The 142066-nt window shown below is 40.3% G+C and overlaps 1 protein-coding gene and 3 non-coding genes across 4 annotated transcripts; all 4 read left to right on the top strand.

Moving 5' to 3' along the window:
- The first annotated feature begins 19762 nt into the window (after window positions 1–19762).
- Window positions 19763–121650, top strand: LOC124716866 (peroxidase-like). The gene is made up of 12 exons (XM_047243419.1): window positions 19763–19824; window positions 42061–42266; window positions 56598–56774; window positions 68998–69188; window positions 69261–69456; window positions 76805–77002; window positions 98682–98829; window positions 101743–101899; window positions 104772–104942; window positions 107840–108029; window positions 116519–116624; window positions 121534–121650. The coding sequence occupies exons 1-12, from the start codon at window positions 19763–19765 to the stop codon at window positions 121598–121600; spliced, it is 1869 nt and encodes a 622-aa protein (XP_047099375.1). The 3' UTR covers window positions 121601–121650.
- Window positions 106301–106375, top strand: Trnas-cga. The gene has a single exon. It is a non-coding gene; the product is annotated as a tRNA-Ser (tRNA).
- On the top strand, window positions 106602–106676 carry Trnas-cga. The gene has a single exon. It is a non-coding gene; the product is annotated as a tRNA-Ser (tRNA).
- Window positions 107204–107278, top strand: Trnas-cga. The gene has a single exon. It is a non-coding gene; the product is annotated as a tRNA-Ser (tRNA).
- Window positions 121651–142066: the final 20416 nt, after the last annotated feature.

The following is a 142066-nucleotide window of genomic DNA, read 5'->3' on the forward strand; positions in this document are numbered from 1 at the left end:
CCTTTTTTCTGTGATTTTACTGAAATTTTTCTTCAAAAGAAGTGGAATGAAATGGGAAGTGCAACGAAATTTTTAGTTCAATAAAAATTAAATTTTTGAAAAAATGCTTTTGAAATAAAAATTATTATTGGGGCACTTGTTGGAGAATAATTACAATAAATAAATTTTTACATTATCTAATGATTATATTAATTAACAGTATACCTCATTCAGCATCTTGACCAGTGTTGCCGACCGCCTACATCACACAACCGCACTGGGCTGCTACTACTGACCGACCGCTCTGCATGACGACTATTAGCGTACTGCTCGCAACTAAACCGAGCTACAGACTGCCACGACTACAGACAGAGTACTGCTCTGCATAGCGACAACTAGCGAAAAGCTCGCAACACTCGCGCGGTCAAGCGCATACTCTCTGGTCAGAGACGCTGCAATGTCTCGCCATCGCTGCTGCGTTACATACGTGTTTCATAACCCTCCACTGGGGGGGCAAAAATTTGGCAGCGATGGTGAGTCATTTGGACTTGCCAATCGCGGCAAAATTTTTCATTAATTAATAAACTTCTACAATTTACAGAATATTTAGATGTAGTACATGAATTAGATGTTGTGCACACGCACTAAGTACAAAATATATAAGACAAAGACAAAATGTGAGTACAAAACATAGTAACAAATCAGAAAAAAGTATATACAAATTATTTGACAGATAACAAAGTGCACAGGCACTGAAAATTCTTTAGCATATTCAGAACAAATAAACAGACTGGCAAAAAATATTATGTTGACAAGTGACATGAGTGCACATGCACTGCAGTTGAGAACATATCAGTAAATGATGAAATGTATATACAATTAGTAACAAATGACATAAGTGCATACGCAATTAAGTATTGAATATACAGAATAGTACAAATCATATTGAAAAATGAGAAAAGTGCACAGGCACTGAAGTTCAGTAGGAAACATATTAACACCTAACATAAGTGCACATGCACTGTAGTTCAGAACATATCATTACAATAAAAATGTATATACAATATAAAAGACAAGAGTGTACATATACTGTACTTCAGAACAAATCGAAAAATGTCTTTAGCATTTTCGCAATAAATAAACATAATGGCAAAAAAATCATGTCCAAAGTGCACATGCACTGAAAAATGTCTTTAGCATTTTCACAACAAATAAACATAATGGCAAACATCATGTCGACCAGTGACATAAGTGTACTCGCACTGGAGTTCAGCGAATCGAAAAAAAATGTATAGCCATGAACATAAATAATGTTAGCAAAAAATGATTTTCACTATGTGACAAGAATTAGGATAGGAAAGGGAAGGATTGCATCATGGTTGTAGCACTTAAGATTGCACACAGCTGCTCTGAAAGTCCATATCTTTCCACAGAAGTACAACACCAAGTGACACAATTTGAAGCTCTTTTCCCATCAGAATTTATCAGTGTAGCCAAGACACTGAACTGTCGTAGTAATGTTCCATGTTTTCATTTTGGCAGTACATTAGGTACACCAAACAGTGGGACCATAATAATGTCTTCATCGCTCACGGTAGTGGACAGCATGTCGTGTCAACACCACGCTCTTACAAGGCACACCAACGTAGAATTAGTGCAAAATCAAAGATAGTGCTCCATGATCACTAGGATAAACAGGACAAATGGACATTGCAGTAATTCAGGGTAGTCAGCTTATGAGGTGAAGGACATCAAGTCACATAATATTGACAATTACAGACTTAATTAGCAGTTTGTGGCATTCATAGCCCAGTTATTGAACATTTCTGTACCAAGTATGTAGTATTACAGAAAAATGTTCATTAATTGTTTTACATAGAATCAGTAGTCTTCTTTTCCTAGTTACAAAGTATAGCATGGTTAATTAATCATTTGTCATTCCAATAGTATTAATCATTAGCCTTTTCCTAATTATAAAGCATTATTAAACAGTCACATTCCTTTCCAGTTGCAAAGTATAATTAAGAATCATTAACCTTCTCCTAATTACAGTTAATTAATCATTTGTCGTTAATTAATCATTTGTCATTCCAATAGTAAGAATCATTAGTCTTCTCCTAATTACAAAGCATTATTAAACAGTAATTAAGATTCATTAGCCTTCTAATTACAAAGCATAGCATCATTTGTCATTTCAATATAGTAAGAATCATATTCTTTTCCGGTTACAAAGTATAGCATAGTTAATTAATTATGTGTCAGTTAATTAATCATTTGTCATTTCAATGTAGTAAGAATCATTAGCCTTTTCCTAATTACAAAGCATTATGAAAGTCACATTCATTTCCAATAACAAAGTATGAACATTGAAAACAAGAGCTACTTAATGGCATAATTAATAACAATACGTGGAGTGACATTAATTATTGGCACTCAGTGGCCAGCAAGTATTGAATAGAACCAAACATAGTTCATCATTCAGTATTATTCAGATCATTACGAAGTCATTATTAAAAATCAGCTAATTACAGTCATAGTATTAATAATCATGGGCATTATAAGTAGTCTCATTACAATAAACAGTGTTCCTCATTCAGTAGTATTCAGATCATTACAAAGTCATTATTAAAAATCAGTTAATTACAGTCATAGTATTAATAATCATGGGCATTATAAGTAGTCTCATTACAATAAACAGTGGCAGTTATTAGCTAGTGACAAAGCATTATCTTAAATATATACTTTTTTTTTGTTAGCAATGCATTGCGTTGGGATCGATAATTAATTGCTGAGGCATAACACTATTTGCTTTTGACCTATTGCTGCAAATGAGGATAGGTAACGTCATTCGTCATGAGTCAACTGTAGCAAGATTATGGAACAAGGCATTATATGTGATCACATTTATAAATGATAAACACAAATGGGTAAAAAAATAAAAATGCAAGTACTAGAACAGGTATAATAACTAACAGGTTTAGTAAGTATCATGAAAAACTTCTCCTGGAAAAAAAAATACAAAATGGATTATTGACCTGAAAGAAGAAACGCACACTATGCTGAAAAGTAGTGAACTTCGAATTAACAGGTAGTGAAATGTGTATAAAAATGTGTTCCATAGCTGTCCTTTCCAAAACTTTCCGTCATCCTACTATGCAATATAACACCTGCTGTCAAAACAAACTGCAACAAATACTTAAATAACTACGTAGCATAAATACATAACTTCAACATTATCCTCATCTGTAAAGAAAACTTCATTATCCATATCATCATAACTTCACTATTATCATCACCTGTAAAGAAAAACTTCATTATTCATAATACCATTTCCTTCATCATTATTCATCAGTATTCATTATCATCTCCAAAAAATCATTTCATTACTCATTATACAACTATTCCTTATCTCTAGCATATTTCATCACTAAAACTAAGATGTGTAGTTCTCTCTGACAGCCTGCATCAATCACCTTGTATTCTGAAAGAAAAAATTAGTTAAGACTGCTATTCTATGATGAGTATTGTATATTCTTGTTAATGCCTGCCAATCCTGATCCATTTACTCTTCCTCATAAAGTTATTGCACCTTCTTTCGTTTATTCCGTAGGTGAAATTCCCATTTCTGTTGAATTTATCTCTTACACGCATCATTTCTTTCTGAAATTCATGAACAAAGATTAATGTCTTGCATTTAAATCCTATACCCACTAAATAATGACTGGTTTATGGTGACATAATTAACCATACAGCATAACATGACAGAAAACGTAATATGTCAAAGACATTGACAGTGTTCAGATGCAAAAATGTACACAGAATAATACAATGCAGCAGCAAAAAAAATGTAAAACAGTCACGATGTTGAGATGTCATAAGGCAAAAATGTCAAAGTCAACTGGTGTGTGTTATATCTTAACTATTTCACAGTGCATACTAACAAAACTGGAATACAATCGTACATAAAAAAGACAAAATGTGACGTTCGTTGTGTTCAGCTTGTATATAGTGTAATTAATCGAGGCGAGAATTAAAGACTTTAATAAAAAAATGTAATGAAATTAACATGTCATTAGCTGACATTGCATAATTAGTCATAAAATACGTAAGTTCGTCTGGAAAAGTATGCACGGTCTGATGTGTAACGACAAGAAAAGCGACCTGCTAACCTTACCTTGTCGGGCACTTGCCAAGAAAAAATACGATAATCATCAGTAATTAGTCAGGTGAAATAATTGCATTAGTAAATGGCATCATAGTATGTTGAATCATACAGTGGTTTCACTCAATAAACGGTTTAATGTTTGAGATATGGTGATTGCCTTTCGATTTTCTGGTTCTCAAAGTTTCGACGTGTACAACATTGGGGTGAGGGATGCTGCGAATCCGATATGGACCTGCGTATAGAAGTTCAAATTTACTGCACTTACCTTTTAATTTACTGGATAAATAGTGTGTACGTATTAATATCTTCTGTCCAACGTGAAAGTTGCGGCGTGTACAAACCTGTTTTTGCTGTCTTCTCCGGCGCTCTGCGGCACGTTTGATGTTGTTCAGCGCAATGTTAATTATTTCGTGGTGTCGTAGGCGACGACTTTTGGGAAATTTTACTAATTCTTTAATTTTGTTTGGTGGTTCAACGTTTTTCAGTATAACAGACGGAGATAGCATAGTGGATTCATTTGGAATGGAATTAATTACATCTTGGAATGAGAGTATGTGTGTATCCCAATCAATATGTCTTTTGTGGCAGTACATTCGGCACAGCTTACCAATTTCTTTCATTAATCTTTCACAGGGGTTCGAAGAAGCGTGGTACTTGGATATATAAATCGGAGAAATGTTTCTAGCTCGTAACATGCGTGTCCATACGGTACTACGAAATTGAGATCCATTGTCAGAAATTACTCTCATCACATGCCCTACATGAGATAGAAAATGTTTTACAAATGCTTTCGAAACAGTTTTAGCAGTAGCTTTGCGTAACGGAGTGAAAGTAACAAATTTTGAAGTGAGTTCAACAGCGACAAAGATGTAGCAAAAACCTCTGTTGGTTCTGGGAATCGGACCAAAAATATCTACAGCGGCCATGTGTCTTAATTTAACAGGTATAATGGGATATAAAGGAGGAATATGTGAAGTGGTGTCTGATTTAGCTTTCTGGCAAATTTTACAAGACGCTAAAACTCGTCATATACGTTTCTCCATGTTGGTAAAATAACAGTTCTGTCTCAGTATAAGAAAACATTTTCGTGCTCCGTAATGTGCGTAGCTTAAATGAGTGTACCAGATTAATTTGTTGACCAGTTCGTCAGGAATGCATAATAACCAATTGTTGCTGTCAGGATGAGACCGGCGAAACAGAATGTCATTGCGTACAGTGTAATGGTTTCTAATCGTAACATTATTCTTATCTTGCCAAAGGTGTTTAATTTCTTTCAACACATTGTCTTTATTTTGTTCTTGTGCTATGTCCTGTAATGACGATGAAATAAAGTTTTCAAATGCAACTTGCTGAATGTACATGACACTGAAATTTGTTTTGCAGAAGTTGGTTGCTACGTCTTGCTGATTGTTGCCGAGAGAACGCGATAGTGCGTCTGCTATAACATTTTGTGTACCGGGAATGTGAACTATTGTAAAATTAAATTCTTGTAAATATAGTTTCCATCTACTTAATCTATCGTGCGTGAATTTGGCCGAAAGTAAAAATTGTATCGCTCTGTGATCTGTGTAAACTGTGGTATGTCTGCCGTAAAGAAAATGCCTAAATCTCGTAAAAGCCCATACAACACATAATGTTTCCAGTTCTGTAACGGAGTAATTTCGTTCAGCGGGTGACAAAATGCGACTTGCAAATGCAATGTTTTTAATTACTGTAGAACCATCTTTTTCAATTTCCTGGAAAATATGTACGCCTAAAGCGGTGTTGGAACTGTCGGTAGCAATGGAAAAATTTCTGGTAAGATCTGGGTGCGATAAAAGTGGAGCATTCAACAGAGCATTTTTCAGGTTCATGAATTCAGAATGTGCTTGCTTATCCCAAGACCAAATAGTGTTTTTACCTGTTAATTGGCATAATCTGGGTGTATCTAAAGCAGAGTGATGAATAAATTTGCGAAAAAAGTTAATTAAGCCTAAAAAACTGCGTAATTGCTTCTTCGTCGTAGGAACGGTAATGTCACGTAGAGCTTGAAGTTTTTCCGGATCAGGTGCAATGCCTTCTGCTGAAATTACGTGTCCAAGAAATTTTATAGAAGTTTTGCCAAAGTGCGATTTACTGAGATTAACTGTAAGTCCTTGTGCATGAAAAGTTTGTAACAGTTGTTCAAGAATCATATTGTGTTCGGACCAGTTAGCTTCTGCGATAAGAATGTCGTCTACATACGTCGTAATTCTGTCTTTAAGTTCTGTCGGAAGTATAGTGTTCAAACCGCGAATAAAAGCTGCAGAAGAAATAGTTAAGCCGAACGGTAGTTTGCAAAATTGATAACAGTCGCCGAAACAGAGAAAAGCAGTATATTTTCTGCAATTTGGATGAAGTTGAATTTGCCAAAATCCCGATTTCAAATCTAGTGTAGAATAAATAGCTGTACCGTGAAATTTCTGTAGAAGTTCCTCTAATGTCTGTGGTCGATCTGTTTCATTAATAATAATGTCATTAATGTGACGTGAATCAAGTACAAGGCGAAGTGAGCCATCTTTTTTCTTAACAATATGTAACGGGTTTATGTATGGACTAACTGCCGGTTCTATAATTCCTTGGTCAAGCATATCCTGCAATTCCTTTTTAACCTGTTCTCTGTGAATATATGGGATGGGATAATGCTTTGCTTTAAATGTGTCGTGCGGTTTGACTTGAAATTCATACATAAATCCGGACATAGTACCAGGAATGTTGTCGAAAACTGGAGCATGCTGTAAAAGATTTTTGTGTAACTGCGTTCGTTCGTCGTCTGTAATTGCACTGCTCTCTTTAACTTTATCGGAGATCATTTGTATTACGTCGTAGTCAGCTTCGTCTGGAGTATTATAGTTGTGTACGTACGTATCCGTGAACAATGTGCGATTAAAGTCTATGTTACGTGTTGCGGAAATGACCTCTGTGCGGTTAATTGTTTGCTCTTCCGCAGATAATGAGTGCTGAAATTCTAAAGCAAGTTGTACATTTTCATCCTTTAACATTAAACAAGAATTCTGAAAATCAATAACTGCGTCGTGTTGTACCAGAAAATTCGTACCTAAAATTACGTCTGTTGTCAATAAAGGAACAATCCAAAAATTTGAGTGGAAAGTATGACCTCCAATACAAAATGATAAATGCGTCTGTAATTTAACGTCTACACCTTTACTCGATACTGCTCCTTTCACTTTTGTTTTGCCTAAAGGTAATGTCGGATAGGTATTCTCTTTGTTGCACTCATTAAAAGTCTCCTCATTTATTACTGATATTGGTGATCCGGAATCAATTACTGCTGAGAATTTCGATGAACCAATTTTAATTTCGATGACAGGATGTGAAATAGTTTTCTGAACAAATGGTCTTTCCTGCAAGAGAGTGTCTCTGATATCGTCAAAAGTAATTACATTTTCACGAATAACATTTTGTGTGTCAAAGGTAGTGCTTGTATTATTGGAAGATGCGTCCTGTGCAGTATCTAGTCAGATTCTATCTGACGTGTTATTATTATTGGGACGATTCTGTGGCATTTCTACTATTTGAACTGTCCTATTACTTCTTCCAGACGTGTTACGCTCTGGATGGTACCTACTGTCGGGTTCATTCATGAGAATATGTTCTTGCGTATGATTTTGCTGTTGGTGAGACCGACTGTTATTATATGTACGCTGGTAATTGTGCTCATCGTTTTTACGTCTATCGTAATAGTCATTCCTATACGGTGTATTGCGATAGGAATTGAAATACTGCCTTCTTTGTACGTAGTTGTTTCCTTGCTGCCGTGCGTTACTATTTGTTGCACCAGGGACTATACGTGCACGCGGCGAAACATTAAAGCCTGGTTGACCTTGTGTATTCCATTGTTGGTTAGGTATGCTAACCGGCTGGTTTTGATGTTGTTGTTGTGAAACACCTCTATTGTTACTAAAGTGTTGTTCCTGTTGCTGAAAATTTTGACGGTATTGATAATTAGAATTTTGCCTGTTATTAAAGTTTTGGTAGTTGTCGTTCCTAAAGCGTCTGTTATCTTTCCGATTGAAATTACGTCCCTGATCATAATTGCAGTACTGTTGTTGACCTTGGTTGTTACTCGAAAAGTTTTTGTTTACAAAAGAATAATCGGATTGCTGTACTTCCAAGAGCTGTAAAAGATCTCTGAATGCTGAAATGTTTTCTTTTTGCTGACCTGTTAGAAGTGACACTCGTAATGACCGTGGTAATTTGGAAATGCATAATTGTATCAGTGCGGATTCACTGTACGGTTCACTCAGGTATTGGTTTTGTTGTACCATGTGCTCAAAAAATTGCGTCACACTGGGAAAATTTGAGTTCTCGTAATTCGGCAAACTAATTAACTGATCTTTAATTCCGCGCTGTGTCGTCTTCGACCAGTACGCTGACAGAAAAGCATTCTGAAATTCCTCTACCGAGTAACATTGCCTCGCGATCGGTCTCATACGAGTTGCCGGTTCGCCTTCCAAAAAGCTGCAAATAAATTCAAGTTTATGCGTTACAGGCCAAGTCGGTGGAAGAGCAAAGCTAAATTGTTGAATCCAATCCAGTGGGTGAATCTGCGTTCTATCGTTTTTAAAAACTTTAAACTTTCTCACTGACAGAAAATGTTTGTAATCGAAATTATCATCTCTGTGTGATGGAACAGGTTCAGGATCGTAAGAGAATCTATTGAACTGTGGTTGATCAGAATCTAAGTCCCATACTCTCTGCAGATTACCCAAATTATACGCGCTGCGTGAGTCTGACACATGTTCATAAAGTGGCGTCTGTTGCGGTATGTTATTAACTGAAATGTTTTTCATCTCTGTTACTTCTTGTTGTAAATTTGACAACTTCCTACGTAACGTATTGTTAGATGAATCGATCTCATTAATTGTCTGCTGTAAATTTTGAAATTCAGGTGTTTGGTTAAATGAAACCGGTGCAGTATCGTCTGATTTATTGTCATTAGTATTTTCGATAACATCAATACGACTGGCCAATTCATCACATTTTTCAGTCAGTATTTTAACCTGATCATCGGTTTTAGAATCAGACGCATTAATCTGTTTTTGCAACTTACGCGTAGTTTCGCTCAGTTTTTTAACATCAGCTTTGATGACATCGCAATCCTGTGTTAGATCTAATTGTTCGAATCTGTCTGTCACTGTTTGAATATTTACTGTGTATCTGTTTTTAATTTAAGATCAGAAATTTCATCCCGTAATTCCGCGTTCAACTGTTCTATGGTATTAATTTTGTCGGACACTGTAGTAATATTATTGTCTACATACGTCTTCGCTTTCGCGAACATTTTACGTTTGTCCTCTTGTCTTTGTGCAGTGATAGTTTCCATAACCTGACGTTTGACTTTATTTTGATCCTGAATAAATTTGCGGAAACGCGTATCACTGTTCTGTATGTGCTGATTAAAGCGCTCGTTGATCTGAATATTCTGCTGTTCGAATTTCGCGTCTATCTTTGTGTCCATTGTGCGCGAAAGTTCTGCTGTCATTGCTTTAAACTCGTCCCGTAGTTGTGTAGCTTTTTCAGAGCACTGTTTAGCGACTCCGCTAATTTCGTCTCTGAGTGTTTCCGTTGCGGCTGTTTGCATTTCCCTTAATTCTTGCGCAACAGACTTAATTTCTTCGCTATTTTTTCGTGAACAAGCCTCAATTTCCACGCGCAACTGTTCCTTAGTGTCATGGCACTGCGCGGCAACGGCTCTAATTTGTTCACCAAGCTGTCTGGAATTGTCGTCTAATTTTTCATTTAAGTATTGTTTGAGTTTTTCGTTATTATTGTCAAGTTTTTCATTTAAGTGTTTGTTATCTTCCCTAAGTTGTCTAAAATCTTCACTTTGTTGTTTGACCTGGTCATTAAGTTGTCTAAAATTTTCGTTCTGTTTACTAAATTGTTGTTTGAGATTTTCGTTATCTTGTTTGTTATCTTCCCTCTGTTGTCTGACCTGTTCGCTAAGTTGTTTGAAATTTTCGTCATTTTTATTAAATTTTTCATTAAACTGTTTGAAATTTTGCTGCAAAAATGCCATAATTGGATCCGATTCAAAATTAGCACTTCTATTCTCTGTGCTGTTCAATAGTGGATCTGGAACTTTCTCGCTTACTGTAACCATTTGGTTATTCTGAGATTTAGAAAAAAGTTTGTCAGTCGGATGTACACTGTCAGACATTATTTCGGAATTAAATAAATCCGTCCTACTTTCAGTACACTGTTCATTTTCACTAGACAAATTTGTCTGTACGTTACTTGAATTTTCCAAATCGGGTGTGTTAAGCTCGGCAGCGCTCATTACAATAGAGCGTTCTGCGTCATCAATTGTCGTCCAATTAACAGACGAGACAATTGAGTTCGTTTGTTCATTATCAGGGTAAAAGTCATCACTAGTGGTTGGAATGCACTGATTGTTAGTGAACGCAGGATTGTCATCATTACACTGCGTGTCACATGTCCTATCGGTAAAGTCGTTTGAGCCGGTAATTTCGTTCGTAATACCTCGCGATACACTATTCACAGTCTTTCGCGGCATTTTCACAATAGTCACAAATATTCACAAAACAATAAGCACAAATGCAAAAACAACACACAAATACAACAGAGCAACGAATTGCCGTTGACCTGTAGAAAGAAAGTCACAAAATTAGTAAAAGCGTTGCGCCAAATCCTAATTATATCTAAGCAAACGAGAGCAGATATCTGACTGTTGTTCAAAAGACTCTCAACGAAATTCGATCCTGGACTGGGTGTCGCCAAGTGTAACCTCCCCACAAAAATTTAGAAAGAAAAAGACAATACTTAATAGAAATGGGAGCCGAGTGTAACCTCCCCACAAAAATTTGAAAGAAAGAAATATGACAATATTTAATTATGAATGCTAATGGACATTGCTCTAAGCGTAACCTGCTCACAATGAAATGTACTGACAATGACAACAAAAATGTGAAATTCGCAATCTGACTCAAATATAAATTCCTCAAAAAAAATTAAAGTCCATTCAGTGATAAGGAAATTCAATTAAACCGAAACATCGGTCTTTGGCCCTGTGTAAAACAATCAGAATTAAAGACTTACCTCAGAATAACTGGATGTCAAATTTCTGCTCTTTTTTGTGCGCACGGCTTGGAGGAACTGCATTGCAAATAATAATATTCCTTTTTTCTGTGATTTTACTGAAATTTTTCTTCAAAAGAAGTGGAATGAAATGGGAAGTGCAACGAAATTTTTAGTTCAATAAAAATTAAATTTTTGAAAAAATGCTTTTGAAATAAAAATTATTATTGGGGCACTTGTTGGAGAATAATTACAATAAATAAATTTTTACATTATCTAATGATTATATTAATTAACAGTATACCTCATTCAGCATCTTGACCAGTGTTGCCGACCGCCTACATCACACAACCGCACTGGGCTGCTACTACTGACCGACCGCTCTGCATGACGACTATTAGCGTACTGCTCGCAACTAAACCGAGCTACAGACTGCCACGACTACAGACAGAGTACTGCTCTGCATAGCGACAACTAGCGAAAAGCTCGCAACACTCGCGCGGTCAAGCGCATACTCTCTGGTCAGAGACGCTGCAATGTCTCGCCATCGCTGCTGCGTTACATACGTGTTTCAACGTGGGTACATTTGAAAATGTCTTTCAAAATTTCACTTTAAATAGTGTTGAGTACTTAGAGAATTTTACATTTACATTGATTTCTCTATACACTTTATGCCACCTTTTGATTGCTAGCTCTCTTGAAAATTCGTCTACTTTGATTTCTGAACAATATCTTTTGTATCCGTTCAGTTTATTTATTATTATTATTTGGCAGAAACGGCCCAAGTGTGCTACCTTTTACAAAAAATGGTTGAAATGGCTCTGAGCACTATGCGACTTAACTTCTGAGGTCATCATGCGCCTGGAACTTAGAACTAATTAAACCTAACTAACCTAAGGACATCACACACATCCATGCCTGAGGCAGGATTCGAACCTGCGACCGTAGCAGTCGCTCGGCTCCAGACTGTAGCGCCTAGAACCGCACGGCCACTGCGGCCGGCCTACCTTTTACATCTACATCACTGTTTTCCGAGTCATGTCTGTGGCCACATGGTAGATTAGCAGTGCAAGTCATTTTAGTTACCCACGTTGTACTACTGGCGAACAGGAAGACGCCAAAACTGAAATGTGTAATTCTGATGTGTAATATGCATGGTGACAATTATTGAACTATATGAAATAAAATCGTCGTAACTTCTTTACGTTAGGACGTTCAAAATGCACAGCTGGCCATGGGGCATGATGGGAATTAGTATGCGCATGCGCACTCAGTGTTATCGGCCATTTCCATTTGAAAATGTCACGGTACTGCGTGCCTCAGCGTATAGAGCTTGTGAAGACCTATTGTGCGAGCAAAAACAACCCAACTACGGCTCAAAGGAAGTTTGCGACCGAGTTCAAGCTGAAGACAACCGGTCCAAGTGAGCTAAAAATCAAGGATTTGATTCGCAAGTTTGAGAGAATGCATAGTGTTCCTGCTGACAGTGTTGGCAACGTCATTCGTCCAAAAAGGGTGACAACGCCTGAAAACATCGAGAAGACACGCGCTGCGTTTCAAACCAGCAACAGGAAATCGATCAGACGAGCTGTACAACAGGTAGCAATCAACCGGGACACACTGTGACAAATTGTTGTTGAACACCTGCATCTCTTCCCGTACAAAAATCAAATGCATCAGCCATTAAGCTCCAGGGCCATGGAACAGCGGTAATGTTTCGTCACCACTATTGTTCACAGAATTGGCGAACACGACATTGATGTGAATGTGGTTTGTTTTAGCGACGAAGCCCACTTTCTTTAGATGGGTTGGTCAATAAGCAAAATTGGCGCATTTTAGGGAATGAGAGCCGCATTTCACGATCGAGAAGTCTCACCGTCAACGAGTGACTGTGTGGTGTGCAATGTCCAGTCACGGAATGATAGGTACAATATACCTTGATGGCACGGTGACAACCGAATGGTACGCGAAGGATTTGGAAGGTGATTTCGTCCCCATTATCCAAAATGACGGTGACTTCGACAATATTTGCTTCAGACAAGACGGAGCTCGACGCCATCAAAGCAGGAGTGTGTTTGATGTCACGGAGGAACACTTTGGGGGCCGCGTTCTGGCTCTGGGGTACCCAGAGGCCACTGGCATAGACCCGCATTGGCCGCCATTTTCTCCGGATCTGAACGCATGCTACTCTTCTTTTTAGAGCTATATTATAAACAAAGTGCACAGCAGTAACCCCAAAAACCATTGCTGAGCTGAAAACAGCCAGTCAGGAGGTCATCGACATCATCGATGTTCCGACACTTCATCGGGTCATGCAGAATTTCGCTATTCGTATGCGCCACATCATCGCCAATGATGACAGGCATATAGAGCGTGTCATAACTTAAATCTGAATATCTGTAGTGACGTTTACATCTTGAATAAAGTGTGAGCACGCCGTAGTTTGTAACTAATTTACCTTTTTTTTCACATAGTTCACTAATTGTCGCCCTGTGTGTGTCTGCACACAGAATTATGTTAACTGTGATTGTCGAGACGTTATCTAGTTCTATTAAATAATTGATAAAAGTGTCTACATTACAACTGGGCGATCAGTTCTCACACACATACTTAATTTCTTGTTTCTGTTAATTCAACAGCTAATATTTAAAAGTGTTTCTCTTCACCTCCTATTCTTAAGTCATGTCTTGATTTAAACCGCATGCCTTTTCTGATGTAAATGCATTATCGTCCACTCTGAAGAAATCCTCCAGTAAGAGCTGAGACGTTTCTTTAAGTTTTAAAACTGTGCGTGTTAAATTTCAGATGCTCCTGTGTAATGATCAGAAATTACGAACTTGCTTCTCTTTATTTCCCTCTCGATATCTTATTTCTTCTACATCTACCCCTGCACGTACATCTACAACTGTAGTCTGCGAACCTCTGTCAAGTGTATGGTGGAGGGTATCTGCTGCTGTACCTGTTGTTAGGGCTTTCTTCCCGTTCCACTAGTGTATGGAACGCGGGAAAGATGATTGTTTAAATTCCTCTGTGCGTGCTGTAATTAATCTAACCCTATCCTCAGGATCCCTATATTAGCTACATACAGGGGTTTGTAGCAAATTCCTAGAGTCATAATTTAAAGACAGTTCTTGAAATTTTGTTAGCAGATTTTTTCGGGGTGTTTTCCTTCTATCTTTTCTTCTGTTCGTAGACCTCGTCTCCTAAACTTCCCATACAGAAACTGTCTGCAACAAAAAATCGTCTGCAACCAACGGTGTAGGTCCAGCGTGTCTAGCATGCAGATACACTGCTGGCCATTAAAATTGCAACACCACGAAGTTGACGTGCTACAGACGCGAAATTTAACCGTCAGGAAGAAGACGCCATGATATGCAAATGATTAGCTTTTCAGAGCATTCGCACAAGGTTGGCGCCGGTGGCGACACCTACAACGTGCAGATATGAGGAAAGTTTCCAACCGATTTCTCACACACAAACAGCAGTTGACCGGCGTTGCCTGGTGAAACGTTGTTGTGATGACTAGTGCAAGTCGGAGAAATGCGTACCATCATGTTTCCGACTTTGATAAAGGTCGGATTGTAGGCTATCGCGATTGCGTTTTATCGTATCGCGACATTGCTGCTCGCGTTGGTTGAGATCCAATGACTGTTGGCGGAATATGGAGTCGGTGGGTTCAGGAGGGTAGTACGGAACGCCGTGCTGGATCCCAACGGCCTCGTATCACTAGCAGTCGGGATGACGGGCATCTTATCCGCACGGCTGTAACGGATCGTGCAGCCACGTCTCGATCACTGAGTCAACAGATGGGGACGTTTGCAAGACAACAACCATCTGCACGAACAGTTCGACGACGTTTGCAGCAGCATGGACTATCAGCTCGGAGACCATGGCTGCGGTTATCCTTGACGCTGCATCACAGACAAGAACGCCTGCGATGGTGCACTCAACGACGAACCTAAGTGCATGGATGGCAAAACGTCATTTTTTCGGAGGAATCCAGGTTCTGTTTACAGCATCATGATGGTCGCATCCGTGTTTGGCGACATCGCGGTGAACACACATTGGAAACATTTATTCGTCATCGCCAAACTGGCGTATCATCCGGCGTGATTATATGGGGTGCCATTGGTTACACGTCTCGATCACCTCTTGTTCGCATTGACGGCACTTTGAACAGTGGACGTTGCATTTCAGATGTGTTACGACCCGTTGCTCTACCTCTCATTCGATCCCTGCGAAACCCTACATTTCAGCAGGATAATGCACGACCGCGTGTTGCAGGTCCTGTACGGTCCTTTCTGGGTACAGAAAATGTTCGACTGCTGCCCTGGCCAGCACATTCTCCAGATCTCTCGTCAACTGAAAACGTCTGGTCAATGGTGGCCGAGCAAGTGGCTCGTCACAATACGCTAGTCACTACTCTTGATGAACTGTGGTATCCTGTTGAAACTGCATAGGCCACTGTACCTGTACACGCCATCCAGGCTCTGTTTGACTCAATGCCCAGGCGTATCAAGGCCGTTATTACGGCCAGAGGTGGTTGTTCTGGGTACTGATTTTTCAGGATCTATGCACCCAAATTGTGTGAAAATGTAATCACATGTCAGTTCTAGTATAATATATTTGTCCAAAGAATACCTGTTTATCATCTGCATTTCTTCTTGGTGTAGCAATTTTAATGGCCAGTAGTGTAGGTTGGCTGCAGGCCCTCTGCTGGACTTCCAAACAACATACAGCCATCACTGGCACCAGCGTTCATCAGAAAACGAACTTATTCGCACCTTGCCCTCCAGTGAGCTCTCGCTCGACACCACTGAAGCCGAAAATGGCGGTGGTTTGGGGTCAGACGAATTTAGACTACAGGGATCTTGGTCGGATCTGTACTTGAAGTAACAGATTTTTAAATGTTCATTGTGTCATTGTGGTATTAACGGCAGCTCAAATTGCTGGTGTAGATGCAGTATGAAGCGGCAGAGCCATACGTCAAACACGACAGTCCTCCCACACAATACGACTGTACAGAACCTGGTCTTCTTGCGACCTTACACTCTCGTGAACATTGCTGCTAGCAATCGTGTACAGTGACTACATTGCTGCCAGCTCTTTCTGCAATACTGGAGAAGCAAGATCCAGTTTCTCACAGCCCTATTACACGACTTTGTGAAAATAATGGTGTCTTTCTGCCTCAGAGGCATTCTTGAGTAGTATCAGCTCACGATGCCCAATCTCAAAGATAACTAACGCCCACGACCATACAGTGCCTGTCTAAAGGAAAGCTGATTTGCATAACACTGGTTCCCGTCAGATCACTAAAGTTAAGTTTTGTCAGACTTGACTGGGTCACCGTAGGGGGTTGCCGAGTGCTGTTGACAAGCGGGGTGCACTCAGCCCTTGAGAGGCCGATGGAGGAGCTACTTGATTAAGAATAGCGACACTGGTCACGGAAACTGACAATGGCCAGGAGATCGGTGTGCTGACACGTTCTTCCGTATCCGCCTTAGGGCTGAGGATGATACGGCGGCCGGTCGATACCGTCGGGCGTTCAGTTCGAGCGGTGTTTGTTTGTTTGTTTAGTGGCGCTATTAGTGCCTCTTTTGAGACTGGTGTAAAATTGGAGTAGTCATCATCTTTCCGATGCAGAAATACGCCTAGCAACTTTCGTTTATGTCGCACAACTCCTTCCTGGTGTTGTGATTTTTTCCGCCAGTTTATATACCGAAAGGTTAGCTCTCACAGTTTAGGTTGGCAACAATGAAACAAGAAATAGGAAGTTGCTGCTGTTCATCTCTCAAGCTAGTATTCAAAATGGTGGCATCCACGACAGAAAAAGAGTGAGCAGAAACATCAGAAATAATAATTGTTGAGAAACTTTTCAGACCAAATTTGCTAAAGCGGCGCCACTACGATACAACGTTCCTAGAGGGGCAAAGCATTTCGAGGAGACAGGATGCATATGCAAGAATAAAACAACAGGAGGCCATCCATTGAGAATGAAGTGGTGGAAAACATTCGTATGATCTACGAAAGAAGTTGCAGAAAATCCACGAACCATGCCAGCAGAGAAGCTCTAAATACAGAAAAATGTAAGTTAATGCAGATCAGTAGGGGGAAAAACCTGTAAGGTTCTAACACAGCATTTGCAGCCTGTTGCTTGACACAGTTGCTTCATTTAAATGTCTGGGCGTAACGTTGCAAAGCGATATTAAATTGAACGAGAATGTAAGGGTTGTAGTGGGGAAGGCGAACAGTCCACTTTGTTTTACTGAGAGAAATTAAGGAAAGTGTGGTTCGTCTGTAAGAGAGACAGCATGTAGGACACTAGTGCGACCTATTCTTGAGTACTGTTAGAGTGTTTGGGATCCGTACTAGGTCTGTTTAAAGGAAACATCAACAGAGCCGGGCTCCTAGATTTGTTACCAGTAGGTTCGAATAAAGTCCAAGTATTATGGAAATACATCGGGAGCTCAAATGCGAGTTCCTGGAGGGAAGACGACGTACTTTACCAGGAACATTACTGAAAAAGTTTAGAGAACCTGCATTTGAAGCTAACTGCAGAAACACTCTACTGCCGCCAACCACTGTACGGTGGATTGCAGAGAATATATGTACATGCAGAAGTTAATCTGTCGCAGTTAACAGTGTAGCATCTGTTCTGCAAGTGTCTTCAGTTCAAGAGTTACAAAATTCAAATGTTGCAGTTGGCAACACCTCACAGTAAATCGACAATGGGGACAATTTTCCTTGATTTTCAAGCTCAAATTGAAGTGGAAGGTTTAGCAGGAAGACTTGTGTTCTCTGAGCAAGTCACATTTCATTAAAGTTGTGCAAGTGAGAACGTATAATTTGAAAACCCGGGGTACACAAAACCCACGTGCCTCCCTGGAACATGAACGCGATTCTCCAAAACTTGATGTTTTCTGTGCCATAACCAACCACAGGATCTTTGGTCCTTTCTCCTCCTTCAGAAGCTATTGTTACAAGAATAACCTACCTTGCATGCTTTCTCTCTGGTTGTTGCCTCAAATGACAGAAGAGGTAGCCAACATCATTTTGCAGCAGAACAGACGCCTGCCACAACGGCATAACTTCATGCACTGTCTCCTCAACGAACTATGTTCCACGGTGCTGGATTGGTCGTGCTGAGTCAAATGGTGTGCCCTTCACGTCGTGCCCCCACCCCTGTTCCCAGGTGTGTATTGCTGTCACATGGCTTTTGCCACCTCAGTGGCGCCACTAAATCCCAAATTTCGAGATCCCGCACTGCCGCACCTGGGCTTTTGCCAGAGAGCCTGCACACAGAGGCAACAGCCGACAGGAGTGTCTTTTCCCCCACCACCACTTTCAAAAACAGGCGCTTCCGCCAGACTTTCCCTATCTGTAGACGACTCCATTCTCGAGTGTGTGCGATAACTGAGGGGTGGTAACAGTGCCTAAGTCAGTGTCTCATTTGCTGCTTCAGTCTACGTACAATGTTTTCTAATGAGGATGCAAGAACTGTTCGAAGACTCGTAATATTTCCGCATCTCTTCGGTCTCCCGACGATAGTGCGTGAACACATTTTGGTGAGTTGGCATCGCATCGCTTTTTGCAGATAACTTGCAGGCACCTCATTCACCAAAAAGGGCTGGTGGTGTACCTACCAGCATGGCTCGAATGTACAGCTGCCTATTTTAACTAGTGCAACTTGTCGTAGCAGGCGCCTCCCTCCGATACTGGCGACAGTAAATTATGCGTGAGACTACAAAATTTTGTTATGCAAGTTATTAACTGTTTCTCGCCCACGTCTGGGAACCACGTGGTTCCCGATTCCTCACTTTCCTGATGCACAAGGTTTTCATTTCGCCCTCCACACGTGTCAGTGCCCGGTCGTAGTACTCACGTACATCCAACTGTGTTTCTCCTGTTCTATGAAGGTCTGAAGTTAAAGTGTGTATCAATGGTTTGACTTCTTGTCTGGAACTTAATTTTGTACCTCGATTGGAGGAACTAAGAATTGGATCTCAACTGCAATGAACAGACTGCTAAACAATATTGTAAGTAGTTTTTAGTAATGTGTAATTTATGGATAAATAAATAAACGTGTGCCTCAAATTCTAAACTTGTGCACATTTCTAAAACATGCATACATTTCCACTGCACTCCTGCCTACTTTCCCTTTTAAATTTAGTTGTAATGTGCACTTTGTGGTGGGAGTGGAGAGCACAGCACGTGTACCCACATTCTGTTTCCCGGTATACCACATTACAGCTGGCACCTAATCGCATTTGACTTTAGAGTATCTTGCGAGACTGTGCAATAGGTGGTTACCAGAGATACTGGAGAGTAGTTTTGTGAATAACTTGTGCAGATGACGTGGCCGCGAGTGACTCTGAGCTGGCAGAGGCGGTGCGTCAGGGCCTGGAGAGGGGCGGCCAGCTGGCGGCGAGGCTGAGGGAGCGGGAGGCGGCGGCGGCGCGGAGGCAGCGAGTGGCGCGGGGCTCCCCCGAGTACCACCACTACCTCACCAATGTCGCCAGCGACGTGCAGAGAGCGCGCATGGCCGACACCCTGCAGGACCTGGCCAATGCCAGCACGCTCTCCAGACAGCTCTCCCGCCAGTGAGTACCGCGCGGGTCGAGCCCCTGACGAGTTCACCTCAAATACTCTTATCGGCCAGAACATTATGACCGACTACCTAACAGCCGGTTCATCCACCTTTGGCACGGATAACGGCAACGACGCGTTGTGGCACAGGAGCGACGAGGCCTCGGTAGGTCGCCAGAGGCAGTTGGCACCACATCTGCACACACTTGTCACCCGATTCCCCTATTCCGGGGAGTGCGGCAAAGAGCTCTGACGCCACTTCCAATCACCTCCCAGATGCATTTGACCAGGTACATATCTGACAAATTGGGAGGCCACTTTGTTCCTCAAACTACTCCGTCACACTCCCGGCATTGAGACATGGTGCATTATCTTGTTGAAAAATGCAACTGCCATCTGGAAACGTTATCCCCACGAAAGGAAGTATGCGGTCTGCAAACAGTGTACGGTACTCCTCAGCCGTCACGATGCCTCACACTGGCTCCACTAGACCCGTGGATGCCCACGTGAATCTTCCCCGGGGCATAATGGAACTGTCACCAGCTAATCTCTGTTCCCACAGTACGGGTATCTAGGAGCTGTTTACCTGGAAGACGACGGATTCGCGCTCTCTCATAGGCACGATGAAGAAGGTATCGAGATTCGTCAGAATGTACTGCTCTGCCACTGCGCCAGCATCCAGTGACTATGGACAAATGCGCATTTCAGTCCTAACTGCCAATGTCACGTGGTTAACATTCGCACACGCACGGGTTGTTGGCTGCAGAGGCCCACAGTTAGGAGTGTTTGGTGCACCGTATGTCAAAACACCCTGTACTCTGTCCAGTACTAAAGTCCGATATTAATTCCACCACAGTTCGCTGTCTGTCCAGTATATGAGGTCCGACTTCTGTAATGGGGGGTGGCTGCCCTACCCCACGACGTCTGGATGTCGTTTCACCTTAGTTTCGCTATATGTTGAGGAAACTCACCACACCACACCTCGAATACCTGACAAGTCGTGCAGTTTCTGAGCCTCTGGGCCATCACAGTCTGCACTCGGTCAAACTTATATAGATGAGCGCCTTCCCCATTCTACACACAGACTGCAGACTCACTAGTACTACATGCAGCATGCGTGTCTGACTGGTTGTCATTCCCCGACAGGTGACGCTGCTGTCGCCTGGATGGGTTTATATCGATAGTAGGTCAGTGGCCATAATGTACTGGTATGCAGATACTACAAAAAAAACTGTCAAAAAGAGACCAGAAGAGCACAAGGCCAGTTGCAGAGGAGGGGAGATTGACAGATCTGCTGTTGCAGAACATGCTTTGCAGCCAGGAGACCCCCACATTCGTTTTGGTAGGACTCAGGTACTGGAAGCCACAAGCGGATGACATGAAAGGCTGTACAGAAAGGCCACAGACATTGTAAACCAACCAGGGAATTTCGGTAGGAAGGGGGGAGAGCGTGAAACTGAATAACATCTGGATCTCGGTTCTGGAGAGGACATGTACAAGTCTTCCATTGTGGGCTGAAAGCAACAGCAGATGATGGCAGTCAACAAGGGCCAACTGTACTCGCATATTCAAAACATGTGACGTCATGCCACTGCGCAGAAGCAAGCATAAATGAATTTTTGGTGGAGTCAGTAGCCAGCCAGGGTGTCAATTGGAAACTCAAAGTAGTTAAGATCGCCCTTGCAAACGTCTTCTGCAGATGTGAATGAAACGGGTTTAAATGTGATTTATTTATGTATTTTTTTATTTATTTTTCCATATAGATCTCTTTTTCAGTACATATATTGTACACAGGATATTGGACAGAAAACCTTTTTACCTGTTGGTTTTTCAAACATCAAACATACATTATGTAAATTTTTATGATAAATTGGATCTATACAGTTAATAATTACAAATTTCTGAAATACTGTATATTTATAACTTATTTCTACAATTAAAGATACAAATTACATTTTTTGATATCAATATAATGGAAGGAAACATTCCACGTGGGAAAAATTATATATAAATACAAAGATGAGGTGACTTACCGAACAAAAACGCTGGCAGGTCGATAGACACACAAACAAACACAAACATACACACAAAATTCAAGCTTTCGCAACAAATTGTTGCCTCATCAGGAAAGAGGGAAGGAGAGGGGAAGACGAAAGGAAGTGGGTTTTAAAGGAGAGGGTAAGGAGTCATTCCAATCCCGGGAGCGGAAAGACTTACCTTAGGGGGAAAAAAGGACAGGTATACACTCGCACACACGCACATATCCATCCACACATACAGACACAAGCAGACATATTTAAAGACAAAGAGTTTGGGCAGAGATGTCAGTCGAGGCAGAAGTGTAGAGGCAAAGAAGTTGTTGAAAGACAGGTGAGGTATGAGTGGCGGCAACTTGAAATTAGCGGAGATTGAGGCCTGGCGGATGACGAGAAGAGAGGATATGCTGAAGGGCAAGTTCCCATCTCCGGAGTTCGGATAGGTTGGTGTTGGTGGGAAGTATCCAGATAACCCGGACGGTGTAACACTGTGCCAAGATGTGCTGGCCGTGCACCAAGGCATGTTTAGCCACAGGGTGATCCTCATTACCAACAAACACTGTCTGCCTGTGTCCATTCATGCGAATGGACAGTTTGTTGCTGGTCATTCCCACATAGAATGCGTCACAGTGTAGACAGGTCAGTTGGTAAATCACGTGGGTGCTTTCACACGTGGCTCTGCCTTTGATCGTGTACACCTTCCGGGTTACAGGACTGGAGTAGGTAGTGGTGGGAGGGTGCATGGGACAGGTTTTGCATCGGGGGCGGTTACAAGGATAGGAGCCAGAGGGTAGGGAAGGTGGTTTGGGGATTTCATAGGGATGAACTAACAGGTTACGAAGGTTAGGTGGACGGCGGAAAGACACTCTTGGCGGAGTGGGGAGGATTTCATGAAGGATGGATCTCATTTCAGGGCAGGATTTGAGGAAGTCGTATCCCTGCTGGAGAGCCACATTCAGAGTCTGGTCCAGTCCCGGAAAGTATCCTGTCACAAGTGGGGCACTTTTGTGGTTCTTCTGTGGGGGATTCTGGGTTTGAGGGGACGAGGAAGTGGCTCTGGTTATTTGCTTCTGTACCAGGTCGGGAGGGTAGTTGCGGGATGCGAAGGCTGTTTTCAGGTTGTTGGTGTAATGATTCAGGGATTCCGGACTGGAGCAGATTCGTTTGCCACGAAGACCTAGGCTGTAGGGAAGGGACCGTTTGATGTGGAATGGGTGGCAGCTGTCATAATGGAGGTACTGTTGCTTGTTGGTGGGTTTGATGTGGACAGACGTGTGAAGTTGGCCATTGGACAGGTGGAGGTCAACGTCAAGGAAAGTGGCATGGGATTTGGAGTAGGACCAGGTGAAACTGATGGAACCAAAGGAGTTGAGGTTGGAGAGGAAATTCTGGAGTTCTTCTTCACTGTGAGTCCAGATCATGAAGATGTCATCAATAAATCTGTACCAAACTTTGGGTTGGCAGACTTGGGTAACCAAGAAGGCTTCCTCTAAGCGACCCATGAATAGGTTGGCGTACGAGGGGGCCATCCTGGTACCCATGGCTGTTCCCTTTAATTGTTGGTATGTCTGGCCTTCAAAAGTGAAGAAGTTGTGGGTCAGGATGAAGCTGGCTAAGGTGATGAGGAAAGAGGTTTTAGGTAGGGTGGCAGGTGATCGGCGTGAAAGGAAATGCTCCATCGCAGCGAGGCCCTGGACGTGCGGAATATTTGTGTATAAGGACGTGGCATCAATGGTTACAAGGATGGTTTCCGGGGGTAACAGATTGGGATGTATGTGGTGTTGTCTGAAAGCTGACGCAGTCCCTCAGCCACATACTCCCGACGATCAAGTACCACGGTCGTGGAACCCTTGTCTGCCGGAAGAATGATGATGGATCGGTCAGCCTTCAGATCACGGATAGCCTGGGCTTCAGCAGTGGTGATGTTGGGTGTAGGATTAAGGTTTTTTAAGAAGGATTGAGATGCAAGGCTGGAAGTCAGATATTCCTGGAAGGTTTGGAGAGGGTGATTTTGAGGAAGAGGAGGTGGGTCCCGCTGTGACGGAGGACGGAACTGTTCCAGGCAGGGTTCAATTTGGATGGTGTCTTGAGGAGTCGGATCATTAGGAGTAGGATTAGGATCATTTTTCTTCGTGGCAAAGTGATACTTCCAGCAGAGAGTACGAGTGTAGGACAGTAAATCTTTGACGAGGGCTGTTTGGTTGAATCTGGGAGTGGGGCTGAAGGTGAGGCCTTTGGATAGGACAGAGGTTTCGGATTGGGAGAGAGGTTTGGAGGAAAGGTTAACTACTGAATTAGGGTGTTGTGGTTCCAGATTGTGTTGATCGGAATTTTGAGGTTTTGGAGGGAGTGGAGCTGGAAGTGGGAGATTGAGTAGATGGGAGAGACTGGGTTTGTGTGCAATGAGAGGAGGTTGAGGTTTGCTGGAAAGGTTGTGAAGGGTGAGTGAGTTGCCTTTCCGGAGGTGGGAAACCAGGAGATTGGATAGTTTTTTGAGGTGGAGGGTGGCATGCTGTTCTAATTTACGGTTGGCCTGTAGGAGGATGCTCTGGACAGCTGGTGTGGATGTGGGAGAGGAAAGATTAAGGACTTTTATTAAGGATAGGAGTTGACGGGTGTGTTCATTGGCTGAGTTGATGTGTAGGTGAAGGATTAGGTGGGTGAGGGCAATGGATTGTTCAGTTTGGAACTGGTATAGGGACTGATGGAAGGAAGGGTTGCAGCCAGAGATGGGAACTTTAAGTGTAAGGCCTTTGGGGGTGATGCCAAATGTCAGACAAGCCTGAGAAAATAGAATATGGGAGTGTAATCTGGCTATGTATGTGGTGTTGTCTGAAAGCTGACGCAGTCCCTCAGCCACATACTCCCGACGATCAAGTACCACGGTCGTGGAACCCTTGTCTGCCGGAAGAATGATGATGGATCGGTCAGCCTTCAGATCACGGATAGCCTGGGCTTCAGCAGTGGTGATGTTGGGTGTAGGATTAAGGTTTTTTAAGAAGGATTGAGATGCAAGGCTGGAAGTCAGATATTCCTGGAAGGTTTGGAGAGGGTGATTTTGAGGAAGAGGAGGTGGGTCCCGCTGTGACGGAGGACGGAACTGTTCCAGGCAGGGTTCAATTTGGATGGTGTCTTGAGGAGTCGGATCATTAGGAGTAGGATTAGGATCATTTTTCTTCGTGGCAAAGTGATACTTCCAGCAGAGAGTACGAGTGTAGGACAGTAAATCTTTGACGAGGGCTGTTTGGTTGAATCTGGGAGTGGGGCTGAAGGTGAGGCCTTTGGATAGGACAGAGGTTTCGGATTGGGAGAGAGGTTTGGAGGAAAGGTTAACTACTGAATTAGGGTGTTGTGGTTCATGTATGTGGTGTTGTCTGAAAGCTGACGCAGTCCCTCAGCCACATACTCCCGACGATCAAGTACCACGGTCGTGGAACCCTTGTCTGCCGGCTCAGGCTTGTCTGACATTTGGCATCACCCCCAAAGGCCTTACACTTAAAGTTCCCATCTCTGGCTGCAACCCTTCCTTCCATCAGTCCCTATACCAGTTCCAAACTGAACAATCCATTGCCCTCACCCACCTAATCCTTCACCTACACATCAACTCAGCCAATGAACACACCCGTCAACTCCTATCCTTAATAAAAGTCCTTAATCTTTCCTCTCCCACATCCACACCGGCTGTCCAGAGCATCCTCCTACAGGCCAACCGTAAATTAGAACAGCATGCCACCCTCCACCTCAAAAAACTATCCAATCTCCTGGTTTCCCACCTCCGGAAAGGCAACTCACTCACCCTTCACAACCTTTCCAGCAAACCTCAACCTCCTCTCATTGCACACAAACCCAGTCTCTCCCATCTACTCAATCTCCCACTTCCAGCTCCACTCCCTCCAAAACCTCAAAATTCCGATCAACACAATCTGGAACCACAACACCCTAATTCAGTAGTTAACCTTTCCTCCAAACCTCTCTCCCAATCCGAAACCTCTGTCCTATCCAAAGGCCTCACCTTCAGCCCCACTCCCAGATTCAACCAAACAGCCCTCGTCAAAGATTTACTGTCCTACACTCGTACTCTCTGCTGGAAGTATCACTTTGCCACGAAGAAAAATGATCCTAATCCTACTCCTAATGATCCGACTCCTCAAGACACCATCCAAATTGAACCCTGCCTGGAACAGTTCCGTCCTCCGTCACAGCGGGACCCACCTCCTCTTCCTCAAAATCACCCTCTCCAAACCTTCCAGGAATATCTGACTTCCAGCCTTGCATCTCAATCCTTCTTAAAAAACCTTAATCCTACACCCAACATCACCACTGCTGAAGCCCAGGCTATCCGTGATCTGAAGGCTGACTGATCCATCATCATTCTTCCGGCAGACAAGGGTTCCACGACCGTGGTACTTGATCGTCGGGAGTATGTGGCTGAGGGACTGCGTCAGCTTTCAGACAACACCACATACAAAGTTGCCAAGGTAACCCCATTCCCGATGTCCAGGCGGAGCTTCAAGGAATCCTCAGAACCTTAGGCCCCCTGCAAAACCTTTCACCTGACTCCATCAACCTCCTGACCCCACCGACACCCCGCACCCCTACCTTCTACCTTCTTCCTAAAATCCACAAACCCAATCATCCCGGCCGCCCCATTGTAGCTGGTTACCAAGCCCCCACAGAACGTATCTCTGCCTACGTAGATCAACACCTTCAACCCATTACATGCAGTCTCCCATCCTTCATCAAGGACACCAACCACTTCCTTGAACGCCTGGAATCCTTACCCAATCTGTTACCCCCCGGAAACCATCCTTGTAACCATTGATGCCACGTCCTTATACACAAATATTCCGCACGTCCAGGGCCTCGCTGCGATGGAGCATTTCCTTTCACGCCGATCACCTGCCACCCTACCTAAAACCTCTTTCCTCATCACCTTAGCCAGCTTCATCCTGACCCACAACTTCTTCACTTTTGAAGGCCAGACATACCAACAATTAAAGGGAACAGCCATGGGTACCAGGATGGCCCCCTCGTACGCCAACCTATTCATGGGTCGCTTAGAGGAAGCCTTCTTGGTTACCCAAGTCTGCCAACCCAAAGTTTGGTACAGATTTATTGATGACATCTTCATGATCTGGACTCACAGTGAAGAAGAACTCCAGAATTTCCTCTCCAACCTCAACTCCTTTGGTTCCATCAGTTTCACCTGGTCCTACTCCAAATCCCATGCCACTTTCCTTGACGTTGACCTCCACCTGTCCAATGGCCAACTTCACACGTCTGTCCACATCAAACCCACCAACAAGCAACAGTACCTCCATTATGACAGCTGCCACCCATTCCACATCAAACGGTCCCTTCCCTACAGCCTAGGTCTTCGTGGCAAACGAATCTGCTCCAGTCCGGAATCCCTGAATCATTACACCAACAACCTGAAAACAGCCTTCGCATCCCGCAACTACCCTCCCGACCTGGTACAGAAGCAAATAACCAGAGCCACTTCCTCGTCCCCTCAAACCCAGAATCCCCCACAGAAGAACCACAAAAGTGCCCCACTTGTGACAGGATACTTTCCGGGACTGGACCAGACTCTGAATGTGGCTCTCCAGCAGGGATACGACTTCCTCAAATCCTGCCCTGAAATGAGATCCATCCTTCATGAAATCCTCCCCACTCCGCCAAGAGTGTCTTTCCGCCGTCCACCTAACCTTCGTAACCTGTTAGTTCATCCCTATGAAATCCCCAAACCACCTTCCCTACCCTCTGGCTCCTATCCTTGTAACCGCCCCCGATGCAAAACCTGTCCCATGCACCCTCCCACCACTACCTACTCCAGTCCTGTAACCCGGAAGGTGTACACGATCAAAGGCAGAGCCACGTGTGAAAGCACCCACGTGATTTACCAACTGACCTGTCTACACTGTGACGCATTCTATGTGGGAATGACCAGCAACAAACTGTCCATTCGCATGAATGCACACAGGCAGACAGTGTTTGTTGGTAATGAGGATCACCCTGTGGCTAAACATGCCTTGGTGCACGGCCAGCACATCTTGGCACAGTGTTACACCGTCCGGGTTATCTGGATACTTCCCACCAACACCAACCTATCCGAACTCCGGAGATGGGAACTTGCCCTTCAGCATATCCTCTCTTCTCGTCATCCGCCAGGCCTCAATCTCCGCTAATTTCAAGTTGCCGCCACTCATACCTCACCTGTCTTTCAACAACTTCTTTGCCTCTACACTTCTGCCTCGACTGACATCTCTGCCCAAACTCTTTGTCTTTAAATATGTCTGCTTGTGTCTGTATGTGTGGATGGATATGTGCGTGTGTGCGAGTGTATACCTGTCCTTTTTTCCCCCTAAGGTAAGTCTTTCCGCTCCCGGGATTGGAATGACTCCTTACCCTCTCCTTTAAAACCCACTTCCTTTCGTCTTCCCCTCTCCTTCCCTCTTTCCTGATGAGGCAACAATTTGTTGCGAAAGCTTGAATTTTGTGTGTATGTTTGTGTTTGTTTGTGTGTCTATCGACCTGCCAGCGTTTTTGTTCGGTAAGTCACCTCATCTTTGTATTTATATAAAATTACATTTTTTCTTGCATAAGATAGTGTGAGATTGAATAGTAGCAGTTTTTCAGAAGGTAGGCTGTCACAGACTTTTTAAAGCTTTGTAGTTCAGGAAGAGATTTTACGTGTCTTGGTAATCTGTTGTAAAGTTTTGTTCCTGCTTGATATACACCTTTTTGGCATAATGTGGTGTTACAATGATTAACATGTATGTCACTGTCTGACCTAATCATGTACATTTTTGTTTTGAGGAAAAAGGTTTTCTTTTCTCAGTATGCTTTTTTGGAGATGCAAGACTACTTCCAGTATATAAATGCAAGGAAGGTGTAGGATCTTTAGATCTTTAAAGAAAGGTTTGCATGGTTTTCTGCTGCTCACTCATTTCATTATTCTTATAATAGCCTTTTGTTTCCTGAAAACTGTTATGGCCTGGTGTACATTACCCCAGAAAATGATACCGTATTTCAGTATTGAATGTACACGAGTAAAGTGTACAGCCCTAACTGTTTCTACACTAGTATTTTTGCAGAGAATTCTTACTACATAGCTCATTTTTGCTAGTTTTGAATTTAGGGGTTTGATATGAGAGCTCCATTTAAGATTCTCCTGGATATGAATCCCAAGAAAATTTTTATTTTGATCAGTGTGGAAATTCATGAGTACCGTTTTTTTGGGATTAACTATTAGCCTGTTTCTGGTAAACCATTCAGACACTCTTTTTGTAATATCTTTTGCAGATGCAGTAAGATTTTCTTCTTTATTCCCTTCAATCAATAGACTGGTGTCATCTGCAAACAGTACTGGTTCAGAATCCCTAACGTGTGATGGTAAATCATTAATGTAGACCAAAAAAGAAAGGGACCTAAAATGGAGCCCTGTGGAACACCATGACTTAGTCCACATGGTTCTGAAAGGTGTACCTGGAATTCATTTCCTTCCATGTACTTAATTTCGGTTACCTGAGAGCAATATTCCAAATATGATTCAAATTTCGGTTACCTGAGAGCGATATTCCAAATATGATTCAATCTACTGATTTGGCACACCTCTTACACCATACCATTCAAGCTTCCTCAGGAGTATAGAATGATCAATCACATCAAAAGCTTTTATTAGTTCCCAGAATAAATCTGAGATATTTCTGTGGTTGTCCACTGCATTTAAGTCATGGTTTATCAGATTGAAAGTGGCTATTTCAATTGATTGCCGTGGTCTGAAGCTATGTTGACATCCAGAAATAATATTATTCTTGTCGAAGAATGTAATTAGTTTTGAAAGGAACACTTTTTCAATAATTTTCGAAAATTCTGACAATAGAGACACAGGCCTGTAGTTACCCATACATTGATGATCACCTTTTTTATATAGGGGTATTACTTTTGCCATTTTCAGTTGCTGAGGGAGGACACCACATGACAATGATGAATTCCGTATGTCTAATAAAGGCGAAAGTATTTGTCTTGCTGTTATTTTTATAATATAATCTGGAATATCATCAATATCACTTGAATACTTACTCTTCAGTGAAATCCATTCGACCACGACATAATAGCCCAGAACATTTTGTTAATTGCGAAAATGTCACTCGCCACCTTGCCACCTTAAAAGAGGACACTGGTATAGGTGGTGTACACCTGGTAGCAGGTGATTATGTGATGCTCCAACCTTAACGTAAGTCACCACAGTGATGCGGTACACATCTACCAGGTAGTAGTATATAATTGGCACAGTAAAACATAATATGTGTTGACACAGAGATGTAACAAAATGACAGAAAGAAGCTTTCGTGTTTTTATGTGACCACGATCGCACCATGGATGGAGCTGCTTTGATTTGGTAGCGAATCAATGCAGACAGTCTGATGTGTCCACACAAAGAATGGCGTACCACTTGCAGGAATGTAACATTCTGTTAGTGTGATGTGTAGCCCTGAGGGTATCTAGCCAACAAATTATGTTTGCGAACTTTAAGCCATATAAAAGTTTACTGGTTACCAATACGAAGGCTTTTGTTATTTGTTTTGCATGTGACGAGTGTCTTCAAAAAGAAAGTAAGGAAGCTTTGAGTTTAAAGTCACATGGACATCGAGGTCAATAGGGGTGGAGCATCAGCTCGGATCGTTTCAAGGACAGGGAAGGAAATCGGCTGTGTCCTTTCAAAGCAACCATCCCACCATTTGCCTGGGACAATTTAGGAAAATTGCGGGAAGCAAAAAATGGATGGCCAGACACAGATTTGAACTGTCGTGTTCCTGAATGGAAGTCCAGTGTGGTGACCACTCCAGCACTTCGCTTGGTGGGTGTCTTTGGAGGGGAGGGGGGTGGGATGGGAGGGGGGAGGGTGCTATGTCCACAGTGTTACCATGGACTGCTGTACCTGTGTGGGCTTTGTGTATTCTCCTTGTTGTGAAATGCCCAAAGCATTTCACCATTCACCGTGAAAACTATTATGTCCTTCCCCCAGCCCAACCCCACCAGCCCAAATCCTGCTGGACTCGCATTCGGGAGGACGACGGTTCAATCCCGCGTCCGGCCATCCTGATTTAGGTATTCCGTGATTTCCCTAAATCGCTCCAGGCAAATGCCGGGATGGTTCCTTTCAAAGGGCACGGCCGACTCCCTTCCCCGCCCTTCCCTAATCCGATGAGACCGATGACCTCACTGTCTGGTCTCCTTCCCCCAAAAACCAATACCACCACCAAATCCTGGCTACACTGTTCCATGTCACCCAGTTGCAAATAGACTCAGACATTTTCTTAGGCATTAATTTTGGGCAACTAAGTAGGCCAGTTAAGATGTGATAGGGTGCCCGACTGTTCGTCAAACCAGGTACGTACGTGTGTAGCCCTGTGAACGTGGCTGTTGTCATCTTGGAAGATAGTAGGCTCTACCACATGAAGATGTAAAAGAGAGGCCAACAACTGATGACCGACAGTGTTAAGATAAACACCCCAATTCACGTTCATGGTAACCCGAATGAGTGGGTGTCATTATAGCGTGGAAGACACACTGAGAATATCACGATGCCATCTTTGGCCTAAACTACAGACTACACACACCTTAGGTTAATCGTCTTATTAGGCCGTTGTTGTAGTCAGCATCTTATATCATTCGAATGAATGCAGAATTGCCACTTGTCGGACCACACTGTACTCCTCCAGTTAGGTATAGCACAGCCATCGTTCCAAGTTGGAGCAGCACAGTGTGACACCAAGTAAGAACATACACCGTGACAAAATGGCATGACATCAGTGCAAGACAGACAGAAGAAATTGATTTAAAGATTATTTAATGTCATTCTTATGCACGAAATCGCTGTTCCCTATGTTGTAATCACTGAAGTGCAAGAAGTTGTTTTAGACTGAAAGATAATGTGTTTGTTACGGAATAAATACCTTCTATTTTTATTGAAGCATTTCGAGATCAGCGTACATGGAGGTGACAAAAGTCTTGGGATAGCGATATGCGTGTATTCAGATGGCGGGAATGTCGTATACACGAGGTGTGAAAGGGCAGTGCATTGGCAGGGCTGTCATTTCTACTCAGGTGATTCATGTGAAAAGGTTTCCGATGTGATTATGGCTGCATGATGGGAATTAACAGACCTTCAACGTGGAACGGTAGTTGCAGCTAGATGTATAGGACATTTCATTTCAGAAATAGTTCAGGAAGTCAATATTCTGAGATCTACAAGGTGCCGAGAATACCAAATTTCAGGCATTACGCCTGACCATGGACAAAGCAGTCGCCGACAGTCTCCACTTAAAATGACAAAAAGTTTATGTAGAGTTGTTAGTGCTAATAGACAAGCAACGCTGTTTGAACTAACCGCAAAAATCAATGTGGAATGTACGATGAATGTACTCGTCAGGACAGCGAGGCGAAATTTGGCGTCGATGGGCTACGGCAGCCGACAACCGGCGTGAGTGCCTCTGTGTTGTGTACATAGTTCTGCGTAGTCAGCGCGTAAACAGCTTTGCCAATAGAGCGTGCCCCGCTAAGCACGACAGCGCAGGTACAGCGCTCGTCCGTCTCCACACTACGAGATGGCGCTGTCTTAGAGACGGACCAAATTCTGCTTCTGCCGATCTGTGTATTAATATGTCACGTAACCAATGAGATTGCTGCTAACATAGAACCTTTTCTCCTCGCAGATCACACTCGCGTGGTGATACCTGAATGCACGAGGTATTATAACGAGTGTACAGACCTCCGATTAGTCAGTCTGCATTAGTCTGCATTAGTCTGTACCTATCTGTACCAGTCTGCATTAGTCTGTACCAGTCTATAGTCAAGTTTCAGTCTGCACCTAGTAAGATTATCATATTCCTGTACATAGCCATGAAGAGAAATGTATAGACACTTTGTCAAGTATCAGAGATATGTGAGAATAAGATTAAAGTACCAAGACCAAAGGAACTTCAGATTGTCAATTGTAAATAGCATCCAGTATCAAGTTAAGTAAGGTTTACGATTGTTATTATTTTAATAAATGTGTGTGAAAATTAATCAAGTTCTGTTTAAAGTTGGTCACCGTCAATCTGCTACTCTAAGCGTGCAAGTGGCATTTCTATTGTCTGACCTAACAGTGGAAGATAAACACGCCACAATAAGACCATGAGACATATTGCTGACACTCGCCTACTTCGTTAGAGCGACAAGTCAAATAATCTGATGGTGTGTGTACCGAAGGTCTTACAGTACGCACACCACATACTGCTAACAGTACGACATCACCCGCAGCACCTCTCCTGGGCCTGTGGCATTTTCTATTGGACCTGGTCAGATGAATCCCTATTTCAGTTGGTAAGAGCCGATTGTAGGGTTAGAGTGTGGTGCAGAACTCGCCAAGACGTGGACCAAAATTGCCAGGGAGGCACGGTACAATCTGCTGGTGGCTCCATAATCGTGTTGTTTGTGTGTACGTGGAATGGACTTGGTTCTACTGAACCGATCATTGACTGAAAAATACTGTGTTTGTCTACTTGGAGACCGTTTGCAGCCATTCATGGACTTGACGTTTCCAAATAAAGATGGAATTTTAATGGCTGAAGACATGCCACGTTACAGGCTACAATTGTCTGTGATTCTTTGAAGAATATTCTGGACTATTTCACCAAATACTTTGGGAACCCAGATTGTCCAACACGAATCACAGTCATGTTGGCAAAACCAAGCAGACTGTTACCCCACACCATACAAAGAAAGAGACAGCATGCTGTAAATCCATTCCCTTAAACTTCAGTCACACATTCTAACAGCTGATGAAATTGCAAATCAAATGACTACAATTGTGAGTTGATTACAAACACAATAAAGAAATATATAAAATTAAAGACTTGAAATAAAAAAGCTCTAAGTGCCAAATAAGTAATCTTGAGGTTTTATGTGAAATGGGATCTACATTCCAAGCCCAATAATGTATAACAGGCTCAAACTGCCATGAATGACCATGTAGAAGCAAATGCAATCAACAGATGGTATATAGTTTAATAGCCACTGCAGTTAATCTATGAAAAAGCTGTGGTTTAATAGCCAATGCAGTTACTCTATGAAACAGCTATGTTCCATGTGCTTACTCGTTACTGTTAGATGAAATGGTGCAGGCAGCAGTTGTCTGTAACATTTTGAGTGGAAACAAATGACAAATTAAAGGAAAAAGTACTGTGGCAGCAATAAGGAAAAAGCAGAAAAATTAATAAATAAGTTAAAGTTATAACTATCTTTTTGACCCACCAGGATAGCCAAGAGCACTAATGAACTGGTTCCTGGACTCGGGTAGGCATGCCGGCACCAGATTGAATCCGCCCAGCATATTAATGACGAGGGCTGGTATGCAGGCCAGCATGGATGTGGTTTTTAGGCAGTTTTCCACATCCCAATAGGTGAATACTGGGTGGTCCCCACATTCCACCTTAGTTACATGACTTGCAGACATTTGAAAATGTTCGCACTATTTCATTGCTTACACTAGATGCAGACAGCTGCAGATGTACACTAATTCCATCCCGGGGGGTTTGGGGTGGTGACAGGAAGGGCATCCAGCCAACTTCTGCCACTAACATCGCCAAATCCATAGTAACAAGACTGAGCCCGCATTGCAGCAGGACAAAGACCCAAAGAAAATGATGAAAGTTGTAACTATATTCTTGCATAAGTTCTACAACACAGGATGTTGTTGTTGTGGTCTTCAGTCCTGAGACTGGTTTGATGCAGCTCTCACAACACAGGATGTAAGTCTCATTATTGGTCGCTAAGCTACAACATAAGTGGGCAGACTGTTTATTCTTGAGTTACCAGATATATTGTTCTAGAAGATATAAAGGACATGAACAGCAATCAAGACACATAAAGTCATTTGTCGTCAGTAAAATGAATGCATCTGACTCCTTAGATTTCAAGAAAGCTGCAGATTGTAATATAAGCACAGCAAATAAAAATGTATCCAAAGTACAGTAGCTATGGTGGGACAAACATAAGCCTCATGTGGTTAAGACCAGGGGAAGCTTAAATGAAATTAAGGCCTGGGAAGGTATGCCTATTTTGAGAAAAGGTATAAATGACATCAAGAAAATGCAAATATTTGCCCTGGATGTTAAAAGCTGCATCATGATCATACATAATTTTACAAAAGCAAAATTGACTTTTGCAATCTTTTTGTTGACTATTATAATATGGCATTTAGAGTTTTTCATTGCATTTCCACTTTCAGTAAATTTTCCATACTATTACAATACAATGTTTGTAACTTCCTTTGTAAGCTAAATCAGTACTATGCTTAGCATTCATATAAAACACATTAATAGTGCAATTATGACCATTATGCCTAGTATACTTAAAGCACATTTTCTTCAAGTTTATGATTTCAGCACTTAGAGCATTTTTTATTTTAGATCTTCAATTAATTTGCAAATTCCTCCCAGTAAATTATTTATGCACAAAATTTTGAAACTAACAGTGTCTTGTGGAAGGATTTAATGAACAGTCAGTGATGTCAGAATAAATATGTATTGTATTGTATTGTTTTGTGTATTTATTGGTCCTGTGAATCATACACTGTACAGGGGTACATAATGATATAGGACAAGTCAAATGATTAACATAAATTACTGTCCGCCCCTTTAGAAGAGTGGTCAGAGCATATGACTGCCATGCATTGGGCCCAGGTATGATTCCCAGCTGGAGTGGAGATTTTCTCTGCTCATGGTCTGGATGTTGTGTTGTCCTCATTATTGTTTCATCATCACTGACACACAAGTCGCCCACTGTGCCATCAACTGAAAATATTTGCAACTAGGCAGCTGAACTTCTCCAAATGGGGACTATCAGCCTTCAATGCCATAAGATCATTTCATTTCTCACCATCAATTCTTTTTATTAATAATTCCATTATTGTTTTGGGTGTTCTGTTCAAATTTTGTACATAGCTCATGCGGTCACGGAAGGAGGCATTTGCCAATGTGTCTTCACATTAGTGCCATGTAGAGAGAGACAACCCTAAAGCTCAAAAGTCCTCACACCCACAGTAAAGATGTAACATGGGGAAAGTCAGTGCAGCTTCCCTGCAGTGTTGGCAATGTGGGCTATGTTTTAAGCCATGGAGTCCCACTGTCAGGTTATAAAATGGCCAGAGACACAACACTCTTCCACAGTCATTGCTCAGTCATGTCTCATTTGTTTCTCACTCAATTTCAGTTTCTCGTGCATTCTTCATTAAGATGAGCATTGGCACAGCAGTCTGTCACCATGTTACATAACAGTGTGCCCTGTTCTCCATTGCTCTGAGTCAGACTTGCATAGTCCAACCTGGCTATTAACTGCTCCATTTTGAGAGAATGTGGGATCCATGGAAACCAGCAGAGACAAGGTCATGCCTGAGGTTGACACTATGAGCTGCTGGACAACCACATGCTGTCTTGCAAAGCTCTGTGCAGTTTTTCCCCAAGTACATTTTGGAAATCAGCAGCATTTTATTTGTTCCCTACACAAGTGTGTTAATTAGTTTGAATAATGCAGTCTTGTCATTCTGTTTTAACATGCCACTGGCTGGAGTAAGCGAACTTCTTCATTTCTGTAATTTTTTTTAGTTTAATTATATTCTCATGTGTGACAGTACTATTTCCACTTACTTTTTTTTGAAGAGATACCTGAATAACATTAAAATCTACTGCAACTGTTTCTTGTTTCTACCTGTCCCATTAAATTCATACACCAACTTTTGGCAGAAATGCCTGCAGTATGATGAGAAGCACTTCATGATCATGATGGTAGGAAAATTTCTCTTGTGGTAAGGGAGAAATTTTCCTACCACCATGATCATGAAGTGCTAGGCTCATCTGAGATCTGCCAATCAAGTTTCAGTTAGGGAATCAGGTAAAGTTAGATGGTTAATATGCCACCAGTAGGAATTCACCAATTCTTTCAAACTGTCCCCAACTGTTACAAGTCCTCACTGCCTTGCATTCAATAATTCTGAGTTGATTTAAGATTTCTGTAACACAGCTACTTCGTCATCTGATTGATTGGCCTTGATACCCAGATAATACCTCATTCTCCCAAGGTCCTCAGCATTAAATGTGAAAGACAGCTCATCATTGTTTTGATTTGCCCTGTCAGGGTCCAATGAAGCAATTATGATGTTGTCCACCTAAATATGTGAAGTACTAGATTTTTGTTGTTGACTGTCCACATAAATATACATAGCAGCATTTTTTGATTGCAATCATTGATTTTAGAGTTGCATTCAACTTGTATTGGCATGCTGCATGGATCCTGATGCCAAATCCTTAAATTATTTTCTCAATTTATGCATTTAATTACCAGATTTTTTACAGAGGGAGTGTAGCCTTCTTGTTGATGTAATCATATTTCTCAATCTGTGTCATACATTGTAAGGCTTCAACCAGTAATTCCAGCTGTTCCGCAAATACTTCTGTGTCAGTGTCACAATTAAGTACAGCAGCAGGTGTCTCCAGTTGTGAGATAACCATGTTTGACTGGCAGAACCATGAGTAGCCCAAATGACTCAGTCATTGCAACTGGGACAAATATGTCGATGAAATTATTTCCCAATGATGGTTGAAGCCTACTGTTCTTGCTTTCCTCCAAAATAAGGAATCATCATTAAAGTACTTATTTCACACATTGGTTCCACAGGCAATTACTTCATTACTTGCTGACCTTCCAACAATGTCCCAAGTATTTTTGTGACTACTGATCTGACCTTGTTGTATATGAGTTTGGACCACTCACAGTGATCTGGTCCATTTAGTGTATTGTTGATGTTAGTCTCAGCTATACCTGCAGTGAAGATGACACCATTAATTTAAACTTCTTCTCCATTATTCAGCGGTCTAACACTCAGAAAGTTATCACTGCTATTTAAATAATGATGCTGACAGATAGGAATGAGCAACAAACACACAATATAAGAAATGGTACAGCACTGGTGATACAATAATGCGCCTTTCACTGTTTGGCATGTTATACATGTGTGTGCAGTTTGCAAGACCTGCCCCCACCTGGTCTACATGGCAATTTCTCACTGATGTCTTCAGGTATCTATTGTTTTCCATTAGAACTATTGACCTGCACTGAATTGTTGTCAGAAATATTAGATATTTTAATGTCTTTCAAAAAAGCCACAAAGGAGGTTTCTGGAAACAAGTACATTACAGAAAATCTTATTGTTCACTTAGTGACTGTTCACAAAAATGCATTAAGGAATCTCAAACCTAAACATAGTTCAGCCGAAGTCCAGCCTCAAAAGCTCCTAAGCAGCCTTAAAGACAGACGTGCAAAAGTATTACAAAACTCTCTGCAGTGCAATTCTACACTGTGAGATGCACACACACACACACACACACACACACACACACACACACACACACAAACCTCCTCACTGCCCTGAAAACCTTTACAAATTTGACCCCGGGTGTAAATAACTTTGGACAAGATTGGTAACTTTCATCTTTACTACAAAGGCAGGAGTTCAGAACAACTGTAAATCCTCTTTGGTCATCACATGAGCCATAAGCAGTAAAGTGTTGTCTAGTGGAGCCTAAAAGTTTGTTTCTGAGTGAAATACAGCTTTATTTTCAGCATCCTTCATTGTCCAAGGGCAGTGATGCTTTTGTTTTTTGGCAGGAGAGTAAAAGATCTATGCCACACACTTGTCATTTTTAGCTAGAAATATATTTATCTTTGATGAGAAGTTCTTTGGGTTCTGTGAGATTGCCATCATCTTTAAATGATATGGTTTCTGGTGCAAGCAGTTGGTTTAAAGATCAACACATTATAGAAAGAATATTTGTGAACAGTTTGAACAATAATACTGGACAATGGATTAAATTCATTATAGAAATTTTAACTATTGTCATGATAGAAGTCCTGCTAAATGTTATGTTTTGCCTGCTGTCTTAATTGTTCATTTGAATATTTTTAAAGCACATTTTTATTTTTGTCAGCAAAGAATCAAATGTAACTTATTTAAATTCCTGTTAAAAAGTAGGTAAATATAACTGACTGCAAAGCAAATTCTTCACTCAAAATAATTAAAGAAAAAATGCTACAAATTTGACACAAATGCTTATTGTTCATGTGCCATTTGTATGAAACAATAAAACAGCAAGGCAATCATGGTAACAGAATAATTTAAAAGATTAAAAATTTATTCATAGCTTATTATAAAAATAGGAAGTAGCTGGTCTGCTGCCTGTGTCTACATGTCTGTAGCCCTTGTAAAGAGACATGAAGAGAAGAGAGAAAAGCAGTGAATGGTGGACAGACTTAAGTTTTTTTATTTATCAATTTTATTTGATATTTTGATTGTAAATGTCTTGAAATGTATGATGCAGAAGTCTGAGGAGGTCTTAGAATTTTTCAGTGTTTGTTCAGTGTCTATGTTTATTACTACAAATAACATCAATAAAAAAACTGATTCATTCAATAACTAGTTATTTTTAGCGGTTGTAACATTCAGGTTAACCCAGAGATGAAAAAGACCATTCTAACTGAAAACCAGTTGTTTCAGTGATAACCACGTTCCCTATGTAGAATTGTACTCCACCAGCTGGTAGCTCCAATTTTTGATGCTTGGAAGGTCCCTGAATTTTCCTCCCAAGTTTGATGCCTCCTACTTGGTGTTGACCTGTGTTTCCTTTATGGAAAGCCACAAAAATCTGCCTCGGTTCATGGCTGCACTTGGATTCTGTTGAAATGGGGTTTCTGTGATCCTTTTATACTCACACTCAATAGACTTTAGTGTGGTCAGAATAGCCTACAAAAATTCGATGTTTAACATTAGGTCTGAATTTTTCTTTCTTTGTGAATTTGTCCTGTATGACAACAACCAAATTTGCAAAGATGAGATGTGTTATGATACTCTTCCTCTACTTCTCATATGGCATTATCTACAAGCACTTTTCACATGGCACTCCATTAGCTAAGCCTTTATGTTAAGCAATGAGTTTGGATGTTGTGTGCATTGTTGATGGTCTCAGTCCAAAATGCTGATGGTAGTCCTGATTCAATTGAAATGCAGGGAATTGTTTTGACCAAGGCCTAAGGTATGCTTATTCTGTTCTGCAATATTATTTTGCCATGTTGTTGTGTGCCTACCACTCTGAGGATTGAAACCATTGTCTCATTGGGCTACTCCTTATCATATCTGACTTACTGGACTTAATCTTAAGACCAGTCATATTTTCTGCCATCATCCTGAATTTGATTAACTTGTTAGAAACCTCTTCCTTGTAATGAAGGAAGAACACATGATTACATCTTCTCTGATCATCTATGGAAGCCACAAAGTCTTGCACCAGCTTGAAGTGTTTTTATCACTGGTTGACAGACATAATAATGGATTAATTACAGGTGTTTATTTGACTTTTCATGTCATCTTGTGAAAGGAATGAACATGATTATGCCTTCAAACCAAGTGGATTTTGAGAAATCAACTTGCTATTGAATTTCCTACCTGTTACATGCTCATTTTTGAGCACAAAGATCATGTGTCTTGCATTATTGTGGTCCAATCAGGAATACCATATTACCTTATCACTTTCTAGGATGTTTTGATTGGCAATGCTACAATTACTTTGTAAATGAAAGGAGCTGTTGTCAAGCCTGGCAGACTTTGCTTTGCTTTCACAATTCTTGTTCAATTATGTGATATAAACACAATAATGGTATGGAAGCAATAGGGTCAATAATGGGGGGGGGGGGGGGGGGGGGGGGGGGGGGGAGGACGGGGAGGCGAGGTGGCACCACATCTGCACACACAAGTCACCTAATTTCCATTTCCATAAATTCCAGGAAAGGGAGACATGTGCTCTGACACCGCATGCAATCACATCCCAAATGTGTTCAGTAGGGTTCAGATCTGGCTAACTGGGGGGCCAGCTTATCAAGTGGAACTTGCCACAGTGTTCATTATTGAACCACTCCATCACACTCCTGGCCTTGGAACATGGCACATTATCTTGTTGAAAAATGCCACTGCTGTTGGAAAACATGATCATCAGCCACGGTCTGCCGTGTACGATACTCCTTGGCCATCATAGCACCTTGCATGAGCTCCACTAGACCCATGGATGCCCCGTGAATGTTCGCCAGAGCATAAAGGAGTTGCCACCAGCTCACCTCCATCCCGCAGTATAGGTGTCAAGGAGCAGTTCCCCTGGGAGACGACGGATTTGTGCCCTCCCGTTGGCATGATGAAGATGGTATCAGGATTGATCAGACCATGCAAAGCTCTGCTATTGTGCCAACATCCAGTGCTGAAAGTCAGTTGCCCATTCTGATAGTCACGTGCCCATTGCACTTATAGTTGGCGACATTGTGAAGTTGACATTAGGTTGCGCTAACACTGGGTCATCGGCTGCGGAGGCCCATCATTAGGAGTGTTTGGTGCACTCTGTGTTTAGACCCACTTGTACTCCGCCCATCGTTAAAGTCTGATATTAGTTCTGCCACAGTTCACTGCCTGTCCTGAGTGCAAGTCTGCCCTACCTATGACATCCGACATCTGTAATAAGAAGTGGCTGCCCAATCTCATGACATCTGGACATGGTTTCACCTTGGTATTGCCATGTGTTGAAGACACCTAACCACAGCTCTTCCCAAACACCCAAAAAGTTGTGCAGTTCCCAAAATGTTCATGCCAAGCCTCTGGGCCATCACAATCTGCCCTCTGTTAAACTCAGATACACCATGCACCTTCCCCATTCTACATATGGACAGCACACTCACTGATATTGCATGCACCATGTGTTTGTCTGACTGGCAGTCATTCCTCACCAGGTGACACTGCCATCACCTGGATGGGTTTATATTGATAGTAGATCAGTGGTCATAATGGTGTGACTGATTAGCCTATACAGATCACATTTACAAATATTTTGGTAGATATGTAAGTAAAAATTTCTGTTTGAGTCTGAGAATATTTCAAGTAGAAGAAGTTAAAACAGAACACATGCCGAAGGGGTGTGAAACAAAACTGACAATGACTTTTACAGCATCTGAATCACTCACTGCATCTAAAGGTAAAATGAAACAATTAGTATATCATAATAAGTTAGTTGAATCTGTCGTAAATTTTGAAGATGCTACAGGGTTTAACTCACTTGGACTACAATTTTTTCACAGATTTGACATACATCCAGATGCTATGGGAGACTTGCTGACTTCTATAAAAGTTCCTGCAGACCCAACTCATGTTATACAAACACCAAGGTGCAATGCTTCCAGTATCTACAGAACACATAATGGATCATGTAACAATCTGGAACATCCAATGTGGGGAATGCTGGACACTGCATACTCACGTCTCATGCAACCAGTGTTCCATGATGGTAAGAAATTTAATGCACAAATAGATAGCACTGTTTTTTTGCTGATATCCTGAACTGAAGCTTTAAGCGCTGCATACCCATGCAGTTGAATAATAATTGGCTCATGGCTCATGAAACATTTACCACGAATATGCGATAACAAATGAAAATTTCTGCCATACTGGGATTTATTCATTATCATGAGCAGTCAGCTTAACCAACAGGTTTTCTGGGTATACCTACATGTGTGACTTGTGCTTTCAATTGTCACTGATCATTCCTGTTTTGTTTTCTGTACACTGCAATTAGAGATTCTATCATAGGATATGTGGGGATACCACCACTGGAAGGAATGGATTTTGTGATGCACCATGATATACTCTACTACAGTTATCTTCAACAAATTAACTCATGTACTGAATTGTAGTACAGTAATAGCTTGCATTTGTTATGACATGTTCACTAAATTGTAGGTTTAACATTTCTGAATGGTTTGCAGTGATCCCAGCTCATTTAATTACTTCTTCACTGCGTTCTTTGCCACTGGCTCTATTTATTTCATTTAAATTCATTTAATTTGATACTAGCCAAAAACCAAAGCCATCAAATATGGAGTGCCACTTTTCATCCTAATTTTTGACACAAGCAATTCTTATGACACAATCATAACAAGTTTTGGTCATCAGTGACCATCTTCAGTGCTGTGGCCATCCTGTCCTGCAGTAAACAAACCTGAAGAGCATTTTAATCTGTTTGTAAACGTTATAGGTGGTGGTGAGAAATAGATGACAATATTCTATGCAGGTGACATCAAAATACTGAGCAGTGACCAAAATGTGGAACAGTTTGAAAGATGAGGATATACACTCCTGGAAATGGAAAAAAGATCACATTGACACCGGTGTGTCAGACCCACCATACATGCTCCGGACACTGCGAGAGGGCTGTACAAGCAATGATCACACGCACGACACAGCGGACACACCAGGAACCGCGGTGTTGGCCGTCGAACGGCACTAGCTGCGCAGCATTTGTGCACCGCCGCCGTCAGTGTCAGCCAGTTTGCTGTGGCATACGGAGCTCCATCGCAGTCTTTAACACTGGTAGCATGCCGCGACAGCGTGGACGTGAACCGTATGTGCAGTTGACGGACTTTGAGCGAGGGCGTATAGTGGGCATGCGGGAGGCCGGGTGGACGTACCGCCGAATTGCTCAACAAGTGGGGCGTGAGGTCTCCACAGTACATCGATGTTGTCGCCAGTGGTTGGTGGAAGGTGCACGTGCCCGTCGACCTGGGACCGGACCGCAGCGACGCACGGATGCACGCCAAGACCGTAGGATCCTACGCAGTGCCGTAGGGGACCGCACCGCCACTTCCCAGCAAATTAGGGACACTGTTGCTCCTGGGGTATTGGCGAGGACCATTCGCAACCATCTCCATGAAGCTGGGCTACGGTCCTGCACACCGTTAGGCCGTCTTCCGCTCACGCCCCAACATCGTGCAGCCCGCCTCCAGTGGTGTCGCGACAGGCGTGAATGGAGGGACGAATGGAGACGTGTCGTCTTCAGTGATGAGAGTCGCTTCTGCCTTGGTGCCAATGATGGTCGTATGCGTGTTTGGCGCCGTGCAGGTGAGCGCCACAATCAGGACTGCATACGACCGAGGCACACAGGGCCAACACCTGGCATCATGGTGTGGGGAGCAATCTCCTACACTGGCCGTACACCACTGGTGATCGTCGAGGGGACACTGAATAGTGCACGGTACATCCAAACCATCATCGAACCCATCGTTCTACCATTCCTAGACCGGCAAGGGAACTTGCTGTTCCAACAGGACAATGCACGTCCGCATGTATCCCGTGCCACCCAACGTGCTCTAGAAGGTGTAAGTCAACTACCCTGGCCAGCAAGATCTCCGGATCTGTCCCCCATTGAGCATGTTTGGGACTGGATGAAGCATCGTCTCACGCGGCCTGCACGTCCAGCACGAACGCTGGTCCAACTGAGGCGCCAGGTGGAAATGGCATGGCAAGCCATTCCACAGGACTACATCCAGCATCTCTACGATCGTCTCCATGGGAGAATAGCAGCCTGCATTGCTGCGAAAGGTGGATATACACTGCACTAGTGCCGACATTGTGCATGCTCTGTTGCCTGTGTCTATGTGCCTGTGGTTCTGTCAGTGTGATCATGTGATGTATCTGACCCCAGGAATGTGTCGATAAAGTTTCCCCTTCCTGGGACAATGAATTCACGGTGTTCTTATTTCAATTTCCAGGAGTGTATTTCTGTAAAGGTTGCTAATGAAAAATGAACAAAACATTTAGAATCATTTTGAGGAGGAAAATTTCTGAAAGATACTGAAACCGGTTTGAAAATCTAGGTATCCCAGCATTTACATCTTTGTGAATAGTTATAAAACAATAACAAATTTCAGAAAAGATAATTCAGATTGTTAATTACAAATAAAATAGCCTCTGGCTGTCAGAAGGCTTTATAACTGTAAAACCATCCCACAGCAAGAGGCTACTTTACTCATGACTGTATATGACTGTGTCAAGATATGCCAATAGCTGTGCTGCAGTGGTAACACCGGTTCCCATCAGATCACCGAAGTTAAGCCCTGTCAGGCTCGGCTAGCATTCGGATGGGCCACCGTCTGGCTCTGTCGAGTGTTGTCGGCAAGTGGGGTGCACTGAGCCCTCCTGTGGCCAATCAACGAGCTAGTTGATTGAGGAGTATCAACACCGGTCACAAAAACTGACAACAGCTGGGGTAGTGGCGTGCTGATCACATGCCCCTCATTATCTGCATCTTGTGACACCTAAGAGCTGAGAATGACATGATGTCCTTCAAGGCCTGTTTGGATGATGTTTGTTTGTTGTTTTGTGTGAAGATATAGTTCAGAGTGGTAGCTAGTGAACACTCCCAAAACACACGGAGGAAGAAGGAGATACGAGGCACAGTCCACTGACTGTCAGTCCTCAAAACAGTACCTCGGTACTCAGATATCGAGTTATTCAAAAGTCCACCAAAAACTTATGATAATATACATGAAACCAACTTTACAAAGAAGATCAAAGAGTATCAGCTGAAAAAGGAAATTTACAGTATGAAAGAATACCTATTAAATTAAAGTAGTATGTGTTGTTCTTTGTAATCAGTGGTGTCAGAGAGTGTAATCAAAATGATTTCTTCTTATAAAATAAGTTATAGCGGATGTTCCCTGTTTTTGGCATGTTCTACATCATGCCTACATTTGTTGACGATGTAATCTTACAATGTCAAATAAAATTCATTTCAGTTCAGACAATGTCAGTGCCTGACACAAAAATTGTAGATCCAGAAGACACAGTCAGATGTCAGCGCAACTTCTTCCACATACACACTGTCAGTCAGTACGTAAATGATAAAGCTGCATTGCTCTGTAGCAGATAGGACGGTCAGCGACACATGTTAATGTTATTCCCATTAAGTGTTGTTAGCAGGCTTGACAGGATATGTAAAGGATGTGAACAACACTGGATGTTGAGTGATCGCTGTGAAGGACACTGAGACACAACATACTCATGTTTTGATGAAGCAAGCTGGGATATGTTTACTTCCCATCTTGTGTTGCCATCTGTCTCCTTAAATTGGTTTTTCATTTTTACCTAATTACCATTAGCATATATGTGTGTAATCTGCATTTTCATGAAAGAGAAAGGCTGGCCCTCAGTTTTAAAGAATATAGCACGAGAGCTAATTTTGTGCTTAGTTTCATATTTCTAATTGACTTTCTAATTCATTTTGACTATTCCTAGTTAGTATCTTTCATTATAGGGGAAATCAGTAATTGTTTTGTAACTTAAATTCTATTGTTGATATATAAACAAATAAAAATTCTGTACCAATTATAAACATTTGGAAGATGAAATGCTAGTAATCTTGAAGTATCTATTTGGCTTTATTCAAAAACATGTTAGCAAAGCCAGCCCATAATTAATTCCAAAGTAATTAACAGTTTTGTACAAAGTATTGTTTGTGTGCTTATATTTGTTAATTTCATGATTTAAACAAATAATTTAGCCTAACTCTTGCAGTAGAAGAAACTGTTAAAAAGAACCAATGTTCCGATGTATTCAGTTAATTTAATGAGTTAAGTTTTAATTGTAATTTCTGTAAATTAAACTTTGAACAATGTGTAGTTTCAGCCCCTATTATTGTGAGAATATATAAGGTCCCAAATTTTGGTCCTGAGATAGTCAGTCCACAGCCACGAGGAACCTGTGTTGGTTAGAACAACAACAATGCTTCAACTTCACTGTGAAATAAGTGTTACACAATTAGAAATGTGTTAAGACAACGACAGTGTCTGCTCCATACACACCCTCCTATTCTTCAATAACACATGAATTATATGGTTATGTTTTTACTGCTCATAGATATTCAACAGTAAACTATTGTAGCAGCACTATGTGGATGTTTGCCTGCAACATATTAATGAGCCTTATCAAAGGTTAAACAATAGTGCACTGACCATATAACTGTGTATTATTGAGGGGTTGTAAACAGTAAAAGTAAACGACTGAAACACAACTGTGCATCTGTCGGCTTCATAGTTTACAGTAGACAGTAGTTGCACATCCACCCCCTATTTTTTCAGCCAGTATGTCAACACCAAGGACAACCAATGAAGGGAGAAAGCAGGGAACGTCATCATATAGTGAGCAAGATTGCTCTGATGACACACTGGCATGTCATTGACATCCTGCATCCCCAAGTATTACCTCTCATGCAACAGTATCGTAGTGCAGTTTTTCAGCAGAACAGGGCATGCCCACACACAGCACATGACTCCAGGAAGTTTCTGCAACATGTTGAGACACTCCCATGCCAGAAAGATCCCCAGATCTGCCCCTGATAGAACATGTATGGGATGAGCTTGTCTGTCAACTCTATCCCAGAGCCAGTATTCACAATATCGCAGACTAGTTGCAATAGTTGTGGGACAGCTTACCTCAGGAGAGACTGCTATGGCTTTGTGACACCCTTTCCAAACAAAACAATGAATGCATCCATGCCAAAGGGGATGCAACATCATACTGATAGATGCTCTAATACTGAAAAGTTCTTTGTAAATCTGATTCAAATTTGTAATCAGTTAAATAAAATTACATACCTTCTCAAGCCATGAAGCCATGTTTCATGTCCTACTCTCTTTTTGGGTGCTTCAAATTTGTTTTATCAGGCAGTGGAAACCCCTGTGACAAAGTAAGATATGATTCTCCATCAAATTTCTTTCACCAGAAGTGCCATTACAGCACATTTTGTGAGCACATTTCTTGTTGTATTCTTTAGAAGTAATTGGAAGGAAAACCAGTGACAACTGAAGTCTGCATCAGGCCCAGAGCCATTTCCTGATGGCATAACAGTTGAGGCAACTACTCGCAGCGGACAGGAAATGTGTTTTCAAAGTCCAAGGTTGGCATAAATTTTCATTTGTTACAATAGTTATTCACACTGTCAGTTCAGCCTTTGTGAACATTGCTTCACTGGCACCATTTTGTGTCACTATGTCTCTAAGCTCGATGGTCTGCAAAACGTATTCCTCGACAATCTTTTTCTTCTCTTCGGTGTTCATTCATTGGCTGAAAGAATTTTGAAGTGACTTTATTAAATACTTGCACATAAAACTGAGAGAATAGCTTCTCAAATTTATGTATGTTTGTCAACATTGTCACTCATGATGATAGTCAGCTGACTATTAGTTCTTACTTCTTTGATTCAGAAGATCAGTAACTCAAATAGAAGTGAGAATTGTAGTCCACCTCCACTCGATGACTGTATTTATGTAGTTCAACTATAGACTGCTGCCATGGAATTGTACAGTTAAGTTAGGTGTCACTCAATAACTGAGTGTCTGATTAATACAGGACTTCATAAGATGAGTACTTGGACCTAATAGTTGCTGACATGGAACATTAGACAGTGTTTGTACTTACTGATTGCTGGCAACGGACTCAGTCGCAGACAACATGGTGATTGTGTGCCATGAATGCTTGTTACCAATTGACTGACTTAGAACTCTGCATACTGTACGATAACCCTGCAAGCAATATTTTTTAAATGAAATGTTTCTCAATAAATTATTTATACTGTTATTGTCAGCAGCCTGTAAATATACACTGAATAATAAAGTTTTGAAAAATTATAGAATGGACAAGAATTCAGAGATTTCATACTTACATTCTATATGTATTATATGTGGAATATAGAACACAAAAGAGGAAAAAATGATAATCATGTTGGGAGTTGTATTATTGCAAATGGAACTAGATTTTGCATCTTCATTGATCTCATCTCCATTGACATTTCAGAAATCTTTCTTCTTCTTCTCCTTTTTGTTCTTCCAAGAACTAGCTGATTTGCTTGTCCCAGCCACAGACAAAGTTGTTGCCAGTGTTTTCTTCATCTCCTTTATCATCCAGTCTATATGATAAAAAAGCTTTTGGCATTCTTCTTTCTTGCATTCTGTTTCAGTGCTAGAGCCATTGTTTCCATCATCTATTTCAAAAATATTCAGTCCTGACTGCACATAATCATTTTTAAATGTATCTAGTCTTGTGCAGCCTTTCATAGATCTCCAGAATCTCATTTCTGGTTCCCATATCTAAGGTTCTGATCACTCATCACTCATGCCCCTTAGCCATAGAGCTAAACTGGCTCAGCCAACCAGCACTTTATAAAACTTCATTCTTTTCTCTTATCTTGACCTCTTAGATAATGTACTTTGGACTGTTCCCCCTATGGCTTCGTACTTACTCAGTCCACAGTCAGTATCAGTATCAGTGCTTTGTTACATTATGGCCAAGATAATGGAAGTGAGACACTCACTCAACAGGTCTGTTATTCTATTACAGCAAAATTGTAATTATCTGTGTTAATGTAGACCTGACATTGCACAGATAACCCAAAAATGAGGACATCCAAAATACATGTTTTTACCAGGAACTCTTTTTACCATCAATTTTCTGATCGGTTTAATGCATCCCAACACAAATCACTCTCCTGTGTCAACCTCTTCACCCTAGAACAGCATTTTCACCCATTATCCTCCATTACACATTCTTCGATTTTATAATTCCAGTCTCTGTCTTCACCTGCAGTTTTTATCCACTACAACTTCTTCAGGTACCACTGAAGCCATTCCTGGATGTCTTAACACACGCCCTGTCACCCTGTCCATTCTTCTTATCAATATTTTGCACATGTTTCTCTTCCTACCAAATCTGCAGAAAACTTTCTCATTTCCTATCAGTCCACTTAATTTTCATCCTCTTTCTACACTCCCAGTTATTGTATTTACAAAATATGTTTCATTTCACATTTGGAAGCCAACCACATATTTTATACACTGCTTAATAAAAACAGACAAGTTATTTATAAAATACACTCAAAATACACTACATTTTGAATCAGTTTTTTTCAGTTCATTTTTGGGAAAATATCATTCAATTTTTTCTGTTTCTGATTTTTATCCATTTTTTTCACAGTGACTGTCAGTTTTAGGAGAGTCATACTGTTGGTTTGGGCAAACAAATTGCTGCATACTCTAAGAACAGATCAATGCATTTCAGTACTTTGGTGCACATGATAGTGGATTCCTCGATTGCCTCATCTTCACTCTCCTCCAGTTGCAAAACTTGGGTCACAAACATAACACTGTACTCAAAACGAAAGGTTTAGTTCTAATTATAGCAGATTGTCTCCAGTTTCATAGTTTTATTTTTCAAAAATTGCCTTACTCTGTACAGATAGTTCATAAATCATATAATCTGCACCTTCATTGAGATTTTGCTGTATTCTGCTGTTCCACTTTATTCAACCAATATATTTATCAGCTGCAAAGTATGGCAACAGGAAGGGATCAACTCAGCTGAAAATTAATTGCACCATTCTTAAACAGGAATAAAATGTGAGTAAATGCAAAGAAAAGAGAAAAAGACTGAGGAATGTTAATGGATGAGATGGCGAAGAGAACATTTTTGAAAGGTATATGAAAAAATAAAATGAAAATTTAAGGAAATAAAAACCAGAAAGGAAACAGATACAGAATTAATGCATAATGTAAACAGGGAATGGAGGAAGCAAGACAATACCGATACTTGCACTTGAGCTCACTTTGCAGTGCATTTTCTGGACTTCACTTCCTTGACAAGGGTTAAGGACAAATTAATGTGTTCTGGTAGTAAAACATTCAACAAGCTCCCATCTCAACATAAAGCAAGAAATTGGGAACCCCTACGATTTCATCAGCAAATTAGAATTGTACCCCATTAGCCACTGTTCCTACAAATCATCTGAAAATGTAGACTCAGGGATTGAAAAGTTCTTTTAGCTACAGGGCAAGTAACAATGTTTGTTGTAAAGCTGTGTGACAATACAAAGCTGCACAAAAATATGGTCCACCACAAACACATCACCACACCAAATATACCACAGTAAAACCACTGGCATTCAAAACAGCTTCTGGTCACCTCATAATGGGTAAATACAGGTCCTGCATGGTTTGCAAGGTAAAATGGAAATGAGTGTTTTTTGTCATTGACCAGGAGCTCCCTTATGGGGCAGGTCCAACCGCCTTGGTCCAGTCACCTCATAATGGGTAAATACAGGTCCTGCACGGTTTTCAAGGTAAAATGGAAATGAGTGTTTGGTGTCATTGAACAGGAGGCCCCTGGTCCAGCTGCCTTGGTCCAGTCACCTCATAATGGGTAAATACAGGTCCTGCACAGTTTTCAATGGAAATGAGCGTTTGGTGTCATTGACTGCGAGGCCCCTTACGGGGCCGGTCCGGCCACCTCGCTGCAGGTCTTATTACATTCGATGCCACATTGGGCGACCTGTGTGCCAGATGGGGATGAAATGATGACGAAGACAACATGACACCCAGTCCCCCGATCAGAGAAAATCCCCGACCCAGCTGGGAATCGTAGGACAGCAATCTGTCACGCTGACCACTCAGCTATCAGAGCAGATGGTTTCTGAGGTACTCTTATACCATTCTAGCTGAAAAATAGTGGCAAGCTCAGGTAACAATGATATCGATGTAAAGCACACACCAGTCTCTCCCAAGTAGACGATGAACGCTCAGTAATATTTAGATGTGGTGACTTTGTTGGCCAGTGGAGATGTGTTGTTTCATCCTTATGGTCACAAAACCAGCCATGGATGATGCAGGCCATGTGAACAGGAACCCTGTTATCCCGGAACACAGAATCACCATTGGGGAAAAAACATTGTATCACGAGATGTACCTGATCAGCCAAAATGATCACACAGTCCTCGGCAGTAATGTAAGCTTACAGAGTAACCCTGGGGTCCATGGAATACCACAATATGGCTGCCCAAATCATCATGAACCATTGACACATTTCACTTGTGGGATGTTAATGCATCCAGGAGTTGGAAAAAAGCACGAAACAACACTCATCCCACCATAAGGCATCCTTTCATTGTTCCACAGTCCAGATTTTATGGATTTGGCACCACATTATTTGCACCATGGATGAGTGGTCTTGGAATCCCAGCTCACCCTGTAATTTTCTGCTGCTGGAGCTCCCTTCAGGTTGTTCGTGCTGACCGTTTTTGTGAGTGTGCCATTCAGTTCTGCAGTGTCCAAGCAGCTGTCATTCACTTATTTTTGTGAAAATTCCATTCCATGACTGTTTGTCATGATCATTCAACACACTTTCATCCATGTTGTGACTTAGTGGATGAAATGTTTCCACTTCCCTGTAAGTGGTAGAAATCTTCAATGGAGTGCCTCTTTAAACACCAGACACTTCATCTATGATGCTTACAAGCACCAACAATTGCCTGCATTCAAATTCAGTTAGCTCCAACACAATGCACTCGTAACTACAGAGAACAATGCTCTGATCATGACTGGCACATGCAATGTATTGAGGATATTGCACAGGCACCATTCAAGGTCAAATACAACAGCACAACCTGTAGGCTTGGATAGCATCTGAATTTATGTTCAAGCATGTGTTTCTTGTGGTGTTTCCATCTTTTTGGTCCAACCCCTTAATTATATACAAATATACTATAAATAGGTCACAGTACTTATGGATGTAAAAATATTTTCTTTGAAAATTGCCATGGAGTAACACAAGAGAATAAGAGCATGTAGTAATCAAGGCAGGCTTTAAACACAAAAAAGTAAGTTGTCTGGTTTAAGCAACTGAAAAGGTACATCCAGTTTATGTGACTGTAGCCTACATTTTTAAACAGATATCTAAATGAAACAATTTAACATTATGCTGCCTGGCGACACCACAGTGATGTCATGCACGAAATAGCAGTCAATGGCTGACGACACCACACTGGTGTCATGAGCATAGTATCATGCAGTGGCTGGGTACAGCACTTTAGTATCTGTTGCATTCTGTTGATGTTTTGTTTAGGTAACAGTAAGTTACACACATCAACAAGTTTTTTGTTTTTATAGTGCTTGTGCCCTTTCATTATTGCACATGAAAGGGACAATACAATTATTTACGAGGAATATGCGGACATCATGTCTTACGTTCTGGATGACTTGGTCAATTTGGAAGAAGACAGGGATAACAAAAAAATGAAAGCAAATCAGAATCATTGGAAAATAGTGAAATACGTCCAAGAATAATTTGGTGAACGAACTGATTTGGCTGAATCAGATGAAGAATCATCTAAGTTCTTGGGCATTCTAATTGATGGCAAGCTGAACTGGTCTGAGCATATCTTAGACCTACATAGAAGGCTCAGTGTGGCAACTTATGCTCTGCGTGTAATCACCCCCATTGGTGATGAGGACGCTACTAAAGCTGCCTACTTTGGTTATTTTCATTCTATCATGTCGTATGGCATAATATTTTGGGGCAACAAGCCTTTAGCCAAAAAAATATTTACTGCACAGAAGAGAGCTGTTAGAATCATGAGTGGTGTTCATCCAAGATATTCTTGCAGAAGTCTGTTTCATAAGTTACAAATATTAACACTTACCTCTCAATTCATATTTTCTTTGATGATTTTTGTTTCTAACAACCTATCTCTTTTTAAAACTAATAGTGAATGTCATGATCATAATACTAGGTCTAAAAATGATCTACACAGGGATCTGAAACATTTAAGTCTTGTTCAGAAAGGTGTTCATTATTCAGCCACAAAAATTTTCAACTCCCTTCCATCAGGTATTAAAGATCACATTAATATCTTACCTACTTTTAAATGTAAATTGAGAGAATACCTAATGGTAAATTCCTTCTATTCTCTTGATGAGTATCTACAGATAAAGCAATGATTTTTTATACTGATAAAAATTTGTTTGCTATAGATCACATTAACTGTTTAATTTGGAAAATGTACTATATTTCCTTTTTAGGTATTGTTTTATATTACTTGAGCTATACCTTTGATTTGATTTTAACCTACAAACTTATTCATAATCTTATGGTACATTTTTGTCATTTTATATATGTGTATTATTTGTTTAATTTGGAAAATGTACTATATTTCCTTTTTAGGTATTGTTTTATATTACTTGAGCTATACCTTTGATTTGATTTTAACCTACAAACTTATTCATAATCTTATGGTACATTTTTGTCATTTTATATATGTGTATTATATCTGTTGTATGTAATCTTGACTCATTCCACATCCTTGTGATTTATCACAATACGGATTAATGGAATACGAAATAAATAAATAAAAAAAAAAAAAAAAAAAAAAAAAAAAAAAAAAAACAGTGCACAGTGGTCAGACTTTGATTCATCGAGGACCAATAATAAATTTGAATGATCTCCAGGTCCAAACATATTTCCCAAAGATACACAGAGTGTCAAGAATATTGTAGAATTATATATTGGGAATGATCTATTTGAATATATTAGCAATGAAACCAACAAGTAGCACAGTCAAAATTGCAATAGAAAGAAACTGGATTTAAAAAATGCCAAATTGGTCAATGTTACAGGACCTAAACTTAGAAAATGGTTTGGGCTTACTATCCTTATGGGAATTGTATAAAAAAAAGCAAGGATCAATGATTATTGGTCAACAAATCCATTGACAGACACACCAATATCTAGCAAAACGATGTCTTGCAAGCGGTTCAGACAAATATTATCATTTTTACATTTTTCCAACAACAACAATATACTGGATAATGCCAACCAGCTTTTCAAAGTGCAATTTGTAATTGATTATTTTTCCAAAAAGTTTAAAGGAACTTTTAATCTAAGTTAAAACATCTCAGATGAAGGAATGACAGCATGCTATGGATGATTAAATTTTCATGTTTACAAACCATCGAAAATTAAAAAATATGGCATACTCATTCAGATGCTGTGTGTTTTGAGTACTGGATACATTTTATCATTCAAGATATGTTCTGGTGCTGGACAGCCTTTAGCGAGACCACTGATGAAACTATTGATACCTTCTTATGGAAAGTGGCATCACCTCTACATGGATAATTATCATAACAGTGTAGTACTTGCAGAGAAGTTACTTGAAAAAAAAAATTGAGTTTGTGGAATGATACGGCAAAATACAGGATTTCTGGAAAAATTAAAGCATGCAAAATCAATGTGTTTTCAGCTTGTCATCAATGGAGAGGTACTTGCACAGGTATGGAGAGCTTTAAAAACTAAAATGAAGTGAATGATCTCTACAGTACATAATGCCCCTTTGACTGACACTTAGAGAAAATGTAGGAAAACTAATTACACAAGAAAAAAACTGGAAGTGTATTAGACTACAACAGATACATGGAAGGAGTGGACCGAGCAGCCCAATATTTGAGTTATTGCTCTATAAACAGAAAAACCATAAAATGGTCAAAAAAGGTTTGCATATACCTCTTAAACTGTGCATTATTTAATTCATTCTGTACATGTCAATATTTCAATACAGGACTCAAGAGTCTCCAGTTTCACAATTTTTTATTGAAAGTGTCTGATTCATGGATAAAAGACCGTGTACCTGCTTCTGAGCAAAACTTGGAGGTTGCCTCTACATCACGTACAGCTCCTCATGATCTGGTTGACAGACTTTCTGGTCACATGAAGCAACACTTATTTCTGAAATGAATAAACGAAAATGAAGAAACTGCCATGTATGTTCCAAACACAAAAAAAGAAGAACAACAAACATAATGTGCAAGTCTTGTTGAGTTGTGTTACATCTGGGAGACTGTTTTCCTAGATATCATATGAAAGAGAAAAACAAGTACCAAGTACAATGCAAGTAAACAAATATATGAAACAAACAAATTTTGTATTTATTTATGTATGTATATCTTCAAAATTTCATGAAAGTAGGGGAACAAGACTGAGAACTTACGAGAACTAATGATGAGATTAGTAAAACTTAACAATTTATAATTTCCTGATAATGTCAAGAACGGCCGACAACAAGCCGAGTAATCTGAATTAGTACTGCCGGTGCCAAGCAAATACATTTGTATGAGACATGCAGATGGCAAAGTGTTAATAATAAACATTAATCTTAAACCTTACTATTCCAGAACACATACAGCTTGAAAGCCTTACCTGCCAATATCTGGGAGAAACAAGTGAGAATATAACACAACATTAAACATTTTTCCATTGCCAACATATGTAATGATGAACTGACAAGTAACAAGTGAAGTGGGTAACTTGTGCACTCTGTTGCAGAGTGGTAGATGCTTAAATTGCTGTTAACATGTTTACACTTGACCTCATTACAATTCAGGAGAATGCACAGCCAAGAGACCAGAGGGTCGGCCTCATTGCAGGAGGTTGGGGGGTGTTCATAAGAGGGCACTTTCCTCTACTGATATACTATAAATAGAATAAGTATTTACAGATGTAGAAAATATTCTCTGTGAATAATACAACTTTAGTCAAGTAAATATTAAGCAATTGATAGCAGATGAACAGCAGCTTTCTTCAAAGTAGGACCTATAATAGTTTGTTGCTAGTACAATACTATACAAATTAAGTTTCTGTTATGTCTTTGTCTTATTTTAACATATACCTCAACTCATTTCATATCCCTGAAGGTTATTTTTCTTTATGGTATTTATGAAGGATGATCACTTAATCGATGAATGAATTTCAGACATGTAATGTGTTTCAACATAAAGGTTTCTGAAAATTGACTTTCTGAATTATAACTATTATTGCAGTTTTTCTTTGATGCATAGAGACTAGGAGCTTTTTTAAATGTGAAATGTATAAAAGATGACTACAGTGGCTGTCCTTTCCTTTGGGATTGAATCAGTGCAATTTTTGCAGATTCTCATTAATTCCTACTGTACTTGTTTCCTTGCAGGTATCAATGAACCTAGGAAATCTGTCACAGGCAAAGAGCTACCAAATGCCAGATCTCTGAGGCAGCACTTACTGCCAGTTGGTGACTTTGATGATGAGACTAACATGATGATGGTGATGGCGTTTGGTGGTTTAATAACCCATGATGGGGCTCTCAGTGGAGACTGGCTTGGAGAGGGTAAGTGATATCTCATTACCTTATCTGCACATCTAATTGCTTTGAGTGAAGGGAGTTTGTAGTTCATCATCCAGTCAACACAAAGCTCAGCAGAGATTCAATGGGTGTGGAAGACAAGACTGAGCATGGAAGTTTTGAAGGAATACCTGGTCTCAACAAAATTGATAAAGGAGGCTTCAAGACTGAAATTAGGATTGCTGCATGAGAATTTGAATCTTATTCCTCCTGGACAGTGGATGTTTAATTTCTCCACTCTAGGTAACAGAAAAATGTTGCAGAAGTGGTTCAGCAACAAATGAATTGTTATGCAGTTTCCTAAAAGTTACTCAGAATATCCTCCAGTCTATAGCTACCAATTAATGAAAATTTACTACACTTTCCAGTCACATTAAGGTGACAACCCGTCAGAAGCCTGAATAACAACCTTCAGTAATATGGACTGCTGTGAGATGTGCAAGAAGAGCATCAGTGAGGTCATGGAAGGTACCAATAGTGTGTGGACCCATGCCAGCTTCAGAGCCAGTTGAGGACTCATTGTGAACATCTTGGTCAAGGTAGTCCCACAGATTCTCAATGCAGGGAGTTTGGTGAACAGGGGAGTATGGTAAACTCATCCTGGTGCTCTTCACTCCACAAGTATACGCTATGAGCTGTGTGGCGTGTTGCATTGTCCAGCTGGTAGACGTCGTTGTGTTGAGGAAAATCAAACTGCGTGTAGGAAAAAAAATAAATAAATAAATAAATAAATAAAAAATGACAGTATTATGAAAAGAAAACATTGCTGCTCATTATATAGAGGAGATGTTGAGTCACAGACAGACACAATAAAAAGACATACATACACTATGTGATCAAAAGTACCCGGACACCCACAAAAACATACTTTTTTCATATTAGATGCATTGTGCTGCCACCTATTGTCAGGTAAACCACATCAGCGACCTCAGTAGTCACTAGACATCATGATAGAGCAGAATGGGGTGCTCCGCGCAACTCACGGACTTCGAACGTGGTCAGGTGTTGGGTGCCACTTGTGTCATTCATCTGTACGTGAGATTTATAAACTCCTAAACATCCCCAGGTCCAGTGTTTCTGGTGTGTTAGTGAAGTGGAAATATGAAGGGACACATACAGCACAAAAGCATAAAGGCCAGTCTCGCCTGTTGACTGACAGAGACCACCGACATTTGAAGAGGGTCATAATGTGTAATAGGCAGACATCTATCCAGACCACCACACAGGAATTCCAAACTGTATCAGTATCCACTGCAAGTACTATGATAATTAGGCGGCAGTTGACAAAACTTTGATTTCATGGTCAAGCAGCTGCTCATAAGCCATGCATCATGCCTGTAAATGCCAAACAGTGCCTTGCTTGGTGTAAGGATCGTAAACATTGGATGATTGAACAGTGGAAAAATGTTGTGTGGAGTGACGAATCATGGTACACAATGTGGTGATCCGATAGTTGGGTGTGGTTCTTGCAAATTCCTGGTGAACGTCATCTGCGAACATGTGTAATGCCAACAGTAAAATTCAGAGGTGGTGGTGTTATGGTGTGGTCGTGTTTCTCATGGAGGGGGCTTTCACCCCTTGTTGTTTCTTGTGCCACTATCACAGCACAGGCCTACATTGATGTTTTAAGCACGTTCTTGCTTCCCACTGTTGAAGAGCAATTTGGGGATGGTGATTGCACCTTTCAGCACGATCGAGCATCTGTTCATAATGCACGGTGTGTGGCAGAGTGTTTGCACGACAATAGCATCCCTGTAATGGGACCGGCCTGCATAGAGTCCTGACCTGAATCCTATAGAACAGCTTTGTAATGTTTTGGAATGCCGACTTGGTGCCAGGCCTCACCGACCGACATCGATATGTCTCCCGAGTGCAGCACTCCGTGAAGAATGGGCTGCCATTCCCCAAGAAACATTCCAGCACCTGACTGAACGTGTGCCTGCGAGAGTGGAAGCTGTTGTCAAGGCTGAGGGTGGACCGACATCATATTGAATTCCAGCATTACTGATGGAGGGTGCCATGAACTTTTAATTCATTGTCAACCAGGTGTCCAGATAATTTTGATCACATAGTGTACATGTTGAGCTTTTGGCCAAAACTGCCTTTTTGTAAAGTAGAAGCACAACTCTCACACACATGACCACTGTCTCTGGCCATCGAGTCTCGGGCTCTCCAAATTCCACAGATTCAGCAGCCAGAGACAGTGGTCATGTGTGTGTGAGATGTGCTTCTACTTTACAAAAGCTCAACATCGTTGCCATCAAACTGCACGTAGGCCGGGACATGATACCCAAGGATATATGTTTACTTGTGTTTTTCCATTTTGCCTTCCAGAATACTTAGATTGCCCACAAAGTGCCAGAGAAACATTCGTCAGACCATAAGCTCCCTCCTCCAACATGAATCCCCCTGCTTCATGCTAATGGCCATCTGTCCAATGAAGCATAACACACGATTTATCTTTAAAGGCCACCTGTCACCGCTTAATGGACATCCAGTTGAGGCATGCAAATCCCACCTTCACCACTGTTGAACAGCAATCAGCACAGTGTTGCCACCTGTGAGTGTTTATTGTACACTGCTGTCAAACACAGGCAGTGGTGACACACGTAATTGGAATGTCACTATACACTATAGTAGGAAGAATACACGATTAAGTTTATAAGTGATTTGTGGGTATACAGTGGGCAGGATTTAGTTCACATAGTTGACATCCGTGGCATCAGTAGTGGCTCTAACCTGGCTGGGCACTGACTCAAACTGAGCTTAATCTCTCTCCCACATTTCATCAACAGTAGTGGTTGGTGGTTAGCAGCATACCAACCTCTCAATAAGCTATGGCCAGATGCTTTCACGGGTGAGGGACTCGGAGAACATGCTGACAGGCCAACAATTGGACACCGTCTTAATTGAGGCAGGGCCGGATCGGACAAACAATTTGTGCCTCGCATTATCTTATCGGAAGATAACATCGTCGAGATCTCCGAGATAGAGTACGGCCGCCAGCCTTAACATGTCAGAAATGTTACAGCTGCTGCCCAAACTACTGGCTAACAAAACCAGAGGTGATCATCTTGTGTACCCATACCACCACCCCTGTGGGCCTGTATGATAGTGATGAATGCAGTCTGGCAGTGTTTGCTTCCCTTGGAAGTCTCCACGTGTCACTAATTCCATTATAATTCTCCAAGCAGAATTGGGAGTCTTCTGGGAAGACCCAGTGGTGGCACTTCTGAGTGTCGTGCCGGGCACACCGCTGTCTCTCTCTGCTGCTGCATCTGAGGAAACTACAGCAATGATCAGCATGCTGACAGACAGTAGTGCTACAGAGTGTCATCAAACTCTGTGTGTCAATACCTGTTCAACAAACAAGACCATTTCCTGGCTCTAGATACTAGTACCTGATGTAGCAGTACAATTCTACGTGGCTGAGTGAACAATATGTCTGCCTTCTTTGGATGAACTGTGGGTTCACTGAGGTCCTGCACAGCATTATGTCCCCACAGGACTCGTTCAGTTGGTATCCATCTAACACTCATGGCTTCCCAACCGAAACGAGCAGCAGTTCCGTGGGATGATAAATAACAGTCTCGACGGGCGAGTGTCTTGCAACAGCTGTATTCCAAAATCTGCAGGTAAATTTCCTTCTTCTTCTTCTTCTTCCTTGAGGGATAACACAATCTTCTTGCAAAAAATTAACAATGAAATGTGATTTCTAAATGGGAAAATGAGAAATCTGGTCCATAATCTTTCCTTGCATAGATAATGTAGATCACATTAATACTACTTAGCATTACAATAAGTAATGCAATGCCATTCTTTCTTGGCCAATTTCAGTTAGAAAAAATGCAGAATTTGTTGTGGAACATCATGGAGTATTCCTGTTTCAGCTCCTATAGATTCATGAAGTTCCAATAGGTGGCAACACTATACATATAATTCAAAATGGCATCTGTAATGGAGGTACAATCCGAGCAGAGAGCTGTCACTGAGTTTCTCTTGGCATATATCTTCACAGATATTCGTAGATGCTTGCAGAATGTTTATGAAGACTCGACACTGAACAAAAGGGCAGTGAGTTGTCGGGTGAGGCATTTGTCATCATCTGACCGAGGACACGCAAACCTGTCTAATATCCCGCACACAGCTGTGACTCCTGCAGTGTTAGAGCTTGTGGACATTATCATTTGAGGTGATCAATGAATCACAATCAAACACTTGCTGCTCAACTGGACATCTCTGTTGGTAGAGCTGACACACACATTCACCAACTGCAGTACTCAAAGCCGTGTGCCTGCTGGGTTCCTCGCCTGATACTGATCATAACAATTTTTTGTGGAACATCGTCACAGATGACGAAACATGGGTTCGTCCCTTTGAACTGGAAGTAAAATGGCAATCTGTGGAGTGCTGCTGCACCACCTCTCCTCTGAAGAATAAGTTCAAAGCTGCACCCTCGGCCAGTAAAGTCACTGTGGCAGTCTTCTGGGAATCTGACGGGATTATTCTGTTCGATGAGCTCCCTCGTGGTGCAATGATCAGCTCTGATATGTAGTGTGCTGCCCTCTGGAAATTGAAGAAACAACTTCAGAAAGTTCGTCACCACAAAAATGCGAAAACTTTTCCCTCTCCTTGACAATGCGAGGCCTCACACGAGTCTTGCACTGAAAGAAGCTAAAAAAACTTCATTGGACTGTTCTTCCTCATCCAGTCTACATCCCAGATCTCACACCTTCTGACCTCTATCTGTACAGCTCAATAAAGAAAACACTCCACGGGAAGCAGTACGATGGATAATGGGTAGGTTATTGATGTAGCGAAACATTGACTCTGATGTTGACCGGTGGTACAGTGTGGGCATACAGGCCCTCCCAGTGAGGTGGCCGAAGGCCATTGCATTGAATGGAGATTATGTTGGAGAATATGGTGTTGTTGCCAAAAGAGTGGGGAATAATATGGTGTACTGGAGTTCTGAATAGAGCTGACCTGCTTTCAGAAAAAAGTCACATTACTTAGCTGATCACTCCCTTTATTTTGTGCACATGCACTGAAATGCTAATCACTTGGATGTCCTTTTCTCAGACAGTATCCTGAAAATTGTGGATTAAGGGAAACAGGCCAATTTCTTATTCCTATATTTCTGCAAAAATATGACACAGTGCCAGACAGCATGCTGTTAACAAAGACCCAAGTATATGCAATAGCTTCTCAGAAGGGGAAGTGGCTCAAAGACTTTTTAAGTAATAGAACCCAATACATAGTCCTGGAGAGCAAGTGCTTGTCAGACACAAAGTTATCATGCAGAGTACCCCAAAGTGTGATGGGATGCTCTTGTTCTTTATACACATAAACTGACAGATACAATGAGCAATGGCTGTAGAAGCATACAGGACGATTTGCGTTCCATTTGTATCTGGTATGATGAATGGCATCTTGCTCTAAGTATGGGAAAATAATCATATATTTTGTGAATACTGTATTGGTTGTGTGCCAGTTGACAAAGTTGTCAGTGAAATGTCTAGGTGTACTGCTTGAATGTTTTGTTAAATGGAAGAAGCCTGTAAGTTCAGTTGTACTGAAGGTGAATGATGAACTTCAGTGTGCTGGGAGGTTATAGCTCATCTGTAAAGTAGGCTTTTACAACTGATTATTTAGTACTCCTCAAGTGTTTGGAATCCCCACCAGGTCAGATTATAGGAAGACACTGAAGCACTGCTATAGTTGTCACCAATAGGTTTGCCCTACATTTCAGTATAATGAAAATACTCTATGAATTTAAATGGGAATCTCCGGAATGAACAAGATGTCCTTTTCACTAAATACTACTGAGAAACTTCCTGGCAGATTAAAACTGTGTGCCCGACCGAGACTCGAACTTGGGACCTTTGCCTTTCGTGAGCAAGTGCGCTACCATCTGAGCTACCGAAGCACGACTCATGCCCGGTGCTCACAGCTTTACTTCTGCCAGTATCTCGTCTCCTACCTTCCAAACTTTACAGAAGCTCTCCTGCAGGAGAGTTTGAAAAAAGTTTAAAAAAATGTTATTTTTTGTTGACTTATATTAACAACATACTTCTTAAAGAGGTGTTGCTGTGGAAGCAGGGTCCAGATCCTGATATCATTTAGCACACTCTTAGCAATATCAACACATTTTGACAACATGTACTACCAAGCTTGGGGTACTTTACGACCATCACAAGAAATTTTAAAAATGGAAATTTCATTTATTGTTGTTCACTTTTACTCACATCATACTTTTTAAATATATATAGATGTACAGGTAAACTTCTGAATCTGAAAATACTGAACAGAATATTCACTATAAAAAGCAAAATCTACTACTAAAACTTTTTTAAGGTTAAGTTTTAACTGAAAAAATTAAAATAATTACAAACTGTGTTCCCGAAGGTAGTGTGTTCCCTGACAAGTTGAAACTGGCTGTAGTTAAGCCAAAACACAAAAAGGGGGAAATAAAGCAAGTACAGAACTACAGACTCATTGCCCTAATCTCAAATTTCACCAAACTGATGGTGAAAATAATATAAAAAAATGTCCTGGAACATTACAACAATGCTGACATATTAAGTTATTTTCAGCATGGTTTCAGATCTTGAAGTATCACCTCAGCAGCAGTACAATTTGTCCATAATGTAGTTGAAAAAATAAATGAAAGATCACAAGCAGCAGGAGTGCTCCTGGACCTCTCAAGGGCTTTGATAGAGTACATCATGACATTCTCTTACCAAAAATTGTGAAGAGTGGTATCACTGGAAAACTCATGCAATTGCTAGAAATATATTTAAAGGGTAGACAGTAGTGCACATAGATTACATACTCTAATGGAGATATACTAGAGATGAGAAGGCCAAGTATAAGAAATATACATTTTGGTGTTCCCCAGGGCTCCATTTTAGGTTCAGTCCTAATCATATTCTATGTAAATGATTTCCCAAGCTCTCTTGACAACATGAAATTGATCACTATGTATGCACATGATACATCTGGTGTTTGCTATGCAGACAGTGAGCCCAGCCTAATTGAAGAGTTACATAACTTTATTGAAAAGGCAAGAGCTCACTTTGAAAGAGGCAACCTAAAGTTAAACATAGAAAAAACTAATATTATTCATTCTAAACCAAGTGGTCCAAAGAGACAAAATACTGTGACTGATGAAATTCTACCAAAACCCAATACAGATTGTATATTCTTGGGTTTAGGCATAGACAATTGACTTTCATGGAAGCAGCAAGTTAATTATATCTGTAAAAAAAAAATAACACACAGTCTATATGCATTAAGGAGATTATCACCATGTCTTAATTCTGAAACCCTAAGGACTGTAGATTATGTATTAGTGTAGCCTTTCTTGTCTTATGAAGTAGTACTCTGGGGTGGGACATGCCAAACTACCATGAAAAAGGTTTTCATACTGCAGGAGCGAGCCTTGAGGATCATAGAAAAAGTAAAACCACGAACTTCTTGCAAACCGCTATTCATTAGACACAATATTCTCACAGTTTATGCCATGTATATACTAGCAATTACAATGCTAGTGAAAGAAGAGACTAAGACCACAAAAAGAAACATGGTTATTTACAACTATGAAACAAAGCATAGAAAAGACTCTCATATGGTTAACAGAAGATTAACAGAAGATTACCAGTGGAAAGCTCCTATGTCAAAGGAGCTGTTTTTAATAACTTGTTACCCAATGAAGTTAAGATTTCGACTTCGACAGAGGATACTTTCAAAAAGTGAGTCAAGCAGCGGCTTATTCAAAAATGCACGCAATACCTGAATTTATCATGAATTTTAATGTAATAAGAAATAATGTAAACTAAAAAGATTGTTATTGTAAAAGCTTTATACTTAATTGAAAACACACATGCATGTAAAATTATGTGTTATGAGCAATAAATTGAAATACATTGCCAGAAAAAAATTAGTCCACCTTTTTAGAGGTTTCAGATTCACTCAAGTTTTATTGTTGCAACTGTGCATACAGACTACAGGAAATTATTACATTTACAGTTCAACATCACAAGTGTTTCTGAGGTACCAGGTATTGAACCATGCTACAACACTCATGTTAGTATGTGGTGTAGCCTCTATGGGTGACAGTAGGGGCTTCAAGTCTGGCACCCAGTCAATCATACAGTTGGCAAATACTGTCTTGGGATACAATGAGCTGAGCCTGCTCGACTACTTCACACAGTTCTGTGTTCGTCAACAAGTCACACAAGTCATTTATCATCCCATCATATCTCATAAGTTCTCAATTGGAAGCAAGTCCAGAGAGCATTCTGGCCAGCAGAGTTGCTGCACATCTCGCAGAGCACCTCAAATTTTGCAGGCAGCTTGCGGGTGAGCATTATCCTGTCGGAATGACAGATCATTGTCCTTTTGCAAGAATGGTGAAAGAATGAACCTAACAACATTCTGCATGTACTGAGGGCTGGATTGTGTTCCCTCCAGAACCACCAAAGTTGAATGAGAGTTGTAGCTTATCGCACAAAAGACCGTAAGGCTTGGGATGGGGGCAGTGTGTCTTAGATGAATGCACTCTATGAGTTAGTGCACACCAGGTCTATGTGGTATGCGCAAATGACCATCACTAGTGTGCAGGCAGAATCTGCTTTCATTCCTGAAGGCTGCAGTGCACCATTCCATCTCTCCAGTGACCCTCTGACAGCATCAGTCGACCCGTGCACATCAATGATGCTGTGGTGTGAGTGGATGATGGGCTAGGAGCGTGACTGATTGTAGTCCCACTGCTAATACCTGGTTTGTAACAGTTCACATTGACATGACTGAGTTCACAAGACCTCTTACCTGTGCTGTGGAAGCTGTACAATCCGCCACTGCTGCCCTTACAATATGATGATCCTGGCACATGTCTATGGTATGTGGACGTCCAGAACCTCATCTAAGGGTGTGACAATGTTCACAAGTTCACAGATACCAGCATTGTTGCACATTTGATGCAGCACATACAACTTGCATAGCTGTTCTCTAGATGGACCATCCCAGCACTTGGGAGACCAAAATTTGACCCCTTTTTGAACTCACTCAGTTGGCTGTAGGAAGCACAAGTGCATCTCTATGTCATGGTTGCTTGCTTTTTCACACATTTGCACCACACTGAACCTCCTGGCTGTGAGAATTCCCTGTTAAAGGACAGACACAGATGTTACTCTGGCAGCCATGCTACTATGCTTCCTGTTGGTGGACGATGTTGAAACCATTATCAGTAAATCCACTATGCTCCAGGTGGCATATGCCATGATCAGAACAAAATTGATGTCATCTTTCCAGGAGTACAATTTTTTTTGTGGCAGTGTGTAAAGTAACTGATTAGATTACAATATTTTCAAAAAATGAGCCCAAATTACCCATCCACGCCTTGATATTGCAAGGATTAAATCACTGATTTTATAGTCAACTTGGATGTGATGTCTTTATTCGCAAAGGTTTCCCTGTCAGAGCCCTTACTTGGCAAAAGTTTTGGTAAAGAGGTCTCAGCTTTATTTAGACATGTTATGATCTCGACATACTTTATATTTAGTAATAAATTTTTTGAACAGACTGATGGTGTCACCTTGGATGGTCACTTGTCACCCTTGGAGTCCAATTTGTTTATGGAGTACTCTGAGGAAAAGATGCTGGAAACTGCTAGTCTGTAGTCCACTGTAGTTTGAGACTATGTTGATGACACATAGTGTGGCCCCATAGTGAAGATAAATAACAAGAATTTTAAAAACCATTTGAACCCCATCCATTGACAAATCCACTTCACAATGGAAATCAAATAGGAGGGATAGGAGGGTTACCTTCTATTTTTATGTTTTGGTTCAGCCTAAAGGTTATAGTACTTTGGTATATGTGGTATATCAGAAGCCAATGCATGCTGATTTATCTTTATTTTCAAACAGCTGCCACTGTACTTCCCAGACGATGAGTGTTCTCAGAACTTTAATACCCAGAGCACATTTCATTGCTGATGAGGGCAGTCTGCAAAAGGAGCTTTTGAAGGTAATGGATATTCTCCACAGCAGATACGAAGGAACTATGAATAAAACCAAAAATCAGTCTAAGTAATACAGAAGATGACAAAGAAAAGTTTTAATTCATTTTTTCCTACCATGGGTTGGAAGCTATCAACAAAAATATGACAGATTCTAATCACGTGTAAAATAAATGTTTGTTTTCCCTCCATTGAAGACAGCAGCATTCTTGGCTTCCACTAAAGATGATTTAATGCTACTGACTGGTTGGGTTTAAAAGTTCCCCTGAGAGTGTGATCTTTCATATGTCAGGCAGATGGTTCATACAGTCCTTGAAAAGTGCATGGAACATTTTAGGTACACCTGCCTCATACAGCCCAATACCCCCAGTCTTGGCAGAGCACTACATTGTCACTTGTCACCCTATGCTGTACAAAAGTGTCGAACTCCTTGTATCAACTTCATCTTTTTGGGACATGGTGGTGAAAGAAGCAGTTGAAATTCATTTGATGAATAATTTTAAATATATACCAGTTTAAGCTTCAAATCCAAAATTTAATTTAATAAACTTTCAAAGACTTCGGTACAGTGCAACTCAGAATTATACATTGACTTCCCAATGTAGATCAACCACATAACCACAGATGCAACTCATGCATCTTTGCTGTCAGTCAACACCTCTGGTGCTTGTATATCTATGGCCACATGCAGAGTGGAAAGGTCCATGGGTTTAAAGGGATGGGACAAGTGTAGGGCCAGTCTTCTGAAGATGGCCAAATGGTACACAGCTGAAATATTAGAAGAAGAAGAAGGATTTATGCTCCAGCATGTCTGTAATTTAATGGAGAAACTGCTGAGTCATTCAGAAGTATAATGACTGCAGCAAAAAGATCTCCGAGTTTTTGAGTTTTCAAGTATTCAATTAAATAGTTACATTTCTCCTTCTTCAGTTCTTTGGTTGGCATTTATATCAATTTCCATCTTTAATACAATTCAACCTTTACTGCAGTAACTTGCCATCAATGGCTCTGCTCAACCACATGTACAATTCTATACATATTACTGCTTAAAAAAATTTAATATTGCAAATGCCTAAAGATAATATTCACAAATCATGAAAGTGGATCTTTTTACAATTATTCTTTAATACAATTTTCAGTGAATGTCAGCCACCTTGTTAGAGTAAATTTTTTACATCCAGATTTTAACTTTTAAATAGAAGTAATTTTATACTTGGGCCACATATCACGAAGGATCTTTTATTTGACTTTAGTGGCATTAATACCAATATTTTTGTGAAAAGGGAAGGAATTTCAGTTATTTTAAATTACTGACACTAACAATAAAAAAAATTTCAGAAAAAATAATGGTTACAAATGTATTACAACTTGCAGTTTTGGTGTACGAACTTGATATTTAATTTCATATAGTTCATGCTATGAAAAACTCTCTTCAATTTACAACATAGTTTTTCATACATTTTTATGATCACATATGTTCAAGAAAAAGTCTCATTTTTAATAAAACAGCATTGAAATTGTATTTACATTTCTGAGAAATGTCATTTTTTGTCTAAATATATGAAATTTTCAGATATTTGAAATAAATATTCAAGAATTTCGTGAGTAAACAACATCCAAATGTAAAAGTATTTTCTGTTTATACATGTGTATATTAATATAAGTGACCTGCTAGTAATAAGCAATGAAATGCTGATCAGGTGTATTGTGTTATTCCCTAAAATGAGTGTGGTATTAGTACATCAGCTTCTATACTAAAATGAGTGTGACAGTGTAGTTCTGTTGCAGAATCAATGTGCACTTCTAAAAGATTTAAGTATGCAGTTGTAACACCCATAGTGCTGTGACATTGTGATAACTACTTTGGCTAGCATATGATGTAAAATATTTTGCATTGTGTGAACATACCACAATCTAGATCACATTTTTTTTACTCTAAAAGGCATCTTCACATCTAATATAAGGAGAGGATGGTACCAGTCCACAGTACCATCTGTTTGACAAGTGCTCACTGATTCCAGTGACAGGTGCTAACATTGTCTCCATAGTTTTCTTCTGATGGTGGCCTACTGAGGTGTAAATTGGTAGTTGCAATAAAAGCCCATGCTGTAAGCTGTGCTTTGTTCATTAAATTATAAAAAAGATCACTGTATCTTCCTGGTGACACTATGCTGTATATTTCAGATGGACAGTACATAATGTGCTGCTCACATAATGCCACTCCCCTCCCGTGTAAAGACATCAGTGTTGGCTGCTACCCAGTTAAAATACCAGAGGATGATGAGTTTTACACAGAAAAAGGAGTCAAGTGTATGAGTGTCGTGAGGACAATGAAGACCTACACAATGGGAGGATACTTGGGCCCTGCACAATCAGTACGTATGGCTCCACGTGCACAGCTTCACTTGCTATTAGATCTGGTTACTAACTGTCACTTTGTATTTCAGGTTAGCTCTGCAAGCCACTATCTAGATGCTTCTTTCATGTACGGATCTGATGAGAGGCATGCATCTAGAATAAGGGAGTTCAGTGGAGGGCGACTTACGACACGGGTCCTTGCTGATGGCAGAAAAGTGTTGCCCCAGGTCAGCGACTCAGTAGCCTCTTGCAGTGTGCCCTCTGATGAAACATGCTTTCTTGCTGGTGAGGATGGCATCATTTCTAACTTCAGTTCATATGTAATTACCTAAAATTCTTCTGTCATAGACAGCAAGGGACTTTCCAGGATCAACTGAACTGACAGACAGCTATAGTTAGCTAGTTTAATGTTCCACAGGTCATTTTGTATGATATCTCATAATGGTGTGGAATGAGTCGCTTTACTTTCACATTTAAAATTAATAAATGTGGCTGCAAACTGAATATATAGGACACACAGATGTGAGTTAGTAACTCCTAATGACTGCCTTTTATACATAACAATAACAGGAATTCTTCTACAAAACAGAAGGACTTTTCAGGGAGAAACCTTTTCAATTTGATCTCAAATATTACTTTGCTGTCCGTCAGACTTTTTATGCCACTGATTAGATGGTAAAAAGTTTTTGTTGGAGCATTGTGCACCCCTTTTTGTGCTAAAGACAACTTAATATGGATTAATGAATGTCATTTTTTTAGGTATTGTAATTATGTACTTCATTGTTCCTTTTGAAATGTAGTGGATTATTTACAACAAACTTCATGTGACAATAAATAGACTGGGAAGTTGTGGTTAGAATGCCCAACTCCTTAAACAGATGTCTACAAAATGATTGTGGATGTGCACCACAGCACATTTTTGAGCAATGAAGTCTTCCTTTAAGATGAGTTACTCCAGAAAATTACAGAACAAAAATATGCAAACTATGTCATCTTACTTATTTGTCTTTCCCCAAGGTCTGCAGTGATTCTAAGTGCAAGTGTAGCTGATATATGTTGTTTTACAAGTTCCAATATGTGCCTTTTCCAGTTTAAATTCTAATCAATATGAACACCTAAGAATTTTTAAGTTTCCACCCTATTTCTTATTTCCTCACCATGTGTTACACTTATCATTGATGCAGTACCCTTATAAAATTGAGGGTGAGACCACTTACAGAAAATCAGTCAATGATACTTTTAAGAACATTGTTTAGCATTTCTTTTGTTTCTGTATGTATGCTTGGACTGAACACAATACTAGCATCATCTGCAAAAAGTACTAATTCTCCTCGTTGTATATTAGACAGAAGATTGGTTACATATATGGGGAACAATAGTGAACCTAAGACCGAACCTTGGAGAACCCCATACAAGGGTTCTCCCTAGTCAGAATTACATTCCCAGACTACATTATTTGAATTACTAAGTATAACTTTCTGCATTCTTTTGGTTAGATATGATATTATCCATTGGTTTGCTATACATTCAGTCCCATAAAACTTCAATTTATTTAAAAGAATATTTTGATTCACAGTAAAATGCCTTTGACAGGTCACATAAATTACCAACTGGTGCTGTCTTATTATTTAATTATTGTAAAATTTGGTGAGTGAATATGTAAACAGCATTCTCTGTAAAGCAGCTCTTCTGGAAACCAAACTGTGATTTGCTGAGGATATAAAAATAAACATATATAAAAAATACGACAAGAGTAACAGAATGTAGATGTATTAAACCTGGTGATGTTAGAGGAGTTAAGTTAGGAAATAATATGCTGACAGTATTAGATGAGTTTCATTATTTGGGCAGTGAGGTAACTGACAACAGTAGACATAAAGAGGACATAAAATACAAACTGGCAACAGAAAGAAAACTTTTTATGAAAAAGAGAAGTATTTGAATATCAAATATGAATTAAAGTGTTGAGCAGCCTTGTCTCCAACTATTTGTCTCGAACATAGGTGTACATACAAATGAAACATAAATGATGTATAGTACAGATAAGAGTAGATGAGAAGCTTTTGAAATATGTCATTACAGAAGGATTCTGAAGGTCAGATGACTACAGTGCGCAACACAGGTAGAGGTACCAGATCAAACTGGACCAAAAAGGGTCTCATGATACAACTTGACTAAGAGATACATGACACTTCCTGAGGCATCAAGGTGTAGTTAACAGGTAATAAAGTGAGACTTGAATGCAGTGAACAGGTTAAAACTGTTGTAGATGTGGTTGTGGAGTGTAAATGCAAAGGGACAGTCACAGCTAAACCGACACCAGCCAAACCTTATGTACTGATGGACTGGAACTGTAGCCAATGCAAACCAATGCATGAAGCGGTGTAAATAATAGTGCTACTGGACAGAGGATGTCCAGAAACAGATGACTTAGAATTATGAATTTTGCTGAGCCCTGTGGCATTCCATTGCGAGGGTCGGGTTTCATGAGTGCTCAGAGAACATTATGTGCCATCACGTGTAGTGTCAACAGTGAAGTATCGAGGAAGTATTGTTACAGTATGTGGCTGTTTTTTGTAGTTAATGTGTGGTACCTTTATTCCACTTGAGAGAATGCTGGATGTCGAAGTATGTGAGTACAATTTTCAGCATTACATACATTTGTACAATACAGGAAGAGTTCGGACATGGCACCTGTTTGTACAGCAGCACAATGCACAGTGTCATAAAGCAGCAAGTGTGAGGCAATGGTTTGAGTGCAATAACATTCCTGTAATGGACTGACCTCCCTAGAGTCATTATCTGAAATCAATGGAACACCTTTGGGATGAATTATAACATCCACTTCACTCCAGAGCCCAGTGTCTAACATTGCTGTCTTCTCTGGTTTTGGGTGTTGGGGAAGAATGGGTAGCCATTTCTCCACAAAAATTCCGACACCTCTCACTAAAAGTGTCCCCAACAGAGTTGAAGCCACCATAAAGGCACAGGAAGGACAGACTCCAAATTAATATCCACTAATAGGTGTCTGGATACTCTTGAGAATATAGTGTAAACTCAACACCAACAAAAGCAAAATGGGATAATGAAATGCACTTGAATTAAATTGATGCTGAGGGAATTAGATTAGGAAATGAGACACTTAAAGTAGTAAAAGAGCTTTGCTATTTGGGAAGCAAGGTAACTGATTATGGTCAAGGTAGGGAGGGTATAAAGTGTAGATTGGCACTGACAAGAAAACCATTTCTGAATAAGAGAAATTTATTTACATCGAGTATAGATTTAAGAGTCAGGAAGTCCTTTCTGAAAGTATTTGTATGGAGTGTAGCCATGTGTGGAAGTGAAACATGGATGATAAATAATTTAGACAAGAAGAGAATAGAAGCTTTTGAAATGCATGCTGCAGAATAATGCTGAAGATTGGAAGTGTAGATCACATACCTAATGAGGAGGTACTGAATAGAATTGGGAAGAAGAGAAATTTGTGGTACGACCTGACCAAAAGAAGGTATCAGTTGGTAGGACACATTCTGAGACATCAAGAGATCGCCAATTTAGTACTGGAGGGAAGCATTTGGGGAAAAAACTGTAGAGGGAGACCAAGAGATGAATACAGTAAGCAGATTCAGAGAGACATAGAGAGACATAGGTTGCAATAGTCACTCATATATGAAGAGGCTTGCATAGGATAGGGTATCTTGTAGAGCTGCATCAGACCAGCCTTCAGACCGAAGACCACAACAACAACAACAACAGCAACAGCAACACTTTAGAACTTCACTAATTCTTAATGGCCGTGGATATCTCGATTCACGTGGTACAAAATCGTTTGTATGACTTGGCACTAGACTCCACGAATTAAAATACACCTTCTCCATACTTCCTTTGGATCCAGACTTTATGTAGGCACAGGCTAAATTAAAACGACTTCCATTTATTGATGTTTCACCTTAAAAATCATTGCATATTATTACACTCACATGTTGTTGTTGTGGTCTTCAGTCCTCAGACTGGTTTGATGTAGCTCTCCATGCTACTCTATTGTGTGCAAGCTTCTTCTTCTCCCAATACCTACTGCAGCCTATATCCTTCTGACACTGCTTAGTGTATTCATCTCTTGTTCTCCGCCTACGATTTTTATCCTCCACACTGCCCTCCAGTACTAAATTGGTGATCCCTTGTTGCCTTCTAGTCAAGTTGTGCCACAAATTCCTCTTCTCCCCAATTCTATTCAATATCTCCTCATTAGTTATGTGATCTACCCATCTAATCTTCATTATTCTTCTGTAGCACCACATTTCGAAAGCTTCTATTCTCTTCTCGTCTAAACTATTTATCGTCCATGTTTCACTTCCATACATGGCTACACTCCATACAAATACTTTCAGAATCGACTTCCTGACACTTAAATCAGTACTTGATGTTAACAAATTTCTCTTCTTCAGAAATGCTTTCCTTGCCATTGCCAGTCTACATTTTGTATCCTCTCTACTTCGACCATCATCAGTTATTTTGCTTCCCAAATAGCAAAACTCCTTTACTACTTAAAGTGTCTCATTTCCTAATCCAACTCCCTCAGCATCACCAAACTTAATTTGACTACATTCCATTATCCTCATTTTGTTTTTGTTGATGTTCATCTTATACCCTCCTTTCAAGACACTGTCCATTCCGTTCAACTGCTCTTCCAAGTCCTTTGCTGTCTCTGACAGAATTACAGCATCGTCGGCGAACCTCAAGGTTTTTATTTCTTCTCCATGGATTTTAATGCCTACTCCAAACTTTTCTTTTGTTTCCTTTACTGCTTTCTCAATATACAGATTGAATGACATTGGGGACAAGCTATGACCCTGTCTCACTCCCTTCCCAACCACTGCTTCCCTTTCATGTCCCTCAACTCTTATAACTGCCATCTGCTTTCTGAACAAATTGTAAATAGCCTTTTGCTCCCTATATTTTACCCCCACCACCTTCAGAATTTGAAAGAGAGTATTCCAATCAACTTTGTCAAAAGCTTTCTCTAAGTCTATAAATGCTAGAAATGTAGCTTCGTCTTTCCTTAATCTTTCTTCTAAGATAAGTTGAAGGGTCAGTATTGCCTCACATGTTCCAACATTTCTACAGAATCCAAACTGATCTTCCCCAAGGTCGGATTCTACCAGTTTCTCCATTCGTCTGTAAAGAATTTGCAGCAGTATTTTGCAGCTGTGACTTATTAAACTGATAGTTCGGTAATTTTCACATCTGTCAACACCTGCTTTCTTAGGCATTGGAATTATTATATTCTTCTTGAAGTCTGAGGGTATTTCGCCTGTCTCATACATCTTGCTCTGCCAAGGCTGTCAGTAGTTCTAATGGAATGTTGTCGACTCCCGCGGCCTTGTTTCAACTTAGGTCTTTCAGTGCTCTGTCAAACTCTTCATGCAGTATCATATCTCCCATTTCATCTTCATCTACACCCTCTTCCATTTACATACCATTGTCCTCAAGAACATTGCCCCTGTATAGACCCTCTATATACTCCTTCCACCTTTCTGCTTTCCCTTCTTTGCTTAGAACTGGGTTTCCATCTGAGCTCTTGATATTCATGCAAGTGGTTCTCTTTTCTCCAAAGGTCTCTTTAATTTTCCTGTGGGCAGTATCTATCTTGTCCCTCGTGAGATAAGCCTCTAAATCCTTACATTTGTCGTCTAGCCATCCCTGCTTATACATTTTGCACTTCCTGTCGATCTTATTTTTGAGACGTTTTTATTCCTTTTTGCCTGATTCACTTACTGCATTTTTGTATTTTCTCCTTTCATCAATTAAATTCAGTATATCTTCTGTTACCCAAGGGTTTCTACTAGCCCTCGTCTTTTTACCTATTGATCCTCTGCTGCCTTCACTATTTGATCCCTCAAAGCTACCCATTCTTCTTCTACTGTATTTCTTTCCCCCATTCCTGTCAATTGTTCCCTTATGCTCTCCCTGAAACTCTGTACAACCTCTGGTTCTTTCAGTTTATCCAGGTCCCATCTCCTTAAATTCCCACCTTTTTGCAGTTTCTTCAGTTTTAATCTACAGTTCATAACCAATAGATTGTGGTCAGAATCTACATCTGCCCCTGGAAATGTCTTACAATTTAAAACCTGGTTCCTAAATCTCTGTCTTACCATTATATAATCTATCTGATACCTTCTAGTATCTCCAGGGTTCTTCCATGTATACAACCTTCTTTCATGATTCTTGAACCAAGTGTTAGCTATGATTAAGTTATGCTCTGTGCAAAATTCTACCAGGCGGCTTCCTCTTTCATTTCTTAGCCCTAATCCATATTCTCCTACTATGTTTCCTTCTCTTCCTTTTCCTACTGTCACTATTAAATTTTCATCTCCCTTCACTACCTGAATAATTTCTTTTATTTCATCATACATTTCATCAATTTCTTCATCATCTGCAGAGCTAGTTGGCGTATAAACTTGTACTGCTGTAGTAGGCTTGGGCTTCGTGTCTATCTTGACCACAATAATGCATTCACTATGCTGTTTGTAGTAGCTTACTTGCACTCCTATTTTCCTGTTCATTATTAAACCTACTACATTACCCCTATTTGATTTTGTGTTTATAACCCTGTATTCACCTGACCAAAAGTCTTGTTCCTCCTGCCACCGAACTTCACTAATTCCCACTATATCTAACTTTAACCTATCCATTTCCCTTTTTAAATTTTCTAACCTACCTGCCTGATTAAGGGGTCTGACATTCCATGCTCCTATCCGTAGAATGCCAGTTTTCTTTCTCCTGATAATGACGTCCTCCTGAGTAATCCCCACCCAGAGATCCAAATGTGGGACTATTTTACCTCCGGAATATTTTACCCAAGAGGATGCCATCATCATTTAATCATACAGTAAATCTGCATGCCCAGTGTACACATTTTGAAATTCTGGAAGTAGCAGGGATAGAATAGATACAAAAGGTTGCCCACAACTTGTACATAAACCAAACTGCAGTTATAAGAGGTGAAGAATATGAAAGTAGTTGAGAAGGGAGTGGAACAGTGCTGTACCCTATCACCAAGATTATTTAATCCATATATTGATCAGGCTGTGAAAGAAACCAAAGAAAACCATGAAAAGGTAATTAAAGTTCGCAGAGACAAAATAAAAAATTGAGGCTTGCTGATTACATTGTAATTCTGTCAGAAATTGCAGAGGACTTGGAAGAACAGTTGAACAAAGAGGGATTGTAAGATTGTCACCTACAAAAGCAAACCCAATCATGCAATACTCAGATATCACAAACATCCACATTTAAACTTTTTAACAGATGATTTCTCAAATATATGTGCTCTACAATCAACTTGTAAAGCTGATTCTGAAAATTATGTATGTTTTGTTCTATCACATTTGGAGATTTTACAAAATATGATATAGTTATAATAGGAAAGTTCACAGAAAAACAGAGGCATTTTGTGTGTGTGTGTGAGTGTGTGTGTGTGTGTGTGTGAGAGAGAGAGAGAGAGAGAGAGAGAGAGAGAGAGAGAGAGAGAGAGAGAGAGTTGTGTGACAAAATTAGTTTCTTTAGACTGAATATGATTACATGTGGCCACAAACCACAGTGACTAACTTCTATGATGGAACTGTTTGTCCAGGTGATGACCGTGTGAACCAGAACCCACTCGTAGCCATGGAGACAATTTTGTTTGTGCGAGAACACAACCGAGTGGCTGACCAGTTGTCTGCTGTGAACCCACACTGGGATGATGAGAGGCTATATCAAGAGGCTCGCAGGATTGTTATTGCTGAGTATCAACACATAGCTTACAAGGATTTCCTGCCACGGTTAATAAGTAAGTGTTATTTATAAATGTTATATCTGTCAGAGCAGTATCTACTCTCTCTTCTCCCACTTAATTTTTCTAAATCTTCTTTCTTTTTTCCTTTTTCTCTTGATGTTTATGTTACTCATAGTTTAAAATACTCAAATGATCAAAGCTGGATCCACAATTATGTTCACATATGGGTGCAATTAATGCATCTCCTTTTGCATGGACACACCCTACACAGCAGGGACTATACCTGAGTCTATTTACTTATTTCTTAATGTCCCCTGCATTTATGCAGGGATGAATTTGCCATGGATGTGGACCACATTAAGATAATGATTACACATATTTAGATAATTCAGTTACTGCTCAATGGATACTACAGTACTAGAAGAAAATAATAAATGATTATTATCTTTCCTCTTCAAATAGGACATGTTCAGAACAGTTTGATGGCCATAGTTTGTCATCATTGTAGAGGAAATCAATTAAGTGATACTATATACAATAAAAATGTCTGACTGAAAAGAACATGATCTGCATAAAATACTTAAATCAACATTTGACAAATTATTATCTCCACTTTTCAGTAGTGAAATTTTCAAAACAGTTTAGGCATAGTTGTTATACTACATGATAATCAGTTCAGAGATTCAACGTAAAATAAAAAAACACACACACTACATGGTGTTTGAATGCCTATAACATGATCTACATAAAATTCCTTGTATTAACATTTGCAACTATGAAACTATTTAGCTGTATCTTTTCTTTGGTAAGTTCTCATACACAAATTCCTCAACAGATGGAATAAGTGTTTCAAGATAAATTGGCATAATACGTTTTAAAAGGAATTCACCATTCTTTAAGTACTTATGCTCACTGGTAAGAAGGCTGAAAATGTTTGCAGCAGCATACTTAGCTCCTCTCTGACCCAGAAAACAGATTTTTTAAATTATGCTGTGTCTCATTCTTATGTCTGGTGTTAAGTAAGTGAACTGGTGAGTTTTCAGGGACAGTGATTTTTTTTTTGGGCAACTCGCTAGAGGAAAAATATGTTGAAAAACAGTAGAAAATATTATTGAATGTATTCTTAAATGATATCCAATTTTTTCACTAAGTATTTTTCTGGATAACTGTTTCTTTCAGAAACAGCAGTGAAATAGCTACAGACACAGTTGCAACAATCATTGCAGAAACAAAACAACAAAACAACAGCAGTTTGGACAATACAGAGAGAAACAGTCATGATAGATTTAGAATGTTTAATCAAAACATTTCAAATTTTTAAAAAGGAAAAATAAGCTTCTTATAATAATACTGGTTATTGAAAAACCTACAGAAATTTTCCACAGATGTGGTAACCATAAGAAAACATCATTTTGATGTCAAATCAGTTAGTATCACTTTATTGTAGAAATGTAATGAGAAACGGGTGAGAGTCAGCATACATTGAGGTGACAAAAGTCACGGGATAGTGATATGCACATATACAGATGGCAGTAGTATGAAATAGACAAGGTATAAAATGACAACATGGTGGTGGAACTGACATTTGTACTCAGGTGATTCAAGTGAAAGGTTTCTGTTGAGATTATGGCCACACAACAGCAATTATCAGATTTAGAATGTGGAATAGCAGTTGAAGCTAGGTGCATTGGACATTCCATTTTGGAAATCACTAGAGACTTAAATATCCTGAGATTCACAGTGTGCTGAGAACACCAAATTTCATGCCATTACCTCTCACCACAGACAATGCCCATGACCAATGGCCCTTAACTTAACGATGAGAGCAGTGGTGTTTGTGTAGAGTTGGCAGTGCTAAAAGACAATTAATGCTGTATGAATACCTGCAGAATCTCAATGTGGGATGTACAACGAATGTATATGTTAGGACAGTGTGGTGAAATTTGGCATTAATGGGCTATGGAAGCAGACAACCAACACGAGTGCCTTTGCTGACAGCACAACTTCGCCTGCAGCACCTCTCCTGAGCTTATGACCATATCTATTGACCCTATATGACTGGAAAACAGTTGCCTGGTCAGATGAGTCCTGATTTCAGTTGGTAAGTATTGATGGTAGGGTTCAAGTCTGGCACAGACACCACAAAGCCATAGACCTAAGTTGCCAGCAAAGCACTGGTGCAACCTGGTGGGTAGCTGTGTTTACATGGAATGGACTGGGTCCTCTGGTCCAAGTGAACTGACGATTGACTGGAAATGGTTATGTTCAGCTAACTGGAGACCATCTGTAGCCATTCATGAACATCATGTTTTGTTTATAAACAACAATGGAATTTTTATGGATGACAGTGTGACATGTCACTGGGTCATAGTTGTTCATGATTGCGTTGAGGAACATTCTGACAGTTTGACGTGAAACGATTTGGCCACCCAGATCACCTGACATGAATCCCATCGAACATTTATGGGACATAATTGAGAGGTCAGGTTTTGCACAAAATCCTGCATGGCAACACTTTCGCATTTATGAACAGCTATAGAGGCAGAAGTCTCAATATTTCTGCAGGGGACTTTCTACAGCATTATAAGTCCATGCATGTTCAGCTGCTGTGCTATGCAATACAAACAGAGGTCCACCATGATGTTAAAAGATACCCCATAACTTTTGTCACCTCAGCGTATAAAAAAGTGTAATAAAGCACTAGGCCATAGATTCGGTGAGTACTGAATTGAACAGGTCCTTGAGTGCTGTCCTTCAGTAACAGACTGGTTAACACACAAGACAGCAGTTCTGACTGTCTATAGTCCCTAGCAGGAAACATCTTAAACATCATTAAGCAAGCAGGGAGGTTACTAGTAACACTTGATCTAAATACCCATGAAGTAATGCATGGAGATTTCAATACTGACTTCATCTCAGATTGTCCTGATTGAGGGCACCTACAGTTTCTGATGTCCATCTTCATTTTGACCTCACAGGACTGAAGGATATGGTACTTCAATGATTTTTAATGTCTCTCTTTAATGAAATAGATATGAGCCCCATAATAAATGGTTCATCTGATCGTGATGGTCAAATGGCAGCAATAAAGCATCCCCATCTATCAGGTTTAACTAAAAAAGGAAAAATAAAATTTCAGAGAATGGTACAAGTTGACTCAGTTACACTTTTGAGATAGAATTAACAAGGTGGAGTAATGACACACAGTCAATGACAAATTTTAATTTTTTTCTGTAAAATATTCTTACATCTTTATTGCAGTTTTGTTTTACAAAAAAAAGCAAATACTGCAGAAGAGAAGAAAAATGACAAGAAACATCTGGGACCAAAGTAACTTATATTAGCAAGAGAGAGCTTTATGAAATGCAGAGGGATAGGTCTAATGGAATACTTCAAATAGGCCACACTGAGTGACCGTGCTGTTTGAGGCACCACATCACGTATTGCGCAGACCCTCCCGCCGGAGGTTCGAGTCCTCCCTGAGCATGGGTGTGTGTGTTGTTCTTAGCGTAAGTTAGTTTTAATAGTGTGTAAGTCTAGGGACTGATGACCTGAGCAGTTTGGCCCCTTAGGAATTCACACACTGAACATCTTGAACTTCAGAACACACCACAAACAATATAGCAAAATTCTTCAGTATTTAATCAAAAAGACAAAAGTTATGTACTACACACCAAAAAATACCAAAGGAAAACCAAGGGAAAAATGGACAATTTCAGATAGACTATATAATGGTAAGATAGAGATTTTGAAAGTATATTTTAAACTACAAAACATTTCCATGGGCAGATATGGACTCCAGACGTAAGTTATTGGTTATGAACTGCAGGTTAAACTGAAAAAACTGCAGAACTTAAGGAGGCGGGAACTGGATAAATTGAAAGAAAGAGGTTTCTAAGAGCTTCAGTGGGAGCATTAGATAACAGTTGGCTGAAATAGTGGAAGAGTATAATAGAAGATGAATGGGTAGCTTTAAGTGATGAAATAGTGAACATGGCACAGGATCAAATAAGTAAAAAGGTGAGGCATTGTAGAGATGTTTGGATAACAAATGAGATATTGAATTCAATTGAAGACTGGGTAAAATATGAAAATTCAGTAAATGAAGCAGGTGAAATGAAATACAGGTGTCAAAAAAATTAGATTTACGGAGTGCGCTAAATGACTAAACAGGAATGGCTAGAAGACAAAATGGAAGACTGTAGAAATCTGCATAACGAGGGGAATGATAAATGCCACCTGTAAGAAAATTGAAGAGACCTTTGGAGAAAAGAGAAACAGCTGTACGAATATCATGGATTTGTACGGCAAGCCGAGTGGTAAGCAAAGAAGGGCAAGCTGAAAGGATGTAAGGAAATGAACCTGAAGCATTGTAGAAAGGAGAGAACAAATAAATGAATATGAGGTGGGTGACGTGATTCTGTGGAAAGACTCACCAAAACAGCATTAGCATTGGGTCATCAACAGACAAACAAAAGGAACTAAAACTCTGCTAGCTTTCGGAAGAATTCCTTTGGTGAATTATAGTATAAATACACACCCAAAGATCACACACAGAGAAACACACACTTGCATGGGCTTATGTTGCGATAGGGGGGGGGGGGGGGGGGGAGATGGTTAGAGCAGAGACGGAGTTGAAAGAAGCAGAAGGAGGGGCTGCAGGTGGGTAGCTAGCGTCTTGGAGAGAACAGCAGTATGCAGGACACAAAAGCAGGAGAGAGGGGTGGCAGGTGCACAGGCTAGGCATGTGACACATGGGTACCACAGGGGAAGGGGTGCAGTACTTGATGAAGATGGCATGGAGGCATGGATTACGAGAAGGTGACAGTGACAGGACAGAGGAGGGAGAAGGGAAAACTCTCTGGTAAAGGGTATGGAGACAGTGGGTTAGCGGAAATTAAGGCTAGGAGGATTATGGGAGTGAAGGATGTGTTGCAATTATAACTCTCTGCTACATAGTTCAGAAAATCTGTGCTGGAGGGAATGATCTAGATGGCATTAGTACTCGTGGTGTACTCAGCATGGAATTTTGCCACAGCATGGTCAACTTTGTTCTCAGCCACAGTTTGGCAGTGGCAATTCCGGTGACAGTGGGTGGTGGATGTGCCCACATGAAATCCTTTGCTGTGATTGCAGTGGGGCTGGTACACGGCTGCTTTTGTAGGAGGCCCTGTCTCTGATGGGAGGATAAGCCTATGACAGGACTGTAATAAGGTTTCCTGGGTGGTTGAAATGGGCAGGTCTTGCACTAGGATCTCCTCCACAGATATGAACCATGTGGCAAGAATATGAGAGTGAGAGTCACATAGCAATGGACTAGGATGTTGTGTATGTTGAGTGGGATAACAGAATACTGCTTTTTGAGAGGGGAGGATCTCGGCTAGGTTGCAGATATGCGACCTTAGGGTGGCCAGTCCATAGGGAGCAGTTTGTTGCTGGTGGATTGGTCCCACACAGCCCCTTTGTCTATCCTGTCACCCAGTCCCACCATGCTTTGACATCATCTTTATCGTGCACTACACCTCACCAGTTCCAGCACCCTGTGTTACATGCAGAGCCTGTACACCTGCCACCTCTCCCGCCCACATTCCTGTCCTGCATGCCTGCTGTCACCCTCCAGGCTGCTAGTTACCCAGCCCCAATCCTCCTCCTGGTTCCTCCTCTTTCTCCCTCTACTGTGTCCAGCTGGCACAGTGTAGGTGCACGTGTGTGTGTGTGTGTGTGTGTGTGTGTGTGTGTGTGTGTGGTGTGTTTTTGTCCTCTAACTAATGAAAGGATTTCTTCCAAAAACTAGCAAAGTTTTATCCTCTATTGTGTGTGTCTTTTTGATAGCTCAATGCCTCTGCAGTTTGATGAGTGATTTCTCTTTGTCCTTACATTATTTACACCTGTAAGAATTTTTGCTTACATATTTACACCATGTGAAGAACTTAACAGAGCAATGAAACAACACCAAGAACCATGGTGTAGACAACATTCATGCAAAGTTACTAGGATTCTTGGAAGAATCAGCCACAACAAAACTACTCCATTTAGTGTACAAGATACATGAGATAGGTAAAATACTCATCAACTACATGGAGAATGTAATAATTCTAGTTCTAAAGAAAGCAGGTGGCGACAGGTGATAATATTATCAATCCATCGGTTTGATAAGTGATGGTTACAAAATAATGACACACATTGTTTACAGAAAAATGGAAAAAACTGATAGAAGCTGACCTCAAGGAAGATCACTTTGGGTTATGGAGAAATGTAGTAACACATGAGGCAGTACTGATACTATTATTTATATTAGGAAATAGGTTGAAGAAATTTTCATTAATTATAGATTTTGGCAATGTTGGCTGGAATATGTTCTTTGAAATTTTGACAGTAGTGGAGATAAAACACAAGAGACCAAAAGCTTATTTGCAATTTGCGTGGAAACCAAGCTGCTGTTATAAAAGTCAAAGGATATGAAAGGCAAATAGTAGTTCAGAAGGGGATCAGACAGGGTTGTAGCCTATCCCTGATGTTATTCAATCTATACATTGAGCTAGCAGTAAAGGAAACCAAGAAGATATTTGGAAACGCATTTAAAGTTCTTCAAGGAGAAATAAAAATTCTGAGATGTGTCAATGACTCTGAAATTTCATCAGAGATGGCAAAGAACTTGTAAGAGCAGTTTATGGAATGGATAGTGCCTTGAATAGAGGTTTTAAGATGAGCATCCACAGAAGTAAGATAAGGGTAATGGAATACACTCAAATTATATCAGGTAGTACTGAGGGAATTTGGCTAGGAAATGAGACACAAAAAGCAGTAGATGAGGTATATTATTTGTGCAGGAAAATAACTGACAATCGTCAAAGAGAGTGGATACAAAATTCTGACTGGCTATAGCAAGAAAAAATTTGCAAAAAGGAAAATAATAATTTGTTAACATACAACATAAATTTAGATGTTAAGAAGAAGTCATTTCTGAAGGTATTTATGTGGAGTATAGCCTTTCACAGAAGTGATATTTGGATCATAAACAGTTCATAAAAGAATAGAAAAGAAGTTTTAGAAAGATGGTACAACAGAAGAATGTTGATGATTAGATGGAGAGATTAAGTAACTAATGACAAGACACTGATTAGACTGGGGAAAAAAGAAATTTATGGCATAACTTGATTAAGGGAAGGGATCAGTTAATAGGACACATTCTGAGTCATCATCGATTTTTCAGTTTGGTAATGAAATATGTGGAATAAAAATTGTAGAGCAATACAAAATGATGAATGCAGTAAGCAGGTCCAAATGGATGTAGGCTGCAGTAGCTGTTCAGCGATGGAGAGAGTTTTACTGGATAGACTAACAGGGGAAGCTACATACAACCAATCTACATACTAAAGGCCACAAAAGATTGATACTGAATGATTCTTCCAAACAGTAGCTGAAAACACAGGGCAAAATGATCCATGAAAGGTAGATCCATTAGATTAACTTAGACTGGTATTACAGATTCCACTCCCAGACAAGTTTTGTGGAATCATGTGTTAGAGAGACCATAAAAATCATTAGATCATTGAAAAGCAGTCCATTTTCTGGCTATGGCAGTATTTCAATCTAAGCACTACACTTCTGTGCTGACCTGGTAGGACCATCTTTGAGTTGCCTTTGCAGCTAGTCCATGAGCCAAGGTATTTCCTGAAAGACTGAAGCACTCAATAGTAACATCCATTTATAAAAGTGTAGTTAAGCAACTGAACTCTGTTTAAGGATGCAAATTTGTCTTCTCTATATTCTCAACATTTTTGAGAAGGTAGCTGATGATAGAATACTGCACTATCTTTCTGAAAATAATCTTTAAAAATGTTCAGTTTGCCTGCTGTAGAGGATTCTCAAATGAGGAAGCAGTGCATCATCTCATCAAGTCAGCTGTACTAGAACAATTATCCACTTTGATTTATCTTTGTTCCTGCAAAATTCTTGGTGTAGATCATTTTACTAGGAGTCCGCCCCAGTAGCTGAGTGGTCAGCGTGACGGATTGCCGTCCTCTGGGCCCGGGTTTGATTCCCGGCTGGGTCGGAGATTTTCTCCGCTCAGGGACTGGGTGTTGTGTTGTGTTCATCATCATTTCATCCCCATCCGGCGTGCAGGTCGCCCAATGTGGCGCCGAATGTAATAAGACCTGCGATATGGCGGCCGGACCTGCCCCGCGAGGGGCCTCCCGGCCAATGACGCCAAACGCTCATTTCCATTTTACTAGGAAAAGTAAAATGGTATGTCATTAAAGATCTTCTCTTTGCATTTATGGATTCTTATTTAACAACTGAAAACAGAGGGTCACATAAGCAAATGATTTACCAAAAATGGAATAAATTCAGAATATGGAAACATTAAATATGATGAGACTCACGGTTCAGTGATAGACCTGCTCCTGTTCTTGGTCTACATAAATGAACTGTAGGGAGAATGTAGAACTCTTCAAAAACTGTCATATTTGTTGATGATGCAAATATACTGTTAAAGGACCCAGTCAGAAGTTGACCGGACACAGCCACAAGAATAATGGAATGGGATTATACCTAGTTCACAGTCTAAAGTTTAACCCTTAATCTTACCCAAACCCATATTGAACTGTTCTGAACAAATCAGAAATGATATTCAGGTATCAGAAGTATAGATAAATAGGTGTACTATGTCATTATGAAATATTTAGGAATAAAAGAGATGACTTGCCAAAAGAGCTTGGTTAGCTTTCAGAATGCATTCCTTTTTCAAGTATTTTTTTTTTTTCCAATATTGTTCGACAGTCTGTAGTCAAGTGAATCAGCAAGGAGATAAACACATTATTAAACATTATCCAACAACTTTAGACAGTAAATATAAAATGTCAAGAAGATTTTCAACACTTTGAAGAAAATCAAAATTGTTCTCAAGCAAAATTCAACCAAAATATGCATGCTGAAAGTAATACATGAGTTTTGCATGCACTAAAACATCAAATAATCTCAGGGTGTGACAAGAATGAGGTGACAGAGTTGGCAGTGGCCATGGTCTACCAAATTTAACAATGATTGAGAACCCATAACTTGAAATAAGCAGTTTTCATATTACACAACCAGACACACTGTAGCAGTCATCACACAGCAGCTAACTACAAGGTGACGTAGAAGACACATAGCAGCAGCAGCAGAGAGAGAGTGTGTGATATTGATAGATGATGGGATGCAGTTGATGCTTCACAACAAACTCCCCAGTAGTGTCCGCAGTATTAAAACCTGGAAGGTGCTGCACCTTTAAGATATGATATCCTGTGACGTGATGTCTTATGTACAGTTGATTTTGTCAGTTGACAAAGTGAACTGGTTAAGTGACCACCCAGCTATAAATTGTTTTGTAAAACAATATTCCATTTAGAAAGAAAACTTGTTCAGGGAATTTACTACATTACAGAAAAATACAAGGAAAACCTTTTGATTTATTATTAGTAATGTTTTACATTATCAATTGCAACTTTTTTCTTTATGATTCATTATGAGACTGTTGTAACAGCTTTATTAAAGAGAAATATTTCTTTAGAGGCAATTATTCAAGTGATTGCACAGCATTCAACAGAACTGAAGCAGTCAATTTTGAATCAGTCAACATAAATGGATGGAAAAGTTTCGCAAATGAATACAACAATACTGGGTTTAGGTTTCCATTTAAATGGAAGGACAGACATACTAGAAAAAAGAATGGAATTAGTATTTAAGCTATAGACTACAAGATCATATAGAATTAGTGGAAGAAAGACTGGAGAGCAATTTGAACATTTACATATAGCTAAATTGATACAATACAGTTTAGTGAAAAAGGGGGAGCTTTAGAAAATGAACTGTTAGGCACCAAAAGCAATTACGAATGAGTCACAAATAATTCTTTAATTAGAAACAATATGCGACCATGGTTGGAAAAATTAGAAGCTACCATTGGACCATCAAGCAGTGGGGAAACAGATAGAAACTGATATTTATTAGATACATTACTGTCTTCACTAACTACTGTGAAAGTAGATACAGGATCTACATTAAACAGAAAGAGGGAGAAAATGTATAATACACAAGACTTATCAAATAATAATCACGTAAACTATGGATGCACAAGAAGACACATACAAAAAGAATTAGAGGATTAGTTAAATATAAGTTACAATACAACAGCTGCAATGCTGTATGTTGCACAGGAATAAATCACAGATTTCCAACTTTCACTCCATCAGGAAATGTAAACTGGTATTGTTTCTCGGGGCATTTAAACAGATGTTACTAGAGGTATGGTGAGACCAAAAGAAAACCATTTTGTTGTAAGCCACCTTAATTGTGATGCAGCGTAACAGGGTACACTACAATTAGGGGACTTCACAAATTACAATTATTTTGAGGCAATGTTTAAATCCATGCACTGGAGTGAATGAGCACAGAAGAAATTACATTCAGAATTACTTGGTTCTAAGATATACTGTAATAATAACTGGAGTGGCTATGGGGATTATGCTGAATGGCATTTAAAGCAAAATATTTAGAATACCCTATCAGAGAAGAACATTTATTAGAAGCTGTTACTGGTAGACAACTTTGGACAGTAAAGGAGAAGCTCCTTGGCAACAGTTAGGAAATGATGATAAAATTATTAGAATATTTTGAACAAATACACACAGCAGACAAATTACCTCACAGATGGCAAAATGGAAATAGGTCTAATTATGAGTGACCAAGCAAAACAAAAGAGAGCTCTAACCACAATACAGAAAGAGAAAATAGGACCAGGAATCTAACAAGACAGGATACAAATGGAAAAATAATACACAAAATAAAGAATATTCAAATAAAACATTACACAATCACAACTGCAACACAAGGGAAAACTCAAAGGCTTGTTGGGTACAGCTCAGTCCCTAGCAAGTAGAGATGAATCATATAATTGTAAAATATAGTGAAACTATATGGTTCCCGATACCTTTTCAAGCCTCAAATACCTGTGATGCATATATGCAGACTGAGGTGACAAATGAAAATTTGTACCAAGGCTGTGATTCAAACCCATTAGGCAGACTGAAGTGGGAAGTATGATAGGGCAGTCCATGCAGTTGTGCAAAGCCACTGTTTCAGGGTGGCATCATGGTTAACACTTCTGACTAGTGAGCATGAGACGTGGGTTTGAATCCCCACCTTCATTTGTCGCTTCAGATTGCATATATACATGTAATAGTGATTCTATGTTGCTAAGATTTCAAAATAATGTTAATGTAATTGAAGAATTGTTGGAAGAAAGAGAAGGAGTGATGAAAAATATTTTAAACCTACAGTGAATAGTCACATAGATGTACCACAGCTGGGCCATTCTTTTATTTTGATCATTGGTTCTTTGGTGCATAGAATGAAAAGCAGGAGTGAAAGATTACAGGGATGTAGTCTTATACCCTTTCTAATCAGAACACTTTGTCTTTTGTTTCCCATTCTTATTTTTGTCTTTTTGTTTGTGTTCATACTGTATGTCATGTGTCCTATCTGTAACTTACAACTATTTTTCTGAGAATTTTGAGCATCTTCCACTGTCTTACAGTGTCCAACACTTTTTTTTTAGTTTGACAATTTCTATGAGGATGCCTACATTTTTCTTAAGTCTTGGCTCCATTATCACACACAACATCAGAACTGCCTCTTCTGGTGCCTTTTTCCTTTCCTAAAGCCAAACATCTTCATCTAATAGATCCTCAACTTTCTTTTTGATTCCATTTCATTATATTCTTATCACCAACTGGGATACATGAGCTGTTGAGCTGATTGTGCAACATTTCTGACATTTATCAGCCCTTGATATCTTTGGTAATGTGAGTTTCGTGTTCTTCTGAAAGGCCTCTGTGATGTCTCCAGCCTCATAGATTCTACTAACCAACTTGAAGATCCCAAAAATATTTTCGAATGTCTGGGGAAATTTTATCTATGCCTTCCACCTTATTTGAATGCAAGGCTTCCAAAGCTCTGTTATACTCTCACTCTAATACTGGATTCCCTTTATCTTCCATACTGACTCCAATTTCTTCTTCTATCATGTCATCAGACAGCTCCTCTCTCTTTTAGAGACCTTCAGTGTGCTCTTTACACTTACCCACTCTCTCCTCTGCATTTAACAATGATATTATTCTTCCATACTTAATGTTGATACCTTTGTTTTTAATTTCACCAAAGATTATTTTCAATCATCTATATGTTGAATCAGTGCATCTGAAAACCATTTGTGTTTCAATTTCTTCACACTTTTTTTTCAGCCATTTTGTCTTTGTTTCCCTGCTGACAATTTTTGTGCTTCCTCCTTTCACTGAACAGTTGAAGAATTTCTTCTATTACCTAAGATTTCTTTGCAGTTACCTTCCTGGTATCTACACTCCTGGAAATGGAAAAAAGAACACATTGACACCGGTGTGTCAGACCCACCATACTTGCTCCGGACACTGCGAGAGGGCTGTACAAGCAATGATCACACGCACGGCACAGCGGACACACCAGGAACCGCGGTGTTGGCCGTCGAATGGCGCTAGCTGCGCAGCATTTGTGCACCGCCGCCGTCAGTGTCAGCCAGTTTGCTGTGGCATACGGAGCTCCATCGCAGTCTTTAACACTGGTAGCATGCCGCGACAGCGTGGACGTGAACCGTATGTGCAGTTGACGGACTTTGAGCGAGGGCGTATAGTGGGCATCCGGGAGGCCGGGTGGACGTACCGCCGAATTGCTCAACACGTGGGGCGTGAGGTCTCCACAGTACATCGATGTTGTCGCCAGTGGTCGGCGGAAGGTGCAAGTGCCCGTCGACCTGGGACCGGACCGCAGCGACGCACGGATGCACGCCAAGACCGTAGGATCCTACGCAGTGCCGTAGGGGACCGCACCGCCACTTCCCAGCAAATTGGGGACACTGTTGCTCCTGGGGTATCGGCAAGGACCATTCGCAACCGTCTCCATGAAGCTGGGCTATGGTCCCGCACACCGTTAGGCCGTCTTCCGCTCACGCCCCAACATCGTGCAGCCCGCCTCCAGTGGTGTCGCGACAGGCGTGAATGGAGGGACGAATGGAGACGTGTCGTCTTCAGCGATGAGAGTCGCTTCTGCCTTGGTGCCAATGATGGTCGTATGCGTGTTTGGCGCCGTGCAGGTGAGCGCCACAATCAGGACTGCATACGACCGAGGCACACAGGGCCAACACCCAGCATCATGGTGTGGGGAGCGATCTCCTACACTGGCCGTACACCACTGGTGATCGTCGAGGGGACACTGAATAGTGTACGGTACATCCAAACCGTCATCGAACCCATCGTTCTACCATTCCTAGACCGGCAAGGGAACAATGCACGTCCGCATGTATCCCGTGCCACCAAACATGCTCTAGAAGGTGTAAGTCAACTACCCTCGCCAGCAAGATCTCCGGATCTGTCCCCCATTGAGCATTTTTGGGACTGGATGAAGCGTCGTCTCACGCGGTCTGCACGTCCAGCACGAACGCTGGTCCAACTGAGGCGCCAGGTGGAAATGGCATGGCAAGCCGTTCCACAGGACTACATCCAGCATCTCTACGATCGTCTCCATGGGAGAATAGCAGCCTGCATTGCTGCGAAAGGTGGATATACACTGTACTAGTGCCGACATTGTGCATGTTCTGTTGCCTGTGTCTATGTGCCTGTGGTTCTGTCAGTGTGATCATGTGATGTATCTGACCCCAGGAATGTGTCAATAAAGTTTCCCCTTCCTGGGACAATGAATTCACGGTGTTCTTATTTCAATTTAAAGGAGTGTATATCTGTCTCTCCAACTTCTGTGATTGCTCTTTATAGTGATGTGCATTCTTCTTTATCTGAACTGCATGTTGTGGTTATCATTACCACAGTATTTACAGCCTCATCAATTCGTATAAAGCACCGCAATAGATGTATATCAGTGTGAAGTGACAAGGAATGTTGCCAGAATCATTGACCATTCTTACTTGGACTTACATGATGGTATTAAAACTAAACTCTTCCTGAACAGGAAATGAAGGCCGAATGGTACTGACCGACCACCGTGTCATCCCCAGCCCCCAGGTGTCACGGGGTGCGGATATGGAGGGGCATCTGATCAGCATACCACTCTCCTGGTCGTATGTCAGTTTACGATAGTAGAGCCACTACTTCTCAATTAAGTAGCTCCTCAGTTTGCCTCACATGGGCTGAGTGCACCCTGCTTGCCAACAGCACTCAGCAGACCAGATGGTCACCCATCCAAGTGCAGGCCCAGCCCAATAGTGCTTAACTTCGGTGATCTGACAGGAACCGGTATTACCACTGCAGCAAGGTGTTTGGCTTAGGTAATGGTACAGAGTGCTATTTTGTGTACAAAATGATCAGCTCTACATCCCAAAACTAGTAATTTGCACAACAGTCATTATTGGTATTGTAAGACCACTGACTGTGTCACATTTTCAGAGTCTCCATGTTGTTATCTTTCAAAAAGGTAATGTGAGACAGCATTTAGACTGTGCTGTCCTGACCATCCTTAATATAAATGGTGACCACCCATTCTTCTAACCAGCACATTCTCTAGACCTGCTGAACCAGACACTATGGTTAGGACCTCTGGCATAGAATTGATTCAGCACCGAATGATGAGCCTGTAGGAATTTCAGTGCAGGGTGCATGCAGAATGAAATAGGATGCTGGTTATTGCAGCAGACATGAATGTTGGTGAATAGACAAAGAATGTATTCACACAATACGATTATTTGTAGCAAACTCTGAGCAACTAGCCACAAAGATATCCCTACCTCTGGGAGGGCTGAACTCATATTGCTGTCAAAGAGTTTTATTTATACAATATTTCATGTCATCATTGGTGAGGCCCCCACTAAGCACCCCCACTGCCACACTGTCGGGAGGAGGACAACAGAGGTCCCGGGCACCCACGTGTTCTGCGCGCACTTGCAAGTGATCGGCAACACAGTGACCAGCTGCAAGGCAGGACACAAAGACACAGGTGGACCATCTTACAAGGAAGAAGCACAGTGATGGTGCTTGCCATGCCTTCTTTAGTCCCAGTGATACTGGCTATGGTAGAGTGGGAGGGGTCATCAGATACAGCTTTACTGAGACAGCCAGTCAGTGTCGAAGTTCTCGATTTCTGACATCGAAAGGGGCCCTTATGGTGATGATGGATGAGGTGTTCATTGGCTTCTCTCTCTTCTTGTGTGTTGACTTCTGTACAAGTGTCTGTGCTAAGTGTATCTTTTACACAATATACAAATATGGATGGCCTGGCATGGTGTTAACCTTAGCAATACCAATGCATTTTCCATAACAAGTACTGACAAGGGAAGAGGGGGGGTTATTACTTTAGACCCACAAAAAAGTAAATAAAATCAGATTCCACTAACTGTTGTTAATGTTAACTTTCATTGACAATGTATTTTTTTTTAAATAGGAATTGATTTATAAGTAAGGTCAAGAACCTGAAAGTATCTTTTAGTATATCCTTAGCATTACCAAGGCATTTTCTGTAACGTGTGTAGTCAGTGGAGTGGTACTTCATGACCATCATAAAAAACTTAAAAAAAATTCAAATTTCATTAATTGTCATTGACTTTTATTCAAAACAAACTTTCTGAGGATACATATATGAAGTGTTCTGAACCTGAAAGTATGAATATGACATTTGTTGTGAAAAGTCACATTACCTACTAACACTTAAATTTTTGGGTTAAAGTTTTCTGTAAATTTGAAATCAATTATGAATCTGTTACATAAAGTCACTGAAAACAATAAATATTTTTTCCAAAATTTTAAAATATGTATTGTATGATTAATTTTGTACTCTGTCATGTCTGATGATTATTTATAGATCACACGTTTCACCTGTTGATATCACAGTTGTGCTGTCTCCTTCATGCCAGGAATTTGTAGACAGTAGTGCTGTTCCTGCTTCAACTGACTCAGATAATATTGTGCAGCAACCAGTTCTCTGCTAAATAAACATACCCAAACTTGCAGGCCTCAATTCTCATTGTGTAACTTGCTTGACCTTCTGCTTTTTTCTTCCTCATAACTCTTCGTCATGACTGTCATTAAATAGTTCCAGGTGGATGCCATAAATAGGACTTAAAAGTGGTTGTACTGGAATAGTACTCTCTGGAGGTGCACGTGAATGTGCTGGTGGAATTTGCCCAAGGATCCCTGCTGATTTGCCTCAGGATCCTTGGTGTTGAGTCAAGTGAGAGGTGAAATTGGCAGAGAAAATCCCCACTTGAGATCAGTTTGTGAATTTCTGTGATCACAAACTGCCTTATAATGCAAAGTTAGGTGCACAGTGCATGTGACAGTTCCAAACTGCATGATATGAATGTCGCTTACTGTGAGCATCTGGATGACAGCCATAAAACATTCCATTTGGGGAATTACACTCACTCCAGAGGCAGTGTCTATAAGGAAGTATTTATTTCTTGCATCATTGTACCACCACCACCTCTTGTATTACCCCACCATGATATTATTGCGCATGGTCTCCAGTGGCTATTACTGGAAACATGCAATGGCTTTACAGTAAACAAGTACCGTGGTGAAAAAGGAAAACACATGGTGCTGTGAATGATTTCAAGACAGTTGTGCATATACTATCAAGTGTTTCAGCATTTACTCATGAAATATGATGACAAAAACTCATGACAGAAGCACCCTCTCTCCCAGGTGCAACAATATTGTGGTCGAGTAATAGATGGGGAAAGCAACTTTGGCCCACTGCTCAAACTGTAGGTGGTTTCTTGGGCATTTGGGTTGTTGTGCAGCACGGAGCTGTCACGTGCTCAGTTGGCAATATGTGAGTGGAACCGGAACAGCCACGGCTGTGCCCCCTCACTCCTGTTGGATATGTTATTGTTGACTGTTGGTGGGGTAATCGTTGCCAACTGAAGTTATCACACCCCAAAGCGATTGCTTGTGATGCTCACAGGAGTGTATGGATACGCTCAGGTCTCAGTGTCTCCTTGTGCCTGTGACCGACATGATGGGCCAGGAATATTTTCTAAACATTATGTTAGCTTCAAAAGTATATTGTTTGGATTATTGTTAGTGCCTACTATCAGGTTGGAACTCAAAAATAACTAAGAGGTACAGTAGTAGGAATATTCATACAAATTGTAAACTTATTAAAATACACATTAATAAACACTGTTCAGTAATCAAGGAGAGTCCTAACAAGTTAAATGTGGCACAAAGCACTGTCAATATTTACACAAAAAGTCACAGTTCACAGTCAATGTTGTCTTGCATAAGTCTATCGGATGAGAGTACAATGCAATGACCCACTTAATCCACTTATTAATTAAGAGTCACAATGTTCAGCAACACCCCATTCATATGAGAATGATGGGTGATGCTTCCTATCAATCACATCACAGTTGAGTCACTACCTTTGTCTGTAGATTTGAGTTACGGAAATCACCCGAAAGTTTAGGCATCCATATTAATGATTTTTTATGAGTTTTACACGTATTTTCGGAAACAATATGCACATAGCTGTAGTGAGAGCAAAAACTGGGAGCATAGGTGTTACATGTGTGTTAACATGATCAGGATTATGTGGTGACCCTCTCTTTGAGTGACGTTCAACTGTTTATAAGGAGGCATATGAATAAATTGTTGTTTTGGGTATTATTCAGTCATTTCATAAATAGCTACTTACAATATTGCTATTGAGGATGTGCTATAGGCATTGATAATTTTTTTCTAGAAATTAAGAAAAGTTTATGGAATCACTTTATGCCTCTGCAGTGAGATTACCTGGCTCCTGAGTTCTGGTGCCATATTAATTATTTTACGTAACGATAAATTATTTAAAATCTTAATTAGTGTCTTAATTAATTAGTAAGATAGAGCACCAAAAGTGTGTTGTCAAACCCCAAAATTTAACAAGCCAGAAGATAAAATTGGTAATAGAAATTATAACAATATGGTATTTTCAGTGTTAATTATCTCAAATGTTAATTACTTTCATGCAAAATTAAATATAATACTGTGAAGTTGGGATGCCAGTTTTTATAATGAATGGTCTTACTCCTTTTGCAAATATGTTTTAGCTCATATGATGTAGGCAAAGTCGTATGATAGTACAAAGTTCCATTACCAATAATTTCTGATTAATATGTCTTAAGTGAAAACTGGTTACATTGTTGGACTCAGTACGCTGAAAGCAAATTACTGTGTAATTAATTTTGGTGGATCAAATTCTAATTCAGCTTTTCAAGCATTTCGATACATGCCATATATGTACAGTACACATAACAGTATGATAATTAGCACAATTACTGAGAAGAAAAATTATTAATAAGCAGAGATGAAAATGCTGCAAGTGGAGTTATTCCAATTGCACTAATTATGTGAATGTAATCACCTATGCCGCTTACTAGGGCCACAAATTCGGACGTATCCTTGCCGATTCCAGAACTGTATAGTACGAATTCAGTGGCTGCGAACCCTGTTGGTGAGTGTTTAGTTTGAAGATTGGCAGTTTAAGTTGAGAACATTATTGTATATGTGCTCCACAGAAGTCCTGTTGGGATGTGCTGGAACATTTGGTATAAGGTTGACGGTGGACAAGACCCCACAGACTGAGCATGGCGCAGGTGGAAAACTGAGAGCCTTCTCACATTGTGTAACCAGCTGGGCCTTGCACTAAATTATGAACAGATTTGTCTTGATCATTCCTGACACAGATGCACCTGTAAAAACACGTGAGATGTCATCACAGAGACATGAACTGGTTGTCCAGATACTCTATTGTTAATGTAATCACCAAGGAGGTCGAAATACACCACACATTGTTCATACACATGTCCAATATTGTTGCTGTTGACATTAACATGCAGTAGAACATCACTTTCATGTTTCACACCAACAATAGGTTGGTCAGGATGGTGGCCGAGTGGTTCTAGGTGCTTCAGTCCAGAACCATGCAACCACATGGTCGCAGGTTCGAATCCTGCCTCAGGCATGGGTGTGTGTGATGTCCTTAGGTTGGTTAGGTTTAAGTAGTTCTAAGTTCTTGGAGACTGATGACCTCAGAAGTTAAGTCCCATAGTGCTCAGAGCCATTTGAACCATTTTTGGTCAGGTTGGAAGAAAACATTATGTGAGCCCATGAAGTCAGCATTCTGTCTAAGTTGTTCAAAAAGACCACAAATCCACAGTCGAAGCCAACATTTTATCACTAAATAAACTTGTTACATTGAAATAGATGCTGCTATTTGTTGCAGAGTCACCTCTGTAGGAATTCTGGTGCCAGGAGGCATGCAGAAGGAATCAGGATGTTAGTTAGGCTGGTATTACACTATCATATTTCTCTGACAAAGATATTTTACATGGCACTATAAAGGGGTATTACACACCATCATATTTTTCATCAAAGTTCAAGATGGCTGACAACAACAACTTATTATGCACAGCAGTTGCTTGTAATGCAACTACACTGTGTGGGCATTTGGAAGAGAAGCAGGGGGAAAAAAAACATACTTGGGTGAAGCCACGAGTTTTACAACGAGATGATAAAAGTGTTCAGCAAAATTTGTTACGTGAGCTCCAAGTGGAGGATGTCAAGTCTTACATAAATTAGTTAAGGATGGAGGAGCATACATTTCAGTACTTGCCCAGTAAAGTGTCTCATCATATCACAAAGCACGATACTCACTTAAGAACTGCTATATCTGCAGAAGACAGGCTCATAGTAACACTCTGATTTCTTGCTGTAGGAGAGAGTTACTCTAGGTTACAGTACAGCACTTGAATACCACAGTGCACATTAACTAAAATAATACCTGAAATCTGTGAAGCTCTTTATAAAGCACTAAATGACAATATCTGAAAGTAAATAAATGTTCAATACACTTCATGTGCATTAAAAACTATTTTTATTGTAGATCAAAGTAATAATTACAATTTCTTTCCCACAACTACAAAATTAATAGAAATGTATAAATCTGATAAAGTGCTTTACAGTGTGAGGCATCCTGAGTACAAAGATAGATTAAGAGGACTGGAGAGCTCAGAAAAAAATTATATATATAAATGAAATAAGTATGTTGATACATACTTTTGCTTTCTTGTGAGAGTAGCTTGAGCAGAGGCCATGTCGTCAGCGATGCACCCAGGCCGTATCTCATGGCTACTCCGCAACTCTTTTGTGGCTCTCCATTCTTCTTAATCTATTTCTGTACTCAAGGTGCCTCACATTGTAAAGTGCCTCATCAGCTTTATACATTTCTATTAATTTTGTAGTTGACAGCACAGAAAAATTAAACTTCGCAGCCATGTTTACAAACACACTACCAGTGACAGAACACTGCAGCAATATTAGCGCTCCAAGTGGTAACACTTCACATTGCAGTGAACAGAAGACAAGTGACTTTTATGATAAAATCTACAGCAAGGCCCTAGATTTGATCATCTTTATTTGGTGACAGGTACAATTTGACAAAGTTCCCTTTTACACCATAAATGTCTTTGACATAAATATTTGACATATCAGCTTTGACAAAGAAATATGATTGTGTAACACAGGCCTTAGAGCAGTAAACATGAATTCATTGCTGATAATGGACCATACAGAAAGATCATACATACATAGTACAATCACTCACAGTGAAACTCCAGGCGGCTAGAGATGAAAAGATATTCCTTCCTGCAAAAGGGCTGAACTCATATTGCTGCCGAAGTTTTATTTATGGGATATTTCGTGTCATCGATGGTAAGCTCTAAGACTTGATGCCTCGATAGGTTGAAGCCATTGCTGGTGCCAGAACTAACAACTATGTGTACTTCATTTCACACCCTGTACACCCCCAGATTGCTGACAAATTGAATTGTGCTGTTCTGTATTCACACACACACACACACACACACACACACACACACACACACACACACACACACACACACACACACACCAATGTACTAGGAACTTGTTCTGTGTTCCTGACCACACTCCTTCATTCTGGGTTCTTCAGAAATGATGCATGGATGGATTGATGAATGAATGGATGAATGCATGGATGGATGAATGAACAAGAAACAGGTGTGGGTAATGAATAGAGAAAAATTATTCCTCTTCGGGACAGTGCTCTTGATACAATTGGAGGATATGAAGGATTTTAGTTGAAAATCATGTTAAACTCCAAACTGTTTACCAGTCTTGGCACTGTCAGACACTTCCATCCATATCAACATTTAAAGAAATTTCTGGATTGGAAGAAGATGTTTTCAGTCCAACAAAGAAGTTGTGGCAGCTGTTGATGGGTGTGTGGGATACCTACCTTAAATCATATCAGGTATGGTGTCTCCTTACCAAACCTATGTTGCATAAAAAGCATAAAATAAATTCCATGTTTTACCTAAAAAGCTGCCTTTATCTGTTAAGCTGAGAAATTTTATCTTTGAGCTGGTGCAACTTTGAAATACATAACACAGCAGCTATGCCAACCTTCAGAAAGAGCTTTTATTAGATGGTAAGCTACTTCTTTACCCCACCACTTTCCCCTGCCTCCTTCATCCACTCACTGACACCACCATCTATGACTTAACTTGGAAACACTGTAAATATTATGTATAAGCTTAAAATCACAACTTTGTCACCATTATTGTTGGCTATAAGGTATCATCTCACCTATGTGATGATACGTTCCCTGACCACAAACGAACCTGACCTGATTACAGGTGAGGACTGGTTGGCAAAATATAATATCACATCAAGGGACACAGGCTTCAGTTATGGTTACAATGCCTCTACAAATCCAGCTACACTTACAGAATTTACAGAAGCAGTTTACCGAATGTTCCATGGAATCGTTCAAGGTAACATGCGGTAAGTTATGGTCAGTTGTATATTTTCTTTTTGCAAATGTGCCATTAAATGTTAAAAAAACATAAGATGTTAGTCATCTTTGTGCCAACATTTATAGACACTTTCTATACCACTGGTTCCAAACCACATAAATCCAATAAAACTTCAGAGAAGATTTTTTTTTAATTAAAAAGATAGAAGTTATAAATAAGTTCTTAAATCAAAATAAAAATTGATCTATATGGTAATAAGAAAATTCAAAGTCTCTGGGCATTGATACCAATAAGAGCTTAGGTTGGAAATCATACATTACAAATCTTCTAACTCAATAAAAAATTTCATTTCAGTAAAAGGCCAGCAGGTTGGTATACTTTAAATTTTACATTTCATTAATATCAAATGGAAATTATTTTCTGGTGCTATTCAACACTTGGACATTAGGTATTCATTGCACAAAAATATCCAAAACAGATTATCTGTGTCATATACCCTCGAGCATGCTTTAGGAAACTGTTAATCAGCTAAGCACAGAAGCAGCAGCTTTATAATACATTTACTTGCTATGTATTTTTCACACATTTACTTTGGTTATTAGTGATTATTATGACTCAAATAAGCAAAAACAGTGTTCATGAAAATGGTACTAAATGTCTAAGCTCTGAAACTTCTGCGTTACAAATTATATCATGTAATAAAACTGGACTACTTTGAGACTCAGGTATTATTTTGTGACAACAGCACATTCCAGCTTTTTATTCTTAAACACTGTAATTCAAGTAACATTTAACATGTAACTCTGCTGCAGTGTTTCTATGCTGTTATTAGTGATGGAATCTACAAGTACATGTATAATAATTGAGCTAGTCATGAACACATGTTGGCAGGTATAATAAAGTGTTTTTACACTTCTAGACTGCTTCCTGCTACTGCCGATAACTTTCAGGAGCTAACTAGCTGAAGGAAAGTTGATATAAATAAGTTATATGTGCAGACCATGCTACACACTGACCAGCCAGAACACGACGATCACCAGCCTACTATCGAAACAAAATCATCCAACATGCTAGCAGCATCACCTGGCGAGGAATAACTGGTAGTCATACGCTCACGCGCGCACACACTCACACACTCACACACACACACACAAACACACACACACACACACACACACACACACACACACACACACAGAGTATCAGTGAGTGTGCTGTCCTTGTGTAGAATGAGGAGAGTGTGTGATCTATCTGAGTTTGACCAAGGGCAGATAGTAATGGCCCAAGGGCTCGGTACGAGCATTTCAGAAACGTGCATGACTTGTCAGGTGTTTGAGGATTGCTGTGGTGAGTGTCTTTAACATGTGGCAAAAACAGGGTGAAACCACATCCAGACATTCTGGGATCGGGCAGTGGCCACCCCTCATTACAGATCTCGGATGTCATAAGCTGGGCAGACTGGTAAAACGAGACAGTCAGTGAACTGTGATGAAACTAACATCGGACTTAACTGGACAGTTTACAGAAGTGTCTGAACACACAGTGCACTAAACACTCCTAACGACGGGCCTCTGCAGACAATGACCCGTGCCTGTGCAATGTTAACACTGTGATTTCGGAAACTGTGACTGAAATGGGCATGTGACTACTGGCACTGGACATTGGCACAATGGTTCAGTGTTGCATGATCTGATGAATCCTGTTACATTCTTCATCATGCTGACGGCTGACGGGAGGGCCAAATCTGTCATCTTCCAGAGGAACAGCTCCTCGACACCTGTACTGCACGATGGAGACTAGCTGGCAATGGCTCCATTACGCTCCGGGTAACATCGGTGTGGTTATCTGTGAGACCAGTGGAGTTCATGCGAGGCACCGTATGGCCAAGGAGTATTGTACACTGGTTGCAGACATGTACACCCCTTCATTACTACCAAGTATCCCAACAGCAGTGGCATTTTTCAACAAGTTAATGCACCATATCACAGGGACAGTAGTGTGATGGAATGACTCAAAGACCACAGTGGTGAATTCCAATTGATGCTGATGCACTGCACCCCCCCCCCCCCCACCCCCCTCCACAACTCACCACATGGTGCCAGAGCTCATTGTCCTCATCCCTGGAATTTATGGGAATTAGATGATTTGCGTGTGGATGTGGTGCCAACTCACTCCAGCAGTAACTCTTGTGCTTAAGGTTTTTTTTTTTTTTTTTTTTTTTTTTTTTTTTTTTTTTTTTTTTTTGGCAACAATGCTAAAATAAATATTTCATACTCAGAACACTAGGGGATTCCAAGTGAACAAACTGTGACAAAATTTGGCAGATGCTTTTGTACACTCACTGTGTCATGTGGATGCATACCACTCATTCAATTGTAGGCCTGTTGGTGCTTGCATGTTGATTTGTTGAATGTGTTGGAACTGAATCATAGAAGCAAAATTTGAGGTAAATAATCAAACAGTAGTAAATCATTACTAGGATTATTCGTTAAAATATCTCCTATAAAATACTGATATGAGTGGGAGTATCAGTTAAAAACTATTGTGCAAAAACAGTCAATATTGAGATGAAGATACTTGATATTAAGAACTATCTATATTTTTCCATGTTCCTATACATGGCAGATCAGTTTGTGTAATAAGAACAAAAGTGGACCCACTATCATTCTGCATTCTTTTAATTACCTAAAATCAAAACTGGTTCCAAGCAATATCTCTGATCAAATAATATTTGAGCTTCCTAGAAGGAGAGTTTGATAAAGACTGTTCTTACACATGTGGATTTTTATGTTATAATTATTTACATGTATCTTCTAATGATGAATTACATTTATATTACTCTGTGATGTATTCTTACTTATAAAGAATGCATCATGTAAGACTTGAAAATTATATGGACTTCTTTATTTGTACATCAGACTAATTGAGCCACATTTTGCAGGCTGTACAAAGGTATAGGATGTCCATTTAGAAGTCGAAAAATTACTAACTGGTTGGATAGGCCAGAAATAATCACTCAGGGTGATCATTTGGATCAGATATTCCTTGGTATGGCACAACAACCTACTGCAAAGGATGATAAATACACAGACTATGAGGTATGTGTGTCAGAACTTGTTACTTCAGCTGATTTACATGTAAGCTGTAAAACATCACTTTCACTTTATTACTGAGCTCACATTTTTTGCGTGACTCAACACTAAACTGGTCTCTTTCAGCAGAGCCATGTTCATGTGTTCTTTGTTTCCTGTGTAGAGTAGTTCTCATTTGTTAAATTGATTCCGTTATGTGGTTTTAAATACGCACCAATGTATTGCTTTTACCTCTCTTTGTTTTCTTTTCATGCTCTACATATCTTGAAAAGAAGCATCCAAACTAAGAAATAGGAAACTGTATGATTTTTTTGCATGCTGGTAAAACCTCCGCCCCAATCTTCTTCCACCCTCCTTCCCTTCTTTATTTACTCATCATGTTCTATACATCATACCAGGAGGGATAAGTAACAAGTTAAGGTAAACAAGGAGGGGCTGCAGTTAGAAAGTGTAATTAATAGCCAAGTATTGTTTAACGGTTGTAAACAATTTGTGCTATTATTCTGAAAAATGTTGATGCTTCTTCATTTATATTTAGTAGTTGCTGTTCACCTGTTACTGATAGCTTAAAATCTGCATGAAGACTTTCTAATATAGAACAAGTTAACTATGTGCTGTAAGAATGAGTGATTATTTATAATCAACATAACATTGTATACATTTGACAACAATGTTCCATCTTTGAAGATAGTCAGTTATAAGTCTGACATATACCTGTATAATCATTAGTGTTATGATTGTTTTATTTTGATATTTTTTCTCTCATATTTTTTTTGTCCTAATTTAATAATCTAGCTACTCTAAAGAACTATGTCTTAATTAGGTTGGTTTCATTTTTTAGAAGTTGGGGAGGGGCCAGGGTTGGCATGGTTACATTTATATTCCTGTGAAACACTAACTGAACATTATTAAATATATTCGTTTAGTAGCAGGTTCAGTACTCATCAAATTTCTTTGAGATTCAGAATCCACACCTGTCATTTATGTCTAAACTATTTCCTCTTCATAGATTACAGTCCTATTTTGCACTGAGTACTATATTATGATTTTCCAATTTCAGTCCCATGGCACAGCCAGTGGACCACAGAGTTTCTGAACTTCAATTTTCTTTTACATAGCACTTCATTGTTACATAGCCAAATGCAGTCCCCCACCCCTTGATATGTCCAGAGACTTAATAGGCCTATATGCATCATTTCACATACTCTGTCAGTCCAACTGATCACTTACACATCAGTTCTGCTGGTATCTAAAAACCTTGTGGTGCTACAGATACATTAACCCTTAACTCACGAGGTGACTTTTCTGTAATGTATACCACAAGGTGCGGTCTCTGGGACCCCTATGTTTGAACCGAGATTTAAGGCAAAAATCATTTGAAATTTCTAATTTATGCTATATAATATTTATTTTTACAATTATTTAAGTGTTTCATAAATACTTCTAGTTTATTTTATTGCACTAAACAAAGTCTGCAGAATTTTACTATTTATCACATGTAAGAACATAATTTTGTGTGGTTCTTTTAAATAGTACAGATAAATACTGTTAGAGTACTGAATTTTACATTGTGAAAAATTATGCAATCTCTGTAGCAAATAAATTTCCAAATAAAACTAAATTCTAGGGTTTAAATTAGCACATAAAAATTCCAACCAAAAGGTACAAAAAGAAAGTCTGTCAAATTGACATTCATTGCTAGGAACTACATTTTTATCACCATTCAGAACACATTTGAATTTAACAGACACTTTAAATATTTCATTGAAGAAACAGACTGACCTCCATTGCAGCTTTCCCAAAGTTCTTCCTCTGAATGATACTCTTTTTCGATAGCAGGACTGTGATCACTGGCTAATGTAAAATCATTGTCTTTTTTGTTTATTTCCCGATCTATATCACTGACACCTTCCTCCATTGACTGACTAACAATTTCATCAAACTCAGGAAAGTTAAAAATGACACATTCGTGCCAACACATTTTGGGCTATACGGTACTGTGCTGAAGAAAACAGGCATGTAGGTCACGAGTCATGCAGTAGGAGACTCCAGCACCTATTAATGACAAGTCTCAACAATAAACACAGAAGGCAATAATGCAACCAGCAACAAAACATCATAGGGGTGGCAATTTATGGAGGGTAGGGGGAGTATAGAAGCATTCCCTCTCAACTGGCCTTGGAGAGTGAGTTTGAAAATTTTCATGCAGTCTGAGAGACCACACCTCATGAGTCAAGGGTTAACAAATTTTACTGTATACAATTTTTTGTCATTTACATGCCTTTTATATGTAATAATACTTTTACAAGGGCACAAATTATTTTTCATTTCAAAAATGTTTATTAATAAGCTTTAAAAGTTATAAACTTCCATTTTTACAAATCATATTTTGACTAGTGTTGTATCCACACTGGACTTCCCACCTAAAATTTATGAAATTCTCTAAATATTAGTAAAATATTAAATATGATAACTTAGTATTGCAAACCTCAGCAAAATATTACAAATAATTGAAAAGTTCCCAAATAATATTTTCACCAAAAATGTCATTTAAGTAGTCCAATAATACTGAATTTTACAGCAAAACTATTTGTTTCTTAACAATATTGAATTTTAATCATGTGAATAATGCCATAAAGCTTTTGTAAAAAAAAGTCATTAGCATCTCACAAAACTCATTACATTTACTCTTCCATTACATTCTGGCTTTTCTACAAAGAGTTTTTTGAACACATGAATAAATTTAAATGTGAACAAATAAAATGCTGTTTGTGACAGATTTTAAAAATCCAAATTTATTACAAAATTTATGTGTTACTAATTTGCATACATTAATGATACATGACTGCTATAATTAATATAATGTAAACAATTTCAGCTTGACAGGAACCTATTCAAAGGAGATGGGGAATATGGCCAAGGTCTTTCTACATTTGATATATTAGGAGGAAGAGATTCTGGCTTGGGAAGCTACAATGATTATCGGGAATTAATTGGGCTACCCCGAGCTGAGAAATTTGAAGACTTCAGTGATCTTATGGCATATGAGGTTTGTACATTGGCTATTCCATATTCTTTTTTGTTGTTGGAAATTGTTAAACATTGCATCATTAGATTAAGTATAGTCATCATGCCAACCTAATGTCAAAATCATCACATTGCACTGTTAAAATGCTCTTTAGTAATCATTTATCTAAAATGCTTTCTTTATTCAGATAGAGTATGGGCAAAATGCAACCTTAAGATATAGGTAACCCCTTATCCTTGACGTGCAGCCATCAAAATTGCTTGCCCAAATAGGGGTGTCATTGTAATAATAAGTAAAGTCAGTGTTGAAAATTAAGTAGATGCAAATGCTGTGAGAATGACAACAGAACTCTCCTCTGTACAGAGTTTTTTTTTAAAAAAAAAGTCTCATTGTGTTAATGATATATTAAAATTGAAACATCGCAAAATACAGGCAATGCAAGAAGATTGAAAATTAAATACATTGTCTTCTCTGGAGAGTTGAAGTTACACAAAGGACGTAAGATTAGGGATAACCACATCAGTAAACAGTACATTGTGGATGAAACAAGAGGTAGGTCTGGACAAGAATGAGGAAAGCAGAATATTTAGGTAAATCACACTCACAATTATTATTATGCTTTTCTCAGTAACTAATACAACTTTTGCTGATTTTCAGCTTAGTACGACCATGTCAAGTTTTCGTTACTAGTCTCATCCTCTCTCGGTAAAGCAAAGAGGTAATGTCTGTTTGGTACTTATGTAATGAGTCATCATTTCTTCTTCCAGTAGTCCACATGCAATGCATTCAAAATTTCATCCACAAACATATATTATGGAAATCAATTCTCATGTAACTTTTTGAATAAGCTTACAAAATATTTGTTTTGTTGTAATATTATGAAAAGAATAGACTGCTGTGAAACTTCCTGGCAGATTAAAACTGTGTGCCCGACCGAGACTCGAACTCGGGACCTTTGCCTTTCGTGGGCAAGTGCTCTACCAACTGAGCTACCGAAGCACGACTCACGCCCGGTACTCACAGCTTTACTTCTGCCAGTACCTCGTCTCCTACCTTCCAAACTTTACAGAAGCTCTCCTGCGAGCTCTCCTCAGTTGGTAGAGCACTTGCCCGCGAAAGGCAAAGGTCCCAAGTTCGAGTCTCGGTCGGGCACACAGTTTTAATCTGCCAGGAAGTTTCATATCAGCGCACACTCCGCTGCAGAGTGAAAATCTCATTCTGGAAACATCCCCCAGGCTGTGGCTAAGCCATGTCTCCGCAATATCCTTTCTTTCAGGAGTGCTAGTTCTGCAAGGCTCGCAGGAGAGCTTCTGTAAAGTTTGGAAGGTAGGAGACAAGGTACTGGCAGAAGTAAAGCTGTGAGTACTGGGCGTGAGTCGTGCTTCGGTAGCTCAGTTGGTAGAGCACTTGCCCGCGAAAGGCAAAGGTCCCGAGTTCGAGTCTCGGTCGGGCACACAGTTTTAATCTGCCAGGAAGTTTCATATCAGCGCACACTCCGCTGCAGAGTGAAAATCTCATTCTGGAAACATCCCCCAGGCTGTGGCTAAGCCATGTCTCCGCAATATCCTTTCTTTCAGGAGTGCTAGTTCTGCAAGGCTCGCAGGAGAGCTTCTGTAAAGTTTGGAAGGTAGGAGACGAGGTACTGGCAGAAGTAAAGCTGTGAGTACCGGGCGTGAGTCGTGCTTCGGTAGCTCAGTTGGTAGAGCACTTGCCCGCGAAAGGCAAAGGTCCCGAGTTCGAGTCTCGGTCGGGCACACAGTTTTAATCTGCCAGGAAGTTTCATATCAGCGCACACTCCGCTGCAGAGTGAAAATCTCATTCTGGAAACATCCCCCAGGCTGTGGCTAAGCCATGTCTCCGCAATATCCTTTCTTTCAGGAGTGCTAGTTCTGCAAGGCTCGCAGGAGAGCTTCTGTAAAGTTTGGAAGGTAGGAGACGAGGTACTGGCAGAAGTAAAGCTGTGAGTACCGGGCGTGAGTCGTGCTTCGGTAGCTCAGTTGGTAGAGCACTTGCCCGCGAAAGGCAAAGGTCCCGAGTTCGAGTCTTGGTCGGGCACACAGTTTTAATCTGCCAGGAAGTTTCATATCAGCGCACACTCCACTGCAGAGTGAAAATCTCATTCTGGAAACATCCCCCAGGCTGTGGCTAAGCCATGTCTCCGCAATATCCTTTCTTTCAGGAGTGCTAGTTCTGCAAGGCTCGCAGGAGAGCTTCTGTAAAGTTTGGAAGGTAGGAGATGAGGTACTGGCAGAAGTAAAGCTGTGAGTACCGGGCATGAGTCGTGCTTCGGTAGCTCAGTTGGTAGAGCACTTGCCCGCGAAAGGCAAAGGTCCCGAGTTCGAGTCTCGGTCGGGCACACAGTTTTAATCTGCCAGGAAGTTTCATATCAGCGCACACTCCGCTGCAGAGTGAAAATCTCATTCTAGAATAGACTGCTGCTCATCAAGTACAGAAAACAATGAGCTACAGGCAACCACAAGAAGAAGACTGCTATTCATTGGAGCTTTTGGCCAAAAGGCCTTCTTCTAAAGTAGAAGCACAACACACACATTTACATTGCCACTGTCTCTGGCCACTGAGGCTAAAGCTGTCCAGGTTCAGTGGCCAGAGACTGTGGTAATGTTTGTGTGTGGTTTGTGCTTCTACCTTAGAAGAAGGCCTCTTGGCCAAAAGCTCCAATGTGTAGCAATCTGCTTGTTGTACCTGTCTGTGAGTCAACATCTCCTCTGTATGCTGAGTAGCAATATAGCCTTTTCATTACACTGTCCCCATTTTGTCCTGGATTTCCCACTGTTATTTTGGGGTAAGTTGCAGGGTAAGAAATTTGTAAACAATTTTACTCCTACACGGGAACAAAGTATTTTATGACTATGTTTCTGAGATGTTTAAAATAGCTTTTATTTATTAATTTTTTTCAGGATGCCAGGGCTTTGGGGCACTTTTATGAACATCCTGATGATGTTGACCTCGTCATGGTGATGTTGGACAAGAGGAATGAAAAAACACTGAATGTAAGGGAAACTATACTTGTGGAGCAATTCAAACGCTGGAAATGTGGAGACCGATTTTTCTATGATTATGGCAGATCTCCTTACCCATTCACATCAGGTACTGGATAATTTTTTTCTTATTTTATTTTGTTTTCTTAGTTTCTTGTAATCATTTCTAAAATGGGTTCTTATTTCCTTTCTATGGGTAGGCATTACTTTATGTCCATTGGTATTGTTCAAAATACTCCTTATATGAGGAACACTGTTGTTGTTCCTTTGGTATCACTTTAAAAGTACAAAATAAACTTCTATCCTTTTCTTGCTCTCAATTGTATTCATATTATATTGCAATCTTAATTGAGAGTACAGTTAATTCATTTGGTTACTCCAATTTTTTCCATGTTTAACAATGGTGGCATATTTTTTGGTGTTATATTGTAATAAATCCCATCAGAGGGGAAGCAAGAGAAGAGATTGTTAGTGCTGTTTTTCAAAGGATTATTAAGTGATTCTCTGAATATGGACTCTCCCTTAATTTCAAGGAAAACCACAATATCAAGTTCTGTACCAATAGGGTCATACACAGCACACAAACAGAGGTCACTAAAGACAGTAGAATGATACAAATTTTTTGTTGTACATATTGATGAAAACTTAAACTGATTAAAACCTGAGCTGGAACAATTATATTAGTGGTTGCTCAAACAATTAAATTCAGTTGCATTTGCTCTCGATGGACTTTTGCTCAGAAACAAACAAATTGTGCTCCCGACATATTTTGTGCGTTTACTATCGATAATGTCTTATCAAATAATTTTCTGGGGTAACTCGTCACCTAGAAAGAAAACTACCAAAAGAAAGAAAACAGTATACAAATTCCTCCACTTATATTAAATGCACATTTTGCCAACCCTGTCTCTGATGTTAAGATAGAGGAAGATGTGAGAAAGGCAGAAGCGTTGCTACCTACAATACACAGAAAGCTGAGTGATAAATTTAAATGGGCATTAGTAACTCCTAGACAGGTCAGTGAATCAATAGCCAAGCTCAGTAACTCCAGAGCTGAAGACTACTATGGTTTATCTAATTATGTTATAAAAAATATAAGAGAAGAAATAATAATCCCCTTAACAAGGGTAATAAATAAGATATAAAATGAAGGTGTTTACCTAGATAGTTTAAAAATTTCCGTTATCATACCTGTGTATAAGAAAGGTGATAAAGATTTACCTGACAATTACCAACCCCTCTCGCTAGTTCCATGATTTCAAAAATAATAGAGTACTGTTTCCACCAGCAAATGAGCCAGTATTTTGAGTCGAATAATAAACTGCTATGTTCCACACAGTATGGGTTCAGAACTAGTCTCTCAAGTGTGAAGGCAGCAGAGAGCATTGTCACTAAAGTATAAACTCCTTTTAGAATAAATCTGTAATTAGTATGAGACTGTTGGACTTTAAAAAAGCATTCCATACTGTATCCCACAATATTATTATAGGAAAGCTACAGTATTACAGAATAGGGGAGAGCGCTCTCCAACTATTGCAATCTTACTTATGCAATATAAAACAAACAGTGGCTATAAATGAAAATACATCCAGATTCTTGCAAGTTATCAAAGGAGTACTACAGGGCTCTGTACTTGGACCTTTTCTTTTTGTCGTCTACATAAATGATTTGCCTTCTTCATTATCTTGTGACACAGCACTGTATGCAGATGATAAAATGCTAATTACTTAGGGCAACAACTTTGATGAATTACAGAATAATGTAACAATATCAATGGACAGATGTACAAGCTGGTTTCACACAAATTCATTACAGATAACTAATAATAAGACAGAAGATATTGTATTTAATTTGAATGCCTCCAAACATGAAAACAAATCTGTAAAACTACTAGGGTTCCATATCGACCGAAAACTTAACTGGGAAACTCACACAGTCATGCTATGCAAAAAACTCTCACATGTAATCTTCTTGTTACATAAACTGAGAGGCTCTGTTAGTAGAACACTCCTACTATATGCGTACTTTGCTTTCTTCCACTCTTATCTCGCTTATTGGGTTATACTATGGGGAAACTGCCCAATTTCAAAGACTGTGTTTAAATGGCAAAAAAAAAAACAACAACAACAATCAGATGCCTTATGGGACTACCATCCGGAGACTCATGCAGGCATCATTTTAAAGGATTAACTATAATGACAGTCCCTGGCTTGTATATTTATAGCTGGCTGATATATGCCAAGAAAATTTAAATAATATTGATCTTAGGATGGTAATGCTTTCACACAATACAAGAAATGGCCATACAATTAAAATCCCATTTGCCAGACTATCAAAGATTCACAGCAGTTATAGGTATCTAGCACCCTGGTTTTTTAAAAAATTACCCAAAAGTACACATTCTATGCCCACAGATAAATTTAAAGTAAGAGTAGCAAAATGGATAAAAAGTAAAGTATTTTACACAGTTCGAGAATTTCGAGAGCGATAAATGACATTGAATTTTCTTGGTATTCTTTGTGAAAAGAGTATATATTACAAAATTAGAAATATAATAATATGCAGCCAATTTGTTTTGTCAAATATATGTATATATAGATGTGTACAATGTATCTGTAAGTTTTATTATATGACACCAATTACATGTAAAATGTTTAAAGGTGAGTAAATATGAATATGAAAGTATCAAGTGCACAAAACCTAGCAGTAAGTATATTATGTGGTGTTTACCTACAGTCATCACATAGGCATCTCTTCATGGAGTTAGCTGTTTTAACTGGACCATCACAATACATGTATTTCATCATAAATAATCCATCACAACTTGGGAACCACAGTGATGTCAACACCTACAACTCTAGAGGAAAAATTGACAGTTATTGCAATGCTGTAGTTGCCAGCAGCTCAGAAAGGAGTTCTATATGCAGCAAAATTTTTTTCTATTCTTCTTCAGTAATACAAAATGCCTGACAGGTAACAAAGCAAATTTTAAATCTAATCTAAAACATTCATCCTGGACAACTCATTGTTTAAAAACTGGTAGTATGCTCTCTTTCTTACCCTTTTTTTAAATTTAATTGTTAGGTGAAGTTTCATGTTTAGGACTATAAATGACACGATACTGCAGCGCCTGTGTTGTTAAGAAGAATGATGGATGGTTCATTTGGGCATGCACACTGTCTGAAGGGACATTGCTTCTTTGTTCTCAACAGCACAGGCAATGCAATATCATATTTATCTGCCAATACCAGGCAGCACCTTTCAATGACAGTTCACAGAAAGTGGGAAATCTGGGTTCGAGTCCCAGTCTGGCACAAATTTTCATTGCTGGCATTGCCTTATACAGCTGATGATTCTTCATCTCCACAACTGTGAATACATTTCATAAAAGCTGTAGTCGCCACAGTGCCTATTTCTTTGGACATGTGTGCACGTAGTTCAGTCCACATCATTTGATAAAAGTATCATTAAGGTGACCTACAGAACATGTAATTCATTGTTTGGGTTTATAAGTTCAGTAACATAACTGTCGCCCATCTTCTTCACAACTCATATATCCCTTCTGTCTTGGTGTCCAGCTGATCTGCCTTTCCTTTCTAATCTTTCCGAATCAATCCACAACTCCTTCCCAAGGAAGGAACTAATAGTTCTGAAAACTACAATAGTGTTATTTATTTTTATATGTGCATTTTATCAGGAAGACTGCATAAAATGAAGCTCCCCCACAGCAGTGCCTGCACTGATCTTGTGTCCTCAGATTTTCACTTTTTCTGCTCTCTATTGAACAACCTTCTAGGAACTTCCTTGTGCTCCGAGCACGGGTCAGTGAGCTCTTCACTGTAAAACCACAAGATGGCTTGCATGAGAATGACTGTATGGACCACAGCAATGACTCCAGGTGGTGTGCATCCTTCCAAGAGCGCCATGTGAACCTCAGTGATTCACCACGCTCTGAGCAGCTGGTAACAGGTGCAAACCTACAGAATGTTGGAGCCATTTAGGCAGCTGTTTTGAATAAATGGCCTGTACAACTGCAAACCTTATCACAGCAGTTCCATGTTGTAGTGTATGACATTGTTCATTACACATTGAGATTTCGTAAATTTGATGCTCACTGGGTGCCTAAGCACCTGAAAGACAACCACAAGTACAACCAAATAATGGAAGGCTTTGACCATTTAACATTACACTACAGAAGGGCACGTTTCTGAAAAGAATCGTCATTGGTGATGAGTCATGGGTGCACTACTACACTATATTAACAATGACTGGGTCAAACTTCTTCATGACAATGCTGACCCCCATGTTGCTTTTCCTATTCATGAGTAAATTGCCAAATCTTGGTGGGAGGTGCTTCAGAATCAGCGATAATATCCAGGCTGTACACCATCAGACTTTCATCTGTTTGATACCACAAAGAAATTCCTGGATGACCAATGCTTTGCGGAAATGAAACCGGCAGTCCACAGATAGCTGTACTCCAGCCAAATGGACTTCAATGAACAGGGAATATTGTAACTGGTACCACAATGGGAGAAATGTGGTGATTGCAGAAAAGTAGGTAAAAATGTAAGTTCAATTTTCTTTTTTTGCTACCTACTAAACTTTTTTGTAATAAAATTCCTGTGCATTACTTTCCTATCTTCCCTCATACACCAATATTGGCATCAGTCACTTTGCTATACCATTTCCTGATCTGCCATATTGCAAGGATGGAGTGTGGAAAAAAAGACCTCTTGTACACCACGGTGCAAGCTGTTATTCACCTAATTTTGTATGTATTTCCTCCCTAATTTTGTCTGTGGGATAGATGAATGGGGGCCCTAAGAACATTCATAGCTTCTGCCCTGTAAAATGGTTCTTGGAGTTTTCTAAACAGATTCTCATGATATGTAAAATGATCATACTAATTACAGCACACATAGGCATTTAACCAGTTTCCCTTTGTGTTCTTCATGAGCAACTGGAACAGTAAGAAACTCGAACATGTGGTACCATGCTAGGTACCCACTGCCACACACTTCACATGTTTGCAGGTATATGTGCATTATAAATGTGTAGCTGAGTTGTTGTTTCTATGCTACGGAAACTTCTTGATCACCTCTTATAGTAACAGTGAGGGAAACAGTACGGGTTGTAGCATATGTTAGCTGTCCAAAGCGTTCTGAGACAGATTCTATTCTTGGTGTATAAGTGACATGAGCACTGTAACTATGATGGTGGCAATATTAACTGACAGCTGTATGCGTCAGATACACACTCAACCAGTCAGTTCTGTCAGAAAGAGTAAAGTATGGGCCATGCAACCGCAGTGTGTCATTGTTGCTGAGTCATTCATTCATTCATTCATTCGTTCATTCACTCATTCATTGTGCTTCATTGATCCCATCAATAAGGAGAATCTTAAGGGATGTGGAATGGTTCAAGGTATACACTATGTGATCAAAAGTATCCAGACACCCACTAAAACATACGTTTTTCATATTATGTGCATTGTGCTGCCACCTGCTGCCAGGTACTCCATATCAGTGACACAGTAGTCATTAGACACCAAAGAGAGTCGAATGGGGTACACCATGGAACTCAAAGACTTTGAATGTGGTCCGGTGATTGGGTGTCACTTGTGTCATGTGTCTGTATGCAAGATTTCCACATTCCTAAACATCCCTAGGTCCACTCCAATGTGATAGTGAAGTGGAAACGTGAAGAGAGACATACAACACAAAAGCATACAGGCCAACCTCATCTGTTGACTGACAGACACCACCAATAGTTGAGGAGAGTCATGATGTGTAATAGGCAGACATCTATCCAGACCATCACACAGGTATTCCAAACTGCATCAGGGTCCACTGCAAGTACTATGACAGTGAGGCGGGAGGTGAGAAAACGTTCACGGTCAAGTGGCTGCCCATAAGCCACACATCACACCAGTAAATTCCAAATGATCCCTCACATGGTGTAAGGAGCATAAACATTGGATGACTGAACAGTGGAAAACATTGTGTGTAGTGACAAATAATGGTACACAATGTGGCAATCCGATGACAGGGTGTGGGTATGGCGAATGCCTGGTGAACGTCATATGCCAGCATGTGTAGTGCCAATAATAAAATTCAGAAGCAGTGGTGTTACGATGTGGTTGTATTTTTGATAGAGGGGGCTTGCACCCATTTTTTTTCTTTTCCCCCCTGGCACTGTCACAGCGCAGGCCTACATTGATGTTTTAAGCACCTTTTCACTTCCCACTGTTGACGAGCAATTCAGGGGTGGCAACTGATGTTTTCAACATGATTGAGCTCCTGTTCATAATGTATGGCCTGTGGTGTAGTGGTTACACAACAATAACATCCCTGTAATGGACTGGCCTGTACAGTCCTGACCTGAATCCTATAGAACAGAAAGTTTTCAAAGAGGGTCAAGAAGATGAAAATGATTACCACCCTGAACACCGTAGCACATCAATTACTGAAAACAATGTGGAAGAAGCAAAGAAAATCACTCTGAAAACTCACTGAATCACCATCAAAGAGGTTGTTGATGATGTTGGCATATTCTCTGGCTCATGCAAGCAATGTTTTCAAATGTTTTGGGCATGAAACATGTAGGAGCAAAGTTTGTTCTCAAATTAGGTTGGCATAAGACATTGGTGTAACACTGAGTAAACCTTATTTCCTCTACCTATGGTAGACATTAGAACATGAGTAGAGTTCTATATGATCAACATTTTTAGAATGCATGCTGATTTCTGTGGAAAACATTGTTTTGTTGCAGGTAGGTGGTAATGTTTGAATTCATAGTATGTTTAAGGATTACCTAACACAGGGATGAGAGTGATATAGAGTGGTATTTCAGTGGGTCAGTTGTATTTCCACTTTAATTGATGGGTACAACTTGTACTCATTTCCAGGCACGGGGATCATATCAGCTCAAATTCTCTGCACCAAGTGAGTTGGTGCTGTGTTTAGCACACTGGACTGCATTTGAGAGGACGACAGTTCAAATCTGCATCCGGCCATCGTGATGAGACTTTCCTTTACTTCCCTAAATGCAGGCAAATGCTGGGATGGTTCCTTTGAAAGGGAACAGCTGACTTCCTTCCCCACCCTAATCTGAAGGGATCAATGACCTCTGTGTTTGGTCCCCTCCCCCAAATCAGCCAATGAAGTGTTCTGCGGTCATTTATCATCGAGAGAGGGCTAAAATCCAGTGTAGAACTTGACAATGACTCCTTTAAGCCCTGGAGCCTTAGTAAGCAGAGCAACTAAAGCTGCTTTCCAACAACAGTAGTGCTGATTATTATGACTTGTTTGCAACAGTGTGACTTCTGAATGATGGCAATATTTCTACATCTTTCTTTGAGATGTAACTCTGAAAACAGTATCCAACATTTTGGTTTCATTTTGATATTTTCTGTTTTGGTTCCTGTACTATCCATAAGCATCTGCACAATGCTTTTTGTGTCAGTGACAACTACAACATGTGCCAAAATATCTTGTGTTTTGCAGTGGATCTTCTGAAAATATTTTGCTGTGGTCCTTATTGGAGCCTTCATATGTTTTGCTTCCAGTAGCTAAATGTGTTTTAATTAATATCAGCCTATCTGCAGATTTTTATTTTCTTTTGTATGTATTGAACAGCACAAGCTGTTTTTAATAAGCTTTCTAATACTCTCTGTATACCAATCTGGAAATCTATCTCATTTAATTGCTATGCAGTGTACCCATTTTTTTAAAGTTTGATTGACTATTTGTTTGAAATTGAACCACAGTTTTCTGAGGTATACTGTTAGAATCAAATCTCTTATGTTTGCTTGACATATAGGGTAACCTCTTTGTTAACTTTATTGAAAATCTGAACTTTCCTGCTAATTTTGTTTTATGTCATCATAGCCATTATTGCTGAACTGTATTGGCTGCAGTCTCTATGTTAACAGCTTAAAAGGTATCAAGTCTGTCTGTTATCAACAAATCTTATATATTTCTACCAGAGGTATGGTGCTCAACTGTCTGTTCCAGGTAACTTCCAAACAGAACTCCTATAATCATTTTATAGGAACACCTCAATAATTCACAACATATGAAACTGTTCTTTTCACAATCAATTGTTGGGTGATTGAAGTCTCTTACATCTATTATAGAATGATGTGAAAGCGTGAATACTATATAACACGAATTTCTTTTAAGTTATCACTTACTTCTGCAGTTGAGTTTGGTGCCCATAGAAAGAACAAACTATAAGTTTCATCTCATGTGCATGCCAACCCAATTTCTATCTCAGCTGATTTAAGATGCTCATTAACTGCTTCAACTACAGTACCCTCCCATCCCACAAAACCAGTCTTCTCCCTGTACATGATTAGATTTTCTGTGAGTATCTCACTGCTATCAATTAATGGTTGTCAAGTATTATGTTGGCCCCATACATTTTCAGTACTGTTTTTAAGTATACAGTTGTTTTATAGATTCTTAATTTTTTTATTTACATTTGTGAGGATAAACATAAAAGGGAATAAATAAGAAACATATGGCATTCAAATCATCCAGTGCCATTGTTCAGCTAATTTATTATATTTATTTTTGTTGTATTTATTTATAGATCAGATTAATGAAGTAAAAAAGGCAACAATTTCAAGAATTGTCTGTGACAACTCTGATCACATAACAAGAATACCACACAATAGTTTCAAAAAAGTTTCCAATACGTAAGTAATTTTATTATGTTTTGTGTTTGTTTATTTTTCATTTGTTTATTCATATGCTACTTTCCTGTGTGGATCATAATTATTTACAAAACTATGAAACTGAGAGTGACATTATGTGTTGTATGTTTTTTCACTAAGTTTCCGCTTTCATGAAACCTGAAGATGCTTTGTGGTAGCATGTGAAAAATATTTTAGCTATCCACACTGAATGAATATCCCACTGAAATTCACATTTTTTCCACTTTTTATGGATTTGATTGAGGTTTCCTTTATTGTGTGAGGTAAGGGTGGTGTAAAAATGCTGCTATGACATCACCCGTAAGTCATACTGAAAGTCACAAGCTTCAAACAGCTCACGAGAAAAAAAAGTTAGCAATAACATTGTTTTGGTATGATAAGTAGTTTGTGTTTCGGAAAGCATTTAGTACACTTTGACAGCATCATGTAAAGAACAAAGTATCTTTACACTTTATATGGTTGCTTTTCTTACACTTTTTTGTGTAGGAAGCACAATATATACCATTAGATGTGTTACAACCCACTTCCCTTTGCTGTGAAACAGTCTATTGCCTCATAATTGGCCCAAAAATATTGCTGCTCTTAAAGCAAACTGAGGGGTTCTGCACTCCAAGGACACCTTCCTGGCACACCGTGCAGCCTATTCTACTTCGACTTGCCCATAGCACCAGATGGCATGCTTCCCAGTGATGCAGTCAGAGTGGAAACTCTCTGACTATAAACAGCTCCAGATGCCCCATGGGGTAGCACCACTCTAGGGAGTACACTTCTCCCAGCTTTTTCTCCTCTTGTAATGTTAATTTGTTACAAGCCACTAGGGTACACCATGCATCACTCACATTATTACCAAAATTGATATTTCAACAGCAATCGCAATACCACTGTTTCATTCACAAATTTGTTTCGGGGGGCAGAAAATTGTAGGAAAGTTTTCGCATCAGCATAAGTGCATTTTATATTTTTTTCAATCATAAAATAGAGCTTAGATTTAATGCTAACATTGTGACAATTGGAAAAGAGGCTGGAATATTGCAATTGTTGGTGTTACTGCAGTTGTAATGTTATGTGTATCATGGTTATGAATATTATTTCTTAGAACCATGTGTACAAATGTTATGGCATTTCAAGGTGATTGTTTTAGTTCTTGATACTGTAGCTGGTACTTTCTGGGCAGGTAGAACTAGATCACGATATATAAAATAAAAAATATACAAAACTTACATATATTTAAAAAAGAATTACAGGTTACTATTAGGTCAAAGTTTCTATAATGTTGATGAATTTCTTTGCTTCCTAAACAGATAGTGCTCATCTTTTGCTTTTTTTGTATAAACTTTTTTTTTTCAACTTGCATGTAAAAAGAAGACAAAGTATGTAAAGTGTAATTAAGAAAATGTTTTTTTCCCTTAATTGTTAAAAATGTAAATCATGCTCTCTCTCTCTCTCTCTCTCTCTCTGTCTCTCTCTCTCTATCTCTCTGCTCCCACCCCATATGATAATTCCTATATAATGGATATGTTGAAATGGATGATAATAAATTGAATTGAATAGGTTTTAGGTTACAGAGTGTGAGTGAAAATGAAATCTGGTGAGGAGAAGCTTACTGCAGAGAGACTAGAATGACTGTTATTGTGCAAAATAATACTGGAAACTGACAGCTTATGAGAGCACTTAAAGTAGATGTTCATAAAAAAAAGTGACTGGTTATGTGGCTGTGAAGTTAAAAATGTAATTTGCTGCTTCCAATGCACGTTATTTGGTGGGGAGCCTTTGTTGAAAAAGTGGGAGTTACAGACATAAATCACTGAGTACCAGAGTGCAGAATTAATTTTAAGCTGTTTACATACAAAACTGTTTAAGACGGGCAGTTTTTTGGCACTGTCAACCTCGCTGAACAATTTGACAGTGCATATAGAAGAAAAATTGTGGCTTATAACCAAGATGTTAGGCATCATAGGTATGTGTTAAATATTTTAATAAATTGTAATCATTTCTGTGTTTCCTCTGAATTAGCCTTCAGGTGTCACAATGAAACTAAATTATCACCAAGCCCTGGTGGTTTGAAAAGTCCAATTGATTTTAGTGTTGAGTTGGATAAGGTAATTGTTTTCAATACAACATCAACAACAACACAAAATGAACTTTTACAAATTATGTTGGAGAAGTACGCCAAGAAAAAATTTTAAAGCAAGTAAGAGAACCAGAATTTTTAGCTTTATAGCAGATGTAAGTAGTGCTGTATCAGATGGTTCTTAAATGGCTGTTGTACACCATTTTGTATTAAGAGGTAAACCAAAAGAAAGGTTCTTCAGCTTTCTGTCTCCTTCCAAACATGATGCGCAGATGTAAGCTGCGAGTTCGCTAGAATAATTAAACAGCAAAAAGTAAATGTGACACCTGAAAAATTAATTACACAAATCTATGATGAGGCATCTGTTAGGCCAGTTTCTCTCTGGGAGGGGGGAGGGATGGTGGGAAGATATCAAATAAAATTAATTGCAGGAAAAGTAGACACCAAGCAAAGATTCATTGGAAAAATCTTAAGGGGATGTAATTCATAATGGACTGATAGAAGAGATAGAGAAGATACAATGAAGAGCAGCATATTTTGTAATGGAATCACTTGGTTGACATGGACTGATAGAAGAGATAGAGAAGATACAATGAAGAGCAGCATATTTTGTAATGGAATCACTTGGTTGACATGGTAGCATTAAACTCAAGTGCAAGGTGCTTCTAGAGAGCCCTTGTGCATCAGTGTTCATTCCAAGAAGAGTTCGAAAATATGTTGCCTGACACTTCTTGGAAGGCATGCTCCTGAAATTTCAGCTGTAAAGCTCTGTTTGGTGCACAATGGCTCTCTTGTAGCATCTGGCAGTGAAATTTGTTCAGCAAGGTTGATATCAATAGGGTGATGTCTCTAAGCACATTTTGCAACAGTGACTCGTTGTGTTACTTCTTGTAGTTTCTTCTCAGGTTACTTTAAATGAATTCACATTGAATTTCCTGAGTGAGAAGTTCTGCCTCTATTTGTTTCATAGCTGAAGGGGTTCCTTGTTGCCTCAGCTTGTGTGAGCTGTGATATTCATGGCAACAAGTTCCAAAACCAAAATGTGCCTCCTAACAATGACTGCTACTTAAAAAACATAGTACCAATTGTGCATTTATTAAGTACTGGAGCTTAGACAGTGAATGTAATGTACATACTGTGCAGCTTTTGGTACCTTGAACTGTCAGTTACATGTTCAAAAAACAACCTAAATGAAGATGATCTCATCTCAGAACCTATGCAATCTACATCAGATTCATCATCATTATTGGACACAAATGTGTTATTGAGAAACTCTTTTCTCTTTTGATAAGTGCATATTGATATAGTCTAATGACATCCAATTCTGCAAGGGAACATGTATAGTATGTTCTGTAGGATTCAGCACACACTGGACAGCTTTCACTGGAAATTAGCTGCAGGTCTTCAGAAGTTCCACGGATTATATTGAACAACTGACAATGATGACAGTGATGACAACAATGTCCCATGCCATCTCAAAGTGATATATGGAAATATTGTGAGCTCCTGTTACTAATTTCTACAGCTTTGCACATAAATAGACCACTCCTTGCAACTTTCTATCATTTAGCATTCATAATTAATTTCATTTCAAAGGCATAGAGTCCACTGTGAAGTGTAATATGCATTGTTTTTACAAATGAGATGGCAAGTCTTCAAAAAGTTCACGAGGCAATTTTAGTGCATAGATTCGGCATCAGTCGTTAGGCCTGCAATAATGGAAATGAGGTGTGTTCTAACATTTGAAGAATACTTGTCAAATATAAAACAAACAAATATACCCTTACTACAATGATCACCTACGCTATGTATTATGACAGCTGGAGATCAACATCCAAAATATAAGTGACAGAAATAAGTCTTTCCTATAATGGGTGAATGAGCTTTTTGTCATGACTATTATAAGTCAACTGCTCAAACATAAAATATTCGACTAAATTCTCTCCATGTTTTGGAAGCTGTCAAATAGCTCTTGAGTAACTGCTTGCACTGACTGCAACGAGACATAAACCAATAAAATCAAACATTAGAGGTTGTTAAAATGTAGAAAGTATCACTTTTTAGGAAAACAAGGAGTGCCAGGGAAGAGAGAGAAAAGAGTGATGGACTGGGAGTGGACAAGTAACAGTCAAAGAAATTCTTCTCCCTCCTCAAAGGAGTCAGAGTGTGGACAGTATGGCATTAAAACTGGAAGACATTGTTGTCTCCAGATCAGTTCTAAAAAAATATCCTGGAGGACAAATGCTGTTGTGATGGCATTGCCTCTCAAGGTCTTTACTATTTTCACTGCTATGTCTATTGAATAGATAGACCTAGGATTGTAATCTCTGTGAGATTCAGTTTCATCATGACCTCTTCAGACCAATTCAAAGGATCACAGAAATAAATAGAATTTATTAAAATATTTAAACACATGGCTGTTATGCTTAACTTGAGTATATTCTGCAATTTTCCTGCTAGACACACTATGAAACCGTTTAGCTATGTTGGCAGTTCCAGAAAGTCCCATTCTTACGTGTGGAACAGAGTGTGCAAAATTTGATAGAAATGGCATCAAAGCAAGTGCATCTGCCTCAAATTACTGTGCATCCCAGTCTTTGGTATTATCTTTATGAAAGTAAGTTTAACCTTCAAAGATAGCATTATTGAGTTTTTCGCTGATGTCCAAGTCAAGGCAATTGAACAAGTGAAGAAATTATGAAATGTAGATTATTATTGCTCCTTGTCTTATTGTAGGTATTTCTCAATAGGTGTAACCATGGATATTTAATGAGTATATAGCTTCTGGTAGTTTCTTTGAAATGTTCATTACTTTTCCAGAAATAAGGTGGTTGACTGCAATGAACTACCAGTTGTGGACCTGAGCTTCTGGAAGGAGAAAAAGTGACAGCACTCCAAATCAGTTATGAAGTTAATCATGTTACACTGACTTGTTGGTTGGAATGTATAATAAATGATCTTTTGTGACCACAGCAATAAAGCCTCAAAGTTTTGGCTTGTTCACTTAAATAGTAGTTATAATTTATCAATAAAGGCCTCCATGATTATTTCTTTACACCTCCTTTTGTTCAACCAGTACTCAGTTAAAGAAATTCAGAAATAAGTGATTCTGCAATAACTCATACTGTGACCATGGAATCCTCATTGGAATATAATAACAGCAACTTAAAAGAAAAATAAGGGGTTGAAAATTGGGTTACAGTCAGAAAGAGTATGATGTTGAAAATGTGGAATAAATTTAGACATTTGGTTTTGACCAAGGATGAAATCTCCAGATTTCTTAGTGTGATTGGCTAATGGTGGGATTCAGGTGTTCAATTGAGTTATTGGCTTGGCGGAATACTTGGAGAGCCACCACAAATGAAAGGTAAATTTTCCTCTCATCCTGAGAAAAAGTAAATCGAAATATTGAATCTATTGATATCACCATCCCTTTTGAGACATGATACCATCAGTATGTACATAAACCATTCACCAAAATCAAATGAACACAAAATATGTCCCAGAAATATAGTTATTCTCATAATATGAGATTCATTGGTATTATTAACTCGTAACCAAACTGTCACCTTAAAACTTAATTGAAACCTCAGGCTACATTAGCATTCAATGTGTCCCTACAATTAAGATTTTGTATTCACTTTTGTAGACTTTGCAAGTGTTCAAGTAAACTGTCACTTTCAACAAAAAAAAAAAAAAAACAAAAAAAAAAAAAAAAAATAAAAAATAAAAAAAAATAATAAAAAAAATAAAGTTTTGCAGAAGGAGAATTTTGTTCGATCCATTGAATAAACAATGAAGGAAAAGATTAGTGAAGTGCTTCGTGTGGAATGTTGCTGAAACAAGGACACAGTGACAGAAAGAGGAGATATGTATATATGTTTGTGTGGTTTTGTTTTCTTTCCTCTAGCTCATCAAAGAATAACTCCAAAAGCTAGCAAGTTTCCCTTCCTTTGTGTGTGCCTATATACAACCCAATGCTTCTGCTTTTCAGGAATTGGTCTCCTTCAGTCCTAAAATATTTTCATAGGACACTTAATGTTTCAAGAGATAAAGTGAAAATATAAGGAAATGGAACTTCAAAATATAATGGAAAAGTATAATGTGAGAAATGATATTTTGATTGATAGTCACCAAGTGTCATCGTCCTTTAGAACATAAGACTTGCAAATTTCAAAGATACAATGCCAGGAAAAGAATGATATTGAAAGGTCCATTTGACATAGCTGTATCATTGTCTACTACTGAATAGATATTGCAGAATTGTACATTGGTTTCAGTATCCAAATGATTTGACAGTCTCCAGTCACTCGTTAAGTGAGCATTGAGCATCATTATTTGTCTACTCACCAAAACGAGTTTTGTTTTAACTTTACTAATTTTTATGATACAGGGAAAACAGAGTGCTTTCCATTGGGAACAACAATACTTCTAATTGTTCCAGGACTTCCCTTAACAGAGTGATATCACCAGCAAATCTCAACATGTCTAGTTTCTTATGGCAGGCTTTAATTCCTCCTATAGTACGTAGTTTTTCTCTGAGTTCATCTCTTGCCCTCTGAATGTATCCATAGGACAAGACGGGAGAGAGTGAGCAGCCCTGTCATATATCCTGCTTAACAGTAACATAACTTCTTGAGGTTTCCCACATCTTATCACAGCCACCTCTTCTTTATGCAGTCACTGCATTACTTCTCTGTTCTGCTGCTTTATGCCACTCTCTGATCATTTTGAAAAGTTGTCCCTAACCTACACCCAGTCGACACTCTGAAACGCTTTCTACTGGTTGATGGAGGCAATATACATGTCACAAGCCTTCTGTAGTCTTTACTCAAGAATTAACTGCAAGCTGAGTATTGCTTCTTGTGTGATTACACCTCTTCTGAAGCCAAACTGGTCACTTGTGATCATTGCATCTGTCCTGGCATCAATGGTCTTTATAATGATGGAGGTCAAGATCTTGGAGGCCTGTGTTAGAAAAATTGGTTTTGCAACTTTACAATTTTGTAAGCTACTTTAATAAAAATTAAGCACTATTTGAACAAATGAGTTTAGTGATAAGCTTAACATCAAAATTAGGAACCACATAGTGCAATAGTTCTGCTACCTTGGAAGTAAAATAAAACATGATGGAAAAAGCAATGAGGACATATAAAGCAGACTATCACAGGCAAAGAGGACATTTCTGGCCAGGCAAAGTCTACTTGCATCAAACATAAGTCTCAATTTGAGGAAGAGCTTCTGTGTATTGTACATTTGAAGGACAGTATTGTAGGGAAGTGAATCATGGATTGCAAGAATTCAGGTTTCTAAAACATAATTTCTTACAACCAAAACAAAAAAACAAAAGATTTAATATAAACAACAGGTGCACCTTTTCTCCCTGTAGCAGTGTCCCTTTGCTGCCTAGTTATGTTTGACTCATATCAGAAGCCCATAGCCTTGTGACCAAGACATGTTTTCATTTGCTGTTAGCCACAACACTCAAACAGATGCATTTTAGATGTCCAGGGAACATGTGTCCACTACTAATTAATAAAGCATTTAGCAATGAATGATGATGAAGATATTCCTGGCCCATCGGAGTTATGTACAACTCTGATTTCCCAAATAATTAGGAAAAACAAAATATGGTGTGACATGATACACAGGGTCAGATATTTAGTAAATGCTTTAAATGTCATTTGTTTTCCACTCATTGAATTGTGTTACAACTGGACTGATTTAGGTTCATTACTACAAATAAGAAACACATTTGAGCACAAATGTCCCTATAGTATGTCCTCTTGAAACTTTAATTCCATGTGCCATTTGTACCATTGCAGCTGATCAGTGCATGTCACCCGAGTCGACAACAATGTAAGATAAAGAGATGAACATGTCCCTCTCTCTGCCCTCCTCACCACCTCTTCTTCTCACCCCATGTGACACCGCTATGGGAACAGACTGTACATAATAATCTGCAGTCAGATTTTGCCATTTCTTAACTTTCATAATAGTGAGTAAAAAAAAAAAAAAAAAAAAAAAAAAAAAAAAAAAAAAAAAAAAAAATTGCACACAGTCGATCAACACGTGTGGCATAAGCTACAACACAAAAGAAACAAGCTCAACTTATCCTGGTTACGTTTGTGTGTGCCCATGCCCCCCCCCCTCCCCATCCTACATACACACATACACACAAAAAAACCACAACATACCGATTTGTTCCACTGGATTAAAAAATAATCCCTAGGAAGTGATGGAATGCTGTTTCTGTGCGTTCTGGCCAAAACTAAGCCCTAACGGTAGTGGAGTAGCAGCAAGAACCCCAGTGCTGAATTTGAGCAAGCCATGTAGGGGCAGCTGTGTGGACCAAGCACGCTGTTACAATGTAGACCATGCTACAGATCTGCATCTGTTGGGTGGTAGTCATTTCTTTTGGGCAGCAGTCATTTCTTTATGATCCTACATGCATGAAATGACACTTTGATAAAAACATACACATACTGCCATGGGCTGAGGAAAAGATTTGCTCTACTAAGCAGGAGATAGGAACACGAGGGCTAGGGGAACTCACTCACCTCACCAAGTTGATTCTCAGTTATGTTCTTTCTGCTCGGTTTTGCACTCCCTCTGTACCTCCACCCTTGTGGGAGTCTTGTCTCACCTACCCCTCAGTGCAGCTCTGGTTACAGGAAAGTAATTTGCCAATATGGCTAAAGATTATACCTTATCTATCTGTGAGAATTGTATCTTTTGTTATTACTCAAATTAAGCTTGTGTATTTGTATCTTATTAATGGACTGTAAGATCAATCATAGTAACTATATGATGGACAATAAAGTTCTTGCAACAAATAAATGGCAATAAACAAGCGAGACTGCACATAGGCTCAGTGAATCAGGACATTTAGCACTTTATGTGGATGACGTGCTTTTTGTGCTCCACGCCGGCCAGAGTGGCTGAGCGGTTCTAGGCGCTACAGTCTTGGACCGCGCGACCGCTGTGGTCGCTGGTTTGAATCCTGCCTCGGGCATGGTTGTTTGTGCTGTCCTTAGGTTAGTTAGGTTTAAGTAGTTCTAAGTTCTACAGGACTGATGACCACACAGTTAAGTCCCATAGTGCTCAGAGCCATTTGAGCCATTTTTTTGTGCTCCACGATTTTTGCCTTTTTCAGTGTTATGTAAGGGCCAGTCAAATTAAAACTGAACATATAAGCAGCCACATAATGTAACATATGTACACTGTTCTATGGCATTTCATCTCGTGTTGTCGTCAAACAACTTGTGATGAAATAGAGTGCCATGTGTAATGATACAAGTATCATAACCTCCTGTATAAACTGCTTCATTTCAATAACATAAAATTTTTGTTTTAAATTGTTATTATATTAGCCATGCATATATGGATAACAGTATATAGAAAGCAGTGAGGAGTTAGAGCTAGCACAGTACGCTTAGATGGTACACTCGGTTTTACTTCCAAGGCTTCTGCCGTAATTAAAAGCTTTCCATCATGAATTCAGTAATGTCATTCTCTGCACCCTATTAGTTGATGAGATTGCAATCAGGCAACTTATTGAGTTTAATGGTACTCAGAATTATGGCTATGTTGATATTGGTTCCTATTGTCATGGATGGGTTACCTGTAGCCAAAGAGGCATTTGTACTGATTCTGGTAGCTGTTAACAGCTCCTGGAAACTTCCAGTGCAGTACTTTTCTGACTTGTGGAAGAACTGGGAAGCAGAATGCTAACCTAGTCTGACAATGCATCAGCCTTGGCAGTGCCTGCGGCATTCGGGTAGTGCATCTACCTTGTGATGGCAGTGCCGCTAATTCGTCCATGGCCAAATGCTTGGGGTGCAATCTTGACCCCCATGATCTGATGACATTTTCTGTTGAAGGTATCAGTTATGAAGTGGCTTTCATGTCAGATCATCCACTAGTGTTGAAACTTGTTAGGAACACTTTGGGAGAGAAGAAACAATTGTGGGATGAGCAAGGTGATATCATTTCAAGGTATTTCTTTGAATTACTTCATAAGGTGCAGGTAAAAGCAGGACTCTGTTTAGGCAACTGCATCACAAGCAGCCACACTGATTTCGTCAGTAATAAAAAAAGTGAAGTTGGCACCCGAACTGCTCTGCAGTTCTCCAGCAGAGGCTACGCAATATTGCTGTGGCGTGAAGGTAACTGGCTTCAACGATGCTTCTGTGACAATTAGATTCTTTTGCATATTCAATCGCGTTTTTGATGTATTGAATTCCAGGAGCATCCAGAATGAGTGGAAGTGGCCCTTGACCATTCAGAACCTTACAGCTGTGGAAAGATTTTTGTTGGGTGCACAGAAGTACATCAGAGCACTCACTGTGTCTCCAATACCTCAAGGTTCAAGAGTTGTGGACTCGAGCAGAAAGACAGGATTTGCTGAGTTCCTTATAAGTATTTCAAGTGTTTTACACCCCATGCAACGTTAGTTGAGCCTCAATCTTGTGCACTCACATTGATGTTCCTTCCCACTTACAAACGCTTCCAGAGCCATTTAGAAATGTTTTTAGGGGCCATTCGTAGTCGTGGCGGATGGAACAACAACCAAATGCACATCATTTCATGTTCGCGTACAAGAAATTATTATGTTATTATAGTGCATAACGAAATTCGTAAGTCTGAGAGAGGCGAGAGCCAAGAGGTACCTGCTGACATGGCAGAAACTCTGCAAAATGTGCAACAGATGCATTACGTGCAAAAAAAAATTGAGATCAGAGTATACCAAACTTGTACTTTTTAAGGGCCAGTAAATATCAACGTTCTCTTTCTCGCAGATGAAAATATTTTTGTTCGAAACAGATACAAGAGACGCTTAAGAGGAGCTCATTCGTCATATGCTGTTATATTGTTGACATCATTTTCTTGTCGTCTCTCATGCTTTTTACATTTATATGGAATTACCAGAGGATGAAAACACCGCTACAGTTGTAAAGTTATTATCACACGACCGGTTTCGGGCTCTTTTAAGCCCACCTTCAGGTGTCATAACTTGGTGCTGTGACACCCGAGCGCCGCGGTGGACGTGTGATAATAAAAGATACAACTGTAGCGGTATTTTCAACCTCTGGTATAACGCTTAGTTGAGAACGTTCCTCCAACAGTATTGTTTATATGGAATTAAATAGTTTGATAAAATAAGTTAATATTGACCTCTTGCCCTTGCTTTCAGCTATGCTGAAGTAATTTAAAACGGCTGCAGCGGAGTTATTTTTGACGATGACACTAATACTGTTTCCAGTCAATGCATACACCCAGTTACAGAAGTAATGATAAACAGTGTTCTTAAAAATATCATTGGTCTAACCCACGATTTTAAAAAGACACAAGATATTCAGTTCTGTACATCTACGATGATAAGTGTAACACGTGATGAGAAAATAATAAATACGCATATTGATGAGAACTTAAGCTGAAAAAAAGCACATTTTGGAACTCTGGACAACTTATTTCAGCCACATTGGCGCTCTGAATCATTGCAAATTTTTAATGGAGTCAAATCAGTAGATTCCATTCAATATTGGCACACTGAATAATGTTATGGGGTGACTTATCTTTAAGACTGAAGATAATTCATTGCTCAAAAACGTGGTGTAAGAATATGACGTGGCGCTCACCAACGATCACTTCTAGACGCCTGTCTATGGGGTTAGGCATTTTTACTTCTGCTTTGCAGTATATCAAACAATGGAATGGAAAATACAGGTTGAGATATAAACAATATTGTGAAAAGCATAACCTGCTACTCACTGTAAAGAAGAGATGTCGAGCAGCTGGCAGGCACAACCAAGCGAGTGTTCAGATAAGCTTTCGGCCAAACCAGAATCAGAATTTTTATTGTCCCATAACATACAGAGTTAAATCACAAGATTTGATGTACAGGGGACTCTTCAATACTGCAATTATAATTTATGTGTATTACAGAAACAATAATTTATAATATTTGTAGTTCTAACCTAATACGACAGTTTTGGCCACATTAATATAACTTGCTTTTTGTTGATGTATTTCGAATAACTCAAGAAGAGAAGGACGTGAAGTGAAAAGCATGTTTTCGTACACTACCTAATTCCACTTTTACTGTAGTTGTATCGACAGCAAATGAAGCTGGAACTCAGAAAAAAATGCTTGTTTGCTTACTGGTCCTGCTTCTTATTTGCTACATTTGCAGTTTTCAACTCGAATGCACAACATTTTTAATGTTCATCTTTGCAAAAACTTTACCCACGTGTTCTTTGCTAGCACATGAACGTGTGCAAAGTGGAAAGATGCAAGGGATGCTGTCGTATCTTGGTACGCTATGTCAACAAAGTGAACAATTACTGAAATGTCGAAGAAACAGAATTGCTTAGGGACTGATTGGAAATCAGAAGTCAAATGACAGAAATAAACAGCATAAGCATAATTCACATGTACAGAAGAAAATATTGCGTCAACGGCTCCACTTACAAATGAAACGTCATTCCATTAAACTTTACATTACGATCGTATCGATAGTACACCCGTAAAAGAAGCGAGTTGGCATTTTTGGTGAAATAGCTATGTCTCCATTCACCAAAGCACCAGACGTTATTTGGGACACAATCACGGAAGCACACGGCTGTCCCCAACGGTCGAAATTGAGTATGAGCAGATCATAGTGATGTCCAGGGAAGTATCACTGCGGTGCAACCAATACACTGAAGAACCAAAGAAACTGGCATGTCTGCCTAATATCGTGTAGAGCCCCCACGAGCATGCAGAAGTGTTGCAGCAAGACGTGGTATGGACTCGACTAATGTCTGAAGTAGTGCTGGGGGGAATGACACCAGGAACCCTGCAGGACTGTCCATAAATCAGTAAGAATGCGAGGGGATAGAGATCTCTTCTGAACAGCATGTTGCAAGCCATCCCAGATATGTTCAATAATGTTCATGTATGGGAAGCTTGATGGCCAGCGGAACTGTTTAATCTCAGAAGAGTTTTTCTCGAGCCACTAGGTACCAATTCTGGACGTGTGGGGCGTCGCGTAGTTCTTTTGGAACTACCCAAGCCTGTCGGAATGCACAATGGACATGAATGGATGCAGTTGATCATACAGGATGCTTTCGTACATGTCATTCGCCAGAGTCATGTGCAGACATATCAGGGTTCCCAATCACTCCAACTACACGTGCCGGACACCATTTCAGACCCGCCACTAACTTGAACAGTCACCTGCTGACATGAAGGATCCACGGAGTCATGAGGTTGTCTCCATACCAGTACATATTCATCGGCTCGACACAATTTGAAACGAGACTCGTCCGACTACACAACATCTTTCCAGTCATCAACAGTCCGAGGTCGGCATTGACGAGCCCAGGCGAGGCGTAAAGCTTTATGTCGTGCAGTCATCAAGGGTACACGAGTGGACGTTCGGCTCCGAAAGTGCATATCGATGACGTTTCGTTAAACGGATCGCACGCTGACACTTGACGATGGCCCAGCATTGAAATCTGCAGCAATTTGCGGAAGAGTTGCACTTCTGTCACATTGAACGATTCTATTCAGTCGTCGTTGGTCCCGTTCTTGCAGGATATTTCTCCGGTTCAGCGATGTCGGAAATTTTATGTTTCACCGGATTCCTGATATTCACGGTGCGCTCGTGAAATGGTCGTACGGGAAAATCCCCACTTCATCACTACCTCGGAGATGCTGTGACCCATCGCTCGTGAACCGACTATAACACCACGTTCAAACTCACTTAAATCTTGATAACCCGCCATTGTAGCAGCACTAACCGATCTTACAACCGTGCCAGACACTTGCTGTCTTATACAGGGTGAGTCATAAATGAGGAAAAAATCTCGAGGACCGCGTGCTGCTATGCGTAACACGTGACGCACCATTGTTAATTTCGTTCACCTCGGTGTACCTGTGTACGTAAAACAAAAACACCTGTTAACCGTTGAACGAGATACCGACGAGCCTCATGATCACGACATGTCATTCACCCACAGATACAACACGTGACACACCAATGAGTTAATGAGTATCTGCCAGCGTTTGAAAGATACGAGAAAGAACAATCCCATCGTAATGTGTGTGAAATAGTATCAGAACTTGTGAATCACACGTTGCCGGTGGTAACGGAGTGTACAGTCCCATGTTAGGGAATGTGTGTCCTGTAAGCGGAAAGAGTGGTCAAGGGCGGAAGTAGAACCGAGGCGTGGTGACGTGTTTACAACACCTCTGCGCTGCTCACTCTGCCCGATACTCGCCGTGTCGACAGCTGCTAACGGCCGCGTCGCAGTGTCACTACAGTACTGTGGCAAGTTTCACAAACGAGGAATACGCCGATATCCACCTCATCTACGGGCTTGCAGATGGAAGAGCTGACGTTGCAAGGCAACAGTATCACGAGAGGTTTCCTAGCCGGCGCCTTCCATCAACAAAAACGTTTTACTCCGTAGACAGGCGCTTGAGGGACTATGGTGCATGTGTAGCACCTCCAGGATTTATTGGTCGTGGCCGACCGTCCACGTACAGTGCGGATGACGAAGAAAAAGTGTTACAGACTGTTGCGGAGGTCCGAACAGTAAGCACCAGGTCTCTCGCCACTGCGGTCGGAATGTCACAATCTACTGTTATGCGAGCACTTCATAAAAACCATTACCACCCTTTTCGCATGCAGAAGGTACAGGCATTATTGCCGGAAGACTACCAGAGGAAGCTGGACTACGGCGTCAGACCCACGACCAGCATTTTTCAGGAACGATACTGTTCACCGACGAAGCCTATTTCACGAAGGAGTGTATAGTGAATTCGCATAATTGGCAGGAGTGGGCGGACGAGAACCCCAACAGCAGAGTGATACGAGGATACCAACAACGATGCGGTGTCAACATCTGTTGTGGTATTATTGATCACCATCTCACAGTGCCACACGTGCTACCACAAAGGCTTACAGGAGAGCGGTATCTGCGTTTTCTGGATGCTATATTACCGGAATTGTCGGAAGACGTTAGTTTGGCCTCTCGTATGAACCTGTGGTACATGCATGACGGCGCCCCCGCTCACTTCAGCGGCTCAGTACGACGCCACCCGGGCAACGCCTTCCATTCGAAATGGATCGGTCGTGGAGGCCCCGTAGCATGGCCAGCAAGATCGCCAGACCTGAATCCACTGGATTTCTTTTTGTGGGGCCATCTGAAATCTGTGATTCATGAAGGAGAGGTTGTTGATGTCAACACCTTCAATTCAGAATACAACATGCCTGTGATATTACGCAAAGAGATACAGACATGTTGGATCGTGTTCAGCAATCCTTCCTGCAGCTTCTTGTCGTGTGTTTCTATGTTAGTTTCGATTTGTACAGCTGTATTGTATTCGTTTGTATTAACTGTCACGTGCGTGTGTAGTTGTATTTTGTATTCTGAGTCTATGTGCTCGTTTCTTAAAACTAAGTCTGGGACAAGAAACCAAATTATAAAACATGCATGTACAGTAGTGCAGCCCCCTTCCCTTCCCCGTGCCAACCAGCCACGATGCATAATACCGGCCAGCGTAACAGGTACGAGACGTTGCTCGCATAGTCACGCAGACCGTCGCTTCGCGCCGCATGCCTCGCCTTCTCGCGAGCGGCTAGACTACCTGCAACACTCGCATGTTGTGCCCTGTTGCCGATCTGCCCCTTGGCCAATGTCGGCGCACAGTAACATCCAAAAGTCCACTTCATATTTCCAGATTTTTACCATTCAATTGTAGTGTCATTTATTGACGTAGGAACACGCGGAAAACGAATTTATGTTTGTAGCTCTGGGAGTGACAATTTGCGTGACATATTTTTCCTCATTTATGACTCACCCTGTATTGCCGTTGCTGATAGCAGCGTCATATTCTGCCAGTTTACGTGTCTCTGTATTTGAATACGCATGCCTATAACCAGTTTCTCTGGCGCTTCAGTGTATTTTGGGCTATTTGCGATGGCGGACGTCGGCTTCAAGTTTTTGACATAGTGACAAAACCCTTCCATTTTTACCTCCATGTTTGTACATATTTTTTGGAAAATCTCGATGTCTGTCTTGTTGTCATATTTACGTAAAGAAACACTCTCCCTTACTTTCTCAAGCCGACAGCGACATTTTGTGGTGCCGAAACCCAACAGTTGTGAGCTAGTGGGCTGTGACTGGGCGATACGCTGCCGTGTTCAGGGCGGAGATGCTGTAAGGTGGCTACAATTTCGCACCTTACAAGCACTCATCCACATACTTTGCCGTGATCTACAACCACATTAGGTATTATTTGATAGGTAGTACATCGTATATATGAATATTTAAAGCAGACTGACATTGTCACGTACGCCTTGTAAATAACTGTTAACGTTTATTGCATGAAAGGTGACAGAGTGTCTTTATTATCATACTAGTAGAGATTGGAACGACAGTGGAAATGAAACGGCAAACGGATCTCAAGCCCTGGGTGGAAGGCCCACACAGGTGCGTCGGTCCTGCTTAAACACGGCAAGTAGGAAGACGAACGTCGTAGCACCTAAGTGCTGGAGCACAATAGAGTCGCGACCGGCCGGTTTTGTAGCCGAACCAGAAGGGTTGTACATCGTAAACTACGGAAATCTTGGACGCAGGTGAGAGGAACGAAGAAGCAGCACCTCGGAAACCACGCATACTGTGTTATTTTCAATGATTTTTACTCAGAAGCGTACCATTGTACGAGTATAAGTTTTTCCTTGCAAACTTTCTGCACTGGACGACAAAAGACTAAAATATGGTTGGTCGGCGTTCGGAAGAATCTGCAGAGAGGGAAAATATTCCGTGGTTTCGGGAATATGATTCGTTTCCGGAATTACGATGGTGGGGAGCCGAGCCTTGCTGGGAGGCCAGCGGTGGGGAGACGAGGTCTTCTGTTGTGAGTCCCCGTGTGTGACGGTCGCTCGATATCAGCTCTGTTGGTACAGACGGACTTGCTGCCTTTGCTCTCAGGAGAGTTTTCTAGTTAGAACAGTTAGGCACTGTACTGTTGCGAACCTATGCGATTCTGGACTTCACCTCCGGGTTGGAAGTAGTCGTTGAGTATGCAGCATTCAGTAATTGAGAGCACTTCTTCTGCGTACACTTATGTTGAGATGTTATCTCAACTCCGTTCTTGTGGCTGGGAGTTCGCGTTCCTCGTCTGTAGAACACAGAGAGGAGACGACAGTATTGGAGTATATTAGTCAGAGGACCGCCTTCTGCCGTCCTACTGTTTGGAAGAGTTTTTATTTTTGTGGCTGGAGTTCTTCCATCAACACAGGGGCATAGGAGAACATGCATGCCGACGCACCAGACGCAGTACATACGGTGATATCTCAAACTGCTTCGGTTTATTAGGGCTATTAAGCTAAACGTCTGTGATTTATTTTTCCACTGAGGTTCCACACCACCCTAGATCATCTTTGAAAGTAGTGTCTTCTGGTGTTTGGTACGGAGGTGAAGTCAGTCATTTCGCGTTATTGATATTAGATCACAAAGTCATAGTAAAGGACAGAGTTGGGCAGTTGATTAGCAATTTTACTTAGGAAATGTAAACTTTGTAATATAACGTTTTTTTAATCTACAATAAATATATAAACAGGAACAATGTTTATCATGTAATAGGATTAGTTGCCTTCATCATTCATTTATGTTTAGATTGTAATTTATAGAATTAAGAAATCCTAAGATCTGCTTCAGGGGGTAGTCAGACAGAGCCAGATCTTCATTTTAGAGTTTATTATTCTCCATTGCGCACATTCATTTTATACCCGCCTGGAGTAGCATCATGGAATGCTACAACATTGAAAATGAATGACCCAGTTTCACGCTGTAGAGAAGGCCTGCTACATGGAACATTATGGACACTGGCCACAGCTCTTGCGGCTGAGAAGAAAATAATCACAGACTGCAGAGCTTCCTGTTTCCGTTTGAGAAACACTAGGAAGTGCCTGATCTAAGCAGACAAGATCATATTGATGTGCCTATTTAATTTAAAACTGCTCATTAATTTTCACAGGCGGCAGGCAACAGCATCTCTGAACAGGTGCTTCACGTAGTCAATCTTTGCTTATTTGAAGCTATGGAACATTTTGACAGTGTGCGTAGCGTATTATTTGAAAACTAAGAATGACAATGACTCTGAAGAGTTACGATGTTTGAAAAGGAAACGATCTCGTCAGAGAAGTCATCACGCTTCTAGTATCCGTGATGGAAGAATTTTCAGATGACACATTGCTATAGGACACTGTTAACTATTGCAAAGAATTCTCGGAAGAACAGTTGACGCTTCTCTCACAATCTGAGGACACTTTACATAGTCATCTCTCAGACGAGGAGTGTAACATGGACTTGGTTCTTTGCGACGAGTATCTCGACAAGGTGAAACACGCAATTTTCTAGGCCCAAGAGGGCATGGAAGAAAAGTTGTCTAGTTCTACCGTGACATTGTGTGTGAATGATCCAGTCTCGTCTATTGTTCAGATCCCAATGTCATTTAAGCTGCTGTCTTTTAAACTCGTGAGAAGAATTCATTTCAGAAAAGACAGCAGAAGCTCATCTTTATTGTATTAAAACTGTGCAGCAAGAAAGTTTCTCCTTGGAAATCATCACTCTAAGCAAACACCTTCCACTTTCAGGCACATCCAAGATAAAATGCTTCAATCCATATTTAGATGATGATTTATTACGTTTACAAGTTCGCCTGTTACAGAGATCAGCTACCTGTCGCTTCAGTACTGTCTCTAACCTGCGTGCGAATCTTGGCAGACCTCTACCCTGCGCCAATGCACACCAGTCTTAGTGGCTGGTAAATGGTGGCGGCAACTCACGACCACATCTTTCCATTAAGTGGGAGTGTTTGGACGTGACGGCCAGGGCAAAAGTTGCTATATTTGAGTGAAAGCCACATTGGTATTCTCCGAGGATACTTTCAGCGCACTTTTCATCCTTTCATTCAACACCCCGGAAAATATCTCGTAGGCTGTGTTTAATAAATTTATGCCTCTATAATTTTGACAAGACAGCTTTTCTCTTTTCTTATACGAGGAGCGATCAATAAGTAATGTAACAAATTTTTTCTCCGTTGAAAAAAAAAATGCTGAATTTGTTGTGAGACACGGTGGAGTTTTCGCGAGTCAGCGTCTATAGTTTCACAAAGTTCCGATAGATGGCGGCGCTGTACGTAGCCTTCAAAATGGCGTCTGTAACGGAGGTGTGTTCCAAGCAGAGAGCTGTCATTGAATTTCTTTTGCGGGAAATCAGAGCGCCGCAGATATTCAAAGGCTCTTGCAGAAAGAATACGGAGACCTGACAGTGAACGAAAGCACGGCGAGTCATTGGGCAAGGTATCTGTCATCTTCGCAAGGTCACGCAAACGTGTCCGACTTCCCGCGTGTCGGCCGGCCGCACACACAGCTGTGGCTCTTGCAATGTTGGTACGTGCGGACACACTCACTCGAGGTGATCGACGGATTACAATCAAACACCTCTCTGCTCAACTGTTGGTAGGTACTGCTGACACATTCGGCCACCAGTTGCGTTACTCAAAGGTGTGTGGCCGCTGGGTTCCCTGCCTCTTAATGGAAGACCATAAAGAGCAACGAAGGACCATCTCAGCGGAATCGCTTGCACCTTACGAAGCTGATCGTGACAATTTTTTGTCGAACACCGTCACTGATTATGAAACGTGGGTTCATCACTTCGAGCCGGAAACAAAACGGCAATCTGTGGATGGCGTTTCACCACTTCTCCTCCGAATAGAAAGTTCAAAACCGCACCTTCAGCCAGCAGAGTCATGGCAACCCTCTTATGGTACTCTGAAGGGGTTATTCTGTTTGATGTCCTCTCTCATGGTGCAACGACCAATCGGAACTGTATTGTGCTACCTTACAGAAATTAAAGAAACGACTTCAGCATGTTTGTCGCCACAAAAATGCAAACGAACTACTCCTCCGCCATGACGACGCAAGGCCTCCCACAAAACTGCTCGCCCGAGAGGAACTCACAAGCTTCATTGGGCTGCTCTTCCTCATAAACAGTACAGCCCCGGTCTCTCATCTTCCGAAATGTATCTGTTTGGCCAAATGAAGGATTCGCTCTGCAGGAAGTAGTGAGTGGATGAGAGGGAACTTATTAATGCAGCAATATTTCGCTCCTACGTCAACCAGTAGAGTGATACCATGAGCATATACAGGCCCTCACAGTAAGATGGTGTGAGGTCGTCGCATTTAATGGAGATAATGTTCAAAAATAGGGTTTTGTAGAGAAAAGAGTGGGGAATAACGGGATGTGTTGGAATCCTGAATAAAACCAATCTGTTTTCAGGAAAAAAAGTGTTGCATTACTTGCTAAACGCCTCTGGTTTATGGGGGATTTTATTACATTTTTCCATTGCTGAGGCGTACTTTCATTTTCTCGTAAGTCATTTGTTAGTGTGCTTCAAATTCGCGTCCGACCTAACAGATTTATGATTTCTGTCATTACCCTCCAGGCAAATTCCTTCACCTTTATTGTCCTGAAGACTGTCCTCCACTGGACGCCGTATGCGGCAAAGCTCCGGGATCCATTTGCTGGCTACTGGCAGCGGCCGTGGCGACAGCAGCGGCGCTGCACTCCCCCGTTCTTTATCGAAAACGCCTGCTGCCGCTAATCGCTTTTGATGATTTAAAACGCTTTATTATTAAATGTTGCTCCACAGAAAATTTCTACAATTTCCATTCACGCTCAAAACCAACGGAGACAGACGCCCTGATTAGCAGGCGGGTATTATATTACATTAATCGGCAAGAGCTGAGCATGGCCCGAAATTAATTTTATAGACTGGGACGAAATTAAACCACCTCACTACATTCGATGAATTTATAAATGCCTCATACCTCGTTTCTTTTCCTTTCAAACTCAATTACTTGTGCAACTTTTGGTCAATGTTCGGATGTTTTCGTCAAGCCAGAGTGAGCGTCTGTGGTGTAAAGTGTATTACAGTTCTTGTTTCATTCCTTATGGTAAGTCTATGCGATAAACTGTGTGAATACCTTGCAATGCATGCTCTGTAGCAGTGCAGAACACCGCACATTTGGAGTTCCATGTATGGGTTCATGAAGTATTTAATGTTGATCGGAAGTGATAGTTAAGGTCATCAGATTTAAACCAGAAAAATTTGTCGTTTTGGAGGTTTCAGAAAACGGAAAGGAATTGCTAACGCCGGTGTTAGAAAACGCCTACAGTTAAATGCTACTGCAAAAATTTAGAAGAAGGGAACTATATTAATCAACATGTGCACTTCATAAACAACCTCCTGACATGTTAGATCTATATGAAGAACAAAGATCAAATTTGTATAGTTGACAGTAGGTTTGAATCTTTTCAGGATCTATTTCACAGTGAAGCACCTTGGCATTTGTAAAGCAGACATCCGTGATATTAACTTAATTTACTAAGTCGAAATCGGACGAATATTGATGTTTAAAGGCATTCTTCAGATTTCGTATAAGGAATTTTTACTAGCAGTTAGCAACTCCATTAATTAAAATGGAAAATAAAAGGTTGTAGTCAGCGGCTTCCACCGAGATTGGAACTGCTATGTCATATAGTACGAGCACCGCAGCGCACAAGGGAACCTCTTTTTTTTTCAATTTTGCTTTTTTTCTTTTACTTTTTTTTTGACGATTACCACGTTCTTCTCTCTTACTTTAAAGCCCCTCAGGAAAATGGGACTAAAAATAGAAACTAAGTGCCACCGCCACTTTTCATCCTATAACAAAAAAAAAAAAATCTGGTCTCCTTCAGGCGTTGGCTCCTAACTAAACCTTCCCCAGAGAGCTGCCTATATACCAGGGGAAATATGGGAATTCAAGGTTAGGGCTATCCTTACAAACAAAACAAAATCTTCCTTTTTCTGAATTTTATTTTTATTTTCATTCTTTTTGTTTATTTTTGTTGTGTAATTGATCAGACGCCTTCTGCACCCCGCTGGTAATATGTTGAGTCACGTCTTCTCGAAATTGATGTGTTCCGTTCAATAGTTCAGAAATGTTCATTGGTTCAAACAGGAAACCTTCTTCACTCTTGGCTTAACACATTCCAGCTGCGAGGCAGGTCGTGGAAAGCACTCCCAAGGAAGTTCGAGAAAAATTGTCTGTATTTTGGGTGACGGACAACGACATAATGACGGTAGTTGAGGTATGTCCAAAAATCGAGTACAGAGTCTACAGTTTGTCCAAATAGGTAGTGAATGGCATGTCCGCGAATCCAATTCACAACACTGGTCTTTGTCCGAGGAAAATAGTCACGTCCCGGAACTAATAATGAAAGGGGAGTATTCCGATTCAGAATGTCCCGCGTTAGAAAAGTCACTATACGACGAATAACCTCTGAGCTAACGACACACTGGCAACAACAGACGGACTATAGTCACTGCGAATTTGCCTGAGCCTCAAAACGCAACCTTAATACACACAAACAGGTGTTACTTATGTGAAGAACGCCGTTCTTGGAGTCCAGAAATTAAATATACTTTCTAAGTTTATCATCTTACAGTGGATTATATCGTACGAGTCTTCGATGTGGAAAACTAATGTCAAGTGAATTTAGCGAGGTAATGCCGGCCTTCACCCGGAAGTAAATGCACTATCAGAGTGTTGACAAATACTTGCTACGACGCTGCTATTTCTCGTCTCTCTTACGAGGCAGCTCTTCAGCGAAATGCTTGCCGTGATTCTCCGATACGGTTCTTCAGAGTGGAGACGCGCGCGCACGTTTGGTTTTTATGCGGCGTTCTCCCCTGATGGTTTCTGACGTCGCCTTGTGGGCTATGTATACATCTAAGACATTCAATTATCATTAATCCAGAATGATACAAGATTCAGCTTCCGGCGTGGAAGAAGGCTGTTGATGCCGACATTATATCATTTCAACGTAGGGAAAGCAAAACGGGTCATTCAATGTTTCTCATTCAACATAAAGCATGTGAGATAATTTTCCGTAACGTTCATAATCATCTAAATATACAAACGAAGTAAAAATACATCGGAACCTTACTCGAATTGAATATAATGAAAGATACCAAACGCTTTGCACTTCGATGTCGAATTTGTCCACGTGCAATCTTTTGCAGCATACACATAGAATATCATGATTACCACGAGAATGAAGAAATATGTTGCTAAGGATGGAAGCAAGAAGAGACGCAGTCAACAAATATTCGATTCCTCATGGCATTCATTTCATTTGAGACGTAAGAAGAGTTAAAGCGGTATATTACTTTCGTTAACACGAAAGATATGCCGCAAATATTGATAACGAGGAAGTCTGCGTGTTCATACGTCTCCTTCTTGAAATATGTATGCTCTATTATATACTAAGTAGCCTGATCAATGTTTCAAAAAAAAATGTTCGTATGTGTATGAAATCTTATGGGACTTAACTGCTAAGGTCATCAGTCCCCAAGCTTACACACTACTTAACCTAAATTATCCTAAGAACAAACACACACACCCATGTCCGAGGGAGAACTCGAACCTCCGCCGGGATCAGCCGCATAGTCCATGACTGCAGCGCCTTAGACCGCTCGGCTAATCCTGCACGGCTGATCATTGTTTCAGTGATGTTACCCTCTTGTTTGACCCCCTAACGATGAACAGATTCCAAATGCATGTCTCTGCATGAAAGTAGCTGTTTGAACCCTTCCTGGGTTGTTTTTTGTGCTTTATTGCTTGGAATTCCTGAAGCAGACCACTGTGCATTCCCACCTCGTGAGTTAGGTCTCAAAACTAAACCGCATTTTATCCAATGGCATAATTTATTCAGACAGCATCAGCAGAAGACTATCAAACAAAGCCTTCCATTTACAGTTGCAACACTCTAACCAGCACTGACCGAAGTGTAATCCACGGTCATCGTCCGAAATTAGCAGCTGTCTGCTACTGTGGCAAAATCCGTACTACACTTTCGATTCCGCAGCACCATTTTATCTGGTAACACTGTGTAGTTGCAGAGTTGTGCCAGCATATCTGTCCTCCATTGTTAACTTTATGTACACTCCTGGAAATTGAAATAAGAACACCGTGAATTCATTGTCCCAGGAAGGGGAAACTTTATTGACACATTCCTGGGGTCGGATACATCACATGATCACACTGACAGAACCACAGGCACATAGACACAGGCAACAGAGCATGCACAATGTCGGCACTAGTACAGTGTATATCCACCTTTCGCAGCAATGCAGGCTGCTATTCTCCCATGGAGACGATCGTAGAGATGCTGGATGTAGTCCTGTGGAACGGCTTGCCATGCCATTTCCACCTGGCGCCTCAGTTGGACCAGCGTTCGTGCTGGACGTGCAGACCGCGTGAGACGACGCTTCATCCAGTCCCAAACATGCTCAATGGGGGACAGATCCGGAGATCTTGCTGGCCAGGGTAGTTGACTTACACCTTCTAGAGCACGTTGGGTGGCACGGGATACATGCGGACGTGCATTGTCCTGTTGGAACAGCAAGTTCCCTTGCCGGTCTAGGAATGGTAGAACGATGGGTTCGATGACGGTTTGGATGTACCGTGCACTATTCAGTGTCCCCTCGACGATCACCAGTGGTGTACGGCCAGTGTAGGAGATCGCTCCCCACACCATGATGCCGGGTGTTGGCCCTGTGTGCCTCGGTCGTATGCAGTCCTGGTTGTGGCGCTCACCTGCACGGCGCCAAACACGCATACGACCATCATTGGCACCAAGGCAGAAGCGACTCACATCGCTGAAGACGACACGTCTCCATTCGTCCCTCCATTCACGCCTGTCGCGACACCACTGGAGGCGGGCTGCACGATGTTGGGGCGTGAGCGGAAGACGGTCTAACGGTGTGCGGGACCGTAGCCCAGCTTCATGGAGACGGTTGCGAATGGTCCTCACCGATACCCCAGGAGCAACAGTGTCCCTAATTTGCTGGGAAGTGGCGGTGCGGTCCCCTACGGCACTGCGTAGGATCCTACGGTCTTGGCGTGCATCCGTGCGTCGCTGCGGTCCGGTCCCTGGTCAACGGGCACGTGCACCTTCCGCCGACCACTGGCGACAACATCGATGTACTGTGGAGACCTCACGCCCCACGTGTTGAGCAATTCGGCGGTACGTCCACCCGGCCTCCCGCATGCCCACTATACGCCCTCGCTCAAAGTCCGTCAACTGCACATACGGTTCACGTCCACGCTGTCGCGGCATGCTACCAGTGTTAAAGACTGCGATGGAGCTCCGTATGCCACGGCAAACTGGCTGACACTGACGGCGGCGGTGCACAAATGCTGCGCAGCTAGCGCCATTCGACAGCCAACACCGCGGTTCCTGGTGTG

This window comes from Schistocerca piceifrons, chromosome 9 (assembly GCF_021461385.2).
Source record: "Schistocerca piceifrons isolate TAMUIC-IGC-003096 chromosome 9, iqSchPice1.1, whole genome shotgun sequence".
Taxonomy (NCBI): Eukaryota; Metazoa; Arthropoda; class Insecta; order Orthoptera; family Acrididae; genus Schistocerca; species Schistocerca piceifrons.

Coding starts and splice junctions, on each gene's coding strand:
- LOC124716866 (XM_047243419.1), top strand. CDS start 19,763: ATGGCCGACACCCTGCAGGACCTGGCCAATGCCAGCACGCTCTCCAGA. Junction 56,775..68,997: donor TGGAGACTGGCTTGGAGAGG/GTAAGTGATATC, acceptor TGTATATTTCAG/ATGGACAGTACATAATGTGC. Junction 98,830..101,742: donor ATCGTTCAAGGTAACATGCG/GTAAGTTATGGT, acceptor CACATTTTGCAG/GCTGTACAAAGGTATAGGAT.